The sequence below is a fragment of the Ovis aries genome, chromosome 7 (genome assembly GCF_016772045.2).
Source record: "Ovis aries strain OAR_USU_Benz2616 breed Rambouillet chromosome 7, ARS-UI_Ramb_v3.0, whole genome shotgun sequence".
NCBI classification, from domain to species: Eukaryota; Metazoa; Chordata; class Mammalia; order Artiodactyla; family Bovidae; genus Ovis; species Ovis aries.
The window spans coordinates 19,207,581-19,321,375 of record NC_056060.1 but is presented as its reverse complement, the minus strand read 5'-3'; the positions used below and the strand labels follow the sequence as shown (position 1 = coordinate 19,321,375).

At 37.7% G+C, this 113,795-nt stretch overlaps 2 protein-coding genes across 3 annotated transcripts; one reads left to right on the top strand and one right to left on the bottom strand.

Annotated features, from left to right (window-relative positions):
* Positions 1-6,373: 6,373 nt before the first annotated feature.
* On the bottom strand, positions 6,374-112,457 carry ARIH1 (ariadne RBR E3 ubiquitin protein ligase 1). Of its 2 annotated transcripts, XM_027971559.3 has the most exons (15): positions 111,777-111,884; positions 85,174-85,241; positions 67,654-67,721; positions 49,256-49,400; positions 41,647-41,739; positions 41,088-41,143; positions 32,667-32,733; positions 31,272-31,378; positions 28,729-28,771; positions 28,137-28,208; positions 25,290-25,420; positions 21,811-21,868; positions 16,840-17,100; positions 15,561-15,673; positions 6,374-14,590 (listed from the first exon to the last, which is right to left on the bottom strand). In XM_027971559.3, exons 1-15 carry the CDS (start codon positions 111,805-111,807, stop codon positions 14,506-14,508), a joined length of 1,398 nt encoding a protein of 465 aa, XP_027827360.1. In that variant the 5' UTR covers positions 111,808-111,884; the 3' UTR covers positions 6,374-14,505. The 2 variants fall into 2 exon arrangements, with proteins under 2 accessions (XP_027827360.1, XP_027827359.1); XM_027971558.2 differs by lacking the exon at positions 85,174-85,241 and having other exon boundaries at positions 111,777-112,457.
* On the top strand, positions 99,765-101,193 carry LOC121820017 (kelch-like protein 8). The gene has a single exon (XM_060418919.1). The coding sequence runs from the start codon at positions 100,483-100,485 to the stop codon at positions 101,026-101,028; it is 546 nt and encodes a 181-aa protein (XP_060274902.1). The 5' UTR covers positions 99,765-100,482; the 3' UTR covers positions 101,029-101,193.
* Positions 112,458-113,795: the final 1,338 nt, after the last annotated feature.

The window sequence follows — 113,795 nt, the reverse complement described above, 5'->3', positions numbered from 1 at the left end:
TGTTGATAGTTCTCCCAGCAACCATGATCCCAGCTTGTGATTCATCCAGCCTGGCATTTCACCTGATGTATTATGCATGTATCTGCACTGAACTGAGATTATGCATATAAGTTAAACAAGTAGGGTGACAATATACTTTGGCCACCTGATACAAAGAGCCAAGTCATTGGAAAAGACCCTGATGCTGAGAAATATCAAAGGCAAAAGGAGAAGGGGTCAGCAGAGGATGAGATGGTTAGATAGCATCACCGACTCAATGGACATGAATTTAAGCAAACTCTGGGAAACAGTGGAGGACAGAGGAGTCTGCCATGCTGCAGTCCATGGGGTCACAAAGAGCTGGACACAACTTAGTCATGACCTACTCAGCAACTGAACAACAGGAGAGACTGGTGGTGCAGATCCACAGGGGTCATGGGAGGGATTTCATTCTAAGGACATTGGGAAGGCACTAGAGAGTTTTGAGCAATGAGTGATATAGTCAGAATTAACATTTGATGAGTTTATATTAGTTAACGAGTAGAGAATGAATTGAGAGGAGAACAAGAATCGATCATCTAGAGGTGACTAAAGGATACTGCAAAAGAAAGAAAAGTTCGCCTAGACTGGAGTGATGGGAAAAAGAAATGGAGAAAAGGTAAACGCATTCTGAAGAATTTTACGAGGCAAAACAAATTTCCTATGGTGTAGAATTGGATATGCGGGAATCAGGGAAAGGGATATAGATGTCTCAGAAAGATGACTGCATTCCTAACTTTCAAAGCAATGGCGTGCACAGCACAATTACTGACATGGGGAGCCTCAGGGAAGATGTGCAAAACCCATAAGCATACCCCCCAACATATAAAATCTCCCCGAAAGGGGCCCTGTGGGAAGTAAATAACTTTTTTGTGTGACTTTGTTATTAAGTAAGGAGAAGTCATTATTACATGTTTAAGAATCTCTTCTTCGACCCCAGAGATTAGAAGAAAGAGCACTTTCTGTGCAAGGGCCTTTTTCATGAGAAAGAATGTTGGTTTCTCAAATGTCAATAACTAAATCTAATGTGCTAATTAGATAGATAATTAGAAAAATTTCAAAACGGGTAACATTTTCAAGGGAAGATCCCAGAGTCACATAGACAATGCTTCTTATGTAACATGAAAGTCTTCATTTCCCTTAGAAAACCATCCTTGGATGTAATCTTGTTTACCAGGATCATTCAAGTCATATACATGGGTAAGGCATTACAAACAAAATGAAATTTTTCTTTTTTTTTTTCCCATGATAGAGTTGATGAGGCAAGAGAAGAATCAGGCATCAGTAACTTTTTAACATCCCCAATATATGTATAAAAGAGTTGCAATTGAGTTTCTACATTTTACATAGTTCGATATGTGGGGTCTACAAACCAACTTTGTTCTGACACTACCTGCCAGGAAACTCTCCAGCACCTCATACCTCTTTCGCAGTATTCAATCTTCCTCAAACCCATACCACTAACTTCAGCATGGGGAACACCTTGAAGTAATCTGAAGCTCCAGGAGCTTCTTGAAGCATTTTAAACATGCCACTCCTGGTATTTCCCTGGTAGTCAGGTGGTTAGGACTCCGCACTTCCAACACAGGAGGTGTAGGTTTGATCTCCGGTTGGGGAACTAGGGTCTGGCATGCAGTACAGAGTGGCAAGAAACAAGTATACTATGCAGCTTGTAAAGAACTATAAGATGGTGAAACAGTTAAATGGGGAAAAAAAAGCAAAATGTAGAAGATACAGCGTGGTTCTATGTGCGTTTAAACAAGTGGGAGGCAGGGGGATCTTCTGTGGAAGCTCAGTGGTTTGACTCCGAGCATCCACTGCAGGGGGGCAGGTTCTATCCCTGATCAGGGAAGTGAGATTCCACATGCCGTGTGGTGCAGCCAAAATTTAAAAAGGGGAGGGATATGCATACTTTTTGAAAATGTAATTTTGAGAAATTATCACATGAAACTGGTAATGATGTTTGTCTCTGCAGAGGGTGTAGAGAGGACTATAATGGAAAGGTAATTCCCTTTTCATTGTTCACCATTCTGTAAAATTTAGCTTTTTATTATCCATGTAGTTTTAATTTTAAAAACTATTTTAAAAATATGTGGATGAAACCATTTTTTAAAGCTCCCATTCCTGGATTTCACTCATTTGGATGTAGAAAACCACAAGAGCCAAAGGCTAGATTAGCTTGAAAATTAAACATATTTTTAATTCATCAGAGAGCTGAGGACATAAATCTAACTGAACCAACCTCCAGAAAGCGCTAAGTCCTTCATAGGAGGAGATACATGGCTGCTTATATTCCTATGCCAGGAAGACAAATCCATCATTGGGGAATAAAGAGAAGGCAGTTGAATTTAACAAAAAAGGTAACAGTCCCGTTGAGGCTGGCATGACAATAGAATCTAGAGGACTCAAATTCACAGAGAGAGCTGCACCCACCTACCAATCTTACCTCTTGGATCTTAAAAAAAAAATATAGGGAGGTAGTAGACCAAAAGTGGGACAGGGTATGTATAGCAGAACAGTTGAGAGAGATCGCTCCTTCCCTTGAGGTAAGTGGAGGCTTTCCCAAGTGCAAGATGCTCATAAAATGAGGGGGCAACGCAGGAATGCTAAGAAATCCACCAGAGATACTCTTGAAGGCTAAGAGGGAGACAGGAGGCAGGAGAGCTGAGACCCAACCCCCAGGCAATGCAGGCACTCCTCTGGAAAAGACAAAGGGTGGGGCACACAGTAAAACTGAGAGGATTTCACTGGTGGTCCTGTGGTTAAGAATCGTCTACCAATGCAAGGGACGCAGCTTTGAACCCTGGTCCAAGAAGATTCCAAGTGCCATGGGGCAACCAAACCGCGTGCCGAAACTACTGACCCCACCGTTAGAGCCCGTGCTCTGCAACAAAAGAAGCAACCCCAATAAGAAGCCTGTACACCACAATTAGAGAGTAGCCCCTGCCTACCTAAACTAGAGAAAAGCCTGCATATAGCAAAGAAGACCCAGTGCAGCTAAAAATAATCAACTAAAAGAAAACAAACAAAAAAGAACTGAGAGAAATACCTTCCCAGCCACCTATCCCATTGACCAAGTTAGCGGCCGGTTTATCTACAATTCCCGCTAGAAAGGAAAGATCACGCACTTTTCCAAAAGCTGACACCTTATCTATGAAGCAAAGTCAGATCTCTGGGATCTTGCCCATGCCCAAAACCTATTTTCAGTAGGCCCTACTGAAGGGAAAGTTCTGATTCTGCGTTCAAAATATTTGAAGCTAATGGTGAGCTGAATCAAGCTAAAGCTGCAAGAGCCCAGATCTAGTTCAAATAAACATTAGATTGACTGAGTCACTACTCAAGTGGCTGAAAGAAAAACGGGCATGCCCCACTTTAAAGGTGAGTAATACTTACTTCAGTCTCTCCTGTTTTGTATACGAAATGCACTGCATACAATCAAACACCGACAGGTGCAAAAGCAAGAAAGTAAGATCCATGGTAACAGAGAAAAGTTCGAGAGCAGCAGAATGAGAAATGACCCAGATGTTGAATTATCAGTTGGGATCTTTAAAAGTAACTCTGGCTAAAAGCAAAATGCTGGAAAAAAAAAAAAAAAATCTAGTGGAGGCCAACATGTCAGAATCCATAGACAGGATTTTTGAAAAAGCAGAAACATGGTAACTTAACAAATATAATGAAATGCTAAAAGTACTGTATCAGAAATAAAGATTTCATCAGATGGGTTTAACAGAAAAGCATCAGGAAACCCGATGACAGCTAAAAACAAAAAGGGGAAAGAATTGAGGGGAAACCACCTGAGATCTGCAGGATAAAATCAAATAACCTAATATACATGTAACTGGACTCCCAGAAGGAGAGGATAGGTGAGGGAGTATGGAACAAAAGAAATATCTGAAGAGCTAACAGCCACAAGAAATACCCATTATTAATGGAAGACATCAATACAGATTCAACAGGTTCAGTAAACCCCATACAAAGAAAAACATACCTAGACACATAACCATCCTGCTGAAAACCAAAGATGAAAAGCAGATAAAACCATCAAAGGGAAAAACACAGTATAGACAGGCAAACACATAAAAATGATGGACAACTTCTCACCAGAAACAAATGAGAACTGAGGACAAATTTAAAGAACTGAAAATAGAAATAAAAGGTCAACACAGAATTCTGTATTCAACTAAAATAACCTTCAAAAATAAATGTAAAGTATAATCTCTGACAGGTAAAAGCCAAGAGAATTCATCTCTAGAAAAGCTGCAATGGAACAAATGCTGAAACGAAGTTTTTCAGATTAAAGGGAATTCATACCGACTCAACGCACAGGAGTTTGAGCAAACTCAACGAGGCAGTAAAGGACAGAGAAACCTGGCACACTGGAGTCCATGGGGTCACAGAGTCAGACACGACTTAAGTGACAGAACAACAACAATACCAGACAGAACATTAGACTTGCTGGAAAATATGGAAAGCAGTATTAATGAAGTATTGTGAGGAATAAAGTATTCTGCGGGGAACAGAATACAGAGTCTAGAAATAACTAACACATATGGTAAACTGATTTTCAACCAAGACGCTAAGTCAATCTAATGGGTGAAGGAAAATCTTTCTTAACAAATGTTGCTGGAACAACTGGTTATCTATGTTGAAATAAACATGTTCTGTACAAATAATCTGAGACAGATCATATGCCTAAATGTGAAACTCCATACCATAAATGTAAAACCTGAAACCAGTGAAATGGATTACAGGTAGACATAACCCAAACCATAAAACTTCCAGAAGAAAACACATTCTCTTTGAGCTTGGGGGGTCATAAAATCACAAAAGAAAAACTTGATAAGGTAGACTTTATGAAAATAAAAACTTCTGCTCATCAAAAGATGCCAGTAAGAAAGTGAATAAACCATAATCTACAGAAAAGAAAAAAATCACAGCACATACATCCATCAAAGAACATGTATCCAGATTTCACAGAATAACCACAATAAAAAGACAATTCAGCTCTAAAATGGGAAACACATGAAAGGTATTTCATTAAAGAATGGAAGATATACAAATGTAAACTAAGCATATGAAAAGTGTTCAATGTCACTAATTATCAGGGAAATGCAATATAAATTAAAACCAGAGTTCTTTCACACCAAGATAATATTAAAAAAAAAACAGACAACAGTAAATGCTGACAAACATGTGAAGCAACTGGAACTCATACATCACTGATGAGAGCCTAAAATGATAAACTACTTTGGAAAACAGGAAGGCAGCTTCTTAAAAACTTGTCATATGACTCGGCAATTTTCTATGGTTAGGTATTTATCCAAGAGAATAAAAATGTATCCACAAAACAAAAAAATATAACTTAAGAATATACATAGCAGCCTTATTCATAATTGCCCCAAATCAAACAGCCTAAAAGCAGAATGGATAAACAAACTGGTACATTTTAGAATGAAATTCTACCCAGCAATAAAGAATAATTTAACAATACATACAATATGGAGAAGTCTTTAAAGCATTTTAAGTGAAAGAATAGAGATGCAAGAGTATATATGATTCACTTACATAAAGTCCAAAAGTGGCAAAATAAATCTATAGTTAGAAAAATCAGCAAATGATCACTGGAGTAAAGGGGAGTAAGGATCATTTTAAAGATGCACGAGAACTTTCTGGGTTAATGCTAACATTCTGTATCTTCTTTGAGGAGGGTTACCTCACAGATGTATACAACTCTTGAAACAATAATGTGAACACTCAACTGCACATTTTATAGTAAATTCATTTCTACAGATCAACTTAAACTAAAGGTGGGTTAAGGACACCTACTCTAAGAGCATCTGTTCCCAACCCTTTACCGACCTGGTCTGTCCTCCTCAGTGCAATCTTTGGGCTCTCGTCTGTTCGGGGCTAGGCCCTCAATTATAGCATTTATCTTCAAGGGCACACAATTCAGTGCACCTACGAAGCAGCATTTGTAATCTGTGAAGCAATTTTGTGGAACCAACAATTTATTGCCACTGGTTAGTGAACAACCATTTAACTATTTTAAGGCACTGATGTGTAGTAATGTGATTTTAACATGAATAGGTGCTGTAACACATAACTTACCCTATTGCAAGGTAGTTAAAACAATGGAATAAAAATCTTTCAAAGGCATGTAGGACACTATTACTCTTCATTAAACCCACTCTCTGATATTTGCTGTCATGACCTTTGCAATACTCTAAAGCAGTCACGTGATTTGGGGATACAAATTTATTTCCTATTCAAAGCAGGTAGAGATGCAGATGATGCTTCCTCCTTTGTTAGAAAACACTTTAGTATTTGCCCTAGTTATGGAGAAACAAACCACAAGTCAGGATCATACGGTAGGAATTTATTAACAAGCAAACAACTCTGTTCATATCAGGAAGACCAGTTGGTTAGGTTATAAATGACTCGAGAGCAGGTGCAAGAACTTACAACTGTAAAGCATTCTATTAGAATGTTTACTGCCGAGTAGATCTACAAGAGGTAATCATTCCTAAATTCTGGTAATCATTTTATGCGGCACTCCCTGAGAAAAGGACGTGACCTACACAGGTGGGAGTACACAGAGGAGTCTCCTACAAGAGGAAGTCAGGAAACTCAGGAAGTAGTGATGTTTTCAGATAGAGTTCCTCAGAAAACTTGAGACCGTGTGTTTTCTTCCTCATTCCTTAGGAACCCCATTTGGCCAACTGATTCCAGAGAATCAGATCCTGATTCACAATTCTAAGAAATTGTCATTGGACATGCACTGAAGTAGTTTCTCGGGCACTGCTTTGGTGTTAAGCATACAAAAAACAATTTTAACCATCAGAACGAAATCTAAAATCTATAGAAGTAAGTTTTCAGCCTAGACAGCTTTCCAGACAATCAACTATCTACCATAGAGAATTCTCTATAATCACCTTTCAAATTCCCACTCTGAAAGAAACTTGAATATTTCATGGCCAAAAGCAGGCAGCTTGAAAAGTAAATACCAAACTTTTAGATAGGTGGAATCCTGAGGAAGGATATACTGGTGCTAAACAAGACATCAAATCAGGAAATGTTACTTTGTGCATAAGAAGCCACAACATCAGCTCAAAATAGGTAAGAGATGTGCTTTCTGGAGAGGGTTGGGAAATAAGAGGCTCGCTTTTAAATTCTCATTAAAATGCCAGGGTGGCTCTGAAATGAGAGAAAAAGGCATACTTTGAGTCCTTCTCAGAGTATCTGAGGTTAACAACAAAAAGACATGTTTTGAATAGAGAAGTCAAAAAGAATTGGTCATTGAGTCTCCTGAGGTTGGAAGTCCCTTAACTAGTCTATAAATTTAGCAACTACTTTTGGCAAAGTTGTTTGGGAAGCAGCTAGAGTGATGAAATGAATTTAGTAGTCAAAATGTGCCTGCAGTCCTGCTATTAACTAGCTAGGTGACTTTGAGCAACCCATGGAATCTCTACATAGAATCAGGATTAAGTGCTTCAGACAGACTGCTTTGTTCACCGTGGTAAAACAGTTAGTTCCCAATACTGTGGGCGCTGACTTAAGGAACTCAGGTTTCAATCTTCATTCGGCCACTTACAGACAGACGGCCTGAGAGAGAACCCACCTTCTTTGAGCTTCTATCTTCTTATTTATAAAATGGAGGTGGTGACTATCTTGTATGATTTGGAGTTTCAGAAACACGGACATGAAGCACTTAGTAAACATGAAATAAGTTAGACATGAGTATCTATCATATACAAACTCTCTACGTTTATTTAAAAAGAAAACTTTCAGGGCATTTTGGTGGTGTTGAGGACACTTGTGATGTACAGCCAGCAAAACATTATCTCTAAGATCTGCTTCTTTATCCACAGGGGTAAGCCCCCCCAAGTCACATTTGTACCAATCATAATGTCCCAAGGGTCTGTTGGGTTTTCTATACACATGTCTGGGACAGTTAACATCTCACACCTAGAGCTATGGTGGTAGTAGAGAGGAAAAGCAGAAGCCTTTAGAATGATGTAGACTATACAGACAATGCCAGTTTTAGGAGTCCAAAATGGCTTTCTAGTTCCTGGATCCAATTTCATCCTGCTTTGGGAGTCTATGAGACAACTTTGCATCCTTATTTTTTGCCTCAATTAGTACTAGTATGCTCATTAGTTGTAACTAGGCTTTCTTTTCCCCATTGATTTTCTTTGATCCTCACAACATTCCTATAAAAAATATTATGAGGGAATGAACACATGGAATCAGACAAGCTCGACACCACCATAAATGCTGTGAAGTTTGAATTACTAGTCTTGACACCTTTCTTCTCATAAAATAGGACAGCAATGCCTACTTTGTTTTAGGGCTGCCTAAAAGATACAAATAATTTAAGTAAGGCATCTGGCAAGAAGCACTCAAATTATAGCTCCTATTGAAAGCTAAAGTGTTAGCTGCTCATGTCTGACTCTGCAACCCCATGGACTGTAGCCTGCCAGGCACCTCTGTCCATGGGATTCTCCAGGCAAGAATAGTGGAGTGGGTTGCCATTACCTTCTCCAGGAGATCTTCCCAACCCAGGGATGAAACTCAGGTCTCCTACATTGCAGGCAGATTCTTTACTGTCTGAGCCACCAGTATCCCCATTTTACAAAGGTAAAACTGTGGCTGAGAAATACAGATATTCTTTCTACTGCACCAACCACACTCAGAATAAAAATGAGAAAATACACTGTCTTAAAACATACAAGTTGATCAAAAGAATGAAAAAGCAATGGCCAAGAAGCAGCTTGTGACTTTCAAGTGCTCTGAATTTAACTGACTGAATGAAATTGTGCACTGACTTGAAACAGATAGCTTAACCAACATCCTTTGCTCACTCTACTTCCAGACAGGGTTCTTTCTCTAAGAAAACATATTGCCAGTTGATGTGAATATTCTATTCAGGTTGTCAGTTCTACAGTACTTTTGGTTTTGTGAATTTATTTTATCCAAGGTGTATCACTTCTCAAAAACCCAGTAACAAAAAAAATAACAAATTGGGCACTTCACACTAGACACTTAGGAGGCAGCATTCCACAAAACCCACTCAGCAAGGGCATTACAGCATGGCCCTTTCCTGAGCCTGTGAATTTGCCACAAGCCCTACTGTCCCATCTGACTATAGAGTGCTCCACTATACTCCTCTTGGCAACTATGTAAGTATCTACATCAATGGACTCAACCTCGCCTTTGAGTCTTAGACGGCACTGCACAAGCATCAGGGTTGGGTGCAGCTTTAAAAATTAATACTGCTCAGGACACAACCCAAAGCAATTAAAACCATAATTTATATGGGGTGGGACTCAAGCATAGTCTTTTTTTTGGCTTGTCCTTTTGAAGTATCTGTGATTTCAATGTGTAAAATGAACAATGACTTCCAGTTGCAACACAAGTTGGAAAATGATAGGTCTATGTGCAGCTCTTCTCTGACCCACATTTAAGAATATTGTAATAACCAACATTTCAAAATTGAAAGGCTCCTCTCAGAGCCCTCTTAGCCCAGGGAAGCCTATTAAAATATTTACCTGGTTCTTGTAGACATCCGAGTTTGACCCTTGTATTGGTATCACTTGAGACCCATGGATTACTGTGGTAGTAAAGTTGTGCTTTTGGCATTGTTAGAGCTGCTACATTATCAATGTGTGATTGATTTATATTCTCTCTGGCTTCCACTCTGAAAATGGCCCTAAACAAACATTATCTATAGTTCAATCACTGTCTAAAAATTGTTTTTCAAAAGATGTTTTGATAAACATTTATGTTTTTCTCATATTATTTTTGCTACTCTAAAAGCTACTGCTAAAAGATTAACCACAGTTGCCTCTGCTCCTGCAGTAGGCATTATCTGATTATTTCCGGTTGAACATTTCCGAGTTAGCTATTTCATGTTGGGTAATTAAATGGAGAAACAAACTCCTTAAAATGAACCAGAAACACAGCAACTTTATCCCCAAATAACTCTGAAAAAATATGAGGGGTTCACACTTTTTCCTGTTTCTATACGAGCCAAGGTCTCCCCCTAATTCTACTTATTTTCTGAAAAGTTTCACAGGTTCCACAGAAGAGATGCTGATAAACAAATGGAAATATGCTTTTCTGTGCATCTTCAGTTATAAAACAAATTCTCTAACAAGTTCCAATGGACAGTGCAAAAATTTTCACAGCGGAAATTCATTTAACAAATAACTAAACCTACAACTGCAAATTACTTGGCCACTGTTTACCAAATCAAATGATGCTGAACTCTCTACTCTCAACTATCATGTGTGTGATAGTCTTCTCATGATGCCAGTCCCAGTCACCAAGATGGGAAGAGTTATTCTTCTATCCATGGCTGATTTTTATGATGAGGCAAAACAGACAGCCACATTAGTTCAAATACTGCAAGAGCAAATTAAAGATCAGATGTAGCATATAACCTTCCTCTAACAGGTACAGTAACAGGTATTTATACAGTCCTTGATAGGTTCAAAAGTACACTACAGATTAGACAAGAACCACCTCTCTGTATCAAATGCTACGTTATTCTGAAACCAGATTAACAAAATATGATACAAAGAGGTAGCATGATGCTGCTCAGAATAAAGCTTAAGTACGAGATAGGAGAAACTGTGACATCTTGGACAAGTTGCTTAATCTCGTTGAGTAATCTTACCTTTCTTTTAGACAATGACACAAGTTAAAGTGTTCTGAAGATATGTGATAAATGAACTCTGGTAATTATAAATCCAAATAAGACCAAATTAAACTGTCCTAAAATCTGGCCTTGAATATTAATGACAAAGATCTCAACTTTGGGACCTTCTTTAAGACAACTCTCCCCTCATTTTGGCAGGAGATATCAGCTTCTAAAAGTAAACCAAGTGGAAGTAATGTGAAGGTGTTTCAAGTTTGAAAAGGACTTTTAAATATTTTCTCTCTATAAACTGACAAAGATCTACTGAGCATCTAATATCACTGTTATAAAACGAATAGCAACCTAAATTCAATGTTCAAGACACAGAACTTGGAAAGCTTCCAGAAAATGCTCTGAAGGCTTCATTAACCAAGTTTATTGTTGGGGAGAGTCTCATTCACAGTTCCCTGCAAAGAAACTGAACCAAATCTTGACATTTTATGTTAAGTAGGAACAGTGAATAAGGCACATAATAGAGGTGACTCTTAGGCCACCAATGTCTTTTTCTTAATATAAAAATAAACATAAGTAACTAATGGAATAACAAAATAAAAGTTTATTTTATTAGAATTAGGAATGTTCTTTCCCTCTGGGCAACCTGAACAGTCCAGTTACAATGAAAATCTAAGAACAGTTATTTCCACAGCACAGTGTGCTCTACGCACAAAATTACAGGGTTAGGAGCATTTAATCAATTTACCGATCTGATTGTCTCACCAACCCGCCCCCTCCCATCCCCCAAGTGCTCTATACCGGGATTTTTGTACATCAAGTCCTTTTCTCTCTTATGCTAAATTTCAGTTCCTAATCATGGCTGATCCACATTTTACACTGCAGATTCAACCATTTCAAATCAAGTCAGTCAATCTTGGATCTGCAATATTTGTGTGTATGTATACACGTGTATTTCGTGTATTTATTTAAACACACATAAAACACATACAATCTGGGTTGCATCGGATTACATAGAATTTAGAGTCTGATGATATATGCTACTCAATTTTACCACTGTGGTTTGTAGTCCTGCGCTTTGGATCAACGATTTTATTGTAAATTATTTAAGTCCATCTACTGCTCAATGAATTGCTCAAATGATGCATGCAGTTTTCAGAAGACCTCAAAAAGACAAGGGAGACCCTGGTGCTAACCATGAATAGAGCCCTCTGACAGAAACACTTAGGTAGGTGAAACAGGGAAGCCATATCATATGGCTTAAGACCTATCCCAGCTGAGATCACCGAAGTTACTGACAATGAAAGTGATTAACTGATGGGAGTTCTGTCAGATATGGAGATAGTTGTTAAAAGCTTGAACTGGAAAAGGCCGATTCATCTTGATCCATACATATTAGGGAATGCACCCATAACTGCAATACCCTCAGGTAAGATGCCAACACTGAAACTAGAAAACAGCTCTAAAAAGCACTGTTCTTCCATGGGTGGGGGCTATTATTATGAAGTGCACACACTGTTTCTGGATACCTCTTGTAAGGGGAGCGTGTAAAAAGGATTTATGACACTCAAATCTAGATACTGTAGTTAACCATGTAAGATATTTCTTAAAACACCACATATACACAAAACATTTTAAGGGGACCACATATATCTAGATAGCAACTCTGGCTGCTTTTCAAAGTTACCAGGGAAAGGAACTTATTCAAGCTTTCTTAAAAAAAAAAAAAAAATCCTTAGTTTTGATAAATGTCTTTTAAGATTGATGCAGTCATTTAAAATAAAATCAAATGGTTGACAGGGAAAGGGAAGGAGAAGAGAATAAGGAAGAAGCAGACACTGAGTTCAGATTTGCACCTGAAGGAGCAAGGGAGGGGAGGACAAAAGGTATAGGTAAAGTTGATCCTAGAGCGACAAGTGGTTTAAGAAAGCAGCATAATATACTCAGCAAACATTCACTGATTTCTGATGGGAAAAGAACAGTTGCAAGTACATCTCATGTAACAACCTTTTCTAAAAGGAAAAGTAGGGTTGATTTAGCAAAGCCTAACTTAGGCAAAAGGCCAGAGGAAAGTGAACCTACTTCCCAATGGAGTAGTAAGATGTACGGTGCAAGAGCAGACAAAGCTGCCTCACAAAAGGTAAACACTCCCTAGGCGCAAGACATTTAGAGGAAGACAAAGAGGTCCTTCAGCCAGAAGTGGTATTTAGTATTAAGACCTCATCTAGTTGCCTAGTTCACTCTGTACTCCTGTATAAAACTGACAGATTTAGGGATGAAAAATACCACAGCCAGAATGGCCTAAACAGATACATAGTTAATAAAACCATCACCATCCTTTACTTTTAACATAGCTCTTAGTAGAAATTTCATAAAAATGGACATCACAGCTAAAACGCCTTATTAATTCTCCTATCTGTTGACAAATAGAAAAGAAGCAAAGATTTCTATTTAAATGCACTAGATGGGAATATCAAGTTCTAGGATGTTTGCCTTCAAACTGAACCCACAGCAACACACACAAGCAATTTCAGTATCTGCCATTTTTAATTCACAATCTGAATCTAAGTGAATGGCTATTTATTTATATTTATATTTAAAGCAAAAACGTCCTATTTGACACCCTAACATAAAGAAGGGGTGAGAGAAGAGCCATAACTAAAATCTTAAAAGGCTCAAAGCAGCAATTAAAGGGACAAATTTTTGAAATGTGTCCTCTGGATGTGACAGGAAGCCTAGGAAGCCTTCAGCTGTGTGTATGACACGGGCACACAAAGGCCTACACAGATGTAGGAGGCTGCGGAGAGGGATGAGGCTGGAGGCTGGGTCATGCTTCAGTGGCAGCAATAAAGCTCCCTGTTGCAGCCCTTATCAAGCCACGGCATTTAGTCAGAGCTTGACCTCTCTGTGCTCGACCAGGAGCTGGCAATTCCGGGCATGAGACCCAGGGCCAGCAACAAATACATCAAAACCAGAGAGGGCAAAGTAGTTTCAGGAAAGGGAAATCAAAGAACTCTAGTTAGGTCTTCCAGAGGTGCTAAACCAACACACCTTTTATCCCAACCCTCAACCCTGGAAAGATAAAGCAAACTGAAAGAAAATGCACAGCAAATAGACATAATCTTGAAGATTTTTAAAGAATAAATATTTTTTGTAATTAAACATTATGCAAACACGTGCCACGCTTGCTTTGTCCATGCATATGCACTATATACAATTTTGAAAAATACTGTGTTGTCCTCTTGTTTTAAAAGTCATATACAAAGTTTTTTTTTGTTTTTTTAATTCCTCTTTCTGCCTACCCTCTTCCCCGCCCCAAGAATTTTCTTTACAAGGAACTAATCATTATTCACTCATGACCTTGGGGTATGAGAGAGAGACAGTCTGTGTGTGTGGGTATATCTGTATGTGTAGGGGAGAAACGGGAGAGGTCCTTTACCAAAGTACAACAAAATGGCTGGTTTGGACATGAAAAGCAGTGTCAAGGAGCAGTTTTAAATTTTAACTGTACTACACTCAGGAAAAAGAAAATGAAAAAAAGGAGTCAGCTTGGAGAATGAAGCTACGTTACAAGTTAAAGTTGGAGGGCTTTTAGTGTGTCTGTCACACTTTTGTTGGCGGCCTAGAATACTGTTGTACAATGGTTTATCTACCTTTTTTTTATTACAATATAATTTACTTAAACTTTCCGTTAACAAAACAGAATTCTGGTACTACAGACCAGCGGTGTCAGAATAGGCTTAGTGCCTCCTTGTTTGTGTTTGTTTTGTTTGTTTTAATTGCATGAGCACTCTAGATGGTAAAGTTTTCAGAGTTCATTTTATGCAGGGCCATTCTCAGTCCTCAATGTACTCCCACAGATCTTTTTCATAGCCTTCATGCACATGCTGTAACAAAACCCTTCGTCGACTCTCACAGTATCTGTAATCAAAGAGAAAAAAAAAAACACCTGTTGTCAGCCTCCAATAAATTTTCTTTTTTAAAGAGGCATTTACTTGTCCTATAGGGCTCCCTATAGTTTATCCAGACACAGAACCAGACATAGAACCTGTTTTTAAAAGGCATATTTTTAGGTCTAGATGTAAAGACATGACTATTTCTAATTTTCAAAAGGTATTTTTCAGAGTTTCTAGTTTGGGGAAATTAATTCCAGAGCAATAAACAGGCCTTAGAAATTATCTGATTCAATCTTATCATTCTACAGGTAAGTAAATAGTTTCAGGAAGAAGTAATTTCAGGGGGGATTTATTCGCAACTGTAAAATCTTAAAGTACCAGCGGTAGCTGTAATTGGCTAAGGGAAGTGAACATATTACTCAGGACTAAATTTTCAAGTCTAGCAAATTCCCAGAGGTTTCTACTATTAAGGAGCAAACAACTTTTGCCAGAAAACAACTTTTGGAGAAAGAGCTCTATGTGAGAAAGCAAACATTTTGCATCTTTTACTTAAGAGGTGACATCTCTTAAAGTATCATCTAAGTCTAGAACAAAGTAAATCTCTCCTTGGAAAATCAAACCTTAGAAAAAAATCTTTAAAAAAGTCTGGGTAGCTCACTTGCCAAGAGCCACGATCCACAGGATCCCTAGGCCAGGGCCAGCATGTTATTCTCACCCCTCATCCTAATAGTCACTTGCCCTTTTTAGGCTCCTTCTTCCTGTCAGGGCAATAACTACACAGATAAAGCCACATGGAAGAAGCAGGATCAGCCAGTGGGACAAATGGCTGGCTTCCTCCTTATGCCCAAAGGACAGAAGCAATCTGTGAGAAACATGGCAGCAGTTCAGCTGTTGAATATGCTAAACTCAAGTTCACCATCATTTAACTTCACCACTACAGCATACCAGACCACCAGTGGCAGACATTTGTGCTCAACAACTAGAAATAAACTTACCTGTACTTATCTTGTACTTTCTGCTTTATATCCTGCAGAGAGTCTTGGGAAATATCTCGTTCGAGGTAACCCGAGAGCACCTCTGTGGCATTCTCTAGATCTGCTTGGTTATTCTGCAATAGGAAGAAGAATATATAGTAAATTCTGCCTTCAAAAGAAAGCTAAGAGATAAACCATCTTAGCTGCTTCCTTAATAGACTGTACTCAACACCAATTTTCACAGGTGGTCATCTGCACCTCTAAAGTCCTTCATTACTTCCACCTCTAACAACTTGTTTTCTCTTTTTTTCTCTCAGGAGAACTTTTTAACTATAAAAAGAACCAAAGATTTATCCATTACCTCTGGAAGAATACCAAGTACGATTTGAAAGTACTTAAGAAAACGTTTGTGGAAATCGTCTAGCTCTGAAAACTATTATGCTAAAGCCTGAGGAACAAACAGAAATGCATTATTCTTTATATCTAGCTAGACTCCAGTGTTCTTGCCTGGAGAATCCCAGGGACGGCGGAACCTGGTGGGCTGCTGTCTATGGGGTGGCACAGAGTCGGACACGACTGAAGCAACGTAGCAGCAGTAGCAGCAACAGATACCTAATCTTATCAGAAAACACTGTATGGAAGATTAAAATTTTGTTATCCGTTACTAGTATAGCTAGTTCTGTCCATTTACCCATCTAAATTCCCATCTGCTAGTCACTGTTACTATCTAGCCATCTATCCACATCAATACTGCATGCATAAATTTTAAATGAGCATCTCTACTTGAAAAAACTTTACTGCTGAAAGCCCCCTTTCAGTCACTGCTTCTCCACAAAAGACAAGCACCATATTTACTTCTAATACCGTGTTATGAGTTTTACCTGAATAGACTTTTGAAAGAACTTACGATGTTCCTGGTATTGCATAAGCATTATACATGGATTGTCTCACTTAAACATCTTAACATTTCTAGAAAAGTATTATCCCCATTCTAAAATAGAGATATAGCAAGAGGTTAAGTAACTTGCTTCAAGTCAACAGAGCTAAAGAGTGATGAAGTCAAGATCCAAATTCAGGACTAACTGCAGAGCCTGCACACTGAAAATCACTAGCTGGCTAAACCACACCATGCAAATGTAGTTTACAGCAAGATACCTGAATTTTTTGTACCTTCCTAATAAACGATAAACTTTTGATCCACATTCGGGAGCAAAGAGGAATCTTTAAAACTCTTATCTATAAAAGATGAGTAGTCCTTTGACACACAGGTGGTTTTCACCCACTCAGTCACTACTCCTACCTCGAAGATAATGGACTGGTTGTTCTTTCTGAGGTAGAAGGCGAACACGTAAGTGTACATGAGCGTGGCGCGGCACTGGCAGAGGACGTCGACCGCCTTCTTCAGGAACTGCACCTCGATCCAGGACATGTTGTGCTGCTGCATCTCCTCCATCTTCTGCTTCACCTGAGCGTAGAGCTTGTGCTCGAAGCGCAGACTCTGCATGTGGTTCATGTAGCGGTTGCAGTAGAACAGGTACCTCTGCAGGGCTGCCCTGGATCTCTGTCCCATTAAGAAACATTAAGGGTACAGAATTACAACAAATTTATTACAGGCACACAAAACCTGATAGCATATTGACTGATGAAATGGAATAGGAATTTAGGCTAAAATCAAGAACAAAGAGACATCTATTGCTACCTCTGTTACTTAATATTTTTTGAATGTCTTATAGCTATACTTTCCAACATAGCAGCCAGCAGTCACATATGACTATTAAAATTAAAAATTCAGTTTCTTAGTGTTGCAGTCAGTGTCTACCAAATCAGACGGTGATATTAAGAACATTTCCATCATCGTGAATATTCTACTGGATAGCTCTGTTCTGCAGTGTGCAATAAGGTGCACCAGTATTATAAAGTAAAAAACAAAAGAGAGGCAACCAGACATCATATAACACCTAATATAATGCAGCGGAAACTACACAGTACATTTAACACCAGTTAAGTGTTCTGTGTTCTTTCTACATCCCTCACCAAATCATCTGAATTGGAGTATCTAGAATTAGCCACCAGTTTCAGCAAGTTTAGGGATAGAAGAACCTAACCAGGGAGTCGCAGTTGGGAAAACCAGAATATGAAAAATGCTACAGCACAAAAATGACTTAAGTTTCATCAACAAATAAATGGCAAAAGAGGAAGACGGAAAAAAAAAAAAAAGCCCCAAAACATTAAAGGACCTACAGATAACATCACATCCAACTTGTGGACCTATATGGATCCCCATTGGAACCAATTATAAAAGACAGTTTATGAGATAAATGGGGATACTGGAACACATATTAACAAAATACTGCTTCAAAAATATATAATATATAGCATAGTTATAAAATAACATGTAGTAAATATACAAACATAAATACTACAGTTTTATGAAACGTCTTTTGAAGTACATGAAGTATTAAAAAATATGATGAAGTATTTAAAAATATGATATCAGGTCTAAATTTGTTTTATATTGTTTATCATACTGCAAAAATAATTCACATGGATCTCTCTTATTATACTGTAGATATTAAGGAGATACACTTTTAAAAAAGTAATCTTGGGACTTGTCCAGTGGTTAAGACTTTGAGCTCCCACTGCAGGAGAGAATGGATTTGATCCCTGGGTCAGGGAACTAAGATTCCACAGTTCAGTTCAGTCGCTCAGTCGTGTCTGACTCTTTGCGACCCCGTGGACTGCAGCATGCCAGGCTTCACTGAAACTCCAATACTTTGGCCACCTGATGTGAAGAAGTGACTCACTGGAGAAGACCCTGATGCTGGGAAAGATCGAAGGCAGGAGGAGAAGGGGACGACAGAGGATGAGACGGTTGGATGGCATCACCATCTCAATGGACGTGAGTTTGAGCAAGATTCCACAAGCAGCCAAAAAAATCATTTTCTTCATATTAAGTACTAAACATAACAAGATTAAAAAAAGCAATCTTGTTATAACTCTAGTACTTAACATCTAAAACATGGCTGTTGAATGTAACTACTATAGAAGGGTTTCTTACCACACACATGTATTTCTTTTCTTTCAACACCGTTCTCCTCCTCCTCTCCTCATGCCTATGGCCTACAAACAGTACAGATACTACGAGGCCTTAGGCTTGGTCTCTTACTCAGAAACACTAACTCTGAACCACCTAACTAGCCAATCACATGATCCAGTATCTTACAACATGGAAACACCTAAAAAAACCTATACAAGTCATATTATTTCAGCAGTCAGGCAGGTATTAAATCAATGCTTACACAGTGGAAAATTATGCCAATCATATCTAAAAATACTATGACAATTATATCTATCCATTATTAGGTAAAATAATAGTATTGCTATTAGATATGATTATACATTATAAAATTATGCCAATTATTTCTAAAAATAGAATATGTAGAGAATAATCTACTTGGCATTTTACCTCCATACAAAGCACTAATATTTTCAAGCCTGTCGAATTCCCAGGATGAAATGGAAAACCTAAATCATGCATTAAAATATATGTTATAGGACTTAATATGACTAAGAATTCTCAAACAGCTTGCATCATTAAGATAATTTTCAAATTCAATATGGAAAAAAAACCAAAACACCCATACTACCACTGCAAATAATACCCATCTTTAAATCAAATGCCAGAATCTGGATTGAGAAATGCAATGTCCTGAAAACGCTTTGGAAAAACACACAAAACAATAACGTGATTGCTTATAACACGGGTAGGCAATCCAGCTGCTGCCTATTTTTGTTTTCAAAGTTAACTTGAAATGCTGCCATGTCCACTCCTTTAAGTCTATGGCTGAGTCAGCAAGCGTCACAGGAGAAGGATGGAACTGAGCAACTCTAACAGACTGGATAGTCTGCAAAGCTGAAAACAGTTACTACCTGACCACTCACAGAAGTATACTGACTCTGAGTTAGAAGGTAAGAAAATTTAGGGAATTCCCTGGCAATCTGGTAGTTAGGACTGTGCTCTGACAGCCAGGGACCGAGGTTCAATCCATTGTTGGAAAACTAACATCCCACAAGCTGCACAGTGTGGTCACAGAAAAGAAAAAAGTACCATCTATGTTCTTTCTGTACTGTGTGCCAACCTTCTAGTACTTTTTTCCAAAATATATATGACCTAGAAAAATAATGCAATCTAATGTCTACAATCTACACATTAAAAGGGCTAAGAAGCTATGTCCAATAATCCACTCTCCCTGCAGATCTCAGAAAGGAATTCTACCAGCATCCAAACACTTACCAGGTAAGGTCAAGGATAACCCATACACTTTCCACTGTCAGCAAACTCTGGCCAGATCTAGGTTGACTACTAAAGAACCTGCCTGCCAATGCAGGAGACGTAAGAGACCCAAATTCGATCAATGGGTCGGGAAGATCCCCTGGAGAAGGAATTGGCAACCCACTCCAGTAGTCTTGATTGGACAACCCCATGAACAGAGGAGCCTGGCAGACTACAGTCCATGGTTTGGCAAAGAGTTGGATACGACTGAAGCAACTTAGCACACAAAAACTAAAAGCCCACAGTAGTATAGTAATTAGGAAAAATATAATGCTATGTAAGAGAAAAACAGCATTTCTTTATGGATTGAAAAAATATTATGAAAATTAGAAGAAACCTTTTTTAGGACAAAAGCAGAAAGCCAGAAAGGGGGTGGGGGTGGGGGGGAAGCTAAGATTTTAAAACAAACCTGAAACAGAAGAGGATGCAATGACAAACTGAGCTGAATAAAAATGAAAGAGAGGAATCAATTCAAAATGGAGGGCGGGAAAGGCATCACTCTCATTGTAGAGTTTTTTATACAAAGGTTACATGGGGCGATGTTTCTCAAATTATAGTCTAAGGATACTAGAGGGAACGGGAGTAGGGGATCTAGTTTAAAAAGACCATGGAAATTTTTAAATATTAAAAATCTGATAATAACCTGAAGAAAAACACACACTCTGGACCACCTGAATACACTTATGAGAATCAATGCTTTCAGATCTTACATTTGTAAAATGGCTAAAAATGGCATCAAGCCATGTTACTTTAACTGCACCAGAGTTGAGAATAAGTGACAGGAAATACATTAATAATAAATTCTGATCAAATCAAATTTTGATGCACTGTAGGGGTGAAAAGGCAATCGTTGATATACAGAAAACTGATGGGAGAACAAATTATCATGTGGTGCTTATAGGAGTATAGTAATACTAAATTAAAAAATTCTGGGTCTTATTCTATCAACAGTAATTTAATTTCAACAAATAACTTATCTGTATAATTAGTTTTTTTGAGTTTCACTGGTTGTGGGTTTGTTTGGTTGTATACCTGCTTAAAATTGTCCAGCTGGTTTTACTTTAAACACAGTTAATATAGTAATATTATAATGAATATAATGTAAACCAACATTATAATCTGTGGGTTTTTCCCCCCTTTAAAACAATCAGATACTGTAAACATCTGAAATATGACAGCCTAGGTTATGTAAATATATTCTTTTGTATTTACAGCAATTTAAATAAATTTTAAAGGAGCTTTTGAAAAGTGAAATAATAACAAACAGGTCGTTTTCTGGCTTGCATCTTGGCAAGACAAGTCATTTTAAAAGATTCTAGGAGGAGAAATGGGGAATTTCAATACAGAATGTATGAATGTAAGGGAAGACTAAATTCTGGAATTCTACTATTAAGGCAGATTTACCAGACTGAAAGGAACTCAAAGCATTACTGAATCTAATCCACACCAAGGGTTTTAATCTCTTCTTCTATAAAAGTGGGTTATTTCCTTATTCAGTAATAGGGAAATCCCTACCTCCTGAGACAGTTCATTCCAAGTAACCTAAAATCATTAGAGCTTCTTGATGAACAATGAAGTCATTAATTAATTAAAAAGAAGGGAGGCTGAATATAAACAGCAGCAGTGCCATCTAACGAATGCTATTCCTTAGACTCTTTGCTGGGAAGGGCAACCTTGGTACTGAGAGCTACTGAAGCCTGCAAGCATGCTGTATGACTAGCGTGATTTTGTTTTTAATGCAAACAAATCTATCAACAGGAATACTCCTGATATGTGTTTTGCATAAGATTCCCTTTCTATATGTACACAGATATACAGTATTTACTGGACTATCCTTTAACAAATCTTTCAGAACCGAACTCTTCTGCTAAATTATTCCCTAATCAACAGATAATGCACATTCCTGTTCACCCGTCACCTGAAAACGAATGTACTTGCCTCCTGTGCGTCTCTTGCTGCCTTTGCGTCATCCTCGTTATAGCGGTTACAGTTGTACCTGAAGTAAGTAAAGAGGATTCCATAAAGCCATAAATCAATGCAAAGGGAACAAATCACAGAATTTTAGCCTGGATTTAGCAATTACATAGAGCCAACATTCTCCTTTACAAAGATAAAATGAGGTGAAGAAAAAAAAAGCCCCTAGGTGTTTGAATCCTTTCCAAGGGTGTGTCTGTTCTCTATCAGTAAAAAACAGTTTCCCGCCCCCTGAGGTAGTCCACTAATTAAGTTTACTGATAATCATTGGAAAACACAGTTATTCTTCCATTTACCAACTGTAGTTTGAACTTCTAATTCACTTTTTGAAGAAAGAGACTATCTCATCTCCTACATGGTCTGTTATTTAGCCAAATATTTTCAATTTTTCCAGATTACTCACCTTGTTATCCTCACTTGTTCTCTCACCATAGAGAGCCAACTGTCAACACTATTATGCAACAAGTGCCGTGCTGTACGCTTTATATGCTCTTAATAGTTTATGAGAATCCCTGAAAACTCAATATACAAAATGAGGAGCAAGGGGAAACCTGCCCAGAGAAGCCAGCTCAGAGTGGAGATGTGTAAGACGGGCACTTCTCCTTCTTCTGATTACTTGTTTTATGTTATGGGAGCCTACATTTTGAGTACAACGGACATATACTATACTCCATCCACTTACTAAGGATTTTAACTGTACTATCACATTTAATCCCCTCAATTACCTTATGAAATATGTATCATTATCCTCACTAAGCAGATGAAGAATCCGATTTTGAGAAGATAAGCAACATATTTAAGATCACAAAAGAAGAGTTCCAGAGGTGGAAATTAATCTGATGCCCTTCTGCCAATTGAGACCCATGCTCTTAACTAGTGAATTCATATCTTCAGAATCTTTTTAACGATGACCTTTTTATAAGAATTTTGAACTTAATATAAATCTTGTTAAACTGAATTTATTATTCCAGCTTGTCAAACCCTTTAAGATTAAAATGGTTTATATATTCAATATCTCTCTGATGTTACCCCAAAATGTATACAAAATTTTTATATTAATTCAAGAAAATCAGCAGTATAACTGAACAGAAAAGCAGTATATAGTTTATGTGAATAAAAAAGGTGTGAACAAAGCCTTTCAGCAAACCTTAAAGCATTCCACTAGGAAGACACAAATCTATTACCTGTACTCCCAAACATCTGCATCTGTAGTTCACAGCCTAGGCTACAAACTTTAGTCCACAGTGAAATACCTTGCTGAAATCTACCAAACATTCCATAATTCATCATCCTAACAATACCATTTGATTCTGGAATTTCACATAAGAGAAAAACTAAACAAACTAACAAACTATGGTTCATATGCAATTTGTGGAATCAGAAATTCTGGAAATTTGGAATTACACTGTCTGCTCCCAATGTTAGGTGCGTTTCTATTTTCCACAGTACTCAGAAACAACCAAGAGTGGCTCACTGATTGCATCTCAAAGTTTTTAAAGTAACCCAGACCATAATTCACCTGAGTCAACAGACATTAACTGCCCCCCAGCTGGATTAATAATCCTCTCTTACCAATAATTATCCTACTCACAAATAAGCCTAAAGATGCCTCTTCTCCCTATCTACTGGTCAACGATTAACACATTTTCTTTCTAACTGATATATCCTCAAAAACTTTCCTTTTGATATTCGTTAGGTATTTTTAAGCCTCAAGTCACTCTGGGCTTTACTCTGTCAACATTAAGAATTTTAAGGCCAAGAAAGCAAGGAGGGCTCATCTATATTTCCAACTGAGATTACTGACAGTGCTATCTGGAATGTTATTTTGAAGATTCTAAGACATTTTCAGATTTAAATAAGAAAGCACAGCAAGGATTCATCTGCAATGTTAGCCACGGGAAAAGGAAAGATACAGGCAACATTTCTGATACCCCCCGGACCGGGCCATTCTTCATTCTTCTGTAGTCGTCATTTGTTTTGTACCCCTTCCATTTTTCAACCCAGTTTATTTAAAATTTGAGTTGTGATCAGAGATTTCCTTACATACACACAAAAGTCTCTTTAATACTTCTCCCCCATTCCCTCTCCTCTTCACTAAACTTGTTTATATACACTGAAATGAATTTAGTTTCCAGGAACACTCTAATCCTCAGTTAGCATTCCTAAACCCCAAGTATCCTTCCTTGGCTCTGACAGTAGTAAAATCACTTTCTTTTTTTCACCTAACCAATTAGTTTTTTACCTAGTTTAGAATCAATTCCAGACAATCGCTCTTACTATTCCTCTAATTAATGAAATGAATGAAAATTCCAAAGAAACGAAAAGGGAAGGCTTGCCATTGTCTTAAGTTCAGATTCTCCTCATCTTGTCTAGATCTCGCAATTTTTCCCCTCCCACCCAACTCTCTACAAAGCAGCCACAATGCCCAGGTAAAGTATGGAAAGCACCTAATACAGAGCATCTCATCTGAACTATAGATATAGCGTTGAAATACTTCTGATAACTGTCCAAACTACTTCAGGTCCCAGTCTACTTTCTCTTTTCCTACTCCCCACAATTTATGAGGGGCCACAAACGCAAACATCAACAAGAGACAAATGCAGATAACATAAACTCGTGAAAACGGCAATCTGCATTATTGTAACACCCAGAAATATTTTCACATTTACCAGCAGATGCGCTAGCTCCCATTTTTCCTGTTTTGAGAAAAATGCAACAAAGACATCCTTAATCTAACTTGCATTTTCCCAGCATGCGTGATAAGAAACATTCAGGAACAAAGGTATGTATCACTACCAAATGTGCCATCGTAAGACACGCAAATGCCAATAAGCTTTGGTCTTAGGGAAAACATTAAACCGCAGTAAAGGCTCCATCTAAAAAGCAACCAACCAATTTCAGGTGATTTTTGCCAAACAGAAATGCAGGCCTGTTCTTATGTTTCAATGAATGCTAAAACTCTGGATTTCACTGGGTAATTTTCCAGTTCTTAAAGTCTGGACAAATTTTTTTGTCTAATGGCATGCAGGATAACTAAAACACAACTGTGGATTGGGTTCCGCCAAGTCTCTTAGTTTTAAGCACTGTCGAGAGACAGGCAACGCAACTCTTTTCTGAGTACGTCATGCACTATCACATTCTTCTGCCTTTGTTCACGCTGCTCCTTTTGCCCTGAATGTTCTTCCTACCACTTTTCAAACAAATGGAACTCTTAGTCTTTCTTAAAGTTCAGCTCAGTTGTTACCTGCTCTGCGAAATAAACCTTATTAAACTCTCTCTTTGGATATCTTGCATACACTTCTAATACTGATCACACCCTGTATTCATTTATCTAGTCCCAAGTCAGAGGGTGATTTTCATGAGGCAGAAACCTTATTCATAATATGCGGCAGATACATCACACAGTTATGTGAACATGTTCTTCCCTTCATTTCCCAACCTACCAGGCAGATCCATGTGGTTCCCAAGGGCCAAGACACACCCAGCAAAACTCTGCTTTACAGTTCTGGTTACGACAGACCATGTGATTACAACCGCCATCCTTCTCAATTGTGACATGGCATTTGGGACATTCCTATGAAGAGAAACTATAAAGTTGGTGTCAATGCTACACTGAGGAGAAGCCAGCTCTAGATTTGGTTTATTTTTTAAATTGATTCTGTGATTTATTGTGATTGATACATGTAAAGCACTTAGAACACTGTCAAACACTTCAGTACTATTGAAAATGAGTTATTATTATGGATTTTTAAGATGCATGACAATTTAAGGATTTGTTTTAGTGGGGTTGGGGGACAAAAACATTTAAAGTACTTTCAACCATACACATAGTAATAACAGTTTTATGAGAGGCTAAACATTTTGTTCCTGTAAACATACTGTTCCAGTGCTATCTGGAAATAATTATTGAATACTTCCTGTATCCCATACACTGTTCTCAGTGTTCTATATGCATTAACTCATAATCCTTATAGTGGTCTTACTCCTATTTCCATTCACCGAATAAACTAAGAGAAAATTTTAAAGAAACGAATCCAAGGTTATACAAGTAGCAAACGACAGAGTTAGGATTCAGGCCCAAGCAATTTGGCCTTAAGAGTCAGGCAAGCAAGACTGATAATTCTTTTTGTGGTTACTGAATTTCCCAACTTTCTTCTGCCAAATACCCTTGTTAAAATCTTTTCATTGTGGTTCCTTTACAACGGTGCTGCAGAGATTACATCCCCCTGCTCAAGTCTGATCATTTTCTTGGTTGCTAATGAGTCAAAGTCATTACCCTATGGGCACATCTAATGTTTTTCCTCTTGAAAAATTTAGAGAATGAAACTTATTCATTATTTTTAATAAAACTATGAATAAGATGTAAAGCTTGGATTTTTGCTGTATGTTTTTGTGTTGATGTCTATTACTCCCATAAAGGGAGGAAAGTATCACCCAACATAATATTTGTACAATTCAGCTAAAGTGAACAGATTTTACTGTCCACAAACTATAGTATTTCAAAAGAGGTCAATACCATCAGATTTTTGAAGTCACTCACATAAAAAATACTACCATCTTCCCAAAAAAGCAAATTTCAGGCCTAAAATATGTTTCATTCTGTATTTCTTGGCTATAATTAACTAAACAGTATTGACTTCTTAATATAACAACAACCTGCAAATCTAAAGAGCGGGTAACAAAAATAAGCTTCTGAAATGTCCCCAGAGGGAAAAACCCTCAGTTTCATCTCAAAACTTCCAACTAGATAAATCTATTATTAAAAATTGCCATTCTCACTTAATAATCTACCCTCTAAACAAAGTCAAGCATATTCAAACCTATACTCCCTATTTTAAATATATGGGGGATTTGGAGTATGCAGGGATTTTTCCAGAGGGTAGTTTATAATCAAACTACTTAGGGAAAATACAACTGCTCTATTCTAAATACTAATCTGACAGCATATTTAAGGATCTAGGACTTTAATGAACATTTCTGGTGGAGAAATCTTCAATTTTTGAAGAATGCTTAAATAACAGATAATTTTGTAAAAAATAAAAAAGCAACCACTTTCTGATATTATAGTAAGGTTTTCTTAAGTGCCATAAGGTATGTTTATCATGCTGGTTTCAGAGATGTAGAAATGCTAATTTCAAAACTGCATTCCCCAAAGATGTGGGTATTTGTTTTATGCAACAGGACTGTTTTATTGCCAGTGCTTTCTGGGAGACAGAAATGTACACATGTTTTAATCTTTTAGGGTAGAGCAGGGTATCAGTGTTATAGAATCATGGGCTGGCTGTCATTTAAGCACTCCTTATTCTATAACTCCTTATAAGGAGTTATAACTAACTAACTGCAAAGTTGTAACTAACTCTGGTCAAACAACTCAATATTCTTTAAAGCATCAGCATCATATGTGAAAGAAAACAATAAAAATAAACAGCCCATGAACAACACTATTATTCACCACTCAAAGCCACTTCCTATTCAGATAGGACATAAGACTGGATGTTTATACAATTTCCTACAAAAACTTGGCTGGGTACACAGTTTGGATTCAAATGCTTACCACTTAGGGACAGAAAAGAAGGGTCTTCAAGTTTATTTGCATTTGTAAGACATTCCTCTAGGGTTTAAGACGTGCTTTATGTCATAAAGATACTGAACTTTGAAACTAATATCATGACCAATGAATTCAATTAATAAACCCACCAAAACCAAGGATATTCAATGTTATCCTTAAGCTTCCATTTCTCAGGAATCAAGTCTTTTAGTAAATCATATTTTGGAAGTTTAACATGTTAAAAACGTTAAATTTGTTAAGCCTAGTTCAGTAACATAATAAAGTTACTCGTTTACTCTGACTCGATACTGCCCTAGAGAATAACTCCTTAACAGTTAAATTCCTGGAGATTTCAAGGGGCAGAAATATAGCCTAGTTTAAAAAAAAAAAAGGCTAGATGCAATAAACTCTGTATTGGTACAGTAGAAGGCAGCCAAGAATTTACATGAAAGATATCATCAAACCCTGGGGTAGAAACCTGATTAAGCAACCACTACTTTTCTGATGAAAGGAAACTAAAGAAGAGTATTACACATACTACAGTAAAGCACTCAGTAAAACAAACTCAAACAGTAAAACAAAGGAAAATTATCAATAGGCAATCATTCTGAAAACAAAAAGCAAACTAATCAAATAAAAGGGAAAACAAGGCCCTTCAGTAGGTAAACTTACTGCCTTTGAAGTTGATACACCTATTCTTATCAGTTTCAATACCAAGGGTTTACTGAAGGAAGATACCAACCTTTGTGTTGGCTGCAATCCAATTAGAGGTTTCACTGTCATCATCACACTTTTTAATCCACTTCTTCAACCACTGTTTGAAAACAAGAACTGTTAGAGCACAACAGAAGACTTAAGGATAGCAAATTACATCAACATAATATAGTCAAGCTTAAATATAAAAACCAAAGGATAGCATTATCACTGGATTTACTTCCTTTTAAACCAAGAAATCCTGTGATTCTCATTTACAGTCCAGGTACATTAAAAAAAAAAAAAAAATCAACCAAAGGAGGACTTTCTCTGGCTTCAGGTAAGTGAGGAACCTAGAATTCAATAAGAAGCCCAGCCGCAAGGTATGTCATTCCCCTGAGCTAATTATAAAGCTTTCCAAGGGAGGTACCTTAACTCTCATTACCCTGATAATCAGATGACTTTATTCCTAGGGAATGTTCCCTGAATATTTGCAAAGATCACCTGAAATAAAAAGGACAAAATACCACGTTCCAACTACTAATGAATAAATAACAAAATGTGGGCTGTGACTTAAAGTCATTAAGTCTTAGAAGTACTCTACTACCTTATTTAAAAATGAAAATGCCAGGCAAACTCACCTTACATTTAACAGGGTCATGCCAATTTTCTCCACAGTTAAAGCTGTTAAGTGACACAAGAGTTAAAAGAATTAAGTCCTACCTACTGTGAGTAAACAAACAAACAACTTCATGCTTTACAGTACCTCAGTACTTTCACCAGTTTCTAGTGACTGGCTAATACAAGGACAGGAACCATGTCTACTTTACTCTGAAGTCATTTGTTTAGCATGTAGTACTAGGGCCAGCACATACTGTTTGTGCGTGAAATGAAGAAATGATCTGAAGGATGAAGACATTTTATCATGACAATTACAGAATAAATGACTATCTAAATAGCTAGCTAACTGCTGTGTGCTGTGTGCTTAGTCACTCAGATGTCCGACTCTTTGCGACCCCACGGACTGAAGCCCACCAGGCTCCTCTGTCCATGGGGATTCTTCAGGCTAGAATACTGGAGTAGGTTGCCATGCCCTTCTCCAGAACAAACTGTTAAGACAATACAATCAGTTTAGTTAGAGTTGTATTTTCTGATAGTTTTTAATACGTGTAATTCTCTGCTGCAACCACTGTCTAACTGAACTAAAATGAAATCATGTTCAATAATTTGAACTTAAATTTCAACCAATGCTTCATAGGCATATATTAAATATTTAACATTCCAAATGAAGAGTTAGTCTGATTTCGTATGGTAATTTTATACTTTAGTACTAATGCACAGTAAGCAATATGTGGGAAACAAACAGGTCACATATTTTTGCAAGATCCAAACAAATGAACCTCAGCCTAGTAAAGTGTACCAAATAAGGTATAAAACAAAAGATGATGACTACCTATTTGGCTATATTAACTGGTAATTCTTTTCTGCTTTCTAAGAGCATGGTATATGTATTTGTTTAAAAAGTATAAATTAAGAATAAACACTCCCCTCGTGGCTCAGATGGTAAAGAGTCTGCCTGCAATGCTGGAGACCCTGGTTCTATCCCTGAATCAGCAAGATCCCCTGGAGAAGAAAATGGCAATCCCCTCCAGTATTCTTGCCTTAAAATCCCATAGACAGAGGAGCATGGCAGGCTGAAGTACATGGGGTCGCAAAGAATCAGACACGACTGAGTGACCAACACTACTACTAAGAATAAAAACAAGTGTTCGTGAAAAAAAATAACAGTGGAATGGCTGATTAATTAGTTAATCAAGTACTTTGGGAATGCCAAAAATCCTTTGCAAATTAGAAGAATAAAGTGCTCTCACTTTAAATGAAGCCAGGATAATGGTTACTTTTAGAAAAGAAGACGGGAAATGGAAAAGAGAAGGGAACATCAAAAAGCTTCAAATATATCATTCATGTTTTATTTCTTGACAAAAACAAACTGATTTTCATTAAAGTGGGTTGTAACTTTCTAAGTATTTAAGTATTGCTATTATTCTATTATACTAAATCTGTATTTGCAATACTTCATACACAAAATATATTCGAAAGCAGGGAAGGAATTAGACTCCACACTGTCTACAAAGTAAATTCTGAAATGATAATGTATAACCTTTACCGAAATACCATGTATTTTACACAAACTTAATCACTGTGAGTTTACCTATTCTTTTGGGAAATATTTAGTATTAATGATGCTAAGACTAAATCTACTGCTGTTTGGAGGGAAAAAAGAATGATACAGAGCAAATTCCCTAGAGTGCCAGTGGTTAGGACTCCATCCTCTCACCGCCAAGGGCCTGGGTTCAAACCCTGGTCAGGGAACCAGGATCCCACAAAATGCGTACTCATGACCAAAACAGAAACAAAACAACAAAAAAAGAATGATATGGAAAACCAATGAAATGTGTATTTGCTAGCTATAGAGCCCCTTGGCTTGAACAGCTTCCCATTCCTAAAAGATCCATAAAGGAATGGTCTCTAATGTGTGGTAATGGAAATTCCCTGCTAAGTTGAACCTAGAATTCAAAGATTATGCTACTTCAAGAATCCAGGTTACCAAGAAAGCTGTGGCCGGAAGCCCCAGAGAAAACTCTTAGTTAAAAAAGATTTAATCACCAACTAAAAGATTTAATCAACATCTAACCAACCAAGTTTTATCTTTCCAAATTTATCTACATATTTTTTAGGACCAAGATTAAACTCCTCAGAACAAAGGAAATTAAAAACACCTAACTCTGTATTTCCTAAGAGATAATCTGAAAACAAAGCATGAGCCATAAGGAAACAAAAAACAATGTGACAAATAAGCAGTTAATCAGAAATGAGAACTAAGTTCTTGTCCCAGATCTTTAGGTTTGCTCCTATATATGTGCCAATGGAGGATACAAGGAGAAGTGATTACAGCTGCACTTTTTTTTCCCGTAAGAAAATAAATCCAAAACTACAGCAACATAGAAAGAGAAAAATTTATCTTAAGATATGAGACTTTTTAAGCTAAGTTTTATTTAAAAGAAATATATGCTATTTAAAATCAGTTATCACCAACCTACCTGAGGTAAAGAATTTATTTCACTACCAAAAATAAATAGAAAAGCTATGTGTACTACTCCAATTTAGGAAATCACCTGCTTACCAAAACTGGCGGCCACATTTGCAGCGAACAGGTTTAGCATCAGGATATTGAACTTTAACAACGTGGTGGCAGTCTGGGGCAGGACACCACTTTAACAGTCGATTGCACTGAAATACAAGTTAGAAAATTTTAAAATGACAGCAAATTAAATCATGATGCAAGATTTCCCAGGACACCATGTAATTATGTATACTACTTCCTCACTATCATAAAGTGCAGATGGTGTCACAAGCATATAAAACCCTGCTATCAATAGTCTTTTACAACAATGCTTTTGGATGTCCTGCTTTTCTAAGATTATAGATCACTTCAGTAACTGGAATTATAAACTATCTCTTGTTCTATCTTCAAAATCCCACTGAGAAACTTTAAAATAAATGATCACTATTATGTGATCATTAACAAACATCAATTTGTGTATCGTTCTATTTCAGGGCAATTTTATAAGATGCAAAAAAATAAAATAATGCTTCTACTCAGGGAAGGAATTCATATGCTACATGAAAAAAGCTAAAGAATACACATGGAATTTCTCTCTTTAACCATAAAAAGTTCTTCTAAAAACAAAAACCAGTTCCTAAGCCACAGCAATGGTTGCATTTTAGTTCTTCAAAAGAAATATAACTTTTGATATATTTTTATCATGGGACAAAACATTGCTCAAGAACACTCCATCAGAATTCAAGTTTATTGACCATTTTAAAAAATGTATAATTCTTTAAAACTGCTATTTCTAGAAGACCTTCAGTTTAACTGCTAATAAAAATTAAAATTACTTTCTAGAAGTGAAATACCAAGTTACACTCATGCTCTTACACTGGGGCTGGCAAACTTTCACATGGAGCCTGATAGTAGATATATTTGGCTTCATGGGCCATTCTTTAGCAAATACTCAACTCTGTCACTGCAGCAAAAAAAGCAGTCACAGAGTACATGGGCGTGTTCAAATAAACCTTTATTTACAAAAAGCAGGCTGGCCGTGGTTTGACGATTTCTTTTCTGTTAAGCCATATTTGATACAACAAACAAAAACCACAAGACAATTCGTTTTTAACAAAGTTTACTCATAATGGAAGGAAGGTAAAACAAGTAGAGATATAGCAGGGCTACTGTACCAAACATGATTAAACATGACATCACTAAGAAAGAGCTACAGTTCTCTGCTAAGGATAAAGACTATAAAAATAATTTTATCAAAGCTTAAGATCTATAAAAAGACATCTATTTATTGATTTGTCAGATTCTTTTGAGAATAAAAGTATTTTGGTATGCTTCATAAAAAGACAATAACTGAAGTTATCATAAAGGTGTTTCTTATGTAAGACAAACGGACTACTTATATTAATAAACAGAATTTCTTTTATTTAAAGAATGAAAACATGAGAAATCACTTACCTCTACAAAGCTATTTGTTATTAAATGCTGATACTTTAATTTAACTTTTGAATCTGTGATCAGGCGCCTGAAAGTGAGAATAAAAACAGTTTATTAGGAGGTTTTCAGCTAAGGGTATTTTCCACATTCATAAAATAAAATTTCAATGCTCTGGTATGAAAACTGCTTTAAATTCAAAACACTAAAACATATATAAACTGTCAACATATATAACTGTAGGAATCAAACCAATGATCTCAAAGTTTCTAAATAGTGTTATTTTGGTAGATGTTCCCCTCTGGTTCTTATACTCTAAATATTCTATTTTTACCCAACTGGTATTTGTGTTATAGTCTAATGACTTACCAACTATCGCCACATTTAGGCCCCTTTCAGAGTCTTCTGACTCTCATATCTTGCGTTAAGACAGCAATTCTTGGCCACCTTTCCTAAGATCTCCCCTAAAATCAGTGTTTGAAATAAAACAATCTTGACAGGAATGTTCAGAGATGGATATAGGTTTTGCCACATATAATTCTGATAGCCGCCTGCTTTTGAAATCTTTTGGTAATTTATTAGAAATGCTTACTAATTGCAACATGGCTTTCCTTATTCACCTGCTGCTGCTGCTAAGTTGCTTTAGTCATGTACGACTCTGTGCGACCCCATAGACAGTAGCCCACCAGGCTCCCCCGTCCCTGGGATTCTCCAGGCAAGAACACTGGAGTGGGTTGCCATTTCCTTCTCCAATGCATGAAAGTGAAAAGTGAAAATGAAGTCGCTCAGTTGCATCTGACTCCTAGCGAACCCATGGACTGCAGCCCACCAGGCTCCTCTGCCCATGGGATTTTCTAGGCAAGAGTACTGGAGTGGGTTGCCATTTCCTTTGGAAATGGGTATTATAGGAAAACAGTATTAAAGCAGAGAGAGTAACCACCAAAGAAGCTATTAAGAACAGTATCAAGAAAATGTAAAGTCCAATCTCATCTTGAGTTTCTTATACCACTCACTTCTCTTATCTCATTCCCCTTCCAAAAGATCCCCACCCAGTCCAGTGCACTCATCAGTGTACTCCTCTCACATCTCTGTTCTTTCAAAACAGTAAGCCCCACCCTTCCTCAGGGCTTCCCTGGTGGCTGAGACAGTAAAGAAACTGCCTGCAATGGGGGAGACCTCAGTTCGATCCCTGGGTTGGGAAGATCCCATGCAGGAGGGCATGGCAACCCACTTCAGTACTCTTGTCTGGAGAACCCCCATGGACAGAGGAGCCTGGGGGGCTACAGTCCAGGGGGTTGCAAAGAGACAGACATAGCAACAACTAAGCACAACACACCGAAGGTCAGGGGAGGTGGCCGAGAAGAGCAACCCCACATTCAAGGAGCCACAGCTGCGCGGGCACAGGAGGGCCAAGAGAAGATACCCCACGTCCAAGGCAAGAGAAACCCAAGTAAGACGGTAGGTGTTGCAAGAGGGCATCAGAAGGCAGATACACTGAAACCATAATCACAGAAGACTAGCCAATCTGACCAAACAGACCACAGCCTTGTCTAACTCAATGAAACTAAGCCATGCAGTGTGGGGCCACCCAAGATGGATGGGTCATGGTGGAGAGGTTGACAGAATGTGGTCCACTGGAGAAGGGGATGGCAAACCACTGAAGTATTCTTGCCTTGAGAACACCATGAACAGTATGAAAAGGCAAAATGATAAGATACTGAAAAGGGAACTCCCCGGGTTGGTAGGTACCCAATATGCTACTGGAGATCAGTGGAGAAATAACTCCAAAAGAATGAAGGGATGGAGCCAAAGCAAAAACAATACCCAGCTGTGGATACGACTGGTGATAGAAGCAAGGTCCGATGCTGTAAAGAGCAATACTGCACAGGAACCTGGAATGTCAGGTCCATGAATCAAGGCAAATCGAAAGTGGTCAAACAGGAGATGGCAAGAGTGAATGTCGACATTCTAGGAATCAGCAAACTAAAATAGACTGGAATGGGTGAATTTAACTCAGACTACCATTTTATCTACAACTGTGGGCAGGAATCCCTTAGAAGAAATGGAGCAGCCACCACGGTCAACAAAAGAGTCCGAAATGCTGTACTTGGATGCAATCTCAAAAACAAAAGAATGATCTCTGTTCATTTCCAAGGCAAACCATTCAGTATCACGGTAATCCAAGCCTATGCCCAAACCAGTAACACTGAAGAAGCTGAAGTTGAATGGTTCTATGAAGACCTACAAGACCTTTTAGAACTAACATCCAAAAAGATGTCCTTTTCATTATAGGGGTCTGGATGCAAAAGTAGGAAGTCAAGAAACACCTGGAGTAACAGGCACATTTGGCCTTGGAGGACGGAATGAAGCAGGGCAAAGGCTAACAGAGTTTTGCCAAGAGAAGGCACTGGTCATAGCAAACACCCTCTTCCAACAACACAAGAGAAGACTCTACACATGGACATCACCAGATGGTCAACACCAAAATCAGATTGATTATATTCTTTGCAGCATAAGATGGAGAAGCTCTATACAGTCAGCAAAAACAAGACCAGGAGCTGACTGTGGCTCAGACCATGAATTCCTTATTGCCAAATTCAGACTCAAATTGAAGAAAGTGGGGAAAACCACTAGACCATTCAGATATGACCTAAATCAAATCCCTTATGATTATACAGTGGAAGTGAGAAATAGATTTAAGGGCCTAGATCTGATTGATAGAGTGCCCGATGAACTATGGGCAGAGGTTCGTGATACTGTACAGGAGACAGGGATCAAGACCATCCCCATGGAAAGAAATGCAAAAAAGCAAAATGGCTGTTTGGGGAGGCCTTACAAATAGCTGTGAACAGAAGAGAAGCGAAAAGAAAAGATATAAGCATCTGAATGCAGAGTTCCAAAGAATAGCAAGAAGAGATAAGAAAGCCCTCCTCATTGATCATTGCAAAGAAATAGAGGAAAACAACAGAATGGGAAAGACTAGAGATCTCGTCAAGAAAATTAGAGATACCAAGGGAACATTTCATGCAAAGATGGGCTTGATAAAGGATAGAAATGGTATGGACCTAACAGAAGCAGAAGATATTAAGAAGAGGTGGCAAGAATACACGGAAGAACTGTACAAAAAAGAGCTTCACGACCCAGATAATCATGATGGTGTGATTACTCACCTAGAGCCAGACATTCTGGAATGTGAAGTCAAGTGGGCCTTAGAAAGCATCACTACGAACAAAGCTAGTGGAGGTGATGGAATTCCAGTTGAGCTATTTCAAATCCTGAAAGATGATGCTGTGAAAGTGCTACATTCAATATGCCAGCAAATTTGGAAAACTCAGCAGTGGCCACAAGACTGGAAAAGGTCAGTTTTCATTCCAATTCCAAAGAAAGGCAATGCCAAAGAATGCTCCAACTACTGCACAATTGCACTCATCTCACATGCTAATAAAGTAATGCTCAAAATTCTCCAAGCCAGGCTTCAGCAATATGTGAACCGTGAACTTCCAGATGTTCAAGCTGGTTTTAGAAAAGACGGAGGAACCAGAGATCAAATTGCCAACATCTGTTGGATCATCGAAAAAGCAAGAGAGTTCCAGAAAAACATCTACTTCTGTTTTATTGACTATGCCAAAGCCTTTGACTGTGTGGATCACAATAAACTGTGGAAAATTCTGAAAGAGATGGGAATACCAGACCACCTGACCTGCCTCTTGAGAAACCTATATGCAGGTCAGGAAGCAACAGTTAGAACTGGACATGGAACAACAGACTAGTTCCAAATAGGAAAAGGAGTACATCAAGGCTGTGTATTGTCACCCTGCTTATTTAACTTACATGCAGAGTACATCATGAGAAACGCTGGGCTGGATGAAGCACAAGCTGGAATCAAGATTGCTGGGAGAAATATCAATAACTTCAGATATGCAGATGACACCACCCTTATGGCAGAAAGTGAAGATGACCTAAAAAGCCTCTTGATGAAAGTGAAAGATGAGAGTGAAGAAATTGGCTTAAAACTCAACATTCAGAAATCGAAGATTATGGCATCTGGTCCCATCACTTCATGGGAAATAGATGGGGAAACAGTGGAAACAGTGTCAGACTATTTTGGGGGGCTCCAAAACCACTGCAGATGGTGACTGCAGCCATGAAATTAAAAGACGCTTACTCCTTGGAAGCAAAGTTGTGACCAACCTAGATAGCATATTGAAAAGCAGAGACATTACTTTGCCAGCAAAGGTCCATCTAGTCAAGGCTATGGTTTTTCCAGTAGTCATGTATGGATGTGAGAGTTGGACTGTGAAGAAAGCTGAGCACTGAAGACTTGATGCTTTTGAACTGTGGTGTTGGAGAAGACTCTTGAGAGTCCCTTGGACTGCAAGGAGATCCAACCAGTCCATCCTAAACAAGATCAGTCCTGGGTGTTCATTGGAAGGACTGATGTTGAAGCTGAAACTCCAATACTTTGGCCACCTCATGTGAAGTGTTGACTCTTTGTAAAAGACCCTGATGCTGGGAGGGATTAGGGGCAGGAGGAGAAGGGGATGACAGAGGATGAGATGGCTGGATGGCATCACCGACTCGATGGACATGAGTTTGAACTCCGTGAGTTGGTGATGGACAGGGAGGCCTGGCATGCTGTGATTTATGGGGTCGCAGAGTCATCCCCGACTGAGTGACTGAACACAGCACACCCTTCCTCAAAGGCTTCTGCTTGCGGATACCTCCCTTGGAAAGCAAACAAAAGATTATCCTAGTGGGGCTCTGAGGTGGGACAGCCTAGGTTAGAATACTGGTTTCTCAACTTACGAACTGAGGGTAAGTCCTCTGACTTCCACTTTTCAGAGTCACTAAGTCATGTCCAGCCCTTTGATACCCCATAGACTACAGCCTGCCAGGCTTCTCTGACCATGGGATTATCCAGGCAAGAATACTGGAGTGGGCTGCCATTTCCTTCTCCAGAGGATCTTCCCAACCCAGGGATTGAATCGAATCTCTTGCTTGACAGATGGACTTTTACCACTGAGCTACCTAGGAAGCCCCATTTTTCAGTTTACTCACCTGTAAAATGGATAGCAGAAATAGAGCTGGGAGACTAGCACAGTGCCTGGCAAATAGTAAGCACTCAATAAATATCAGATGAAGCTGAATTCATCACCATCATTATTACTTCACTCAGTTAAGATGTAATGTTACTCACTCAAGGAGGCCCTTCCTGACAATTCATACCAGTCTAGAATATAGACCATTCCCCTTCAGTTCTCATGGCAAATTATACACTTCTTTACAGAATGTGTCATAATTTCCACAGACAGCTATCATATAATCATTCTTTAATATATGCCTCCCTAATTCCCTATTCTCAACCAAATAATAAGCTCCATGAAAGGATCTCTTATGTCCAATACAGTGCCTGGCCTGTGGAAAGTATTTAGTAAGTACTTTTCAAATGAGCAAACCTTCAGATTTTGCACATGTTGAAACTGAGGGATAAAAGTAATTAGTGCACAATGCCATTCCTCAAAAAGCCAAACACAAAATTACCATATGACTCAACAATTAATTCTACTTGAAGGTATATACATTCAAGAGAATTAAAAACAGGTGTTCAATAAAAGCCTTGCACATAAATATTCAAATAGTAAAAAAGATTTCTACAAAAAGCAAAAATAACTCAAATGTCCAAGAACTGACGGAGAAATAAAATATGGAATATCCGTATAATGGAACATTATTTAGCCATAAAAAGGAATGATGTCCTTATACATGCTACAACATGAATGAACTTTGAAAACATTATGTTAAGGGAAGGAAGCCATTCACAAAAGGTCATATACTGTATGACTCCATTTAAATGAAATGTCCAGAGTAAGCGAATCCATGCAGATAGCAAAGATGAGTGGTTGTCAGAGTCTAGGGAGAGGAGGGAATCAAGAATATCCGTTTAGTGGATATGGGATTTCTTTTGGGGGTGATGAAAATGTTCTGGAATTAGATAGTGGTGATGGTTACACAACATCACATAAGTATTCAAAAAGCCACAGAACTGCGTACTTTAGCTAAAAAGGTGAATGTTATGTTATGAGAAGTTTACATCATTTAAAAAACAATGGGACATCCCCAGTGGTCCAGTGGCTAAGTAGGTTGGGACTGTTTCCAATGGAGGCAACACAGGTTTGATCCCTGGTTAGGGAACTAGATCCCACGTGCTGCAACTAAGACCAAGCACAGCCAAATAACTAAATGAATATTTTAACTAAACGAATATTTTTTAAAAAATGAAAAAATAATTAAGGGGCTTCCCTGGTGGTCCAGTGGTTAAGAATCAGCCTTCAACGCAGGGGACGATCCCTGGTAAGGGAACTAAGATCCCACATGCCATGGAGCAACTAAGCCTGTGCCACACACAACTAGAGAGTCCAAGTGCCACAGAGAAAGATCCCGCATCACTGCAACGAAGATCCCACGTGCCACAACTAAGATGCAGCCACATAAACAAATGTAAAAAGATGTTTAATGTCAGAATATCTAATGTTGATTTACATTATTCATTTAACCAAGCATGATTAACAATAATCTTCTAACTACATCTCACTGCCCAAATGCCTCCCCAACTCTACACTATCCTTTTAACTACCTAGGTTATTTCTAAAATGCAAATCTCATCAGTCCTAATAACCTTTTATGACAAAACTCAAACTGTCAAACTCTTTTCATCCTCATCTCTAGTAATCTGCTACTTTGTGCTTTAGCCATGACAGAATACATAAAAGAGAAGTTCATGGACTATTACTCTCCACACAAAATTTCTAATCCTTGTTATCTCTCCCTAAGATGCCCTAATTCTTTACGTAATGTGTTTCTCTGTAACTGTACTTTATACATACATTTACACATAAAATGGGCTTCCCAGGTGGCAGTGGTGGTAAAGAACCTGCCTGCTAATGCAGGAGACACAACAGACAGGGGTTCAATTCCTGGGTCGGGAAGATCCCCTGGAGAAGGGGATGGCAACCTATTCCAGTATTCTTGCCTGGGAAACCCTATGGACAGAGGAGCCTGGGGGGTACAGTCCATAGGGTCGTAAAAAGTCAGACACAACTGAAACGATTTGGCAAACATGCATGCATCAAATGTAAACTATGTATTTATTATTAGGGACCTCTTGGGGAAAGGGAATGTATCTTAATTTGTTCTCTTGTGCATATGTGCTAATAAAACAGGCTCCCAGTAAATGTTTGTGGAATGAATGAATGAAAAGATACAGTGACCTGTACTGATGAAAGAATACAAAGAATTAAAGTATCAGAGGACAAGATAAAGACAACTGAAGGATGGTGGTACTTTAAGACCATACATGGTTAATGGAAATAAGATTTACTGAAAGACAAGCTGACAAGAGTAAATGTATTTTAGTAAACCAAAGTAGGTTGGGATTAATGAAGTGTAATCAGTGGCTTTATACACTGTGCTGGTTAGGTCAATTTATGGATTCATTAGGTTAAGAATTTGCTCACTAAAACCCATGCCTGCTTTCACTCTTATTACTCTCAAATCCCAGTGCTTAAATGCAGACGTACCTTTCTATACAGGCAATTATCCAGGACTAATTATAAAATTTGTCTGTGGATCATTCAGGCCCTCAATCTATTTATCTTCCTAGACTAAAATCAATTAGGCTGCCTGAGGTTATAAAAACAGCACTGACTCAGGAATTAAGCAACTCTGGATTTTATCCCATGTACAGGAGCTCATTATACCTCTTTCTTCAAGTTTCTTTCTCTCCTTCAAAAGGGAACCTTTCACAAGGCCAGTAGTTGGCCAACAGCCTCCAGCTGCAGTGCCTTTGAGATTCGTAGCAGTGTTCCAGATGAGGCCACACCCCCCTTGCTTAGCTCCCAGTGAGAGGCTAGGCTTGACACTGGTGCCAGGGCCTGGCCACTTCTGCTGCCTGAAGCATTCCTCTGTGGGACATCTACGCACTGGAGTTCCCAACAGGCCTGACAGAGACTCTCACAGCTGCACACAGTCTTAGTCTTCCTACTGAAATCCTTCTTCCTTCTTTCTCAACAGGGGTCAGAACTGTATCATGTCTGTCTGCTCCTCCTATTCCTATTTATCCTACATAGATGCTATCCGTAATAAAGCGCCTTCTCTTTTAACTATGTCCCGGCTCTGCTTCTCAGAAGATCAACTGACACACTGACATAACCTATTCTCCAACCGCAAAGTTCGCTGAAATCTAGCTATCATGCATTGCCAACTTAACAAAATACTGACTGGGCATTTAGTCAGGCTACAAACAGGCTTATATACTACAAAGGAATAGAGGTTAGAAAGTCTCTCCAGACTTCAAATGTTCACCTCCGGTGTGGTGTTGAACAAAAATTAATTTGGCTTAAGCAACTAATATATATTCAACATGCAGAATCTATCAAAAGTACTTACATAACTGTGTTGTCATCCACTAAGATATCACAACCATGAGCAGGACACGAAATAGTCTGGAAAAGATCGAAATTTAAACTATGTCTTCATTCAACAAATATTTACTAAATGTTTACCACTGCCAGGAACTTTGCTAGGTTCTGAGGATACCTTAACATTTATAGGACCTTAATCATTTCCTTTCTTTTAAAAGAAACCTGTACGTGAATATTTGTCACTATAAAGCAACTAAAATTGCTAACCCAAACAACTGGTTTTTCAATATAAAATTTAACTGGCAAAGGCGTGAGATACAACAAAAGTTCTCAACAAGTTTAGCCGGATAAATACAAATGTTAATGCCTACTAAGAAAACATTACCTGCGCTGGATTTTTAACTGGAATATCATATTGTAAATAGGAAAAAAAAAATCTCAATTATCTTTTAGTTGTTTTAACCTAGAAAAAAAGAGCCAAATATAATTCACAACCCAGAATGCTTTACCATTTATATTTGTGTAACAGTCTAAACACTTAAAAGAAATTCAACAAAAACTCAAGAACAAACTGGCATCTTTACCTGTCCCATGCCTTCTTCCATTATTTTGGTAGTTAAATATTCACTCCAGCACTGCATACAAAACTTATGTCCACATTCAAGGCCAGTGAAATACTGCAACAAAAATAATATATGGACTTTCAAAAGAAATTATCAGAAGAATCACTAGAGTGACTCAGTAAGAATCAATCAGATCATGTTTCTCATGGTGGCTAAAATGTCCAATTTGACAGGACTAAATGGGCTCCTAAAACGAATTTCTAAGGGGCAAAATCTATACACACAATTCATTAAACACAAAACAATGAGAGATGAATCTACATTAGATATTTATAATTTTTAGGAAAGGCACACAAGTTTGTACCAATAAGCATATGAAAAGATGCCCAATATCCTTAATCTTCAGGGAAAGGTAAATCAAAGCCACAATGAAACACCACTTCACACCCACTAGGACAATTATAATCAAAAAGACACAATAAAAGTGCTGACAAGGATATGGAGAAATCAGAACCCTCAAACACTGCTAGTGGGAATGTACAGGAATTTTGGAAAACATTGGCAGTTTCTCAAGAAATTAAAAGTTATTAACAAATGATTCAGCAACTCCACTGCTAGGTATATACCCACATAAAAATTTGTACACAAATGTTCACAGCAGTATTAGCTACAATAACTCCAAAGTGGAAACAAATCCAATGTCCACCAACTGATAAATAAGCAAAAAGTGGAATATCCATGTAACAGAAAATTATTCCGCCATAAAAAGCAGTAAAGCACGTACTATAATGTGGACAAACACTGAAAACATGCTAAGTAAAATAAACCAATCACAAAACACCACGTGTTGTTTGATTTCACTTGTAGATTTGTGGTTGCCTAAGGCTAACAAGGTTGAGGGGAATGGGAAGTGACTATACAAGGATAATGGTCTTTGAGGGATTATTAAAATGTTTGAAAATGAATTATGGTGATGGCGACACAACTCTGTGACTATGCTTAAGACCATTTTAAATAAGTTGTATGGTATGTGAATTACATCTCAATAAAGCTACTACTTTATTATTATTTCTTGGCCATACTGCTTGCTTGGTTTGCAGGATCTTAGTTCCCCGACCAGAAATTGAACCCAGGCCCATAGCAGTGAAAGCACCAAGTCTTAACCACTGGACTACCAGGGAGCTCCCAATGGTGTTATTTCTAAAATGTCACATGGATACCACACTTCACTGAGCTGCACTGGAATATACCTAACCTAGAAAATAAAACCTTATGGAAACCAAAATACTTCTTCAGAATAGTAGTAATACTTGAATAATAATAATAATAATATTAACATTTTGGCCTAATGTTATACTACTTATATGATGTGAAATACTTTCAATTGGATGGCTGGTTAAATTAACCTTATTATATTCTATAATGGGATATTAAAAGCAGGTACTTTAATATTAAGAGTATAGAGGACTACATTTTCAAAAGACAAACATGGTTATCATATTTTACTTTAAAAATATTTTACTATATTTACTACCTAATTCTTTTTAAATTAATATAATATAGGCTATGCTGCTGCTGCTGCTGCTAAATCGCTTCAGTCGTGTCCGACTCTGTGAGACCCCAGAGATGGCAGCCCACCAGGCTCCCCCATCCCTGGGATTCTCCAGGCAAGAACACTGGAATGGGTTGCCATTTCCTTCTCCAATGCATGCAAGTGAAAAGTGAAAGGGAAGTTGCTCAGTCATATCCGACTCCTAGTGACCCCATGGACTGCAGCCTATACCAGGCTCCTCCGTCCATAGGATTTTCCAGGCAAGAGTACTAGAGTGGGGTGCCACTGCCTTCTCTGAATATAGGCCATAGTTAAAGACAATTATTTAACAATATGAGTTTATGTTAAAAAAAAAAAAAAAGTCTCCCTTATCTCCATCTTTCTCTACCTCGTCCTCTACCTCTCTACCCAGAAGTAATCACTATTTCCAATATATGGTAGAAGTATCACAAACTTTCTTCTGTAACTTGGTTTTATTATCTTTGCGATCAAATGAATGTGTATCAGGAAAAATTTGTACAAGTGAAATTCTAACAGTATACATTTTGATTATTACAAAGAGGTTGTTGCAATTTACAGTATTGAAGAAAACCTTCTCATACCCATGCCAAAACACTTAAACTCCTTGATTTTTTCCAGTAACAGGTGAAAATGAACTACCAACAGTTTTGATTTTAATTTCTTCTTTTGAGTGAACCTTAAAAATTTGAAACAAGATTTAAGGCTGTATATTTTTCTGTGTATTTTCTTCACCTATTTTGCCAAATTTTCCTCTGGGCGTTTTTTGTAAATGTTTTACTGTTTTGTTTTTACTTATTTAGAAAACTGACTGTTTATAAGTGTGGAAAATATTTTCTCCCAGTTTCAATACATTTTGCTACTGTGTAGAACCTCTTTATTCATATACAGCAAAATGTATCAGCTTTAGAATTTATGGCCTCTAAATTAGTTTCTTCTTAAGTTAAAAAAAGTTGTGACAGACTTATGGACATGAGGGGAGGGGAGGAGAGGAAGAGATGTATGGAAAGAGTAACATGGAAACTTACATTACTATATGTAAAATAGACACCTAAAAGGAATCTGCTGTATGGCTCAGGAAACTCAAATAGGGACTCTGTATCAATCTAGAGGGGTGGGATAGGGCAGAAGATGGGAGGGAGATTCAAATGGAAGGGGATATATGTATATCTGTGGCTGATTCGTGTTGAAGTTTGACAGAAAACAACAAAATTCTGTAAAGCAATCATCCTTCAATAAAAAAAATAAATTAAAAGACATACAAAGGGAAAATTAGTTAAAAGATTATTTTGTTTCAATATGTGCAAATAAATTTTTAAACCTGGAAAAAAAAATTACAGTTGTGGTTTTTTTTTTTTTTTTTTTGGGGGGGGGGGGGTACTGCACTGGGTCTTTGTCGCTGAGCACAGGCCTCTCTAGCTGCAGCAAGCTAGGGCTACTCTCTAGTTGCAGTACAAGGACTTTTCAGTGCGGTGGCTTCTCTTGTTGTGGAGCATAGGTTCTAGGGTGCGAGAGCTCCAGTAGTTACAGCTCACAGGCTTAGTTGCCCCATGGCATCTGGAATCTTCTCAGACCAGGGATCAAATCCATGTCCCCTAAACTGGCAGGCAGATTCTTAACTTCTGGACCACCAGAATAATTTTGATATAAGGAGTAAGGCAGAAATCTAAGTTTTCAGACGGCTATCGAGTTGTTCCAACACCATTTATTAAATAACCCTTCTTAAAGGAAACACCGCCTCTGTTGTATATTAAATTCTCCACAAATATACTTGACTCTGGCTTCTCTGATGGCTCATTGATAAAGAATCCGCCTGCCAATTCAAGAGATCCAAGTCTGATCCCTGGGTCACGAAGATTCCCTGGAGAAAGAAATGGTAACCCACTCCAGTTCTTGCCTGGGAAATCCCATGGACAGAGGAGCCTGGCAGGCTACAGTCCATGGGGTGGCAAAGAGTCGGACACGACTGAGCAACTAAACAGTACTTGACTCTATTCTGCTTTACTGTACTGCTGCCTATTTCTGAATTTGGTAAGACTAGCTTCCTCTCCACCCTCATCAATCTAGTCTTTGCTTTACTTCACTAATATTCTATCTTTCCAAATACCTGTCATTCATTTATCTCCCCTTTCCTTCATATAGGTCTTTCATATTTCTTGCCAAGTTTATCCCTAGCTCTTTTATTCATTTTGTGGCTCTTATTAAAGTGGCATTTTAAATTCTATAAGATTTTCTAATTAGCTGTTATTTGAAATATGCTTACAAAATTTCTGATGTTGCTTATGAGATATAAATGCAAATAAGATACAATATTATAGCATACCAACTATATAAAATATGCTTGGAAAGTAGCTGGGAAAGAAAAAGTTCAGAGTCCTGATACTAGTTTTACAGACCAAATAACATGGAAAATATCAAGGTTAAAATATGTTACTATTCAGAGAGTGACAATGATTCTACCTGAGTCACAAAATAAGTGAAGATAAACATTTGGGAAATCAATACTCTCATCCAAAAACAAATGATCTGAGAAATAAAAAGAATCTATTCTTAATACTACTCACAACAATGAAGGAGATCTGGCACTAACCTACTGTCAGATTACTAAAGGAGAGTATTTGATTTTTGATATCATAATGAGGGTGCACTCTATAAAGAACAAATATAATAAAGTCATTATCAATAATTCTAAAATGTTTTATTCATAACCTAAAAACAAAAACACACCCTCATGTGCTTTCCTCTTTTTTACAAAGACTGACAGATTAAAGGTCACAATGGTTACTCAGTGATCTCTATAGGTAACACCTCTGCTTTGGGGGACTTTTACACCAGGGCGCTTTTAAGATAACATAAAAAGACAAAAACAAAGGTTTTTTTCTTCCAGTAACTTTTTAAATTAAACAGATAACAAGACTAAACAACATAAATTAGAAAAATAAATCACACAAACATGTTCAAAGGTAAAGCAAAAAGAGGGTGGCAACTCTCACAATCTTCAATTTTGCTTTTATCTATTTAATATACCTTATTCTTAGTATAAAATGATTTACTTCATAAAAAAGATATGATAGCTCAAGCTATATTTCCTAGTAGAGCTAAATCTTATGCTTTGATTGAAAATAATATTATTATATAAAGTAACTGTTGCCAAGGCTAAGAAATTCCTGAACTGGACACAACACAAGTGGGTAGGGGGACAGAGGAGGAATCTCTGAACTTAAAAGAGTGTTCCAAAATCTCAGGAAATTGTTTTTAAAGAAGAGACCACCCAAAATAGCTCCAAAGTATCAAGTTTATAAACTAAGCTGTCAGAAGCATTTACTTAAAAACCTGTTTTCATGTGGCACTATATAAAGCAAAATTGCTTTCTAGAAGGATAAAAGTATTGAAGATAAACAATAATAAAAGGCAAGTTATCAGTGTTTGAAGAATAGTGGAAATTGATACATGGGAGTTAGGTAAATAATGTAAGTAAAGTAACCATTCATCCGATTAATAAAGCCTGAATAAAGAATCTCAGGTGACACTCACTTGCAAAACTGATAAAATTATCCTTTATTAGCCCAAAAACTGAGAAAAGAAGTCCTAGTTTCACCGTGATTACTTTTTCCTAGCACCTGGCACAGTTTCCATGACACTTTTAACTTACTTTCCAACCAATGTTGCTGTTTGCTTTCTTGCCCTGTCATTTACATGGCCAAACTTCCTTTGAAGAGTAATTTATGTTTATTGCCTCTACTTCCTTTCCCACCTTCGAGTCAATGACTCTTTAGCTCATGTAGTTTGGTTTCCCATCTTACCATAATACTTAAAATTACTTCTCAGGATCATCAGTCAACTTCTTGTTGCTAATTCCAAACTCACCTTTCAATTCCTTTCTCTGAAGCTAGCACTGTTTACCACTCTTGGTATTGCATTTTCTTCCTCTGGTTTCTGTATTGCTATACTCCCTGTTGCCCTACCTCCCACACCTTCAGAGGTTAATTCAAATGTCAATGTCAGTGGGAAGTCTCCCTGATCCAAAATTGGGTTAGGTGTCTCTCCAATATATTCCCTCAGTACCATGCCCTACCAAAGCTCTTACCATTTTTCCTATGTCATTTTACTTATTTGCCCAGTTAACCTGTAAATTATGCCTTTATTCTCCATTGTTTCTAACATTTAGAATAGTGCCGAGTCTGCTGAATAAATGAAGAGTGTTTCCTCCACTATCAGTTATAAGTATAGCACAATCCACACTGCAAATATCTACTTATGATTTTCAATTCTAATTTGTTCAGACTGTCAGACAATACCAAGAGCATTGAGAAAGTTAGAGCAGTTATTTGTGAGCAGCTAGTTTCAGTACTTACATTTAAGGTTTACACTAAGAGGAGCTGGCTGTAAGAAAGCAGGAGGGGAAATGCCAAGGAATAAGGAAACCTCATATAATCCGGAACAAACTTTTTGAGTCGTAGTATTACCTCAAAGAACCATTTATAAACTACATACACTATACAAATGTCAACTAGCAAAGAGAATCTGTTAAAGAAAGATAATAAAATGGTCAAAACACAAAACTAATGTATTTTCAATAGTAGTGCTGACTGTTCTTTTTAAATACTTAATTTAGGATTGTGATTTAGGTAGAGGGAAATGAATATAGTTTCAGGCTGACAGAGATCTGAAACAATATTTTATTCAATTTATTTGAAAGGTTAAAAAAAACTGAGACTCAGCCAGATTAAATCATTTATTACCCAAAGCCAAAAAGCTAGTGTTACAGCTATGACTGAGAATATGGGGTACTTCCCCTGGCACTCCAGAGGTTAAAATTCCATGCTTCCACTGTCGGGGACAAGGATTTGATCCCTGGTCAGGAAAATAAGATCCTGCATGCCCCATGGTAAGGCCAAAAACCTTTTTTTTAATCCGAAAATAAATTAAGAATGACTTGAGAATCTGGAAATTCAATTTAGTATTTCAGCTACCGAAATTTTTTGACTGAAAATTTTAAATTTAATCAATCGATTTATTTTTTAGGCCATATCATGTGGCATACGCAAACTCAGTTCCCTGACCAGGGATCAAACCTGTGCCCCCTGCACTGGGAATGAGGAGTCCTGAGCACTGGGCCACCAGGGAAATGCTCCTACTAATTTTAACTCTGATTTTCCACCTCTCTAAGAGCATATAACTAACTTTCTTTTAAATCTCTTCTAAGCTTTTGTGTGTGCGAACAAACTAATTTCCTTCAAATGAGAATGTTTAAAGGTACAAATGTCAAATTCTAAGACTGATAACAAAACTCCTTCAATATGTTAAAATATGTAATACTGGCAACAAAGATCTGGTATATACTAATTACTAGAAAAAGCTGCCTAACTGTTACAGTAGAGAATATGAACAACATGGTTACAATTGTTGTAGAATTAAATTAGCCTTAGATATCTTTAAACATCTTTAAGAGGTGAATTCTGAGTAACTAAATACATTTTTTTGGCCACAAATGTAATTTTCTTATGGTTACTAATAAAGTGCTTTCATAGGAAGACTGTGTTTATTTAAGCATAACACTTCTTCACTAGATAATTACAGTAAATCCTCTAAATACAATAGGTTTTAGGAGGGATACACGTACTAAAGAATCGCTGTTGGAATGGATCTGTATGTGTGAAAATCTTTTAAGAAGAGTCCTGAAAGCTCTCTAGTTAAATAGCATTAAAGACATTTTATAAGTGTTTTGGATATTCTAAAAACTTAGTTTTAAATCTGTTTTAATTTGGATAAAAATAGTTCTATTTGCTGCCTACCTATTACACAATTCTCCCATAGAGGTAAAGTAAAAAGATTTAGGTGTGTAATAACAACTTGGACAAACTGCAGCTTTAAAAAGCAAATGGGGATGGGGAGGGGCTGAGAGACAAGCTCTCACTCTTTATTCTTAATATATGGATAGGTTACTGCTTTGCTACAATCCCAGACTCCCAGAACTGCCTTTGTTGAAATAATGAAAAGTCAATTTATCCTCTAAAGTAGAGAGTCAGCAGTGCTGGCCTTAAACTACCAGATACTCACCGAGTTAGGGTAGTTCAAGTAGCAGATCTGACAAGGCATATCCTGTGCTGATGACCTTGTATTCATCTGGCGTGTTCGAGACTTTTTACTTGGATTAATTACATGACACTCAGCAAAGAGCTTCTCCAGGTTTCCATCAAAGTACCTGCATTATTTAAACAGAAAGGATGAGAGCCCTGCAACAGCACACTGTTAGAGCTCTGAAAAACCTGATTTTCTACAGGGAAAAGCAATGAAGTGAAGTAAACCAAGACCATATCCTTTCTTGCTCAGAGAAAATGTGTTGTATGGCTACAAACTGTAGCAAATAGAAGTATATGTATAGGTAAACACATCGAATTTTGGCTATTTTAACATTTTTTACTTTGTTTCTATCCTGAGAAGTTAAGATATTAGTATATTAACAGAACTAAAACTAAAATCTAAGAATAAAATTTGTTTTATCTCTAATGGTACCTTATGAAGAGTGTGTTTTAATATTTAATAGGCTAGACTATATTTTATACGAATGAATTAATTTTATTAATAATTTTAGTTCTACCAGTTTAAATATATTAGCAAGTAAACTACCTACAAGGCATACTTTATCCCACAACCCATTTAAAAATTAAACTACTACATGTGTCTCTTTCTACAAAAGACTTGCTTTCTAAATATTCTTTGAAAATAATTAATTTATTAGGGTAGGGGAAGAAGGGGGAAACAAAAAAGTTTATCTTTAAAAGTTTTTATATCAAATAATCTATACATTGATTTTTTTTCATATAAAGTATGTATCTATATTTACAGAAGTAGTTCACTAACATATCAACAGCATAGTATTGCAAGTACTAACTAGAGAGTTTCAACTAAACTGTAAACTTGACAGAAGACAGGGGTAAATACTTAGCACAATGTTTCCCATTAATCCAGTTAGGACATGGTCTTTGCTCTCCTGAAATATCTTAATATTCTAAATGGAAAAGCAACAGATTGAAGAAAAAACTTTCAATTTAATAAGCAAAAATGTTAACATGGAATATGATTAATTTACTTTTTAAGTACAGGCTTAAATAACTTCAATTTTCTTGACTGATAAAAAATTATCAATACTCAAAAGAGTTTCCCAATAGTTTTCATGAAAGTCTTGTTCAGGCATTGTGTCAAAGCATTTACTGCATCCCAGAACATCACTCATGAGAACTACCATCACTCTCTAAAGACAAATAAATATCCTTTTATAAATGCTTTGACTACAATTATGGGTCAATGAAATGGTCATGTTATCAATCAAAATATCAACATATTATTAACATAAAAGGGGAACGCATATGAAGTTGTCTCTGATTATTCAGCTAATCAAAATATATAGAGCAGATAAATCAAATGCTTTTCTACAAAAGTTATCTTTGAAAAACACCTGAGATATGTTTTATCTGAAAAGTTGAAACATATGAATACTAAATATGAATAAGTATACCAATTAACCCCTTTTTATTTAAAAAAAAAAAAAAAATTTGTGGACACAAGAAAACACAAACTCCAGTCATCCAAAACTTGAAAATTAAGAATACTTCGATGAACAGTCTAGATAGCATTCTATGCAAATACAGATGTGCACACTTGATATAATCTCATATTTCAGGCTTATTACCTGCTTTCTTCACTAAACCATATGTAACCACACCTCTGTCCATGAGTATGGGGTTACATTATTTTTCACTGTTGCATAATGTTTCTCTGTAGGTATATACTGTAATATACTTAACCAACCTTATACTGAAAGATATTTAAAGATGTTCCACATACAGACAATCCTAGATTAAAATCCTGCCCCATCTGATTGGGGGGGGAATATATCTATACTTGTATTTCTTTATTAGTGAAGCTGAATATATTTTTCTGTGAAGATACTGCTATTAGTTTATGAGTTCAGCGAGTAAATGAAGAGTCATCCTTTGTTTTATGGACTGCTTTCTTCCCAGTTTCTAACTTGCCTCTCAATATTGTTTAATGGTGTTTAATTTTTCTGTAGGCGAACTTACCATGCAACACTGTTGTGATTTATGGATTTCATAAACTTAAAAATTATCTCTATATGCAAAGACTATAGAAATTCACTCATGATTTAGGCCTTTCCTTTAAACTGTTTCCATTAAAACTGTTGATTTACATGGAAATTATTTTTGTGCAGTAAGAAGAAAGCAGGGGTTCCATTTAATTTAAAGCCAAATGGCTGCCACTACTGAAGGGTGTTTCAACTACTGAAACACTTCCTTCTACCTATCAATTTAAACCTCATCTCGTTAAATAAATCATCTTTGACAGTCCCTCTTCCTCAAATTAGGTAAGGCTCCCTTGTATTACATCCTCACAGTATTTTGTAATCACATTACTAACCCTGTAATCACTATGTATGTTTTTCCTGCTAAAGATAAAGTGAAAGTAGCTCAGTTGCGTCCAACTCTTCGTGACCCTGTCAGCTATAGCTCACCAGGCTCCTCTGTCCATGGAATTCTCCAGGCAAGAATACTGGAGTGCATTGCCATTCCTGTAATCACTATTTTATGTTTTTCCGACTAGAATGTAAACCCCATGAGGACTATTTTATTACTATAGTAGCCCTAGTATCTATAAGCGTTCAATTTCTTTTTAGAGAATAAAAAGATAATTAATAATAAATCTGAATTTCTTTATTTAGGAATATTTCTTAAAGATAGCAATATATTATAGTTTATAGTTTTCGGTCCATTCTAGAAGGCAAATAACTTTCAAATACAGCCGAGGTAAACAGAATGGAGAATTTAAAAATCAACTCATATTGCTGGTCATAGCAGGCAGGCCAAGAAATTTTCTTCATTTAATTAAGCTCCATTTTACAGAAATGTAACATTTTAAAATTTGTTTTAATTTTTATTCATCACATGCTCTGTCCACCAAAGACTTTGCTATGGTTATTTGGAAAGATACTGAAGTTTATTTTATTTTTATAGAGCATACCTTAAAATGGGTATTTAAACCAATTTTGCAAATTGTAAATAATAATTTGATTGTCCTTATATAATATCCTACACTTAACTCTATAGTTTAGGTTGGAACTTCCCGGAACTCTTCCCAGTTGATTACCATTTTACATAATTTTTTCACTAATTACATTGTTTTTACATTACATAGCTTTCCTTTCAAGAACAGTAAAAACTGCTTTCTATTTCCTAAGCCTCACAGCCCTAATTACTTAAACATAATTAAAATGTTGGGTTTTAAAGAATTTATTGGCCTGCCTCAGGCCTTGGTTTTGGCACGTGGATCTCCTGTTGTGTCATGCAGGATCCTTCACCGCAGTGCCAGAGGTCAGTGGTTGCAGCACGAGGGCTTAGCTCTCTGTGGCATGTGACCAGGGATCAAATCCATGTCCCCTGCGTTGCAAGGTGGATCCTTAACCACTGAACCACCAGGGAAGTCCCTAAAATGTTTAACTGTATTCAAATGCTCATTTTAGCAAAAATCCTACCCATGACAACCTCCATTTCTTCTGGTACCTGTTGTTACTGAAGTCTTTAGTAAAAATAATTCTCATTTTATAATTCAAATCATTTTTCAACTGACATATATTCAAGGTTTCTTCATTCTTGAAGTATAGTTCTATAGGGTTGATCTTAGCATTTAACTCTCTTTTGAAATGCCAATTCAGGTAGTAATTATTTCAAGAGCTTTTAGCTATTAAGACCCGCTGGATTTACACCCAATCTTTGTTCATTTGTCCTCCTTGCCTACCATCTATTAATTCCTTCTTTGTCCTTTTCTTCTCTTACATGTCTTCCTTTTCCATAGTACCTGCTCTATTTCTGGCTATTGCCAACATGCTTTCAATACACTGACCACGGGATTTTTGCAGAAAACACCTGTGGCCTGCAAGTTGTTATGCAAGTTGAAAGGTCTCCCGTCAGTAACGTTCAGGTAACAAAAGTCATATTAATGTGTCTCTGGCCAATAATGAGTTAACTTCTCCAAGATTGCTTCTTGTCCCTATTCCTCCCCCCCCCCTTAGTTCTGTCAGCTTCCTTTTATCTTGTTCTGTTATTTCATCAGTTTATCTTTGATCCCATATCTCAAAGTCTATTGCTTACTTTAACCTTCTTAAAAGAACAAAGAAGCGTTTTTTTCAACCTGCTAATCATGACAGTTTTATAAGGACTACCTGGCTCATTGGAAAAGACTCTGATGTTGGGAGGGATTGGGGGCAGGAGGAAAAGGGGACAACAGAGGATGAGATGGCTGGATGGCATCACTGACTCGATGGACCTGAGTCTGAATGAACTCCGGGAGTTGGTGATGGACAGGGAGGCCTGGCGTGCTGCGATTCATGGGGTCACAAAGAGTTGGACACGACTGAGCAACTGAACTGAACTGAACTGGAGGGTAAAGCATCTGTCTACAATGCAGGAGACCCGGGTTCGATCCCTGGGTTGGGAAGATCCCCCGGAGAAGAAAATGACAACCCACTCCAGTACTCTTGCCTGGAAAATCCCATGGACTGAGAAGCCTGGGAGGCTACAGTCGATGGGGTGGCGAAGAGCTGGACATGACTAAGCAACTTCACTTTTACGCTCAAGAATATACGTGGATTCTTAACTTCTCAGACTTTGTATACCTGGGTCACTACATATTTGAAAGTTCCTTCAGTTTGCTGGTTTTTACGTACATCCTTGCTGGTCAAACAGACCAAGATGAAGAAAGACTAATTCAATGTAAGGCAATTTAGTTCAAGTACCTTGCTTAATGAGTTAACACACATATTTCTCTCTGCTTCACTGACTCCAGTACACAGCTGCAAAGATTATCATAAAACAATACTATCTTCCTTTCCTACAAAATCTATCCTTTTGAGAAAATCATATTGATGAAAAGAAAAATAGAACGGCAGTGTTGCTCTTTTCCTCCAGTCCGGACTTTCTTCAGTGGGGCGAGGGCATGATGATTACAGTATCCCCACTCCATCTCTCACAAGGCCCAGATTTTTCCAGATTAAGATTGTTAGAAGGGCTGGGGATTCCCTGACGGTCTAGGGGTTAGGACTTCATGCTCTCAATGCTGGAGCATCATTAGATCCCTGGTTGGGAAACTAGGATTCTGCAAGCTGTGCAGTGCAGCAAAATAAGTTAGAAGAGCAATGTGAGAGGGTCTTCAGTAGAGATTATAAACCCTCACCTTATAGTTCTTTCTGTTCATTCAGCATGTGTGTGGTGTGTGGGATCTGAGTTCCCCAACCAGGCATCAAACCTGTGCCCTCATGCACTGGAAGTGGGGATTCTTAGCCACTGGACCACCAGGGAAGTCATTCAGTATGTTTTCAGAAATACAGTTAAGAAACTGGCACTTAATCAGCCAACTCTCCAGAATATTTCTATCTTAATTTTTCATTTTCCTTGAATATGTGAAATATACCAAGTAATATGAACTAAATTTCAAGGCAGGAACAATTACTGCTTAAAAACTAAGTCTGGTTATAGAAGTATATATATAGCTGGCTAGTAAGTCTTCTTGAATTCCAAATGACTGGCATCACTGTTTACCATGTCAGTAATTTTGTCATCATGAGTTTTTCTTAAAAGCCACTATTACAGTAAATGTGGTAAGAATTCAGGGAATAAGGCGATGGAGGAGGGGATCATACAATCCAGGTCAGGAGCTAGAACATTGCTAGTACTTTAGAAACCCTGCTGTCTATGGGGTCACACAGAGTTGGACACGACTGAAGTGACTCAGCAGTAAACACCTCTTTTTCAGTAACACGCTCTCCCCACTAGAGATAATCACTACTCCATTTTACCACCTAAATATCCACCCTCAAACAATGTAACTTATTTTTGCCTGTTTTTGAATTTCATATAAACAGAACCATATTGAGGCTAGGTATTCTGTTCAATTTGTTTTCCTTTCACTAAATATAATGTTTTTAAGATTCATCTGTGTAGTCGGTTGTTGCGCTATTTTACTTTTCATTCCTGAATTATATAAATATACCAGAGTTACCTATTTATACACACCTGAGTTGTTTGTAGCTTGTGGCTCATATGGTAACAATGCTATGAACACACCTATATATAACTTTCAATTTAGACATGCTTATTTTTCCCTGTATACCTGGGAGTGGAATTATTGGGTCAAAGATATGCAATTGTATTGCTAATTGAAAAATAAATTTTTATAATTCTAAAATCATTTAACAACTTATCTGTAGATCCCTTTGGATTTACAATATACACCATTCATATCAATGATTATTACCTGTCTAGTATCTGCCTTACAACCACTATACTTTATTATTATTGGTATACTACTGGCTAGGATCTCCTTCAGTATAATGTTGAATATGAGCAAAGATAACAGACACCCATGTCTTGAACTCCATATGAAAGGGAAATATTTTCAACATTTCATCATGAACTATATCTCCTACAGATGCTTTTATAGATTTTTAGATTAAGAAAGTTTCCTTTTGTGCCTACTTTGCTAATGGTGTTTCTTTTTAAAAATCATGAATAATTGCTAATTTTTAGCATCTGCTCCTCTGCATCTACTGAAATATTATTCTCATTTATTTGTTCAAGTGACCATATTAAACTGTTTCAAGTTAAACCAACCTAGCATTTCTGGGATAAATCTTGGCCGTGCCAGATTATTAATTGTTTTTATGTACTGCTGGATTCAATTTGCAAATATTTGGGGGTTTTGTTTCTCTTAGCATCTATGTATATGATAGAAACTGACATGTAATTTTCCTTTGGGCTTTAGTATCAAGGTTGTGATAGCTTCAAGAAGGTGGAGCGAACTCTTTTTCTGTTTTCTAAAAGAATATAAAGTTACATATTATAAGGTTAGAATTTCTGTCTCATTAAATGTTGGTCAAAGTTTCCAGTGTATCCAATCTGGACTTGGACTTTATTGAAAGTTTCACTTCACAATTATAACCCCATAAGGGTTTTCTCTTTCTTATGTAAATTTTTGTAAATTGCAAATTCCTAAGAATTTATCCATTTCATGTAAAATTTCAACTGTTATTAACAGTATCTTTTTTTAAGTATCTTAGGATTCAAAGGGACATTCATCACGTATATTGGTTATTTGTTCTTTCTTTTCTTGACTAATCTCATCTTTTGTCTTCTTGATCCCTTTTCCTGTTTCTTTTCCATTTCATTAGTCTCCCCTAGCATCTCTTCTTGTACATATTCTCTCTGAATTTATTTTGTTCTTCTTTTTCTATTTGACATATCTAGCTCATTAACTTGAGACTTAAGATGAATGCTTAGCTCATTACTATTCTTACACATGCACTTTACATGTATTTATACATGTTTTAGCACAAATTAGGCAGCAGTCTATAATTATTTTCCCTTAACATTCTAATAGTTGCTTAAATAGCACTTATGAATATTTGAAACTTTAATAAACATGGATAGAATTTGAAATGTTGGCTTAAAAAAACACAAATGCTAAGCACAACATAGAGCCACTTTAATATCAATTTTAAAAGATAGCACTGTTTCTGAACACATTTCCATTATTACAGTATTCCAGATTAGCACTTATTTTCTTTCATCTGCTGAGGGATCATCCTACCATCAATTCCACTTTTAGTATTGGGAAGTCAGCTATCCTCTGGAAGAATGTAATGTATACTTTCAATTTCTATTTTTCCCTCTACATACATTATATACACACACAGTTTCACTTTTTGTAAGTCATCTTTCTTGTACCTTACTGCTTTTATGATTGTCTGTTTATGTTTATAGGTTTACTATGATGTTTTAAAATGTAGATTTCTTTTTACCATATTTCATAAAATGCTTTGGCACCAAAATTAATGATCTTACCAGAAAGTAAAATGGGAAATTTTTCACATAAATTATCAATCTTGTTGGACTGTAAGGTGCCATCAACTGAAAGATGTGTTTAGATTTCAGACAGGTATCTAAGGTGTGAAAAACATCATCTTAGAATCAATAAAACAGCATTTTATTATGCATCAGTCAGTTCAATTCAGTCGCTCAGTTGTGTCCAACTCTTTGCAACCCCATGGACTGCAGCACACCAGGCCTCCCTATCCATCACCAACTCCTGGAGTTTACTCAAACTCGTGCCCATTGAGTCAGTGATGCCATCCAACCATCTCATCCTCTTTTGTCCCCTTCTCCTCCCGCCTTGAACCTTTCCCAGCATCAGGGTCTTTTCCAGTGAGTCAGCTCTTCACATCAGGTGGCCAAAGTACTGGAGTTTCAGCTTCAACATCAGTCCTTCCAACGAATATTATTTTGCATGGCAACAGTAAAAATTTCTTACCAATCCAGAAAAATCAATCATTAAACCTTCAAATATCACCTCTGCCCTATTTTCTCTTCTTTTTCTAAATTCAATGGAGATCTTCTTGTTGTATCTTTTATGTTTCTTCTCTTGCGTATTTTCCATCAGTCAGTATGTGTGCATAATTCTGAATAGTGTTTTGATTTCCTATTAAATCAAAAATAGGTTGGTGCAAAAGTAATTGCATTTTGCACTGCTGAAATTTGCAATTTGATATTGGAATACAGTCTTAAATTTTTTTTTTATTTTTTTGTTATACATCATTTTAATGCACAGTTCTTCCTTTATGTTTTTTGTTAATGACTTATCGCTTGCTATTTATTTTATATGTATTTTACATTGTAGAAATGATGTTAGACAAAAAGAAAATTCGAGTGATTTTATTCAAGTTTAAACTTACAACTCACAATATCAACAATGCATCTGGCCCAGGAACTGCTAAGGAATGTACAGTGCTGTGGTGGGTCAAGAAGTTATGCAAAGGAAATGAAAGCCTTGAAGATAAGGAGTACAGTGGCTGGCCATCGGAAGGTGACAATGACCAACTGAGAGCGCCATCATTGACGCTGATCCTCTTAAAACTACAGGATAAGTTGCCAAAGAACTCATCATCAATCATTCTATGGTCAATTGGCATTTGAAGCAAACTGGAAAGGTGAAAAAGTATGGTAAGTGGGTGCCTCATAAGCTGACTATAAATCATCATTTTGCAGTGTCTTCTCTTATTCTACACAACAACAAACCATTTCTTGATCTGACTGCAAAGTGCGAGGAAAAGTGGATTTTATACAACAGGTGACAATCAGACCAGTGGCTGAACAGTGAAGAAGCCGCAAAGCACTTCCCAAAGCCAAACCTGCACCAAAAACAGATCATGGTCACTGCTCCATGGTCTGCTGCCAGTCTGGTCCACCACAGCTTTCTGAACCCCGGTGAAACCATTACATCTGAGATGTATGCTCAGCAAATCAATGAGATGCACCTAAACCTGCAATGCCTGCAGCCAGCACTGGTAAACAGAAGGGGCCCAATTCTTCTCCATGGCAATGCCTGACCACACGCCGTACAACCAAGGCTTCAAAACAGAACGAACTGCATACACAGTTTTGCCTCAGCCATATTTACGTGACCTCTTACCAACCAACGGCCACTTCCTCAAGCACCTCGACAAGTTTTTGCAGAGAAAATGTTTCCACAACCAGCAGGAAGCAGAAAATGCTTTCCAAGAGTTCATCAACTCATAACACATGGAGTTTTATGCTACAGGAATTAACAAATTTATTTCTCATTGGCAAAAACGTGTTGATTGTAACAGTTCCTATTTTGATTAATAAATACGACCATGTGTTTGAGTCTGGTTACAATGATTTAAAATTCAGGATCCAAAACTTCAATTACTTTTGCACCAATCTAACAGTAAACTAAACCTGTCTAGCTGTTAAACTAATTCACTGAATTAATTTTGCTTATTTTAATAAGCTTTTTTTTCCTTCCAAATCTGTATGATAGCTCATACATTCTAATTCCCTGATGAGAGCATACCTATTTTAGTTTACTAACTTAGTGTGACTAATTCTAATATCTAGAATCTCAAGTTAGTATACTTCAATTATAAAAAATAATTTGAGGAAGTAGTTTGAGGCCTTGCTGCTTTTCCCGAGAAAAAATTTATACTTGGTTCTGTCAGGTGTCTGGGTACGTTAACAGTCTGGAACCATCTTAATTCAACTTCAAGGCCTGAGGTTTTTCTGGGCCACTCAGATGACCTGAATACTATCTTCAGTCTTTAGGAGAGCTAGTTTACCTAATCCTCATTCTTGGTGGGATGAGAACTCCAACTTTCCTCCCACTAACCAAAGGCCAACAAAAACCACAGTTCAGTCTCCTGGCTACCTCTTCTGGATCAGCATATGCCTCTAGGGCACAGCAGACCGGGGTGCTTGGCTCATTTGCCTAGATTTCCATGTTCTCTTGGGTTTTAACCCTCTAATTCTTATTTTACTGATTATCAGATGTTCTTTGTTATTCTATTTAGTGGATGGAATGATTCCCTGAAGTTTTCCAGTCTCCTTTATTTCCTGTTAAACTTCTTCGTATCTCTTCCATCTGCTTTCAATTAACTGTCACCAACCTAAGTCAAGCCAACATTTCTCTTTTATCTGTATTATTGAAATAGTCTTCCAATTGGTCTTCCTGCTTTCAATCAGCTCATACTGTTAGTTTTGCTAAGCATTCAAGGTCTTCCAAAATGTACTTTCCACTAAACACATCCAATCATTTCCTCTCTATTCTTCATGTAAATCTCAATTACCATTCAACATATGTTACACCCCCCATACCAACACTATTTTCTGAACCTGTAATACCCAGGTTCTCACATTCCTCTGACCTTCTAAGTCCAATCAAATGCTATCTCATCAATAAATTCTTAACCACAATAGCAATAATAAGATAATACATTTGCAGCTTTCTATACACTGTTCCCCACTAACACCTGAGCTGTTTGAAGAGGAAACTCTGCTATACTGTAGAACAGTGATTAATGCTATCACAAAAGTCTGCCATCTGACAAACCAACTTTACTTTCACATTCTAGCAGTTAACTGTGAAACAATATACTATTATTAATGTGGTTAAGGAAAGCTACATACTATCACAATAAGGTACAAGGGCTAACCCCCATACTTAATTACTAAATGGGTGTTAATGTTTCAGAATGAAAAGTGGAAAGCTATTTGCAACATAGGGTGGAAAAGACTGATACCCATTTTTAAGATTCTTTGATCACATCTGTCCATTAAAAGTAGTCATCAGCCACCTGTACTGCTCCTTACTTCAGACAGGCCAGTTAACTTATTAACTAACATTCACCTTATATATTAATGACTACAGTGAGTTTTAAAATTTAACAAAACATAAGAAATCTGAGCTGCAGAAAAGATACCAACTTGTTACTTGCTACTAACTGTAAAGGAGCTTAATTTGGCACAGGGTGGTGGTGGTAGGTGGATTTCTCTCAAACTCCTAACAAACTGAAATCTGATTTATATGGAAGTCATACGTTAAATAAAAGTTCTACTGAAGAAAAACAAAAGCTAGAAAGGGCTGAATTTAAAGTATTTACTAAACACTATATATGTTAGGAATTGTGTTAAGTGCTAGGAATAAAAGATTAGTGAGTTATTTTCTACACAAGGAACTCTAGCTTGATCCATGGGTTGGGAAGATCCCCTGAAGTAGGAAATGACAAAACATTCCAGTATCCCATGGACAGAGGAGCCTGGTGGACTGTGGTACATGGGTCATGATGAGTTGGACACAAGTGTTCTTCAACAAGAAATTTACTCTATCAGAGGTAAGGAGATACTCAATTTTCAAAGACTGCAATAACAGAATTACTAGTCATGGTGTCACACGCTCAATATTTGATGCTACAAGCTGTGATGCCTGTGCCAACGGCACCAGCGACAGCTCTTCCATTAAAATAGTCTGGCATTTTCCTGAACTCAGACTTCATGGCTGATTCTCAATATGTAATGTCTTTTCCACTTAACTTCTCAGTTTGCTTGCAACTAAAAACCCTAACTGATATACCAGAAAAGGAGACAGTTCAAGATAACAAATGAAATAATGAAAGCAACATCCCACAAAAACTATGACAGACTCAAAGCCCAGATTGAAAGGTTGGTCTTACAGAAAGACAGACTTGTTATTGCTGTACTTCTTAGTCTCTGATTTGTTCACCTGGAGGATCATGGGAAGAAGCCTAATGAATAAAGAAAATTCTATCTAATTTGTAAAACAGAAAAGAAATGTGCAGAGTTAAAAAGCAGAATGCTGGGTAAGAAAGAAAATGGCACAAGTCTGGAAAGCTGCTACAAGACACAAAAGAGACCAGAAAGTTAAAACGGTCCCTTGTCTACCAGCCCCTCCCCACCTTCACCAAAATTTATTTTTCAAAAGAATAAGTCACTCATGTTTAGGGTCAGGACAGATCTGTTTAAGCTGTGGACTGGAAGTCCAGGAGGCAAGTACGAAGAATCATTGTTAAGATTCTATTTATACCTATATTGCTGTTGCTGGACTATGGATTCCCTCCTCCAGGACAGGGATTATGGCTCACTAATAAACACAAGGAATATTGATATGCTTAGTGTATAGAAAAGAGAGAGGAAGAAATTTAAAACTTCACAATTTTTACCAAGGCAAGAATCATCCGTAAGTATGTCAAAATGAACAGAAATAATACCTGAATTCACTTTGTGTCACCAACTGGAAAACAAGATCTTTTTCTAATGCTATGTAACAAAATTTACTGCCCATATTATCTATCTTTGCTTGTGATTCCTGGGATCCTAAATATTGTAAGATTATCATACAAGTAACTTTCACTGTTATACTTGAGAACTGGGAGACGCACAGTGTCACTGAAGCTGAGCCTCCTTATAACTCCGTGTTTCTTTTCATTCTTCAAGGCTATTAATGGGGTGAGAGGAGAGGTAAGAATGGGAAAGGGCCCGGGCACTGGCACTTACAAAGATTCTTAGGTACTTTCTATGTGCTTTAATAGTTTACCTATTGATTCTCTTGAGTCTCCTAGGTAATGATTATATTGTCTTCACAGAATTTCTCTTGTATGAATTTCTTTTCTAATTAAAAGAATTATTTTTAATGTTTTATTTTCTTTGGGTCATGCTGTGCAGCACATGTGATCTTAGGTCTTTGATCAGGGATCAAATTCATGCCTCTAGCACTGGAAGCGCAGAGTCTTAACCACTGGACCACCAGAGAAGTCTTTCTTTCTTTCTTATAGAAAAGTGCTTTCTTACAAATGAATGTGTATTTTCTGAATTAAATAATTATTTTGTTATAAAGTTTTTCTGCAATTATTGAGGGAAATTCACAGAATACAAAAAAACAAAGAATTTTTTAAAATCCATAATCCTCACATACCCAAATCAATCTTCATGCCACTTATTTAATTTTCCATGTACTATTTTATGTATTAGAACTCCCAATACATTTAAATGGTGGTGACTGTCAATATCCTTGTTTGATTTTAACTGGCACATTTCTAATATTTCAAAATTAAGTATAGTTTTGCTATAGGTTATTAGTTGATATCCTTTATTAATCTAAGAAATTACCTTCTTAGTTTGCAAAAAAAAATTTTCTGACTCAGGGGTAAATACACAATATTATTAATACATTGCTGACATTTATAATTACCTTTTGGCTTCTCTTCATCAACCTGTTAAAAGTAGTAAATGCTACAGACAAGTTTTTTCCTAAAGGTGACCCATTCTTACATTCTTAGGAGAAATCCTACTAGACCATTATTATTTCAATTATTTTTTATTCATGAAATCAAAAGCTATGTTGATAACAAATGTAGTTTTCTTATGCTGTCTTTGTCAAATATCATAACCAGATTTATTCTGATTTGACTAATATGAAATAATGATGCCTTATCTTTTTTAACATTCTAAAATAATTTTCAGTAGGAACTAGTAGCTCCTTAAAGGTTTACTGAGATAGAACGTGAACATAAAATCATCTGGTGCTTTTCGGGAAAGGAGAGGGATCTTCTAGCGTATTTACCTTTTCCTACAGTTGTCTTCCTACTTTTTTCTTTGGGAGATGGGTAATTTCCTTTCTGAGCTTTCAAATGTAATGGTATAAGTGGTCTAAGTGTGTAGTCGCTCAGTTGTGTCCGACTCTGAGACTACATGGACTGTAATGCACCAGGCTCCTCAGTCCATTGGATTTTCCAGGTAAGAATATTAGGGTGGGTTGCCATTCCCTTCTCCAGGGGATCTCCCCGACCCAGGGATGGGACATGGGTCTCCCACATTGCAGGCAGATTCTTTACCACCTGAGACCAGGGAAGCCCCGTGGTGGTATACACAGTATTAAATAAAACTTCTGAAATATGTTTTCCTAACCATAATTATAAATTATTTCCAATGTTGTTTATTTGTGCCTCTTCCTCTTACCCTAATCACATTTGCCAATGATTTACAATGATTTATTTCCCTCTTTTTCAAAATAAACTTGACCTTTTTTAAAGAGTAATTTTAAGCTCAAAGTTGAAAGTACAGAGGTTTCCTATATAACCCCTGCCACTACACACACACAACCACCCCCTCCGCCAACATCTCACGTAAGAGTGGTACATTTGATGCAATGAACCTACATTGACACATCACTGTCACCCACAGTTTACATTAGGTGTCAGGTTTGGTGCTGAACATTCAATGCATTTAGATAAATGTATACTTGACATACACTTATCGTAACAGTTTCATAAAGTACACTTTCACTGCCCAAAAGGTTCTTTTGGATCCCTCTAACCTCTGGCAACGACTGATCTTTTCATTATTTACATAATTTTGCCTTTTCCAGAATGTTATACACTTGGGATCAAACAGTATGCAACTTTTCCAGACTGGTTTCTTCCACTTACCAATACTCATTTAAGGTTCCTTCATGTCTTTTCATGGCTTGATAGCTCACTTCGTTTTAGCAATGATATATTCCATTGCCTGGATGTGCCACAGTCCGTTCATCCATTCACTGACTGCAGAACATCTCCGTTACTTCCAAGTTTTAGCAAGTATGAATACAGATGCTGTGAATACCCACGTGCAGGTTTTGGTGGGCACAAGTTTTCAACTCATTTGGGTAACTATTAAGATGCGTGACTGGATTATATGGTAAGAAACTTCCAAACTGGAAGCAGGGTGGCTGGACCATTTTGCATTCCCAACAACAATGAATGAGAGTTCCTGCTGCTCCACATCCTCATCAGTACTGGGTGGTATTTTCTGGATTTTGGTCACTCTAACCAAGGTGTGTGGTGGTAATTTCGACAATCCCATATTAATGAGCAGTACCCTAATGATGATATGTGATGTTAAATATCTCTTCTCTGATAAGGTAAGTATTAAGATTTTTGCCCACTTTAAAACTGAGTCTTTATCCTACTACTGAGTTCCAAGAATTCTTTATGTATTTCAGGTAACAGGTATCTTTTGCAAATATTTTCTCCATAGGTCTTGTTTTCTCATTCTCTCATTTCCCTTTATCCATTTCAAAGGTCAGTTTATTTCTGTTTCTTAGTTCACTAATGCTGTTTTTATCTTAAATAACTATTCTACTTTCTGAGTTTATTTTATATACTTTTCTAACTTTCTGTTTCAAAGGTTCAGTTTGTTTTCTCCCTAATTATCTTTTTTTATAGATACTGACTATAAATTTCACTGTACCTCTTCAGCCACATTCCACATCTGACCTGCCATTATTTAGTTCTAACTTTTAGTAATTTCAATTTTGGATTCTGAGTTTTTTTGCAAGTGTGAAAACAGAAGCGACGTATGAATTTTTCTTGAAATGTATTATAGCCCAGAATGTGACCATTTTGAAAATAATATACTCTGAAGGATACACAAATACCAATACATATTTTAAACTCTAAGTTTATTTATTGACACCAGCCTAGAGAGACAGCACCCACAAAACAAGAATAAAGTTATTAAAATGAGTAAGTTGGATACTGTTAAACAATTCAAGATGGCTAAACAGCTGATGCAGTAAGAAAAGCAAGTTAGTGAATTAAAGGTAAACCTGAAGAACTTTCACAGACCAAAGTAAAGAGACAAGTACAGAAGAAGCATTTTTTAAAAAGGTGGAAAAGAGATCCAGAAGTTTCAACATATAACCAACAGGAATTCTAGAAAGCAACCAGAGAATGGAAAAAAGGTAATATTAAACAAATAATAGCTAAGGATTTCCCAAACTAAAAACATGAGTCCTCAGACTTAAAGTGTGCAATTAGCTATATTTTCCAAACTTACTCCACAATTTCAAACTGTTAAGAATTTCTCTTGAGGGAGGGGACACATGTATGCCTACATCCTATTCGTGCTGATGTGTGGCAGAGGCCGGCACCATATTGTAAAATAATTATCTTCCAATTAAAAAAAAAAAGAATTTCTCTTAGAGCACTAAAGAATGTATTATTCTGGAGGGGGGAAAAAGTAAATATGGAGAAAACAGTGGGATGAAACAAAAATTTTAGCCAAAAAAAAAAAAAGTTAAATATACTAATAGTAAAAATGCTTAAAATTAAATGAAAACTTCAAAATATCAACTTATCCAACTTAGAGAGGAAGAGGGGAGGACAGAGAAGAAAATTATGCTACAGTTTTTGTCTTGTGTAGGACACGAATATAAATAGTATACTGTTATAAACTTACAGTTAAGTATGCATATACAAACTATAAGGGTGATCATTTAAAAAACTGAAATAAAACATATAACTCTGAAATTATTAGGGGGGAACAAAGGGAAAGGAAACTTGATCAAGCCAAATAACCTAACAGAAAACATAGTAAATATAAAGTACAAATCAAGGAAATTAGTAACTAAATCCAAACTTATTAGTAATTACAAAATAAAGTATAGCAGTGCTACCACCAGACAACATAGGATATAATGTGAAACATCATGTGAGACAAAAAGGTATTGCACACTGATTTAAAAACACAAAAGATTTACAAGTCCAGAATATACAAAACAAAAACTGGAATTACAAGGAGAAACTGAAATGTTCATACATACTAGAAGTTTCCAGACGCCACCTATTTCAATTCATACTTAAGTACAGTATTTAATTGAAGAATGCTTTCAACAGTGTCAGCAATGCTGCAGGGCAAATTTGAGAATGCCTTTAGAGAGATACACTGATAAGAAACAAACTATAAATAAGTCTAGCTCAGCAGAGGAGTATCAGATGTAAACAATGAAACCTTTTTCCTAACAGAGCTGTCATACAGTAAGTTTGAAAACAAACTTGACCAAAATTAAAAGTACCACTGATTTTTTTCATAAAAGGTCAGATCCATGCAAAAACAGGGGGAAAAACCCCACCACACTAGTCAAGGAGCATTTTATTCTTCAAGCACCTGGGAAAGTTCGACAGTATGTATCTAAGAACATAAGCTTTGGAGTCCAACAAATCTGAGTTTAAGTGCTAACTCCTTGTGTTACAAAACTCATACAAATATATGAAGCTCTAAGTCTTATAACTATTAAGTGGGGATGATAATTTGTAGCTCCATAAAGCTATCACTAAGATGAAATGAAATAATGCCTGGCACAGAGGGCTCAATAATTAACAATTATTGCTGTTACTATTAAATTGTATTGGGGTGCAAGATGTGAGAAACTTCATAATATTGTTGGTATTAATTAACATGTTTTGCAAAGCGTTTTTGATTCTAAAGTCACACAGGAAATATTTTCCATTTATTTTTCATAATACTTGGATTCTCAGGTTGTAACAAAAACTGTATGTAATTTTAAAATTAAAATTAGAACTGCTGGTTTTAGACTGATAGAATAAGTAACAGCTCTCATTCTATTACCAAGTGCTCCAAAATTCCAATCTAAGAAAGACAAAAAGATAAAGAAGGCAGTATTACTGTCATTCTCTAGTCCTTGTAATTTCTTGCCTTTAGAACCAGAAATATCTCCAGAGAGAAAATGCCCAATGGGATTTAGTCCTGCACTGAAACCAGAGAACCACTCCAAACAGCTGTTTTAGTGGTAAGGATACCCTGAGCAACTTCTTTATATTTACTGAAGAAATGTCACTATTATGCCTACAGAAGAAAGTTTATGGGCAAGAAAGTTTTAAGTAATTAAAGGAAGATCTTATTCATGTGTTCTAATATATTAAGTCCTTGAAAAACAAACAAACAAACAAACAACACCTACTTTTAGTTCTCAGTACTCAAGGGGATGTATTATAGAAGATACTGAAGCAGAGTCCCCACACCTCACCTCCAAAGTAAAAGAAGAAATAAGCCTGAGTTCCCTTAACACTAGGTTTATTGCAAACTTACACATGGGGAATATATCAAAGCAAATACTATTCATACATGGGTTTGTTCACTAAGTATATAAATCAATCCCTTACTTGTGTCTCATAAACTCAGTTCAACAGGCTTTCCATAATTACTTCTAAGTATAAAGCTCACAATATAGTTCCTTACCTTTCCATTAGCTTCTCTTTATCCCAATTGAAGTGGCTAAGGAGTATTCTTGTGATAGTTGCTGGATTCTAAAGGAGGGGGGAAAAAAAGTCATTTTAAGGTAATAGCACTTATTGACATTTAGTGAATTTTTTTAGGTTGAATTTACTCTTCTATAACACCCCACCCAAATTACTTTTCCTAAGGTATTTCTTTATTCCCCTAGGAAAATACAAAATTTTAAGAGCAAGACTATTTATAAATAGTTTGTCACACTAATGTCATGTTTCTATGAGAGTCTAAAGCAGAATTCACAATAAGCCAAGAAGAAATTAAATGAAGAACTACTGTATTAAATCAAGCACTAATAAAGTGAACTTTTTTGCAATTAGATTTAACAGACTGCCACATCAACACATTGTAAATCAATAAAGTTTCTAATATTTTATGTACTGAATAGCTCTAATCAGTCCAAACCATTTTTAATTCAAAAGGCCCACACTGAATGAAAAAGACAAAACATCTGTACTATGAAATATTTTATAGGGTATCATCTGTAATCACTATTTCATTTCTCAAAGGAAACCACAGAGTCCAAAGTCTACTGCCCCATCATCATGCAGTGATGTCACAGACCCTCCCATTTTCCATGAAACTAGTGAACAGTTTTACCTCAGTAAGATGATGGGGCCTAGGAGATGAAGGAAATCCAACTTATTCAAAGACACCAGAGCTAGTTACAAGGTCAAAAGTGAAATTCAAACCTGAGTCTGCTTATCTGTACTTTATGTATGATTTTATTATATCAAGTAACATTTCAAAAACGGTCTCTGCATATAAACCACAGTTAGACAGCAATGTTCCGGCACAGTAAGTGTTTGGGCTTCCCTGGTGGCTCAGACGGCAAAGAATCCGCCTGCAATGCAGGAGACCTGGGTTTGATCCCTGGATCTGGAAGATGCCCTGGAGAAGGGAATGACAACCCACTTCAGTATTCTTGCCTGGAGAATTCCATGAACAGAGAAGCATGGCAAGCTGCAGTCCAGGGGGTCTCAAAAGAGTTGGACACGGCTGAATTAATAACACACATTATTGATTTAGTTTAAAAGCAATCCTGTATAAAAATTTCATGAAAGAAATCCCTATCAATTATTCTTAGTAATACCATTTGTCACAAAAATTCACAGACATCCACATTGCTGCTGTTGTTTAGTTGCTAAGTTGTGTCCGACTAACCTTTGGCAAAAAAGCCAAAGATGCAGATATTTTAAGTCCCAACCCTCAGCTCCAAACACATTTTGCTAATCCATCTAGGTATTCCTTACTTCTTAGACTCAGACTTCCTTAAGAATCTTCCTTCAACACACCATTTGAGAAAAACACTGTCAGTCTATAAGAACAGGTGAAAAGAAACCTATTAGCTCACCCTAAATTATAATATTTGTACAGAATATAATTTTATCACATATCCAGCTCTTTTACAATAGGATTGTAGGCTTCCCTTGTGACTCAGCTGGTAAAGAATCCACCTGCAATGCAGGAGATCTGGGTTCAATCCCTGGGTTGGGAAGATCCCTCGGAGAAGGAAACGGCTACTCACTCCAGTACTCTGGACTGGAGAATTCCACGGCATCACAAAGAGTCGGATAGGACTGAGCAACTTTCACTTGCCTATAACTGAAATAGTTATTCAGTCATATTTAAAATAAGGGCAATAATCCCATCAACTAGGGAAATTTAGTAGTACTCACTGGGATTTTGTAACTATAACTTTGGGACATCCAAAACACTATACATTCTCTGCCACTGGGAAAAATTTTTCAGGAACTGTTAAGTCTCAACTTGCAAAGAGAAAAATGGGAGAGGTGGGGAAATGCCCTCTTTGACCTAATACTGTTAAGTGCCTTTTCTGTGTTTGAGATCCAACATCAGAAACTGGTCTTGTCCAGAGTTTCCAAACCTGCTTTATTGATTCTTCAAAAATAACTATGGAATGTTCTATTAAAAAACAGATTCCTAGGTTCCACCCCTAAACTTGCTTGTTGCCGAAGGGATTCAGAACATTAGGCCAGTGGTCCCCCAGGATGAAGAAAACATGGCAATCTTTCTGGTTTGGGCTGTTCAAAAATTTCTGTGTAGGTATAAGTGTTTGTTTAGTAATGTACACAGGGACTTCCCTGGCAGTCCAGTGGTTAAGACTTCGCTTTCCAATGCAGTGGATGCAGGTTCGATCCCTGGTCGGGGAGCTAAGATTCCACATGACTCTTGGCCAAGAAACCAAAACATAAAACAGAAGCAATACTGTAACAAATTCAATAAAGACCTAAAAAAATAATGTACATGCTTTATTTAGGTACATGCCATAAAATTTTCCCCAGAAGGATACTGGGGAAACTGGATAAAGAATACTGGAAAATTGGGCTAAACCACATCATAATGCCAAAATAGCTATATTTTGCCAGTGATCTACACTTCAGGGCAGAGAATATTTCACAATACTAAATAAATATATTTGGGTCACTATCTCAGTGCAGCTGGCTCAAGTCATTTATGTGCACTGAATGTAAGGAAAGGTGATGGAAAAATAACGTTTACTGTCCATCTACTATATTCCAGACCCTGTGTAAGAACGTCCCAGTTGGTGCCAGTGGCAAAGAATCTGCCTGCCAATGCAGGAGACATAAGAGATGTGGGTTCGATCCCTGGGTAGGGAAAAAGCCCTGGAGAGGAAATGGCAACCCATTCCAGTATTCTTGCCTAGAAAATCCCATGGACAGAGGAGCCTGGTGGGCTACAGTCCATGGGGTCAAAAACCAGTCAGACGTGACAAGAGACTGAGCACACAGGCACAACACAGTACTTTATATGCCCCATCTAATCCCCAAAGCCCTCTGTAAGGGAAACATGCCCACTTCCCACTTCAAATATGAGAGAACTGTGACTAGGCTCCAGCAGCATACAAAAACTACCCAGCATCCACCTCTGCTGCTGCTGCTAAGCCGCCTCAGCCATGTCCGACTCTGAGCGACCCCACAGCCGGCAGCCCACCAGGCTCCCCCGCCCCTGGGATTCTCCAGGCAAGAACACTGGAGTGGGTTGCCATTGCCTTCTCCAATGCAGGAAAGTGAAAAGTGAAAGTGAAGCCGCTCAGTCGTGCCTGACTCCTAGCGACCCCATGGACTGCAGCCTACCAGGCTCCTCCGTCCATGGGATTTTCCAGGAAAGAGTAATGGAGTGGGGTGCCATCCCCTTCTCCAGCATATCTCTAATTAAGTACAACAGTCGGAAATTCTAGCCTAGGACAATCTGGATCTAATATTCCTTCATTTATTCCATGTGGGAGAATCCAAAGGAATATTAAAAACATTACTTACATATGTTTAAATATCTTTTATATCCTCCACAACAGGGTAATTCAAGGCAGAATGAGGAGGGGATGACAGAAAGCTATAAGGCACAAGGGCATTTGAGGGACTGAAAAATGTGATGGTTGGTAATGATGAGGGAAAATCTTTATCAAAACTCAAACTATACACTTAGAAATGGGTACCTTTACTCAAATAAAAGTTACACATTAATCATGTTTATTTTTATTTAAAAACAGAACAAACTGACTTTTGGTCCTGGCATCTCCCTCCCACCAATTACAACTAAAAACTCTGCACAAAATACAACCAACAAGAGTCCTCTAACAAGTAACAGCAGGTAGATTGGGGAGAACAGGGAAGAACAACAAATAAGATGGTAATGAGTATCCTGTTTGTTTTACCTCCTGGCTTGGACACAAGCATGGGCCAAATAGGCATAACTGTGTAATAGGCATGATCGGCAAAAACTCAGACAAGCGGACCTTCTTGGTCAGAGGACTAGGGCAAATGCCCCTGGAGAAGTCAGAGAGAATACTTTTCATTTTCCTTTATTTATTTCTCCCAGCCTTGGCCTGAGACCAGTCCCAGCCATGAAACTACACTACTGCAGACCACAGAGAACTACCAGGGAAAACCCACTGCTCTGAACAGAGGAACAGGAAGGACTCTGTTGTGGAGAGTGTGAGAGAATCCCTACTATTTTCTGTTTCTCTCTTGCCACTTCACCTCAAGGCATGACAGGCAGAAAACTAAAACTGAGAGAACTCCATACATTCAGCTAGAGGAATGAAGAAAAGGGCCCCTGGGAGACAGAGGAAATCACTAAGAAGAGAGATGCAGAAGCAGATTCCTAATTCTATGATGAACCAAGTCCTAGGCGCAAATGCAAGCAATACACGTGTGGAACAGCCAAAGAAGAACAGAAGTTTCCAGAACAGAACTATGATATAAACCGCTGCCCAAATCCTAGATCAACCTAGTGGGAATGGGAGGGACAAAGTGAACATAGCAAAGATTTAGGAAACTGAACAGCTAATGGGATCAACCTGTACATAAGGCGAGAAAGAGCTGCAGGTGGAACCTAACTGGGTTGACTTGTTTACTAAAACAAATAAAAAGATCCTTACCATTTTTGAAAGGATTTTAAGATGACACAGAATCTCATACAACATACTACACATGCAGGAGAGAATACAGAACTACCAGAAACAAAGTAAGAACAATCACAAAAATCTGACCAACTATCAAGGGAGAAGACAATTACCTGAGTCTGACCCCAAGATGACCCAGATATTAGAATTATCAAAGACTTTTGAAGCGTCTGTTAAAAACATGACACATTAGGCAAGGGTGAACACCTTAAAATGAATGGAAGAAATTCTTAGGACAGAAGCTCAAATTATTGGAAAAAAAAAAAGAAAAGAAAGAAGAACCAAATGGAAAATTTTAGGAATTAAGAAACTCTAAGATCACTGGATGGGCTCAAGAGCAGAGAGGAGATGAGAGAGCAGTCAGTGAACTCAAAGATATGTCAATAACAAGAGTGAGTGAGTGTGTGTGTGTATGGGTGTGTATGAAGTCTTGGGGCCCTGTGGGATAATATCAAAAGCTACCAGCCTAAAATTCTATATTCAATGAAAGTATAGTTCAGGATCGAAGCAAAGGATATTCTCAGAGAGAAGAAAACCAAGAGAACTACTGCCAGCAGACCTGTTTTAAAGGAACTGCTAAAGAAGTTCTCCAAATAGAAAGGGAATGGCAGCAGAGGGTAACCTAGAATTTCAGGAAAGGAGGAAGAGCAACAGAAAGGGTAAATGAGTAAATATCATAGTCTATTTTTCTCCTCTTATGTTTCTGAAAATAAACAGAACTGCTGAAACCAAAAATTATAATGTTATATAAACCAAAAATTATATATGTTATGGTGAGGGGAAAGGTTAAATGCATACCAATGTAACACATATGACAGCTACAATACAAAGGGACAGACACAAACGTTATCCATATAGGTTTCTATGTTTCACTTGGAGTGGGAAAATATTAACTCTAAGTAGACTGTGAAGTGAAATATTTGTATATAACGCCTACAGCAACCACTTGGAGAGAGATAAAAGCACCAATACATATATAAAGTCGAATATTTTTAAAATTTCAATCCAAAAGAAAGCAGAAAAGGAAGACAGAAGAGGAAAATAATTTAAAACACCAAAATTCAACCACATCAGTAATTCCGTTAAATGTGAAAAGCGGGGAAAAAACAAAAACAAACAAAAAACAACACTTAAAAGACAGAGGTAACTATACAAATACCAAATTATTATGTTATATACCTGAAACTGATGTCATATGTCAATTATGCTTTAACTAAAAAAGGAAATCTTTGTGCTGCTAAATGAAAATAAAAGACAAGAGACAGAAAGTTTAATTTTTTTAAGGAAAACAATATATTGTTTATATAACAACCCATTTCCCAATATAATGATATACAGAAACTAAAAGTAAAAACTTTTTTTAAAGATGTATTATGCAAAACACAAATCAAGCAAAAGCTGCAGCAGCTGTTTTTCTCAAAGTAAACTTCAAAACAGGAAAATTTACCAGGGATAAAGAGAAATCTCAGTGGAAAGGTCAAGTCACCAAGAAAACATGCACCTAACAATAAAGTCCCATAATAAATGAAGCAAAAGCTGACAGAAATGAAAGCAAAACAGACAAATCCACAATTATATTTAGAGATTTCAAAACTCCTCTCTCAGTAATCCACTGAATGGACGATTCAGAAAATAAATCATCTTCTATTAAGTAATCCAAAGGTCAACGAGGAAGTCTTGAAGAAAATTAGAAAACATCTTGAACTAAGGGATATGAAAATACAAAACATCAGAATTCGTGAAATGTAGCTAATGTTGTTTAGGAAGAAATTGTGTTAAATGCTTACATTAGAAATGAAGAAAGATTAAAAAAAAATTCTTAAGTGCAAACTACACCTAACACAAGCAGAAGAATTAATAAAAAGAAGTCAATAAAACTGAAGACAGAAAAACAAGAGAAAATAAATGAAACCAAAAGCTGTACTAAACATGAACAGAATGCAAGCAAGGACTAAACAAGGGACTTCTCTGCTGGTCCAGTGGCTAAGACTCTGCACTCCTAATGCAGGGGACCCAGGTCCAACTCCCGATGAGGGACTTAGATCCCACATGCAACAACTAACAGTTCATTCACATGCCGCGACTAGAAAATCCTGCATGCTGCAACTTAAGGTCCAGCACAGGTAAAATACAGCCCACCAGAAAAAGCTTCAAAGTTTCTTATAAAGCTGAACGTAATATTTAACCCCAAAATCTGACTGTTAGGAATTTACCCAAGTGAAACGAACACTTATGTTCACCCAAAACCTGTATGAAGATGTCTCTGTGTGTGTGTGCGTGCGTCTGTGAGTCTGTGTGTCAGACGCTCAGCAGTGTCCAACCCTATGCAACCCACAGACTATAGCCTGCGAGACCCCTCTGTCCATGGGATTTTCCAGGCAAGTACTGGAGTGGGTTGCCATTTCCTCTCCATATATATACATATATATATACACACACTCATACAAACACACACACACACGCATATATATATAAAACAGCTTTATTCGTACCTGGTAAAAACGGAGAACAATCTAAACATTTTGCAACTAGGGAATGTATAAACAATGGTGGTACAGCCACTGGATGGACTACTCCTCACCAACAAAGAACTATTGTTACAACAGTACATATGAATCTCAAATGCAAATTCTAAGTGAAAGAAAGTGAAAGTCGTGTCCGACTCTTTGCGACCCCGTGAACTGTAGCCCACCAGGCGCCTCCGCCTCCATTACCAGGCACCTCCGTCCATGGGATTCTCCAGGCAAGAATACTGGAGTGGGTTGCCATTTCCTTCTCCAAGTGAAAGAAGCTATACTCAAATGGCTACATATTATTGCAAGATTCCATTTTTATGACAAGGTAGAAAAGGCAAAATACAAGGATGGTATACAAATCTTCTAGTTGCCAGGGGTTGGTGGGTGGTATGATTTGGACAAACAGGATATAAGAATGGAGCCTTTTAGAGGGTGATAATGGAACTGTTCTGTAAGCTGGCTGAGATGGAATTTATATTCTTTTGTCAAAATTCATGGAATTATACACCTAAAAGTACACAAAAGCCTTTGACTGTGTGGATCACGACAAACTATGGAAATTTCTTCAAGAGATGGGAATATCAGACCACTCTACTTGCCTCCTGAGAAATCTGTATGCAGCTCAAGAAGCAAGAGTTAGAACCGGACATGGAACAATGGACTGGTTCCAAACTGAGAAAGGAGTACATCAAGGATGTACATTGTCTTATAGCAATAACCTCAGAGATCCAGATGATACCACTCTTCTGGCAGAAAGCTAAGAGAAACTGAAGAGCCTCCTGCTGAAAGTGAAAGATGAGAGTGAAAAAGCTGGCTTAAAACTCAACATTCAAAAAAACAACGACCATGGCATCTGGTCCCATCACTTTCTGGCAAATAGATGGGGAAACAGTGCAAACAGTGAGACTTTATTTTCTTAGGCTCCAAAATTACTGCACATGGTGACCGCAGCCATGAAATTAAAAGAAGCTTGCTCCTTGGAAGAAAAGCTATGACCAACCTGGACAGCATATTAAAAAGCAGAGATATTACTTTACCAACAAATGTCCCTCTAGTCAAAGCTATGGTTTTTCTGGTAGTCATGTACAGATATGAGAGTTGGACCATAAAGAAAGCTGAGTGCCTAAGAATTGATGCTTTTGAACTGTGGTGTTAGAGAAGACTCTTGAGAGTCCTTTGGACTGCAAGGAGATCCAACCAGTCAATCCTAAAGGAAATCAGTCCTGAATATTCACTGGAAGGACTGAAGCTAAAGCTCCAATACTTTGGCCACCTGTTGCGAAGAACTGACTCATTGGAAAAGACCCTGATGCTGGGAAAGATTGAGGGCAGGAGGAGAAGGAATGACAGAGGATGAGACAACTGGATGGCATCACCGACTTGATGGTGATGGACAGGGAAGCTGGGACTGCTACAATCCATACAGTCCCAAAGAGTCAGACAGGACTGAGAGACTGAACTGAAAAGTGTAAATTTAGGGTATGCAAATTGAAATATAAATTTAAAATATAAATTATGAGAGTAATTAACTTGTACTAGAGCACCAATAATGGAATTCTGACTATTAAAAGTGCAATGATACCTCACAACCCATCAATCACACTCCTGGGTTGTGTTTTTTTTTGTTGTTTTTTTTTTTACTCCTGGGTATTTTTATACCCACTAATTCAAAAACATACGTGCACTGCAATGGTCACAGTAGTAGTACGTGAAATTCACAAGATATGGAAGCAACCTAAGCATCCGTCAACAGAAGAATGGATGCAGATGTGGTGTATATACATGCAATGGAATATTACTCAGGCACAAAGGAATTAATTTTTGCATTTGTAGCAACGTGGATAGACTTAGAGGTCACTCAGTTCAGTTCACTCCCTCAGTCGTGTCTGACTCTTTGCGACCCCATGAACTGCAGCACACCAGGCCTCCCTGTCCATCACCAACTCCCAGAGTTTACCCAAGCTCATGTCCATTGAGTCGGTGATGCCACCCAACCATCTCATCCTCTGTCGTCCCCTTCTCCTCCTGCCTTCAATCTTTCTCAGCATCAGGGTCTTTTCCAATGAGTCAGCTCTTCGCATCAGGTGGCCAAAGTATTAGAGTTTCAGCTTCAATATCAGTCCTTCCAATGAATACTCAGGACTCATCTCTTTAGGGTAGACTGGTTGGATCTCCTTGCAGTCCAAGGGACTCTCAAGAGTCTTCTCCAACATCACAGTTCTAAAGCACCAATTCTTATTGGTGTTTCTTTAAAAAAAAAAAAAGAAGAAGAAGAAGATACAAACAAGCCAAATAAAATCAGTTAATGAGCAAAATCACCATAATTAGAAAATTAATACTTGCAGCAATATATTTAACCTTTAGGACAATAAGGCAATCTAAAATTTCACGTGATCTCTAGTTACAAGCTCTAAAACAATGGTGTTCCCCTACTGGTTACATATTAGGATCTCCTCTGAAAATGTAAAAATATCAATACATGACTTCAGCACCAGTAATGTGGTTTCAACTGTCTGGAATGGGAAATGGATACGTGTACTTTTCACCCAACTATAACCTGCAGTTCCCCCAGACAATAGCAGTATCAGCCAGAGTTAGGGACTAATGCCCTGAACAGTCCCGCTATGAAGGGCTCTGAAGTGCATGTGTAGAACTCCCATATGAACACAGTGGCTTAGTGTTTTAGTAATTTGAAGAAAATGACGTTCTGTGGTTACAGCAGTGGTGCTTGCTTTCAAAGTAGGTCCAAAGTTCCATTTCTGGATTTTTAAAAAGTGGGTCTCAATATGACAACTGTCCCAGCTGACTATGCACTATCATCCTCTATTCTTTGATCAAATGGTCCTCAACTATGGTAGTCCATTAGAATCATATGAAGCACTTTAAAAAACTGATGTGCAACCCACATCCAAGGCTAAATACATCAGAAGCAAAGTAAGGGAGGAGAGATGGAGGAGGGGACTGGGTGCAAAAGGGGAAAATCTTGGCAGTACCATTTACTGAAAGCTTCCTGGCATTCCAACATGCAGCCAAGGTGGAGAACATACATGCAGACACGCCCACACTCTACAGTGACAGAATCCCCTGGCAGAGCAACCAAGCTATTGAATGACATTCCTAGGATTAGTACTATGGAGAAGCAACTATTTTTGAAAAGTCTCAAGAGATAATCCTTATTTTAGGGGAAAGCTAAATATCAGATGAAAGGGTTTTATAATATAAAACAGTAGTCTAAGATGAAACAGCAAAAAATTTTTTTAAAAGAAACCAATTATCATACATAGAAAAGACCCCACAAAGGCTAGCTTTATCTCAAAATTTGATCTGAAATAGAACGGGTTGTAGATTTCATTTCAAAACTCAGTTTGACAATTTTCCTATACAAGAAAGGGCTCATGCTTCTATTTTTCTATTCAGCTTAATCTGACCTCCTTAAGAGGGCTTCCCCAGGTGGCTCAAACTGTGAAGCATCTACCTGCAATGCAGTAGACCTGGGTTTGATCCCTGGGTCGGGAAGACCCCCTGGAGAAAGAAATGGCAACCCACTCCAGTACTCTTGACTGAAAAATCCCATGGACTGAGGAGCCTACCAGGCTCCTGATGGGGTCGCAAAGAGTCAGACCTCCTTAAGACAGCTACTGCCGATTTAAATTTTTACAGGCTATTAATGTGCCTTTAAAGCAACATAGAAACCCAAAAGCCATTAAGTACAAAAACTTCTGTATAGAAATATTTGCAACACCTACAATAAAAGGTAAATAAACATGTATGTCCATAAAAGACAAATAATCCCCCCCCCCCAAAATAGGCAGTTTAAGTTAGTTAGGCATGCAGAATCCTAAATCTCAATCCACATCTACTAACTTGTATGCACATTAAAAATTGAGAAGCACTGATACAAACTATATAAGAAAGCAACATTCTGAGCTGGTCACACTAACTGTAAAAAGTTTCATTTCCAAATTCTCAGATTTAATTAAATACCTGATTTCCTTCTAAGAAATTATCATGTATAATTCAGGTATAAACGTCTTCCCTGTAAAAGTATGTAAGAATGCTGAGTACTTTATACCAAGAGTCACTAAAAGACTGCAATACAATTAACAGTTAATGACATACAATAAATACATACAATAAATTCTCCAGGTATCAAAAGCTTACACTGTACCATATACAAAATTAAAGAGTAGGATCCTGTCACCAAAAGACACTCTTGACTTTGATCAATCAGGATTAGGTGCCAGAAGAGAAAGCACTAGATATTTTGAGCAAAGAGAGAGTTAATAAGAGCAATTGGGTACTTAATAGTTGCAAGGACTGGAAGAACAGGGCTGTAAGGCTACGACTGTCTACAAGAACGACACCAGAACACTAGCCAACTGAAGCAAAAGGGACTCTCTCCCCTTAAGCCAGCAACGTGCATGTGTGTGCTCAGTTGCTTCACTGCTGTCTGACTCTTTGGGACCCTACAGACTGTAGCCCACCAGGCTCCGCAGTCCACGAGATTGTCCAAGCAAGAATACTGGAGTGGCTTGCCATGTCCTTCTCCAAGGGATCTTCCTAACCCAGGGACTGAAGCTGGGTTTCCAGCATTGCAAGAAGATTCTTTACTGACTGAGCTACCAATAGAGCTACTAAATTCAAGAATGGCAGCTAACTGTGATCCAAGGGATCAAAGAGTCACCACTGACACTGCCAACAACTGCCTCCAGATAACCATCAAACAGGTGATATTCACAAGAGCCTACCTGCTGCCTTTGCTACAAATACCTCTTGGTAACATAGAAAGGTGAAGAACGGATAATGCGAAGCTGCGTTTCTGCTACTGTAGAAAAATCTCACATTTTCACAACCCAGAAAAAAGCAGCAGGGAGTGATGGGGGGCAGAAAAGGGAACAAAGATGAACTTCCTTCAAACCTCACACACACATATCTATTAAATAACTGGCAGCAACTATTTCACATCTTAAAAACCCTAAATGCAAAACAGTCTTAGAAATAAAGTTTTTGGCTTTCTACTCCATCCTCCTAATTATGGAGAGGATTAGGAGGATGAGGAAGACATCACAGAATTCTCAGATGGCTTAAACACTATATGCATAGAAAAAAAATTATAACAACACTAATCCTCAAAGTTTCCAGTTTTGAATATTTACTTCTAAGCGACTATCAGGAGAAGGAAGGTTTAAAAAAGGGGGGGGGGGGCAGGAATGTTGAGGGGAATGTTGAGATACTTTTCCACTGAAGTGCTTCCTGGAGATTATTTCAGCAAGAAGTTCACACTGTACTCACTACCCTTTGATATTATTTTTAAAAAATTTAACACTGACAAGCTTTGACTAACTATTTTAATTCTGTAGATCCATGATACTTTGCTTGAAAGTTTTCTGAGGTATGCATCTGAACTATAAACTTAAATCTTGATGTACCAAAAGTTGTTACTGAATGCACCCAGCCAACCACCCATCAATAACATTTCAAATTTGACTTTGCTCTTTTTCATTTGCCCTTGTATAGGCATTTTATGAAGGAAATTACTTCTATGTCATCTCAAATTTGAAGAGTCAAAGATTTCACCTCTAGAGAATGTCAAGAGTTTAATCAGACTAAGAAATGTTTCTATAAATGGAAGGATACTAAACTGTGTATAATCACTTAAATTTTCTGTAAAAATTCAAATGCAAACCAAACGGGTTGGGTGGAAGGGATATTTATACATGAACAGTAGAAACAATATGTAAAACTTCTAATAGCACTATCTAGTTTCACATCTAGCTGAACAACAGCCAAGTCACAAAACAATCTTTTAAATCTTTTAACTCTTTTTAAACTTTTTAGATCTTCTAATTCTCTTAAATCTTCACCACTACATGAGGCCCCATTCAAGCAAGATTTTGGTGGACCTCAGTCTCCTAATTGCCATTAGGAGCAGGGGAAAAACTAGGGCTTCCCTGGTGGTACGGTGGATCAGAACCCATCTGGCAGTGCAGGGGACATGAATTCAATCCCTGGTCCAGGAAGATTCCACATGCAGCAGAGCAACTAAGACCAGGAGCCACAACTTCTGAGCCTGCTCCCCCCAACTGGAGAAAGCTTGCACACGGTTACGGAGACCCATCGACACCAAAAATAAAAGAACCAAGTTTTCAAAAAATGAAATAAATCACAGGGATATAATGTACAACATGATGACTGCAGTTAATTTCATATTGTATACCTGAAAGCTGCTAGGAGAACAGATCTTAAAAATTCTCATTACAAGGGGAAAAAAGTCTAAAAGGCAAGGCCAAGAACCAGGTAACTCCAATTCCAAACTATCTTGGCATAACGGAGCTAATCTAAACCACAAATGAAGATCATATATAAACCACCTTATCCTATTTTACTATTTTTTTCATAGCTCGGAAACTGTGAGAAATAATTAAGATTATTTAGCAACCCTGAGTTATCTACTCATATTCTCTCCTCTGGATTCCAAGCCCAAAGTATTAGCATTCCACGTAGCTATGTGGCACATACTGAAAGTGTTCCACCAAACACAGAAACAAAACTTCTGTCACTTCTCACACTAACAGCCATCTTCAAACTATCTAAAGATGGCATACAAAAATTAGTTCTATAACGCAAACTGAATATTGTTAAGTCTTTGGTTTTTCAAATTGCCGTATAGTTGCTTTACTCTGCTGTGTCAATTTCTGCTATACAGCAAAGTGAATCAGCCATACATATACACATATCCCTTCTCTTTTGGATTTTCTTCTCATTTAGATCACTACAGAGCACTGGGTAGAGTTCTCTGTGCTACACAGTAGGTTCTCATTAAGAAGTCTTGTATGTAGTTATTTCTCCATGTGGAGGCATCAGAAAAAGACACACATGTACCTTCCCGGCTACTACTGTTTTGTTTTTTTTTAAATAGTATCTGACCTAGTGCTTTACGTGATTTCTTTTAACTAATATCCTTCTGTTCCCAACACGGCAACTCAAAACAGCTATTGATAAGTGGTAGGATTTTGATTAGCAACTGACTGATTACTTCTTATTCACAGACTACACATGTATATGTGTTACACAAAATTTTGTAGAATATAGATGTGAGATTATTTGAAAATCATAGGGCTTATACTTTGAGTTGTGGAAGTTTTAAGTAAATTTTTAAAGCATCTTACAAATGCTTTTTTACAAAAAACTTTACCTGAAAATAAAGAGATGGTAAATGTCTTTAAAGATCATAAATGCAAATGATCCTGAAATAGACAAAAATATATAATATATACTCTTGTATCATTTAAAGGAAGTTTTACAAGTAAAACTTGTTTTACAAGTTTTACAAGTCATGTACATCTCCAGTACATTCTCTTGGTAATTATCCTCAAATACACAGCTCAATGGTTAAGAATTAAAAAAGAGCCATGTGATACATACAACTGGAATCTTCCTTCCTGAAGGCTTGGACTAAGAGCATTTTTACATATATCTGCAGAGAGGATTTTAAAGAATGAAGTATCATGGGACTGCACTGAATCACTTATTTTGTTTTTTTAACTTTAGAATATGTACACAGTTTTAGAAGCTAATGGTAACCTCAAAGATTAACAACCATCTTGGCCATATCCCAGGTGCTACTGATTTCCAATCCTTTGAGGCAACCATTTAAAATTCTTTTAGCTGTTTCTCCTTGTTTTTAAATTTATCCTAAATAATATGCTTATGCTCAGTTACTATCTTTCCATTTTAGTTATTACCACATTCCTTGTGAAAGTTGAAGATTCAGGACTCTTACAGGCACCCTTTCTGAAATCATTCTTATATAATTTTATCTTAGTTTTTTAAGAAAAGTCACTACTCACTATTTTTAACAATCAACAGGAACTCCAAGAAGAGGAGAGAATTGCTAAAGCGATATTAAAAATTTCTTAAAGTTTTAAAAGGACACAAGCATCTCAGTTTAAAGAGTCCAATAAGGGCCCAACACACTTAATCCGAAGATTCACATTTATATGTCTCTTCAGAACAAAAGGATAAAGAGAAAATGCTGAAACCTTTTTAAAAAGTCATCAAGAAATAGGAAGCAGACTGGTATTAGATTAGCAACCATGAATGTAGAAGGCACTATCTTTCATAAACATCCCAGTCTAGAAGTTTCCTGACTAGCCAATCTAGCAACCAAGTTTAAAGACAAACTGAAAACATTATAAGAGTCAGTGGAGAAAAGGTATACGGAGTTAAATTAAGGATATAGTCCAATAAAGTGAGATTGTATTAAGGAAAAAAGACAGATCCAAGAAACAGGGACAGAACAGTAATGTAAAAGTTCATGGCTGATGGCTATTACAAGAGGCCTAGTGGGAAGGGCATCCTGGGAAGAGCAAAATGGACAGCTCCTGGAGAAGTGTAAATATGACCCAGGTATAAACTGGACTACTTGGACTGTCAGTGATATAACCATAAAAACAAACGTTCAGTGGTGTCACTTTAAAAATCAAGCTATGAGCAAACTAAGACTTGGTTACGATCACAAAAGAACTTTGATAACATAAAAATTTAGCTAGCATAAATTGTGATCCACAAAGGTGAGAAAAGGAAGAGGAAAGAGATAATGTCAAAGACTGATGAAAAGAAACAGGTGTATAAATGAAGACATAATAGCTCTTTACTCTCTTATCTGTCATCATATGGGAGTATTACTTTAAACCACAAATTACAGATGAAAAGAACTACAAAAACTATCATATTAAGAACTCAGTAAGAAAAGGCACAAAGGATATGAAATGGCAATTCAAGAAAATGTTGAAACAATCAAATAATATTTTCTTTATCAGACTAATGGAAATTTTAGGATTCTTAATAGTGTCAGTTGTAGATTAAAGTTTATTGACAAAAGCACAACCAAGCACCACTTTAAAAAATCAAATCTTAGCAATGATTTAGATACAGTTAAACAGTTTCGTCTTCACCCCCTTACTAAGAATTCCTTTTCATAGACATAGATTAACTAGATTTTGTAAAGGTTCTACCAACATGCATTTTAAAAAAGCCAAAACCAAAAAGCAGAAGTTACTTTTGAAATGGCAATAGTGGCAGTCAACATTAAATTCAGAGCTATTTTTCTTTATACTGAGTTGGACTACTAGGTCTGACAATTCTGAAGAAACTATAGATTCATGACTAATATTCATGCCATACAAAAAGATAAATAATAATTTGTTATTTATTTTACACCATGAAATACCTAAAAAACATTTGAAAGAAAGGTATGAAAGTTTTAAAAAGTTAATCAAAAAGGTTTCTAAGATCAAAAAATCCCAGTGTGTGTGGGGAAGATCTTAAAACACACCTCAACACCACTGATTGAAGATATCTCTACTACAGTATACCATGAAATGTCACTTCAAAATACATTTTCACATTCAAGTGACAGTATACTAGATCTCTTCAATATAGCATATAGAGTTTATTAAAGTAACTATTAACTTTGGGGGCCAAAATTTACACTACTGATATCTAAGATCTTCATTTTAAAGTCAGTTTGAACATCTCGTAATCGTCACTGAAATCCAAATGCCAACTTTTTATCTGCCTTTTCACTCAGGAAGCCTTGAGAAGTGCTATAATTACCTGCTAGAAAAACAACCCCTGTCTTTTGGAAGCACAACAGCAAAGAAAATGATGCAAATATCTGCATCATTCAGTTATCCCTATAAAATCTCACTTTACAACCAATACTAGAGTAATAAATAAGCAATCCAACACGTTACTATATTACACAATATATAAGCCTTTCACATCTTCTTCTTCAAATGTTTGCACTGCACTGCCTAAGTTCTTATAACTTGGCTGTGATTTACCTCTTAGGATTCCGTATAAAAGTGCTGTTGCTCTCTCATTCTAATCCAACATTTACCCAAAAAAAGCCAGGAACAGCTATTACAAATGTGATCGTTTAGCAAAAAAATGGATACAAATATGAGTAAATGGTACCAATATTTAAGTAAAAATCCTTAAGGTTCCTTACATAAGTTAAAAGAACCACCAGAATTTAATTATTTTCATCAAAATAGGATCAGATATATAACATTAATACATAAATATATATGCATGGCCAGATCAATCTATCTTTCCTGCTTCTTCTCCCCGTTTTACAAATGGGATTTTCTGTTGTCATAGTTTCTGAAAATCAACCTGGTCCATGAATCTCAAGCAAGCATCATAAATATCTTCCATTTAATCATTTCTACTATTCATCATTTTTTAAAAAGATAGCGGCAAATATCAATTTACTTTGTTGCCTGAATACCAAGTAAACTTCTGGCTTAAAAAAACAGTAAAACTGTGCCCTTTATAAACAGATATGTCAAATTTGTCATGTCAGAACAGGCTTTCCGTATCGATTTATAGGATAAATGGTATGCCCTTAAATAACTAGATGCTGCTATCAATATGTGCTCACATATACATATGTTAATAATCCTTTAATAACTTGTCTTTGGAATGATTCTGTCCTACCTTTGCTGCTGCAGCCCTCCTGTCCTTTGCATCACTGAATTCATACGTCTGGAAGTACCCAATATGCACTGTAACAGACAGATGGACAGATCAATGGGCCACAGCGGCAAAGGCCAGATAGACAGACTTGATAAAAATTAAAATCAAAGTATATACAGGAGAGGGAGGAACCAGAAAACATACCTACATTCTATAGTAAAATACCTAAACTTCATATCCGCAACTCTCCCATACACATACTAAATAAACTATTCTTGACTTCCATATTATTCCCTTTCAAGTAGAAATAGTACCATTGCCAAAGGCAAAAGAATCAGTATTTTTAATACCATCAGCAGTTACAGATACAGCAGGTATTTCTGTAACCACGCCACACAATTTCTTTGAAAAGAGGTTGCTCTTTAACACACAAGAAGCTATCACGTCCAAAGACTTTCTATGAAATATTAAAATGGCAATTATTACACACAAAAATTTCTACTGTAGTGCCAAGGCCTGTGTGATTCAAGTTTATTAGTGGGAATCATTGAATGAAAGTCATATTTCAGCATTTTATTATTGTGTATTTTCGTAAAAATGTTTGCTCACACCACATCTAGATTACTTGGGTGACTTAAAACAATGTGTTAGTGCCATTTTAGGCCAATTTCTAAGATACAGTAAACACACACAAAACTATCAACTGTATTTTTAAAAGTGATGTGGAGTTTTCCTGTTACCTCAAATCCATACACCATAAAATTCAAAGAATGTGAGTCAATGGTTTTGATTACATTCAGAGTTGTGACACATAGATGTGTTTGTTAACCATCAATTTTAGAACATTTCATCATCCCCAAAACAAACCCCATACTCACTAGCAGTCACTCCCTGTTCTCCTCTTTCCCCAACCAGCCTGTTTTTTGTCTCCAAGGACTTGCCTATTCTGGACACTTCATATAAATGGCATCATATAGTATGATGAGTCCCATGCAACTGGTTAATTTCATCATTTAGTTTTACTTATCTCGGAAGATTAACAAGCTGAGAGCTTGCCATGAACATCAAATAAGCCTGCTTTACTGGGAAAATGGAAAGGAACTATTAATTCAGAAAGTTAAATGCAGGCTGCTTAAAGCTTCAACTACATTATAATAGATGAGGAAAGGAAATTGATTAAAATTATATAACTGATACAAAGTCACAGAGCTGTAAAAGGTAAGAAAAAAAAAAGCCAGAACTAAGTTCTATACAATGTCAAAGTCTTAACCACTAAACTATTTTGTCCCCTAATAAAATAATTCAGTTCTCACTGATGCTACCTCCTAACACCTGAATACCTCTCCCACCTCTCCACTCCCGCTTTCATAACCTCATCATGTATTTCTTGCCCAGATTATAATACATTTCTCACTACTCTCCCTGCTTCCTAATGTCACCCTGTTCTCATTTACTCCCTAGACTGCCAACAAAGTGGTTCTTCTCAACACTAATCCTATATTAAGAGTTTAGTTGTTTCAACTGGCCTCATCTAATTCAGCACTATGCTAAAACCTTTCACAAAATGCGTAACCTGTCTATCTCCAGCTCTCACCACACTACTTCCCAACCCTTACTGTTCATTCAACAATCTAGACCAGTAACAGCTTCTACCTTTTGTACATTCTATTGCTCTTCCTCCTCTGTCTGGAATTCCATCTCCAATCCCATCTGCCTAAGTTACTATTCATTTTTCAAAACCCAGCTTCAGACCCACTTCCACCTGTCGGTACTTTCCAGAAAATATCACTAAACAGTCCTTTTTTATTCCTGTAATTCTACTGCTAGACATGTCATTGTATTATAATTTATACAAACCACCTTAAAACAACTGTCCAGTATCTGTAGTCCCCCAGAACAGTGTAGCTAAGAAAATATTAGGTAAAAATCAATCAAGTACTCAACTTATATACCTTTTTCAATTAAACCGAAGCATTATTTTTGGAATCCATAAAATAATCATATTTAGGATCTTAAAAGGAGGATAAAAATCAGGTTAGGAGAACTGTGGGAGTTCTACTTTTAAAAGAAAAGTACTAAGAATAAAGATAATAATAGTAGTGGTTAGCTCTGAGGGAGGGAATCAGGTAGTTAAGATATTAATGCAGGAAATTTTCTTTTTTATCCTTTGTACTTTTTGAATTTTGAGCCAAGAAAATATATGCACAAACAAAAAAATGACAGTCTAATCCTTAAAAAAACATAACAGTCTGAGAATACTAAAACTGTTTAAAAAAATTTTTTTTAATCAGAGGCTACACATGCAACTTATTTCTGTATTTTGCTTTGGTTACACAGAATGAAGAAAACCCTGATTAACAAAGATAAGAAATTTCCGTCACAATTTCATAATAGTCTTCACTTAAACTGATTCAGAAGCGTAGAAAAGGGCAGTAGAAAACATTTTAAACAGAGTCAACCAGTCAATACTGTCCAGCAACTGCTTTTATATAAATGCAGAGTCAGAGGAAATATTATAGTAGTTGTTGTTTAGTTGCTAAGCCATGTCTAACTCTTTTGTGACCTCATGGACTGCAGCCCACCAGACTCCTCTGTCCATAAGATTTTCCAGGCAAGAATGTTGGAGTGGGCTGCCATTTCCTTCTCCAGATCTTCCTGACTCAGGGACTGAACCCATGTCTCCTGCATTGGCAAAAGGATTCTTTACCACTGAGCCACCAGGGAAGGCCACATTCTGTTTAAACAAGAGTTGAAATATCCAGACACACTTTCCCAAAATACCTGATGCTAGTTGAAAATGAATGGCAGTGAGATTCTCCAAGAGATTTCTAATTAGCAAAATGTGTATAATTTTGAAGAACTGTCTATTCTTTGTTGGAAGACAGTCACTGAACAGGTCAAAATGCAAACTGATATCTGTGTTCTAAACCTAAGTATGGCTGCTTCATTTTTCTGAATGAGATTTTGGCTGTCAGCAAATCTTATAACTTCTTTTCCCTTAAAGGAAAGAATATATAACATCAACAGTGACTATTAATAAAAGAGTAACATCAGGATGAGTTAGCTATTCACTTGTTATGCAAAATTTGCCAATGTCTGCAATGAGAGTATGAAGAAACATCTGCTTCTGCTTTGCCTGGCATTTATTTAACAGAACAGGATGCGTAAGCGCTGCAGCAGCATCCTACTTTCTGTAACTTTGAGCAGACACAGACCGGTCTGAATCCAAAATACCAGTTCATAACAATCTTTAACAATCCATAAAAAGTGAAGCACAGCAAAGGACACTATAAGCAAGGTGAAAAGACAATCCTCAAAATGGGAGAAAATAATAGCAAATGAAACAACTGACAAAGGATTAATTCCCAAAATACATAAGCGGCTCATACAACTCAATACCAGAAAAACAACCCAATTAAAAAGTAGGAAAAAGATCCAAACAGACATTTCTCCAAAGAAGACATACCGATGGCTAACAAACACATGAAAAGATGCTCAACACCGCTCATTATCAGAGAAATGCAAATCAAAACTACAATGAGATATCACCTCACACTGGTCAGAAGGACCTCATCAAAAAGTCTACAAACAATACATGCTGGAGAGAGTGTAGAGAAAAGAGAATGCTCTTGCACTGTTGGTGGAAATGTAAATTGATACAGCCACTATGGAAGACGGTATGGAGATTCCTTAAAAGACTAGGAATAAAACCACCCTATGACCCAGCAATCCTACCCCTAGGCATATACCCTGAGGAAACCAAAACTGAAAAAGACCCATGCATTCCACTGTTCACCGCAGTACTCTTTACAACAGCTAGAACATGGAAGCAACCTAGATGTCCACTGACAGATGAATGGATAAAGAAGTTGTGGTACATGTACACAATGGAATACTAACTACTCAGTCATAAACAGAACGCAGCTGAATCAGTTCTAATGAGGTAGACAAACCTAGAATCTATCATACAGAGTGTGAATCAGTTCTAATGAGGTGGACGAACCTAGAATCTATTATACAGAGTGAAGTCAGCAAGACAAAGATAAATATCATACTCTAATGCATATATATGTAATCTAGAAAAATGGTACTGAAGAATCCATTTACAGGGCAGCAAAGGAGAAAAAGACATTGAAAATAGACTTACAGACATGGGGAGAGGAGAGGGTGAGATGTATGCAAAGAGTAATGTGGAAACTTACATTACCATCTGTACAATAGATAGCCAATAGGAATTTGCTGTATGGCTCAGGAAACTCAAAACAGGGGCTCTGTATCAACCTAGAGGAGTGGGATGGGGAGGGAGATGGGAGGGGGTTCAAAAGGGAGGGGATACATGTATACCTATGGCTGATTCATGCTGAGGTTTGACAGAAAACAACAAAATTCTGTAAAGCATTTATCCTTCAATTAAAACAAATTTTTTTTAAAAAGTGAAGCAGAAGCTTTATTATAGATTCTGCACACACACAAAAATATTAGGCTAAATATAGTTTAACGCATTGGTAATCTCCAATATGTTAAATAACTCTAAAAATTACAGAAAGGCTATCATGAGAAAGGATTAGAATCAGGTAGGTTCTAGAAAAAAGCTACAGAGAAACAGAGATTAACATATGGAAAAATTCAAAATCAGAGCTGTTCAAATATGAAATGCGCTTACTTCTAGAGCAGCTGTGGGGGGTTTAAGTCATGGTAGGCATTTAAGAATAGGCTCAGGGATCACTTAACAGGGAGACAGTGCACTTACTTGGTGGCCAGCATAACCTTTAAGATCTTCTTCATTCTTATTAATCTTACTCTACATGAATCAAAAATTGTGTTGACTTTGATATCAAATACCTGACAAGTTTACTGTCATCCTTCATTCTTTAACTATTGTTTATATATTATACTTTCATTCGTAAGGATGACTAGACGATTTTTGTAAATTTTAAAGTGCTAGTCTCACCCTTTCAGCTTTATAGTTGAGTGGAATGCAACATTATAAATCAAGCTACAGATACTCATATATTCCGAGGACCCAGTGTAACTATATTAATGCAATGTGAGTTGAGATGATTATAGTAATACAAAATAAACAAAATGTTTAGGGCCAATGAAATGTAATGATTATATTTTAAAAGTCAGACTGGTTAAGTAAAATTATATATACATACACATACATATTTTCTTTTCAAAGGACTATTACTTTCATATTAAACAACAATGAGGCTCACTCTAAGTTTTTGTTTTATAAGAACAGAAGGTTGAAAGATAAAGACATGCTTAGATTTGACTTTAAACTGCGTTATCAGTAATACGGTCCTCTAAGAACTTCACAAAAGAAACATTTTCTCATTGAGCAAAATAAGTCAAATCAGCTAATATCCCTTTAAATATATGAAGCATTTGTTATCTAGTGCATCGATAACAATTTCACAACGCTATTCACCTAGAACCTCTCAATGTTTCTGTCAGGAGAATGCAGACTTTGAGGACTACTGGTCTCAGTTTGCAATTTCATATATAAATCCAAATAAAGTTTACATTATACATGTGTGCATTCTATAACATACATCAATTTTTAGTGTTAAAACTTTGTTTTTAATGCTTAAATCAGAATGGAAAGTAGTAAATGTTATAAATACCAATTTTGGCTTGAAATTTTCTTGAAGATGGTACATATGTAGGATGCAAAGTTTAAATGGGGTACATAGTAGACTTCTGCCTCTATCCCCACACTGGTTTATTATTTATTTGGATTCATAAGCAACAGCATAAAGTCATAAAACAGCCCACTGACTGTACAAGTTAGTCTCCTGGGGCACAGAGAGTTGGAGAGAGAAAGGTAGAGCAGATCTGGGGAGACAAACAGAAAATACCCAGCACGTAAGACAAGAGCAGTCATATACGTTTTATTTATATTTAATGATGTAAAATACTGAGTTCCGAGCCCAACCATCAAAGCCTGGGCAAGCTACTTAATTCCTCTAAGTCTCAGTTTCCTTATCCATAAAGTAGTAAAAATACCATCTACTTCAGAGAACTGTTGTGATGACTAATATTCCCTTAACAACTGGTTCAAAACAAAAAAATGGAAACTATATTAGAGAATGAGAGAAGATTTAATTCAATGAAGTCAACAGAAGAGGAATGTGAACCATTCATAAAGGAAAAACATAGGGGCAAGTCTTCTTTTTATCAATAATAAAACTCATTCACATTTAATTTTGACTCTTCAAATCCATGTTTATTAGCCATGTTTCAGGAAATGTGGGAGTCAATGAGAATACCAAAGTTAACACACTGATCAAGGATTTTCAAATTCCACTAGCAAGAGAATAACAGATTATTTTTAAAATAATAGTATTATATATACAAAATTCTGAGACCCACTCAAAGGGAAAGACTCAAAGATGAAAAGATATTTAAGGTGAGTCTTGAAGTATTAATGAGTTTATTAGGGGAAAAGCATTTGAAAGGAAAAAAGACAGTCACAAAGGAAAATTTCACAGGGACTATCATTTCACAGGGACTATTATTTTGTTGTGTCAAGATGAGTGTGAAGAAATGATGCATAAAGTAGATAAACGTCAAATTATGAGAAGTCTGATCTATCTGGCTAAGAATCTTTTATCCTAATCTTCATCCTCTGGTAACCTAGTTAATGGAACCCTCTAGGCTCAAGAAGCCCTAGGCTTAGTAGGTTCCTCCTAAGCACCATTTCCTGTCCCACTCCCACTGCCTATCAAGACTGGTAAAGATACGGTGTACTTTCTCAGGCCATAAACAGACCAAGTATGGACATTTTTGACAGTCATAAAATTGAACAGGATGACCACTCAGAAAAAAAGGAGACATTCAGGATTTCCTAAAAAATCTGTGGTAATCACACCACACTGATAAGGCCCTATTTTCCATCAGTATCACCCTTTTCATTCTTTTAATTTTTCTGATGTTGCCAATGAGAACCTTCTAATAACTTCTAATATCTTCTAGCAAGACTTATCCAAAGGACTACTTTCCTTCTTTCCTAAAAACCAGCTACTGTCTTCAGAAGGCAAGGCTTTCCTTAACCAAGCAGCAAAGAGCAGTCTAACTACAACAAAAGTGCAAACACATCAAGGGTTGACCTGGTGTAGAAATAACAGCTCAAAAGACAAACTGGTAGGTGTGGGATTTCTGGGTAATGGCAATACACTAAGATACTCAACTATGAAAACCAGGCCAGAGCAAATCAAGAAACAGGATATAACTGAGATTAAGCTACACGTGGATAAAAGCAGGCATTATGGGTCCTAGTTACTGCCTTTACAGTCAAGGATTTATTTATGTGTTTGCCTTTCCTAGACTAGGCGCCCTGGAAGGGAAAGTGTTCTCCAATCATCTTTGTACACCGACTGCCAAAGCACACCAAGGGGAAGCACATGAACATGAAAGTTCAGTACAGATTTGGCAGAACATGATGACAGGAAGATGTATAATGTTTTTAGGAATAGTGTTATAAAATCCAAGAGGACCAATTTCAAGATAGACAGGGCCATTAGATCAGATGGAAAGGAGGCTTTGGTCTTTCAGCTTCCTATCTTGAAAGCATTCACACTACTTATCTTTTGTCACCTGAATTTTATACCTAGAAAGGAGCTTTAGAAATCATGTCCAAACCTTTCCTTTTGCAAGGGCAGGTTCAGACTATAAACAAAGTTAGTCTAAGGTCACACAGTAATGTAGGTGGGTCAGACTCTAGTCTTAGATAAGGTATGAGTTTTATAAGATAAGAAATATGAATTAAATAGACAAAGTAATTATTATGTACTTAAGAGCTTTATATATACACCCAGTTTGGGGAGCTTTCAAGTCCCCTTTTTGTTATTTACTAAGCATAATGTAAAAAAAATTTTTTTAATCTCATGATCCTGGAACTAATAAAATACAGTGTCATAACCACAATCCTGTATCTTTCCCTTCCTTTTCACACAGTATGTGTGGCAGGCCAGCCTCCAAGATGGCCCCCAGTGATCTTTGCCCTCCGGGATGTGCAGTTCCCTCCCACAGTGAATAGGTCTGACTTGTAATCAACTGCTGCTGTTTAGTCACTAAGTCATGTCATGACACTTCTGTGACCCCATGGACTGCAGCCTGCCAGGCTCCTATGTCCACGGGATTTCTAAGGCAGAAACATTGGAGTGGGCTGCCATTTCTTTCTCTGGGAGACCTTTTGGACCCAGGGATTGAATCCAGGTCTCCTGATTGGTAGGCAAATTCTTTACTACTGAGTCACCAGGGAAGCCCTGTATAACCATAGGACAATGCAGACATCACAAAGTAAGGCTAAACCATGAAAACATTTACTGTATCTGTCTAGGTTCCTTGGACTACTTGGTCTAGTTGGAAGTCAGCTAACTTGTAGCAAGGACACTAAAGTAGCCCAGTGAAAAGGCCCATGTGATAAAGAACTAGTCTCCTACCAACAACTATGTGAGTGAGTCCTCTTGAAAGCAGTTCTTCAATACAAACCAAGCTTTCAGATAAATGCATCCTAGGCTGACAGGACGACTACAACCTAATCAGAAACCCTGACCCAGAATCACCCCGCTAAGCAACCTAAAACTATAATAAATGTTTGCTGTTCTAAACCCCTAGTGCTACGTAATGTGTTATGCAGCAATAGATAACTAACACAAGAGACATTTAAAATTAGTCAATTAGCTAAAATAAAAGATTATTTTAGTACTATAAAGTTTTCAGCAAAGAAAACTTAAGTATGAGGATTTGACTCAGTCATAAAGTCCAACTAAGGTCTGAAAAAGTTTGGTATAGCAGAAAGAATTTCTATCTTAAGTCAAAAAGACCCAGTTTCAATGTCCTCCACCAGTCTGTAACAGAGAAACTCTGAGATTACCTGAGAAAATAATTTCTCAGCTTCTCTAACTTCAATTTACTCATCTATATAATGGAGATAATGCTACTTTCTTGGGACTTTGTAATAAACATGAATGAAAACACCTAGCATAGTTCATAAATAACAGCAATTATTACCACTTCTATGTTTACAAATCTTTCCTTACATAAAAATGAGTAAATTAGATCTTTTTCCCCCTCTATCCTGTTAATTTCCCAAATCTCAAACATTCCCTTACTCCAATCTTTAAACTGTCATACTTGCTAGCTGGAATTGAAGTTCAAAAGCCCACAGTGTGGCTGTATGCACCCATGGAAAGCAAGCTTCAAAAATCTCCAAGACAGATCTGATAGACTAAGGATATTGACTGATTTTAAAAAAATATTTATTATTCCATTCTCAGGTAGGATATAGTTAAGATGTAAACAACCATCCCCATCCAGAACCAGAAAAGCTGGATAATGTCCCAAAATCATGTCTGAAAACAGCAGAAAGGTGTGAAGGCAACAAAAACTGAAGAAGTTGGTAATTTTACAACTTCAGGGGTTTTTACCTGGAGGCACTTGAGAATTCTGGGAGCAAAGCAGAATGCTGATAATCTACCACAGAAGGACGCTATTGACAGGCAGAAAAGCAGTTTCCCCACCTGGAGATGTTCACATCCTGATATCTGGAACCCACAAATTTATAATACATGGCAGAGAGGAATTACTGTTACAGACGTAACTAAAGGGGCTAATTAGCTGACTTAGAGATTTTCCAGGTCAACCCAACGTAATCAAAGGGTCTTTTTAAAAGAAGGAGGAGGCAAAAGTGGAGAAAAGTACTGAAGATGCTATGCTTTTCTGACTTTGAAGGTTAGAGTTAAGAAGCCATAAGTCAAGGAATGCAGGCAGCCTCTAGTAGTGAAACTGTCAAGGGAACAGATTCTCCCCTAGGACCTCCAGAAGGAACACAGCCTGCCAACTCCTTGATTCTAGCCCAGTGAGATTCACTTTGAACTTCTGACTTTCTCAACTGTAAAATAATGAGTCACTAACTTTGTGTTAACTTATTGCAACAACAAAATTAAGCTAATACTGAGACTTGAAGGGGTAGAGGAATGGCTGGTCTTCCACCCAGAACATTTACTGAATCCTGGGATCACACAGGGCCAGGACTAAAAATCTAGAGCCTCTGAAAGACAGATTGGTGCTTCCAGCAGTCTGGGAATGAAATAAAGTTTGGGAGCCCTTAGGAGAGGGACTGCTGAAAAAATATCAGTTCTTAGTTGAAGGGGAAAAAAAAAAAGCCAATGGCAGCTAAGAGACAGACTAGAACTGAACAGGGCTAGAACTCAACCTTACTGGATTAAGACAGCCACTCGCCACCCTCACTGTCAAGCAGAAAGAAAAATAAAAACCCTCTCTGGAGGAATCAATCATCATTCAGAATCTTTAAATACTTTATATAGAGGTACTGGCATGTAAGCAAAATATGTCAAATGACAAGAACACGTGACTGAGAACAAAATAGTATGTGGAGACTAACAAAATTCAGATGTTGGAAGTTAGCTGACAAAACTTTAAGTAATAAATTCTTAATATGCTGGAGAATATAATGCAGAAGATGTAACACAAATGAAAAAGAAAAATATCACTAGAAAATCAGCATCAGTATAAAAGAATTAAATGGAAACTCCAGAATATAGTACCTGAAATAATTGAGGGGTGTTTAATAACAAATCAGACAAAGGAGAAGACATATGTAGAGACTCAGACAACGGATCAGTAGAAATCAATCAAATTGAAGCACAGAGAAAAAAGGATATAAGATACACAAAAGAGCATCGAACACATATGGAACATAATAACAAGCTCTAATATATATGCACCTGGAGGAAACGGGATAAAGGCAAAACTGAGAATTTCCAAAACACATAAGACATCACCCCCAAAGATTCAAAAGGATCTGAAAACACAAAGCAAAATAAACATAAAGAAAACCACAACTAGACACAAAGTCAAAAATATTACAAACACTCAGATTAAAAAGTTCCTTAGCTTCCTCCTGGGCTTCCCTGGTGGCTCAGAGGTTAAAGCGTCTGCCTCCAATGCGGGAGACCTGGGTTCAACCCCTGGGTCGGGAAAATCCCCTGGAGAAGGAAATGGTAACCCACTCCAGTATTCTTGCCTGGAGAATCCCATGAACAGAGAAGCCTGGTAGGCTACAGTCCACGGGGCTGCAAAGAGTCAGACACGACTGAGCGACTTCACTTTCACTTTAGCTTCCTCCTACTACCACAAACAACAGAAGCCAGAAAACAATGGAATCTTTAAAGTGTTGAAAGAAAACTACCAACCTAGAATTACATACATAGCAAAATATTGAACAACGGGGGGTAAAATAAAATTGTTTACACAAAAAATGTTTACTAAGTGACTACTATGTGTCAGGTGGGCTTTCCAGGTGGCAGAGTGGTAAAGAACCCACCTGCCAACGCAAGAGATATAAGCAACCCGGGTTCGATCTCTGCGTTGGGAGGATCCCCTGGAGAAAGGCATGGCAATCCACTCCCAGTATTCTTGCCTGGAAAATCCCAAGGACAGAGGAGCCTGGCAAGCTACAATCCACTGGGTCGCACAGAGTCGGACACGACTAAAGCGACTCAGCACTCAGTGCATCAGGTACTATTCTGGGCACCAGGACTACCGCAATGAATAAAACAAAGCCACTGCTCTCACAGAGCTTCCATTTCAGTGTCAGAAGCCAGAATATAAACAAACTAATGGAATATGTCAGGTGATATCTCTACTAGCTATTCCTTGAAAAAACTGAACATCCCATTCCATTTCCAAACATCTTTACAGAACTAGTCATATTTTATGATTCACATTTCTAGTATTTGTTACATATTAGCACAGCATCTAACATAGCTTATGTATGTTTCTGATTAATCAGCAGTAATTCCTAACCTGTCATATATAACCCATTACTAATTTAAAGTAAACACATAGCGTGGTTAGTCATATATTGGTTAGTCATATCTCCTGTTTGCAAGCCAATACTATGTTTCCTTAGTGATTTAGAAATATTTCAGAATATCAAAGCAGCAACTCTCAATCTGTTTGGCTTCAGAACCCTTTTTAAACTTTAACACTACTGAAGGCGCCAAAGAGTTTTGTTCATGTGAATCATAACTATCAGCATTTATGTTAGATATCAAAACAGAATTTTTTTAATATTTATTAATTCATTAAAAATAACAGAATTAACCCCATTATGTTAATATATAGCCCATTTTTATTAAAATAAATTGTATGTTCTAAAACAACAGACAGAAAAAGTGCACTGCTTAAGTCTCTTTAATATATGGGTAAATAGAGAACAGTTGGATTCTCATATCTGCTTCTATATTCAATCCTCAAATATATTGTTTTGTTTTTAAAAAAAAAAGTGTCTCACAAAGACATGTAGAGTTGGAAAAGGCAGGAGAACTTTTATAGCCTTTGCAGATAACTGTGGATTTTTTTTATATTACACCAACACTCAAAAGGTGGTAGTTTCTTATAGGCTAGCTGTAAAATAGAATCTGAAATCATATCAAAGAACTTTTCTTACTCTTTTCATATCTTGTACTTTGAATGGATCATTTACCAATGTATGACTGTAAAATATCACAATTGATCTCTGGAAAATCAGTCATTTGAAAAATACTGGTTCATTATGTTAAAAGCAGATCTTCCAAATGTTGATATATTACACAGGATCTCATCACCAGGATATTGTCAGCCTCAGTCTCACAGTGGCAGATATGTTTTCCAAAATTCTAATTTGCACTTAAAAACTTTAAATATTTCTCACTGGCAACAAATACTATAAGCAGTTTTTTTTAAATAACAGGTGTATTTGGAGAAATAGTTACCATATGTTTATTTGCTATTTGTCTGAATAATCAGTTTGTCATTTTTTCCAAGTAAAATTGGTGTTCCATCAAGCAGCTTGTTCAGCTCAGAAACCAATTAAACGCACAAATGTTTTTCTTCAAGACAACCTCTGTACGTGAGTATGCAGAAGTGCCACATAAGACATGTGTACTTAAGAAACTGTGTACTTAAGGGATAAGATACACTACTACTAATAATTTTTACTGCTTCACCCAGGACAATAAGTGAAATGAACATTTTTTAATGAATGTGTGGCAGTGAAAAATAAAATGACTAGTACTCGTATAATTAGTGCCTCTGACTTGATCTGTGCTAAGGTTCCCATGGTTTTACACAACCGTCCATTGCTTCTGCACTATCAGGACAAATCCCAGCATGTTAACAGACAAATAACGTCCTGAAAAGTTTTCCTCTCATGGACCATACTTTGAGAACCACTGCATTAGAGTGACTCAGTTGTTTTTAACGTGACTCTCAATTCATGTGAGTGCCAGAGAGCTACATGCAAATAAAGTAAAATCTGAAAGAGTCGCTGTATAGTCAAAGGTTTTAAAAAGCTTGCATTCTTGGAATTCAAACACTTTTTTCTTGTCACCTTATACTACTACTGAAGTATTATCTGGAAATCATAAAATAATTTATTAGTGCCAGAAGAAAATCGTGTCCGGCTCTCTTTGGTTTACAGATAAGGAAACCAAGGAACTAAAAAACTAAGGGAAAAACTTCAAAGAACATGTGTTCACTGAGTTTCTACTACGGCTATTAGTGTGACATATGCTGTGGACGAAGACTCGGCTCTTACTTTCAAAACCCTCAGAGCCAGCTAGTGACTTAGGTATTGGGATGACCATATTACAGCCTCCTGTATTATCCATATAAAGGGCTACGCAAACACAGGTACAAGAGCAGTGATGGCAGGGAAGAGGGACCTGGTAAGAGGTATGTAATATCTGAGCAGGGTATGAGTAGAAGGGTATCAGGCAGTTAGAAAGACGACTTCCCTGGTGGTATAGTGGATAAGAATCTGCCTGCCAATGCAATATAGGAGACCCAGGTTTGATCCCTGGGTCGGGGAAATCCCATGAAGAAGGGCATGGCAACCCACCCCAGTACTCTCACCTGAAGAATCCCGTGGACAAAGGAGCCTGATGGGCTACAGTCCACAAGGTCACAAGGAGCTGGACACGACTGAGTGACTGGACAGCAACAGCAGCCAACCCAGGGGACATGGGTTCTATATCCAGTCCGGGAAGACTTCTCATGCCTTGGAGCAACTAAGCCCCTGTGGCGTAGCTACTGAGTCATTGTTCTACAGCCTTCAAGCCGCAACTACTGGGCCTGCATGTTGCAACTACTGAAGCCCCTGCACCTAGAGTCTGTGAAAAAAGAAGCCACTGCAATGACAAGCCCGTGCATGGCAACGAACAGTAGCCCCTACTCATCGCAACTACTGAAGCAACGAAGACCCAGAGCAACCAAACCCAGCGCTACCAAAAATAAAACAGTGTAAAAAAGAGAGAGAAAGAGCAACCACAAAAAGAGGGATCAGCATGAACAAAAACAGGAAAACATAAATGTGCATTTATACAGTAAGAAAGTACAAGTAGTGCAACTGGGAATGGTGGGGAAATTACAAACAGCAGCAAGTAAGAATGAAAAAATTACCAGAAATCAAGGTGAGGAAGCCACGAACACCATATTAAAGCATCTAGGCTAGACATATGATAGAAAGTATGGGTCCGCGGCTGCAGGAACCTGGCAGCACGGATGCATCCTTGGCGAGGCCGGGGACAGGGGCGGGGGTGGGGAACCGAGCGGAGGGAACCAGCCGAGGACTGAGCAAATGACAGTGGCATTTGAGTAGTTTTCGAAAACTATGTGAAGTTTGGTGGACTGCATCTACCTTCTGCCTTCACCCCATCCTTTACAAAAGAATAAATGGGATGTTTCAGAAGAGAATTGTATTAAAAGAGGAGTGTTGCAAATGGCTTCAGAAGCTGTGAATGCAAACAGGCTAGGAATTGCTTCACAAAAGGGAAAAGACAACAGCAAATAAAGAACAGATCTTCACTTGGTGATGGAGAAGACTCCTTTCTCTTTGAAGCAAATGAAGCTTGGAAAGATTTTCATGGTTCTCTTCTTCAGTTTTATGAAAATGGAGAACTCTGTGATGTCACACTGAAGGTTGGCTCAAAGCTAATCTCCTGTCACAAACTGGCATTGGCTTGTGTTATTTCCTACTTCAAAGCCATGTTTCTCTCTGAAATGGCTGAAGCCAAGCAAACACTGAATGAAATAAGAGACTTTGACGGTGATGCAGTAGAAGACTTGGTAAAGTTTGTCTATTCTTCAAGGCTCACTTTGACGGTTGACCATATCCAGCCTCTCTTATATGCAGCCTGTATTCTACAGGATGAACTGGTGGCTAGAGCTTGTTGTGAATACACGAAGTTACATTTTCATCCCTCCAGCTGCCTGGTGCTAAGAGCCTTTGCAGAAAGTCACAAGTGAATAGACCTAATGGACATGGCGGATCAGTATGCCTGTGAGCATTTTACTGAAGTGGTGGAGTGTGAAGACTTCCCAAGTGTGTCACCTCAGCATCTCCATAAGCTTTTGTCCTCCAGTGACCTCAACACTGAGAATGAAAAGCAGGTCTACAGTGCTGCCATCAAGTGGCTTCTTGCCAATCCTCAACATCATCCCCAATGGCTGGATGAAACACTTGCACAGGTTCGTTTGCCGCTGTTGCCAGTTGACTTTCTCATGGGTGTTGTGGCAAAAGAACAGATTGTCCAACAAAATCTAAAATGTAGAGATTTATTAGATGAAGCAAGAAATTCCCACCTTCACTTGAGTAGCAGAGCAGTACCTGACTTGGAATACTCTGTGCGGACTACCCCAAGGAAGCATACTGCTGGAGTGCTGTTTTGTGTAGGTGGTGGAGGTGGATCAGGTGACCCCTTCCACAGTATTGAATGCTATTCTATCAACAAAAACAGTTGGTTCTTTGGACCAGAAATGAACAGTCGAAGGCTACATGGATGTAATCTCAGTGGAAGGTAAAGTGTATACAGTGGGTGGACATGATGGCAATGAACATTTAGGTAGCATGGAGATGTTTGATCCTCTCACTAATAAATGGATGATGAAGGCATCAATGAACACAAAGAGGTGAGGAATTGCCCTGGCTTCCTTGGGAGGCCCAATTTATGCCACTGAAGGGTTAGATGACAGTGGCGTACAGTGGCACCAGTGAATACTCCCCGGGCAGGTGCTGGCTCCATGGCTCTCGTGAACCATGTTTATGCAGTAGGTGGCAATGATGGAGTAGCTTCTCTGTCTAGTGTGGAGAGGTATGATCCACTCAGTAAGTGGATAGAAGTTAAGACAGATGGGTCAGCAAAGAGCAGGCAATAGAGTTAGTGAGCTCCATGGTTGCTTATACGTTGTTGGTGGTTTTGATGATAATTCTCTGAGTTCTGTTGAGCGGTATGACCCTCAAAGCAACAAATGGGATCACGTAGCAGCCCTTACCACTCCCAGGGGTGGAGAGGGGATCGAAACAGTGATGGGCAAAATCTTTGCAGTTGGTGGTCATAATGGCAATGCATATCTAAATACAGTGGAAGCATTTGATCCAGTGCTGAATAGGTGAGAGCTTGTTGGATCTGTGTCTCACTGCAGAGCTGGAGCAGGTGTAGCTGTGTGTGCCTGTTTAGCCAAATCCAAGATGTAGGTCACGGATCCAGCAATGTGGTTGACTGTTATGTGACTTGAGTTCCAGTCACCAACAGTTTAGTCATATTTGATAAGCAAGAAAGACAAGCAGGATTTTGTAACGGCCACCTTCGAGCAGTTTTAACTATTACTAGAGGGTCATGTAAATGTAAACTGTTGTATGTGATTGAGTACAGCTTTTGGAATGGTAACTGAAGAATTACTAGTAATAAAGTTGCTATTTCCCACTTTAACAAATAATGAAGTAGTGAAAGAAGACAGTCTAAGCTGAAACCTCCTCCTCCAAAAAAACAAAAAAGAACTGTTTAACAGAGTGGAGTGCCAGAACCTTGAAATTAACTTTTTTTTTAAAGTGTGGATGAATGAACATGCAGAATCAAGTCGCTTGCTGAGCTTTACCTTTTGCCTAAAGGCGTTAACCTTAGGCATTGGATTTTTCCTCTGGGGAGATTAGAACCTGTTCATCAACACAGAGATATCAGGACTCTTAACAGACCTGCTCCATCTGAAGATCATTTCTCCTTGGTGCTGATGAATTATGCCTTGCTTTTTTCTAGGTGTTGATTTGTCAATTCCTTGGACATTTACAGAAGTAGGAAAAATGGTTCATCTTTCTGAGTGTCAGCCTATAGGATTATAGGCTTCATATCAGTTTTTTTTTTTTTTTGGCTTCATATCAGTTTGAATCGTTAGGACACCAAAAGATCTAAATGAACGATTCCATCTGAATGAATCTACACTTATTTCTTCATGTGAAAGGGGTTTTGTTTCACAGTAATAAAAAACGGAACCAGATGAGATTATTAGAGGAGAAGGCTTTAGAGTCAGCATTATTCCAGTGCCCATTTGTGAGACCTTGAATGGGAGTGGAGCCCATTACATGACTCCCTAATGAGGCAACTCCAAAAATATGTTTAACACTCTTTGATTTAATTATTTCATTCTGAATCTGAGATTTATTATCTTTCTATTTTGCCACCATCACAGTTTTTCTAACTGTACAGAATGTGGATTTATTTATTATGAGAAATTGAATTCATTTCTACAAAAACCCTTTACAGACTTTATTTGAACTGTTGATTAGTTCATATCCATCTTTACCAATAAAAGATATTGTAAAAGCAAAAAAAAAAAAAAAAGGAAATATGTGTTTCCTATTTAGTTAAAAGGAGAGGAATAACAAATTTCAGAGTAACTTCATCAGGGCCAATTGGATACAGGAAATGCTGGGGCAGAAAAGAATCACTGACTTTCAAATTCCAAGAATGGTTGATTAGTAAATCAATCAAAGGAAGAACAGCCTTAAAGAGAAAAGGCAATAAATTTGTTTTTAAATGGGTTTCAGAGACCTGTCCAAAATGTCACAGATTTCAATGAGTCCACATAAGAGGTTTTTACTTATACTTGCTAAGAAAATCAGAAAATACTTCTCAGTCTCTAGCATATACTTAATCCCTAAAAAACTATACAATTGTGACTGAGAAAGGATATAATATGTAATTGGAATCAGTTAATATTTGAATTAGAACTATGACAGTTTCAAAGCAGATAGCAAAGCAAGTCTGGGGAGAAGTGTCTGGGATTATAGCTATTCTTAGCATTGTCTAAACAAATGTCTTAGTAATAAGGAAATGTTACCTAATACTTCATTATCCGCTGTAATTTTTGCCAAAATGTATTAAGTGCATAAGGTCACTTGTGACACTTCTTATAAATGGAACATAAGAAAAAGGGAAAAGTGCTATCCAGCAAGTTTACATTAAGGAAAAAAAGTTACATGAAAAAGCTCCCAATACAGTATTTAACCTTAATACTAGTATTCTCATTTTTAAAAAAGAAAAAGCAGGGCCTCTGAAACGTTAATCTGCCAGAGCAGATGCTAGCTCAATAAGACCCTTTAAAACTGCCTTCTAAGATACCAAACTACCCATTAATTTAATTCAAACACCAACTGACATCTACCATAGACCAAGATTAAGAAATGAGGTATCATTCAAGATGGTTGGATGGCATCTCTGAGTCAATGGACATGAGTTTGGGCAAACTCCAGGAGATGGTGAAGGACAGGGAAGCCTGCCATGCTGCAGTCCATGGGCTTGCAAAGAATCTTAGCTACTGAACAACAATTTCGTTGGACTGTTTTCCTTTGTTTTTGTATCTTCTCACTTATCTGATTAAACCTATTCTTTGGCTCAAGTTTTTCAGGACAAAACATTGTGGGTGGGGAAGGACCATAGTAGGGTGCGACTTCATTTCAGAAACTTAAAATACATGACTGTAGAAATCTACTGATGCTATAAGACATGCCCATTCTTTTGGAACTGAAGATCCAACACTGGACCACATTTTAATTAGCTTGGGCAGTTTTTATTTACTTTGTTTTAAACACAGTAGGCTTTTTTAAACACTGAAAATAAAATAAGGCAAGGACTGCCACTACCATCTCATGGGTCCCAAAGGATTCAGTGATCCCAGGTTAGAAGCAGCCTCAGATTACAGATTATTCTCTCACCTAGTAAGTGATCACCAAATGCCAGTCTAACCACTCATTCTTCTATTTATCCCATCAGTTAAAGGGAATAATTAATCTATTTGTAAGGTTACATACTAACCAAAGGTTACTGATATCAGTATCAACCTGATATTGATATAGTATCAATATTAAAAGATGAACCGTATAAATAGCCAAGATCTTAACAAAGTTATGGGCCTGTGATATTATACCTAGTAAAGGCAATGTATAACTGAAACTTAGAGAAGTAGGCAACATGCATAATCAGAGATACCGGTTCACTGTCATAGAAGAGACAAAGAAAAGAGAACTGATTAACTTCAAGAAAAAGTTTTTCCTTCATGCTTCCAAACAAAAACTGTTAAGAAAACAACTGGACTTCCCTGGTGGTCCAGTGGTTTAAGAATCTGCTTGCCAATGCAGGGCAGATTTCATATGCCACCTGGCAACTAAGTGCTTGTACCCTAGAGCCGGAGCTCTGCAACGAGAGATGCCACCGCGATGAGCAGCTCCTGCACCGCAACTAGAGAAAGTCTGAGGGCAGCAACGAAGACCCAGTGCAGCCAATGAATGAATTTTTTTTTTAAAAAAAGAAAACAACTAAAAATAACAAAGGGCCACCCTAGGAACAATGGACCAAAGTTAAGCTGTAAACAGTTTAATCCCTTGTTTTGTTTTCTCAAAAATCAAGAGTTAGAATGAGCTGTATCACAAACTAGTTTATTGTCATTTACTCATAATTAAGCAGACTGGAATGTTACAAAGAGAGGATTATTAAAGACACTGGACAAGAACAATAACTTTGCTTTCAACCCTGGTTGTACATTAAAATAAACCAGGGAAAACTTCTGTTTAATGATAAGGTCTGGTCCAAACTCCTAGAAATTCACTTGCTTAGCCTTGGGTTATGAGTCCCAATATAAAGAAGTCTGAATGAATAAACTGCATCAGTATCAATATACTGATTATGATACTATATACTAGTTCTGCAAAATGTTATCATCATAGAAAAATCAGTAGGGGATCTCTGTGCATTATTTCTTGCAACAGCATTTGACTCTACAATTATCTCAAAATCCTAAATGTGATGAAAAAATTCCCAGGTGATTCCACTATGTAGCGAGTTTAAAAAAAAAAAACCAACAGACTGGAGAATCTCAGATTCCTGCCAGTTATTAATAATTCCAAGAAGCTGCAAACTATTCTTTCAATCTCAGCCACTGAAGGTAATTAGGAATACTTATCATTTAAAGATATAATATTTTGCAAAGCCAAACACAAATAATTTACAGTTATTCTGAACTAAAAAATCCAAATTACTATACACTGCCATTAGTATATAAATTGACTGGACAGTAAGCATTATACTATAGTTCTCATTCGCCTCTTAACTGAGCCAGATTATATGTATCATAGTAAGCAGCCTCTCAAATGGCCCCAGGATCTACCTCCTCATCTTCACACTTTTGTGTAACCCCTTCCTCTTAAGCTCCTCACTTAAAACAGGTAGAGTACCGCAAAGAGATAGGATGCCATTTCTGAGATGGTGTTACAAGTGTGGCTTCCATCTGGGGGGTTCTCTATCTGAAACCCGCTGCCCCAAAGGAAAGAAGCTACTGTGTCGTAAGCCACTTTTCAGTGAAGCCCACATGGCAGGGAACTGGCCAAAAAACAGCCAGTGAAAAATCCTGAGGCCTGCCAAGAGTCACATGAGTGAGCTCGCAAGGGGATCTTCCTCTAGTCAAACCCTGATAACTGCAATCTAGCCAGTGTGTTGAGTTGCAGCCTTGAAAGAGACCTTGAAACAGAGGCACCCAACTAAGTTGAAGTCAGAATCGTGACCCACAGAAAGTGTGAGATAATAAATGTGTGCTGTTTTTAAGCCACTAAGCTTTGAGGAAAATACAGGGCTAAAAATAATACATATAGCTGCCACACACAAACCCACAAGAAAGTAATCTGATCTGGTGACTTCTGCCTATCTTTGTTCAGAGTATCAAACCTCCCAGCTTTTACAACATTATCACTTATAATTAACAAACTGTTTTACCTGAGGTGACCTCACCATCACTGGAACACAGCTTCCTCATTCTTATTTCAATTTCTTAGAATGGCTTCCTATCCCTCTCTTCTATCCACCTAAATCCTAGACATCTTCCAGATAAAACTCACAGATCTCTTCCATAAATATCTATTACAATCCATTTAGCACTGATCTAACAGCTTTAAGAGTAGAAATTCAGAGACCATGAACTCCTTAAGAGTCAGTCTCACATTTTCTTCAACAGTACTGAGCAACTGCATTTACAGTATTCAATTCCTTATATCCCTTCCCGTGTATCAAATAAAGAAACTCTCTCAACTACTTTTATTTTTAAAAAATAAAAATAAAAAAGCCGGGGAGTGAGAAAGGGTGAAGAAAACCCAAATGTTCCAACCTAGAATATGAGATTGTCACTGGTTTGGCTTGCATGTTTGAAATAACTGAGTATAGACCACTCTAATCTGAAGAATAACAGTAATGATAACAAATCCCCTCCACGAGTAGCCTAGTTAATTGTTATTTGTAGGCTCTCTCTTTAGCTAGACTAGCTCTCTCTCCTAGTAACCGTTCAGGCTCTCGAAATTTTCCTTTTATTAGTTTCTTAAACAATTTGCCTTCCATCATTAACCCACTCTATAGTATTTCATCACTAGTCATTACACATGGAGAAACACTGCTGTTAAATCTCAACTAGACCAGTAGCTCTCAAACTTTAGTTAGCATCAGCATCACCTGGAATGCTTGTTAAAACAGACTGCTGGATCCCACCCCCACAGTTCCTGATTCATGACTAATGCCATAAGTGATTCAAAAAGAACGTAACTTAAAGCTTGTAACTCAAGGAGATCAGCTGGAGGGAAAATAAAAAGCTCAAGAAGAATAAACTACACCAAACACCTCAATGGCTTCAACACACACACACACACACAAAATCCCTCCCAACCCAGTTAACCAATCTAAATTTATCTTGATATGCCCACTTGAGGTCAATTTCATTGAAACAAGGAGGACCTCCAATTCACTGAAGTTTTTTTAAAAGGATATTAGAAAAATTAAGCATTAATGTAAAAAAGACCAATCTAGTAGTTCAACAGTCCTGTTTTAACTTCCCAGAACAAAAAAAAGGTGGGGGAGGGAGGGGAGAAGCAGACAAAAACTGAAGGTTCTATGACGTAAAAATTAACTTGCCAGTTAGGAGAAGCAGTGGCTAGACCTGACTCCGGAGAAGGCGATGGCACCCCACTCCAGTACTCTTGCCTGGAAAATCCCATGGATGGAGGAGCCTGGTAGGCTGCAGTCCATGGGGTTGCAAAGAGTCGGACACGACGGAGCGACTTCCCTTTCACTTTTCACTTTCATACATTGGAGAAGGAAATGGCAACCTACTCTAGTGTTCTTGCCTTGAGAATCCCAGGGATGGGGGAGCCTGGTGGGCTGCCGTCTATGGGGTCACACAGAGTCAGACGTGACTGAAGTGACTTAGCAGCAGCAGCAGACCTGACTCCTGAACCAATACACAATACACTGGACTATACTGCCTCTAATTTATGCATGAAACCTCAGTTTAGAAGCATCTCAAATATTTTAAATTAAAAATGGGCAAAATATTAAAGACTTCATATCAACAAGCCAACAGAAAATTTGTTGTCTTTTAAAACAGGTTATTAAGAATAATAAATCTTCTAATAGCAAGAAGCCCACCCACTTCTCCTTTGCTTCCTCTCTGATCACTCACATCCAACAGTTCCATGAGCCTCTTCCTCAGCATATCCTTTAAATGTGGTATTCCTTAGAGTTACTTGCCCTTCTTACTCATTCTCTCTGAGTCAAAATCATGACACTGGGTGAACTATGAACATTCCAGTCGTTCAGAACTATCACTGGACTGGCTAAAAATATAAGATGCTTAGGCTCCAATTTAGACTTGACTAATGAATAACCATCTCTGGGAATTGAGCCCAAGAATCTCTATGTTCCCCACCTCTATGTGCTTCTTAGGCAAGAACCATGTCCTCTATAGTGACCAGCACACACACAAGGCACAATCAACATTTGCTAAAGAATGCTGTGGAAACAAAAAACAGCACATTTAAACATCCTTGAATTCCAGAGTTATGTAGTGTTAGTTTAATAAATTACTTAGATATTTAGACAACTACATTAGATACCCACTGTAATATTATTAACCACCTTATATTAACAATGCTAGTTAAATATAGCTAGGTAAATAAAGGACTTTAAGCACTTCTCTACCCTTAAGATATGTTACAGAAAACCCCTGATCTTAAAGATCAAAAGGTAAGTAGCCACAAAGAGTTTAAATAAAAGAAGATCAAATTAAACAAACAAAAGTTACAGAGAGCCAGAAAACCAAGAGCTTTCTAAAAGAAAAAATGTTAACTCGATTGAAGACTAGAACTAACCAGCAGTTATCTACAAATAACACTATTAATCTGTTGTTGCCCAGAAAAAGTAATCAAATTCCCCCAGGGAAGACGCAATTAACTTGGCAAATGTTTTTACATTCAATCTTTTTCTCCTGAACATTTATTTTCAAATTCACTAACATACATGATTCATATTGAAAAGTAGTACCAGAAAGAAGGGGATTTAAATTTTTTAGAATTAACAGCAAGCTCCCCGATGTGAACTAAGTTAATAAAACAGTTTTTAATTTACTTAAAACTTACTATATATTAAACCAACATTAGATTTAATTGAAAAACCTGTATGACTGATGTTTAAAGGCTCTATGAATATAAACTGATCTCATAAATCTATAAAAAGATAAACATCCCAAAAAGAGGTAAAATGAGCAAAAGCAAAGGGCAATTTACGAAAGAAATACCACTGCCCAAAAAACTCTTTAAAAATTCAACCTCATTAGTTTAAAAAAAAAAACACAAATTTAAAAAATGATGACCAATCAAGGACCATGGAGGGAAAACTAGTATAACCTTGCTGAAAGCAGCGTGCTAGTATTTATTAAATGGCTGAAAATAAGCACAAGTTTGGCTCAGCAATTTATCCTAACAAAATAAAACATCCAGACATTTATCTGTAAGAATATTCCTAGTGAGGTTTATAAAAGATGAAAACTAGACAATAAAAAGGAAGACCAATAACAACAGATTGACTAAATTAGTTTAGATCTGTAATTGTGTAAGCACTTGAAAAATAGTTACTTATTGACAGGAGAAAGTTGTTGACCTTCCCTCTGTTTTTGCAACCTGCTTTTTTCCTACTAAAAACATAAAAAGAACTTAGTTTTATTCTGTAATTATCATTTTTTCTAAACATGTATACCTCATCCACAGATCTGGAACGATTAGTGTATCTCTCTCAGTAGCAGGTAAAATAATTATTTTATCTTTTCTTCCCCCTCACCTCATCAGTTTTTTTCTTACAATGTAATGTGTTACCTGTATAACTTAAGTTTAAATCTATTAACATAAATAATCTATAACACAACCAAACCCTAGTTTAGTGCATCATTTGCCCAGTGTATACCATTGTGAGAAAGAAGATCTGGGGTAAATCCTATCCTTTGATCTACTGATCTTTCTAAATATGAACTTTTAACAAAGGAAAAGATAGTCATTTCAGCAGTCCTACGTAAGAGCACCCTTAACAAGTAGTAAACTAGGAAAAAAAAAGAGTTGTTTCAAAAATCCAGCATGAAAACATGGTTAAAGTAAGACACCTAAAAAAATTCTCTAGTATTTTGTAGTTCTTAGTTCAGTTTATCCATGTTTATTTCTCTTCCTCTAAACAAACAAAGAAAAAACGATGTCACATGCATTAGCTACATCTCTGTTCCAGAAGTGACATAAAGAATTTGTAGGGTTTGGCCTCAGTGATTGAGGACACACCTAAGAGCTGAAAAGGCTGAAGGAGATTTAACTACATGAAAACATACTAGAAGAAGTTGGGTAATAAACATCTATAAACTTTAAAAGGTAATTAAACATTCGAATAAGCCAGGTGATAGGTGTGAAAGCATCAGATTCAATACAGATTTACTATATACTTTATAAAATAAATAAATGAAAAGGGAATTCAAGGTTTCACTGTAAATTCAACTTTCCTCAAAAAAAAAAAAATTCTCCATTTAGTGACCTAAGACCTTAAATACTGTATCTGTAGATCAGAAAGAGCTATAAAACTTATCTTTCTTTTACAACCCTTCAATTTCCTCTTCAGACTACATTATCTACACGAAAGTTTGAGATTTCCACTGTTTAGTAATAGCACTAAGTATCACAGGTTTTTTTTAAACTATTATTTAAACACTATCTTCAAACAGGCCTAAATAGATGGTTTCATTTTCAAAAGAAAGTGTCTTTTTTACTAAATACTATAAAAAATTAATAAAGACAATCTATTAATCATGCAAGCTCAACAAGCACGCAGTGACATACTGCTTGTTTACCAGTGAATATTAGTCAACCAATTTTAAGAGGGGGAAGAAAAAAAAATAACATACTAGAAGGCTATCGTCACCTGCTGCTCACCTATACAGTTTACTTCCATGAAACTAGTGTTTTCTAAGGATTATATTGAATCAAGACTCCATTTTTATTCTGCAGTCGTACCCATGACCCCCTCATTTTTCTCCAAATAAACTGAAACTTTTGATTTTCTAAAGCTCAAAAGGCAAAATATGACCCACAAGATTAGATGAGGTGAGGTTATCAATTTAAACCGAGTCCTACTTACCGACAATGAAATACAAATTATCAGAGAAAGGAGTCCAGAAGCAGAAAGTCTCTAACTTGCTAACTCACAATAAGAGTCTTGTTCAATATTACACAATAACACTGCGCTTTGCTGTTGTTTGAGCTGCAAAGGCTGGGTATGCAAGTTGCAGCAACTATGCCAACAGCTTCAAGTATGCTACAACTGAGAAGAGTAGCAGTTAAAACCCAAACGAACAGCAAACGTTAAAAAAGATACAAGCAGAAGCCTCACCATTAGAAAAGATCCATCAGCACCTCTCCCAAGAAACAGTTCCCTTCCCCCACTTTTAAGTAGGCACTTAAGACTGCCAAGCAGATCCATTTCTTTATTAACTGGTGCCCACTTGGGGCAACTGTACACCAAGCAAGCCCTCAGGCCTACTAACCCCTTCCAAAAGTGCTCAAGTGAGACTGAAAGCCGGGGAAGCCGTCTTAGGGGCCCAGATCTCCTCCACCTCCCATCCCGCCCCGCCCCTTGTAAGCTCTACTGAAACCAGAAGAAGGACACCGAGCCCAGGGACCCGCAGCAATTGCCCGCAAAAAAAGTCTGAGGCGGCCGGAGGCCTCCGCCATAGCAGGACCTGGAAAGCACCGCCCCTAGCGCACCTCCCCACACCCGGCGAATGTCTGCTCTATCCCCAGCAGAAGAGAAGACAGGGCCGGGAGGCACCAGGCTAGGCTGCGCACCAGGCCCTGGCCTGCCCCTCGGGGCCGCGCGGACCGCCCGAATCCGCTCCCGGGTCCGGCTCGGTCAAGCTGGCGCGGGGGCCACACTCACCTGGATGACCTCGTTGACCTCCCGGATACATTCCACCATGTGTTGCAGAATCTGCTCGGCCGTGAGCACCTCGTAGCGGTAATCCTCCTCCTGCTCATGCCCCGGCCCTCCGCCGCCGCCGCCGCCGCCGCCGCCACCTCCGGGCCCCAGAGCGCTGCCGCCGCCGCCGCCCGTCTCCCCGCACAGCAGTCCGTCCCGCTCCCCGCCGACGCCCAGCCCCGGCTCCACCAGCTCCACCTCGCCCAGATCCAGGTTATCATCGTCCGGCTCATCGTCGTCCTCGTCCTCCTCCTCCTCGGCGCCGCTGTCCTCCTCGCTGCACTCTTCGTCCTCGTCGAACTCGTAGTTGTAGCCCTCGTCCGAGTCCATGGCGCGACGCGCGGAGGCCCGGCGGACGCTGGCCCTGAGGCGGGGAGAGGGCGGGGACGCCGAGGCCCCGGCTCTCGCTCCGGCTCCGGCTGATGTCCGGACGCAGGCCTGGCTCCGGCCCCGCGGGCCGCGGCTCCTCCCCGGGCGCGGCGGTTGGCGGTTGGCGGCTAGCGGCGGCGGGGAGGGCGCGGAGGAGGGAGGGAGGGAGCGAGGGGGCCGCTTGCCGCCCGCCTCAATCAGACGCGGCTCCGCTCAGGCCTCCGAGAGAAAACAGTCCCCAGCGCCACCTCCACGGCCGCTGCTACCGCTACTGAGCCAACAAAGGGGCGTGCGTCACCGCGTCGCGCTGCGTCGCGCGTCACCGCTCTTGACGTCATCGCGCCCCGCCCCGCCGCCCCTGCGTGGAGTGCGGGGAGACCCCATGGCCTCGGTTTGCCCTAGGAGCGCGGCGCCGCGGGAATCGCATGCTGGATTCCGGCTGCGGTCGCTGTTTGGGCCCTCAGCAGCGAACAGAGTACTGGAGGAGCCTGTGGCCATTGGTCGCCGAGAGCGAGAGGGGCCTGGTCCGCCCAGGTGGTGGATTTTTCCGCAGGCCATGAAGATCCAGCTTCTCGCGCAATCCTTTGGGGATGCCGGCCTTCCCCCAGGGCCAGAGAGACCCTTCCCGCCGGCCCGGGAGTGATTCCAAGAATATCTCGGCTGTGGAGCTACTGTTCCTGTAGCGTGGGCTACTCAGTGGAGTCTGTTTTATGCAGAACCTCTAAGCTGTGTTGCTGGTGAACCCCGTTTTAAGTAATTAGATTGTATACTCTCCGGACGTGCTGTGATTTTTAAGTCGCCTACAGTGACGTCATTTAGCGTTTCCTGAACTCAGGTTCAAGCACTTTATTTAAGGCACTAAACTGTTAAAGTCATGGCTTGCCTTAATTGAGTACTGTGTAAGATTTTTACATACATATTTCTTATCTTCATGGAGCCACAGTACCCATTTTATACCTGAGACTGAAAAGGAAAGAGACTTGAAGACCACGGAACATTTGTCCTATGTTTTAGCACCTGGGTGACCTTAAATAGCAATCATAAAAATAATTTAAAATGCATAATATGTATTACATGCAGCATTATATATAAAATGGGTTGTAAGATAATACAATGCAGACAATACTAGAAATAGATACAGGGACCAAATAAAGCAGAGAGATAATGCCTGTCTCCCATCTGGAAATATGTGAGCTGAGAGTTGATAGATGGCCAGGAGTTTAACAGAGACGGTAGGGAAGATGATCTAGCCTGAGAAAATAACAAAAGCGAGAGCACAGTAGGCATGAAATAGTTTAGTTTGGGGAGCTTAAAATGCAAGGAGGGTAAATGACAAAATATCAAGTTGTGAACAAGAGAGGAAGAGTATTTTATGCCATTCTAGGAGACGTAAATCTTTGTAGATAGGACAGAAAAGCCAGAGAAATATTCTGAAGGAAGAAGAGGCACGAGAAAACTTCCTCTTGGGATAACTTGAAGGACTGGCCCAGGTTGGAAAAATTTTTAAGTCTGAATCCCTAATTTACTGATAAATCTTACCTTTCAACAGTTTCCCATTGGAATCTGATTTTGGAAAGTGAAAAATACCTTTATAATGGAAATAAGCCTTAT

What these genes read in the sequence shown, in the direction of transcription:
- ARIH1 (XM_027971558.2), bottom strand. Translation starts at nt 112,145, where the DNA reads ATGGACTCGGACGAGGGCTACAACTACGAGTTCGACGAGGACGAAGAG. An exon ending in ACTTGAACTACCCTAACTCG is followed by an intron (nt 41,740 to 49,255) that starts GTGAGTATCTGG and finishes TTTTTGTTGCAG; the next exon opens with TATTTCACTGGCCTTGAATG. An exon ending in GGATTGCAGCCAACACAAAG is followed by an intron (nt 25,421 to 28,136) that starts GTTGGTATCTTC and finishes TTCTCTTCATAG; the next exon opens with GAATGTCCCAAATGCCATGT.
- LOC121820017 (XM_060418919.1), top strand. Translation starts at nt 100,483, where the DNA reads ATGGACATGGCGGATCAGTATGCCTGTGAGCATTTTACTGAAGTGGTG.